The sequence below is a fragment of the Coloeus monedula genome, assembly GCF_965178545.1.
Source record: "Coloeus monedula genome assembly, chromosome: 6".
NCBI classification, from domain to species: domain Eukaryota; kingdom Metazoa; phylum Chordata; class Aves; order Passeriformes; family Corvidae; genus Coloeus; species Coloeus monedula.
In genome coordinates, this window is record NC_138786.1 from 24,930,689 (window position 1) to 25,072,312 (window position 141,624).

The 141,624-nt window shown below is 44.6% G+C and overlaps 6 protein-coding genes across 16 annotated transcripts in view; 3 read left to right on the top strand and 3 right to left on the bottom strand.

Moving 5' to 3' along the window:
* Positions 1 to 1,133: 1,133 nt before the first annotated feature.
* On the bottom strand, positions 1,134 to 33,045 carry NR1H3 (nuclear receptor subfamily 1 group H member 3). 9 transcript variants are annotated; one of them, XM_082284044.1, is made up of 11 exons: positions 26,768 to 27,568; positions 26,318 to 26,369; positions 25,966 to 26,041; positions 14,993 to 15,236; positions 11,463 to 11,729; positions 6,988 to 7,196; positions 6,567 to 6,746; positions 6,031 to 6,130; positions 4,389 to 4,502; positions 3,483 to 3,577; positions 1,134 to 3,087 (listed from the first exon to the last, which is right to left on the bottom strand). In XM_082284044.1, exons 4-11 carry the CDS (start codon positions 15,108 to 15,110, stop codon positions 2,941 to 2,943), a joined length of 1,230 nt encoding a protein of 409 aa, XP_082140170.1. In that variant the 5' UTR covers positions 15,111 to 15,236; positions 25,966 to 26,041; positions 26,318 to 26,369; positions 26,768 to 27,568; the 3' UTR covers positions 1,134 to 2,940. The 9 variants fall into 9 exon arrangements, with proteins under 9 accessions (XP_082140170.1, XP_082140167.1, XP_082140166.1 ...); XM_082284041.1 differs by lacking the exons at positions 25,966 to 26,041; positions 26,768 to 27,568 and adding an exon at positions 31,595 to 32,237; XM_082284040.1 differs by lacking the exon at positions 25,966 to 26,041.
* A 115-nt stretch (positions 33,046 to 33,160) lies between these two features.
* ACP2 (acid phosphatase 2, lysosomal) lies at positions 33,161 to 42,831 on the top strand. The gene is made up of 11 exons (XM_082284023.1): positions 33,161 to 33,270; positions 33,350 to 33,445; positions 33,521 to 33,607; positions 36,076 to 36,228; positions 36,568 to 36,666; positions 36,823 to 36,912; positions 39,174 to 39,306; positions 39,382 to 39,470; positions 40,083 to 40,189; positions 40,406 to 40,581; positions 40,663 to 42,831. Exons 1-11 carry the CDS (start codon positions 33,175 to 33,177, stop codon positions 40,797 to 40,799), a joined length of 1,263 nt encoding a protein of 420 aa, XP_082140149.1. The 5' UTR covers positions 33,161 to 33,174; the 3' UTR covers positions 40,800 to 42,831.
* Positions 42,832 to 42,931: 100 nt separating this feature from the next.
* DDB2 (damage specific DNA binding protein 2) lies at positions 42,932 to 60,727 on the bottom strand. Its single transcript, XM_082284022.1, is given in 13 exon segments — positions 42,932 to 43,980; positions 43,982 to 44,062; positions 44,065 to 44,153; positions 44,838 to 44,883; positions 45,191 to 45,355; positions 45,597 to 45,742; positions 46,299 to 46,476; positions 47,851 to 47,950; positions 49,018 to 49,184; positions 51,886 to 52,077; positions 52,708 to 52,838; positions 55,577 to 55,760; positions 59,980 to 60,727. Coding segments are annotated over 12 exon segments (1,545 nt in total). The 5' UTR covers positions 55,749 to 55,760; positions 59,980 to 60,727; the 3' UTR covers positions 42,932 to 43,902.
* A 194-nt stretch (positions 60,728 to 60,921) lies between these two features.
* Positions 60,922 to 85,582, top strand: PACSIN3 (protein kinase C and casein kinase substrate in neurons 3). Of its 2 annotated transcripts, none has more exons than XM_082283130.1 (11): positions 60,922 to 61,073; positions 73,205 to 73,288; positions 74,739 to 74,839; positions 75,277 to 75,433; positions 76,199 to 76,434; positions 76,859 to 77,014; positions 77,567 to 77,742; positions 78,537 to 78,657; positions 79,120 to 79,250; positions 80,506 to 80,666; positions 82,263 to 85,582. In XM_082283130.1, the coding sequence occupies exons 3-11, from the start codon at positions 74,786 to 74,788 to the stop codon at positions 82,376 to 82,378; spliced, it is 1,308 nt and encodes a 435-aa protein (XP_082139256.1). In that variant the 5' UTR covers positions 60,922 to 61,073; positions 73,205 to 73,288; positions 74,739 to 74,785; the 3' UTR covers positions 82,379 to 85,582. The 2 variants fall into 2 exon arrangements, with proteins under 2 accessions (XP_082139256.1, XP_082139255.1); XM_082283129.1 differs by lacking the exon at positions 60,922 to 61,073 and adding an exon at positions 61,301 to 61,379.
* Positions 85,583 to 93,039: 7,457 nt separating this feature from the next.
* Positions 93,040 to 102,876, top strand: ARFGAP2 (ARF GTPase activating protein 2). Of its 2 annotated transcripts, XM_082283025.1 has the most exons (17): positions 93,041 to 93,390; positions 93,635 to 93,753; positions 94,639 to 94,711; positions 95,222 to 95,353; positions 95,443 to 95,523; positions 96,361 to 96,463; positions 97,099 to 97,155; positions 97,707 to 97,751; positions 98,843 to 98,895; positions 99,312 to 99,448; positions 99,992 to 100,123; positions 100,602 to 100,730; positions 100,810 to 100,938; positions 101,315 to 101,441; positions 101,560 to 101,650; positions 101,769 to 101,887; positions 102,316 to 102,876. In XM_082283025.1, exons 1-17 carry the CDS (start codon positions 93,319 to 93,321, stop codon positions 102,334 to 102,336), a joined length of 1,620 nt encoding a protein of 539 aa, XP_082139151.1. In that variant the 5' UTR covers positions 93,041 to 93,318; the 3' UTR covers positions 102,337 to 102,876. The 2 variants fall into 2 exon arrangements, with proteins under 2 accessions (XP_082139152.1, XP_082139151.1); XM_082283026.1 differs by lacking the exon at positions 97,707 to 97,751 and having other exon boundaries at positions 93,040 to 93,390.
* A 1,723-nt stretch (positions 102,877 to 104,599) lies between these two features.
* The window catches only part of CSTPP1 (centriolar satellite-associated tubulin polyglutamylase complex regulator 1), an 80,425-nt gene continuing 43,400 nt past the window's right edge, over positions 104,600 to 141,624 (bottom strand). Inside the window, exons 4-9 of the mRNA XM_082283191.1 lie at positions 118,220 to 118,304; positions 113,197 to 113,282; positions 110,549 to 110,744; positions 108,756 to 108,865; positions 105,617 to 105,680; positions 104,600 to 105,111 (exon numbers count right to left, since the gene is read on the bottom strand). Coding sequence (XP_082139317.1) covers positions 104,931 to 105,111; positions 105,617 to 105,680; positions 108,756 to 108,865; positions 110,549 to 110,744; positions 113,197 to 113,282; positions 118,220 to 118,304 — 722 coding nt within the window. The 3' untranslated portion in view covers positions 104,600 to 104,930. The remainder of the gene's footprint in view (positions 105,112 to 105,616; positions 105,681 to 108,755; positions 108,866 to 110,548; positions 110,745 to 113,196; positions 113,283 to 118,219; positions 118,305 to 141,624) is intronic.

Sequence of the window (141,624 nt, forward strand, 5' to 3'; positions counted from 1 at the left end):
TGCTTTCTCTATTAAACTGTCTTTATCTCAACCCACGAGTTTTCTGGCTTTTACCCTTCTGATTCTCTCCCCAGTCCTGCTGGTGGGGAGTGAGCAAGTGATTGTGTGGGCCTTGGTAGCTGTCTGGGTTTATACCACAGAGGCAAGGAAAATCACTGTTTTCACCACTGCCATCCACAGCAATGTTATAGGTAGTACCTTGAGAATCCCTCAAATTTACATGCAGTTTTTCTCTTCAAATTAAGGAGATGCAGCTCAAAATAAAGAATGTAAAGCTAGAAGTTAAACAGCAGCTCTTCTGTTGACAACCTCATTGTTTAGCAAATCCCTCAAAAGCAGGGCCCAGCCCATCCTCTAATCCACACAGCATTGATGAGCTCTTGAGCTCTGCTCGTTAGTCCCCATCTCATACCTCACTGCAGTTTCCTATAAGCCTATTCCTATTCCTTCTTCCTCTGGGCTTAGTAGATTCCAATTTAAATTTTGTACTCCAGAGTAATGCAAAGGCTCCAGCAGAATAGTCTGTGGTGTGGAGCCTTGCTAGATTGACCATCACTTTCCCATTGAGGCAGGAGATCATCAAGCACTTAGGCAGCAGCTAATGCTGGACAGCTCTCTGCTTTCCCCTAGCCTGCTGCTCTCTTTGAGGCAATGCACATGTTCAACTGTTCCTGGTGTTTCTCCTATGAATACATCAGAAATGAGCAGCATATCAGGAGTCAGGTAAGGTCCTACTGAAATCCACTTGACAGCCAGGGGCACACTGGACTCCTCTTTCAATTCTGGTGAGCCACAGAATGCAGAAAATAGAGTAGAGCACATACAATAAAAGGGTTACATTCCGAATGTAGCTGTACAAATGGAGGTGAGGTGTATATGCATAATGCATGTCTTCCTGATGCACACTTAATCCACTTCACCTATATGCCACCTCTGGCACACAGCAAGGTGCATACTGAGCTACAAATCTCATACTGAAGACCAAAAGAAACTGCCTGCGGTTGTGCTGCTATTTCTTTCTCACCAATTCTTGCTTCTCCCCAACACATACACTCATCATTTCTTATCAGCTTTGAGTTTGTTACAGCAAGAACTTATTCCACCCTCCTCCAGTCTCATGACAGCACATCAGAGAATGTCAAAATCCTGTATTAGGCTTTATTCTTTTATATAAACATTAACATTTCTCAAACAGATTAGTTAAAAATACAGATTTAAACAAGAATTTTTGCAATTGCAATGAGTTATAAAAAACAACAGATTATTTTACAGATTGTTACAAGTGCTTTACAAAGGTGCAGAGTGAAGGCCAGTGGCAGGGGACCAACCTCAAGTGCAAAATGGACACAATACCCTCACCACGGGCATAGCGCTCAGATACACAGCCAAAAAAAACAACAAACAAACCAAAAAACAGACAAACAAAAAAACCCCGAGCCATGTGAACCTATGCTCTTGGGATGCTCACCGGGCAAGCAAACATAGACCCCTATGACAGAGAAGACTCATGAGACCAAGCTACCAGGATACTTAAGGTTACATCTCTGAGATCAGCCATAAGATGTTCTTTCTTGGAAAATAAGGAACATGTTCTATAACAGTATATTTCTCTTCCGTCAGACAAAATATTGCTGTAAATCCTAGAATACTTATGGATGTGGATACTTAAAACTTGGGCCATAAATCCAGTGTGGATCTCACAATGCCCAAAGTGAAGAAAGGATACAAGACCCAAGTGTCCTTCTGAAGCGGTTGGCACTCCTCATACAGGAGGGACCTCCATATCCCGTGATCATCACTGAAACCTTGAGCAAGTACCTTGGAAAGACTTTGGCAAAAGGAAGACAATGCAAGTAGATCTGATTACACCCAATATTCCTGCAGCCCGTGATCTGAGAGTTGTACAGCCCACAGCTTGTGCAATGCCCACATATTTCACTAAATACAGTGTGTCCTCTCTCCTTGGTTGATACATCTTCACACCCACCTTGGAACACATACCACATGCTCCAGATTCTTGGAAGTGTTTGAGATCCTTCCACCACACCTACCTTACCTAGGTACCAGTCCTCCCCACCTATCTTTCTTCTATTCCACCCCTAAAGATAAAATCTATGTCCTGATTTGTTTTGAACTAAAGTTGTCCAGCTGTTAGCAAATCAAAGGTAAATTGAGCTGAGAACCACCATGAGATAAAACCGCGATGCATTACATTAAAAAAATCCACTACTTTATGCCTGACATCTTTTTGATATACAATGTTCCCTACCCAGAGGACCTCCTTGTTAGACACAGGGCACTACACATTACAGGAATCCTTTTTCCAAAGGAGGGCCAGAATAAAGGGCAGCTCTAGAGATGAAGTCTCATAATAAAGAAATAAAAGCTACTTCTCTTGGAATCATTTTAAAGGGCAGCACATTCAAGAGATTTATTTATAGGAAACCCAGTGAAACCCCTAGAACATCCACACTGACTTCCCTGAGCTCCTCAGATCCAGGTACACTGGGGACCCTGCAGAAGCCTTTTGAGCTGGGTGACTCTCAACAGAGAGCTTTTGGCAAGTTCCTGCAAATTCATTTTCATAATCAGCAAGAAGAGGATCAATGGGCAAACCCTCAGCATATGCTTAGAGAAGAGAAAGACTCTGAAGAAAAAGGAGTTGGGGAGCAGGGGGAAAGGTCTTCATTTCTACCGTTTTTGAATGTTTCACGTTATTCCTTTGGGGTACGGGCACTACATCGAAACCAACCCCTCCATCAGCTGATCTACCCCAGCTGCCTCCTGCAGAGTCTCATGACAACACTGAAACCCCAGGCTCATCAATCCCTGCATGCCCAGCCCAGGGTTCAGTGCTTTGGAGAGGGGAGGCTGGCTTCTCGTTAGCGAAGGCTGGGAGATGGCATTATGTCAGCATGTCAGCGCCCTGGGAGCATGCAGTCACTCATGCACATCCCAGATTTCTGAGAGCAGGGGCGGGAGCTTCTTGTCCTGCAGCCGAAGGGCAAACACCTGTTCAGAGTGGACGCTGCTCAGTGTCCGAAGACTGACCAGCTTCATTAACATCCGTGGAAACATCAAGCGGTCCTGCAGGGGCAAACAGACATCTGTTAGTAAATTCACCTAAAACTTTGTTTAAAAAAAAATTACTACAACTGATGATGTACTGTAACCACAATCCTTACTTCCTCTAAACCCAGCATCCTCCAGGAGGATGCAGTGTGAAAGAACACAAGTAGTACATCATGTCCCAAAACTCCAGACTTTCCATGCTGGCTAAACTACGGAGCATGATACAGGAGAGCAGATTGTGACAGCTCACAAATCCTGCATTTACAGCTGCTATCAAAGAGCCCAGAAGGGACAAGCGTGACAGTACAAGCAGCAAGAGACCAGTTACAGACAGTACTGCAGGAACTCTGCCTGCATAAACACAAAATCTGCTGGCATCGTCACCAGCGATGTTCTGGTCAGGCACTCACATTTGGTCTGTTGATGCAAATGTAAGAATGAAGCGCTTCCACATAGGTGTGCTGCAGCCTCTCCACCAGGGACTGGTCCTGCACATTCGGTCGGTCTGCCACAAAGCAGGTTAGAAGTAAGCAGATTAGACATAAGCAGATTGCCACAGGCAGCTTCACTGGATTTAACATCTCTGTCTAACCCTACTTCCTCCTGTGGTCTCTTCCAAAAACTTCATCTCAGATTTACCCAGCTGGGAGATAACAGTCATGACACTGTGGCAGCTACATCAGTTGCCTGTAACTGTTCTTTCTCAGTGAGGCCTACTGCACATGGGGAGCCTGATCTGACTCCTACAGAGGTGGCAGGTTAGAGGGACCAAACACACTTACGTAGTGCTGTTTGGGCTCATCTTCCTGTCCCAGAAAAAATGAGAAGCTGCCTATTCGAGAGCAAATGGGAAAGTCTCTCTCGTAGCTGAGCCAGTTAGAAAACAGAAACAAAGAAAAACAGTCATTAATCAGGTCACAAGACAGAAGAGTAGAGGTGGCTTCTTGGCAAAGCACTGTCCTGGCCTGGAGCGATACTGCCTCTTGTCCAAAGGCCCACTAGATGTCGCTCATGCTGTGGGACCTGCATTACACCAGAAGGTGCCAAGGACATTAAGGGGGCAATAAAATAGCAATTTCCAAATGAGGAAGATAAACACTGGCTGATTTTTCTACACACTTCTCCAACAGTGAGGAATTCGATTTCCTCCAGAAGTTGCACTAGAAAATTCAGAATATAATTAATAATATGCTCCCTTTATCACTAGACTCTACACATGCTCTATTACTCATTTTCTGCTTTTAACATTCCTTCCCTCTAGTTTCTTTGCCCTCTGACTCACTGCTGCAGCTCTTCAGATCTTCCTGGTTTTTTACCTGCAGAGAAAATGTTGATGGCAATTAAAAGTGCGTATTCAGCATCATTAAGCTGTAGCTCATTCATTCCCTTTGAGAACTCAAAGATGGGGTTAATGAACTCAAACTGCAGACCTGCAACAAACAGAAGAGAACAAGGTGAGGCAGTAACAATTGTCTCCCCTCTCTCCCCCTTCCTTTCACAGAAAAGGCCACCAGAAATCCACTGCAATACACCAGGGAGTGGGGAGTACACACAGGCAGGGACAAACCCTTACATTATGCTCCAATGAATCTTCCCTTTACATCCACTACTGGTGAGCACCAATAATAGTGGCTGAACTGTTATAACATTCTAACTGTAAAATCACACTATTCCTGGGTTTTCCTAAAGCCTTAAATGCCCCACAGCCCATTACTGGGCAACAGCTAAAGGAACAAAACATCAGCTATCAGGTAAGTCCATCAAAATGTCAGAAAGTCATAAGCACAACATCTATACTGTCCACTCTCATAGCACCACCTCCTTCACACCCAGTAGCCTGCACACTTTCAAAGTCCCATGCTTAAGGTTCATATGAAGTATGCATGAGCTGAAAATATCCGGTTCCAAGAACTCTGAACAATGCCATTTCCTTCAGCTCAAAGAACTGGGAGACCTGAGGCAGAGCCTGACCTAGGCTTCCGATCACCTCATTTGATAAATGCAGTTAAGACAGAAATGCACTGATATTTATTGCCATAACAGAGACCACTGTCAAACCAGGTCTCTTTGTGCTAATGTAATCATGCTGAAAACTTCAGGCATTTCATCCAAAATAGCATCCAAGTTTCTAATTTCCTGCATTACAACTGCATCAGAGAAGGAGGAACAGAATGGAGGGAATCTTTCTGGCTCCTTGCTTTTTGCCTTTCTAATAACCTGAAGAAAAGGCTACCAGGAAAAGTGTCAAAAAGAAAAGTTGTATATAAAAGCCATCTCAAGCATAAATGGTTAAATAGCCACTCAAGGAATAAAATAAAATCAGCTGAAGCACAGCTTAAGTCTTGTTTTTAGAAATGCTAAAGATACACACTTCTTGTTACTTCATCTGAAATTACAGACACTCATAGGCCCTGGAAAAATAAAAAACTTCAGAGATCACAACACCACAGGCTACCATATATTAGAATGATAAAATATCTAAAGCAGTCTGTGGGGATCCTCAGTGCACAGTACAGACTTTGTATCAACTGAAATGTAATCACAGTAACGTCATCACTCCAAGTGATCCAGATTAGCAAGTGATGCACTTGCAAAGGAGAGAAGACTGTGGTTTGAATTGGTATGATCTGACACAACTCTACCACCACATCACATCTCTACAAGCAAGGAAGTTCACACCAACTGTTAGTCCTAGGTGGACACCTGCAACAATATTTTCATGCTTTAAGAGTCCAGATTTTCCCAAGCAAATTGACACCTAGAAAAAGACATGAACTGAGCTAGTATCATATGTTAAAAGCAAAAAAAAAAAAAAATGGTTTGTGGGGCTATTGGTTTGGTCCTGTTCTAAACCTCTTATCTGACCACCCAAACTATATCCAGCTGCCCACATTAAAAAGGAAAATATGTAAGAACACAAGACACTGGAGAGGAAGAAACACCTGTCTAATGGACCACCTGCTTTGGCGAAGTCATCCCGATTATAGCTCAGGTCCTTAAGAAAGGTGATGCTCTCAATCTCTGGATTGTAGCGCCGAGATGTCTCCAACAACATCACCTGAGGACAGAAATAGATACACTTGATTTGAAACCAGCAAGAAATGTTACAACATCAATAATTTGCTGACTGTTGAATCATCTTTGACAAAAAAAAAAAAACCAAACACAAAACCACTCCAGTTTCTCTCAGAGTGCTTAAAAATTCCAGGGTAAAGTCTGCTGCCATCCTTTGTGGTGTCTGCTTCTGGGAAATGGGAAACTCCTGCTTACCACTACCAAGGCACTTGCCTCACTCTCTTCCTGTATAACCAGACACTGCAGCATATAACCAGGCATCTTGCCAATATAACCTCAGTATATTGCAGTAACAGTCCCATAGCTGAGGTCCTTCAGTCTGCTATCCTCAAAAAAGGGATGGAACTAGTTCTCTAGGTGGTTACTGCCAAATTCTTTCATCTCTGCTACTATGTACTGTGGTCGAGTCAAACCCTCACCTCTATGGTAGATGTCTTCAGTAAAGCAATCTGATCTTCCCTGGTGAGCTCCAGGAAGCCAGGTAATTGCTTGGCAAAGTCCACGATCTCTTGCACAGAGATAATTGCAAGTTCTGTAAAGTGAGCAAAACGCTGCTGCCTTGCTTCACGGTTATTTGGATCAGGAATCTGGGGCCATGGCTGTGGGAAGGGGAAGAGACAGCATATATTTGTGAAAGATGGAGCCAAAGATGAAAGATAAGATGAAGAGAACAAGGGAAGAAAATGACAACTTCAAACATGATCCTTTGCTATTATTTTCAGAGCTTTAGCCCACAAATGCAATGCCTAAAGTAACTCTGTTCTCCCAGATGTTTTACCTAAAACAAGACTCCCCAAACTTCACTTTTTCTTATTTTGGATACACTGGTAGAGTTTTTACCGTCACTTTGAGCCTGTCTGTGAAGGAGCGCTGGTTGCACTGCTGCTGAGCAGCCACAAGCTTTTTTATCATGCTCAGCTGTTCCGGCGTCAGTTTGTGGGAAGGGCTTGGCGGATTTGGAGGGTTTGGACGCACCACAACTGTCCGAGCCTGATCGTCTTCCTGCTTCTTCAGTTTCTTCAGTCGGATCTGTTCTTCAGACAGAACATCTAAAGCAGGAATAACCCATGATCAATCATAGGAAGACAATGGAAACCACACTGAACACAGGATAACATGCTGTGGATGGAGAGGCAGAGATCACAGCTGCCTGTACCAGGCATAGCACAGTGTACACAACATAGCCAACAGACATACTTGTTTCTTCCTCTATGCCCTACTTCAAGTTGCTCCATTGCCTTTCTTCAAATCATACTGTCATGTAAAGTGTTCATAGAAGGCTGAAGCTCCCCTCATGATGCCCCGCAGATCTCAGAAAAACAACAGTGACTTTCCCCAAAAAGCAATTCCCTAAAATGTCAGGTGCTCCCTTCATATGCCATGGTGTGTCCACTGTATTTTATAGTATCCTACTGTTATGTCTTTTCTCAGTATTTTTAATTTAACAGCTTTTGTAATTTCACCCTCTTCAAAAGTCAGACTCCGTCCTGGGTGGAGTTTGAGAGTGAAAGGATGATTTGCTATACAGGCCATCTGCAGCAAACTCTAGAGCAGTAACATACCCCAAGATGAATAGTGGAAGAATAGCTTTGCACAAAATGTACTGAGGACCAACCACAGGTCCTTCAGGAATAGGATTGAAAGTGTCTCCTTCAGTTGTTAAGTCAAAGGGGAGATGTTACTTGGATGTAACACTGTAAGGAACAGAACCACTCAAAGACATCTGCTCTACTGAGGGCTGATGGGGTCCCTCTGTCAGAGAAGGGGAAGTGCATCTTTTCTTGTAGGCTTGCCAAGCTGTGAAGAGGGATTTAAACTAAAGGTGCCTAGGGACAGGAACCTCAATCCATCCCTCTCCTACCAGTTTGATGCCAGGGCCAGCAAGAGATGCCCAGAGCCTGGAGAGGGTATGCAGGTCAGCAGAAGAGCAGCACAATGGAATTCCTGCCACTCCATCCAGTAAGTCAGGTTCATCAGGAGCCCAACTTAAATTCCTTTATGCAAATGCATGTAGCATAGGGAGTAAACACAAGGAGTTAGAGACACGCACACACCTGCAGGGCTGTGATCATATCGGCATCACAGAGACATGGTGAAATGAATCCTATAACTGGGGTGTTGGAATGGTAGGATACAGGCTCTTCAGGAAGGAAAGGCAGGGGAGACAAGGAGAGGGTGTCACTCTCTATGCCAGTGACCAGCTGGAGTGCATGGAGCTCTGCCCGGGATGGATGAGGAGCTAACCAAGCGCTTATGAGCCAGGATTAAAAGGGAGGACAGGGACAGGTGACATTACAGAGGGGGTCTAATGTTACAAGCCACCCAACCAAGAAGACCAAGCAGAGGAGGCCCTCTATCAGCAGAAAAGAGCAGCCTCACATTCACAAGCCCTGATCCTTATGGGACACTTCAACCATTCCAATATCTGTAGGAGGGACAACACAGCAGGAAATTAGCAGTCCAGGAGGCTCCTGGAATGTGTTGATGGTAACTGTCTTCTGCAAGTGACAGAGGAGCCAACAAGGAGAGATGCTATGCCAGACCTTATTATCACCAACAGGGGAGGACCTGGTGGGAAAGGTTAAGCTCAAGGGCAGCCTGGGCTGCAGTGATCATGAAATGGGGAATTTCAAGATCCTTGGAGCAGCAGGGAGGGTGCACAGCAAGTTCACTGGCCTGGACTTCAGGAGAGCAGACTCTGGCCTCTTCAGGGATCTGCTTGGTAGAGTACTATCAGATAAAGTGCAGGAGGGAAGAGGGGCCCCAGAAATCTGGTTAATATTCAAGAATCACCTCCACCAAGCTCAGGAGCGAGGTATCCTTGTCTCTAAATTAGAACAGCATGGATTTGACAGAAGGATCACTCGGAGGATAGAAGATTGGTTGGATGGTCACACTCAAAGAGTTGTGGCCCATGGCTCAATGTCCAGGTGGAGACCAGTGATGAGTGGTGTTCCCCAGGGGTTGGTATTTGGACTGGCACTGTTTAACACCTTTGTTAAGGTGCACAGCGGGACTGTTAAGGTGCACCCTCAGCAAGGCTGCTGACAGCACCAGGCTCTGTGCTGTGATTGACACGCTGGAGGGAAGGGAAGCAGAAAAGGAACGGATTGGAAAAAAAATCCCTCTGTATCTTCAAGAACAAAGATAAATAAAGCTGGACTTTACAAACAAGACTTGAAAAGTGCTGAAAGATTCTTTGGCCATTTTTTTAATGCACAGATAACACAGAAAACAGAGGAGGTTGGAATGAGGTGGGGGTTAGTCTCTTCTGCCATGCCCACAGTGAGAGAACAAGAAGAAAAGGCCTTAAACTGAGACAAGGGAGATTCAGATTAGGCATTAAAAAATAATTTTCCTTGTTAGGACATGCATTGGAACAAGTTGCCCATGAAGGTGATGGAGTCACCATCCCTGGAGGTGTTTAAGAGACATCTGGATCTATGCTGGGCAATATGGTTTAGTGGTTTAAGGGTTACAGTGGTACTTCTGAGTAGACATTTGGACTTGATGATCTTGAAAGATCTCTTCAAACCTTGATGATCCTATAGCTGCTACACAGAGAAGCAGGCCCTAAAATTGAACAACTATATAATTGCACTTCTTAAAAGAATCATGTTAAACAAAGACAAGAACTGAAGAGCTACTATAAGACAGCATTCTTGGGATTGGAAGGATAGACAAAAAACATAACACAGTCAAGCTGAGAGTAATCTTTATTCCTGACTTCCAACAGGGAGCATGTGTGCACAGGTACATGCGCCATGCACAAAATTTACAATTCTAACAGCAAAAGCGTTCAATACAATTACCAAAATAAGGGGGATCTGTAAGATTAGAGAATACTACTTACAGTGTCAGATTAAGGAGGGAAGTAATTGATACAAGTGATTACAGTCCCTCCTCTTGGGATTCAGATACAAGAAAAAAAATTTATCTGGTAACATGTTACTTGGCTATTAATGAATCTTGAAAACTGCCTAAGTGCAAGGTCCTACACCATGCTAAATTCAAAGCAATCTAACTTACTTGGTTTGCCCGGAAGGAATTATTTAACCTCGTGGTTCACACTGGCTTAAGAACAATAAACTGGCCATGAATAACTTCAGTCTGGGAATTAGAAGAATGTTTCCAGCAATTACTAAGGGAAGTTCTGGAATGACCTTCCAAGTGAAACAGCTGGAGGAAAAAGCCCTCAGTTTCTGTCAAAACTAACAAGGCAAATTTGCAGTGGGGATTACAGCGTCGACAAGAATTGCCAAGTTCTTGATAATAACACCAAGATTCCTTTTGACCTAATTTTCCTGAGCTGTCTTGAACACAAAACAATGACTAAATGCAGAAACATACTGAGGCTCTGTATCTACCTGCAACAAAGAGAAGCAAAGTGAACAAGCGGTCTTAACTGCATTGCTTTTCAAATACATCTGTTTCGTTGCTCTTGGGAACAGGGCAATGGGGTAAAGACAGCATACATAATGCTGACACAAACCAGTGAGATAAAGATACTGATGTGCTGTGTTTCATGCTGAGAAACTGAACAGCATGTCTCCTAGCTCATTGGGACTTAATTTTTGCAGAATTATAAGATGTTTTGCAGAATTATAAATGTTTCTGAAATATCCGCTGTTTCTAGCTGTTCTGGGTGCTGGGTGTCAGAAAAGAAGACTTCACACAGACCTAACATTAACTGAGCATTCATTCAGCCAGTCTTGAGGAGCAAAGGGATGAAACCTGGATGCCTTGGCCGCGGAGGGCTGTTCCTGATATGCAAGCAGAAATACTGGTGAATATTCAGAAACAGCAGCCTTTTGGCTTGTGTGAGAAAAATAGCAGAGCTCACTAAAGGGAGCAATGAGATCAGCTCATGCACAAACACAGCTGCAGTACTGTGGTGCTGCCCTTGACCTCTTTTGCAAGCTCACAGTAGGAAGCAAAGAAAAGTGCCTGTTGTTCAGGGAGCACGGTGACCAATCTTAAGAGTCCTGATCACAAGCCTGACTTTACTGACACACTTTACAGCATCCTGAAGAACATGTGAGTCCTTCCTCTACTGGCATATTCCACAAGTTCTTACAAGGAATAAAGCAGGGCTGGGGCTCTCAGCACACCAGTGGTGTTCCACTAATAGCCTCACCTCCCCACGTGATCCCTGTTGAGCTCTCAGTGACTTCCCACGCACATTCCAGCATACAGCCTGCACGGCTTCCACGTCCCCCCCTCCCCAAGCACTCGCACTGCTCCCTGCCTCACAGCCACGGTCCCCACAGCCCTCCTGTCCCATCCCAACCCCAGCGGCCCGTGCCCGCACTCACACTGCTCCCGCATGCCGGCCTCCTGGCACTTGCGCAGCCGGCACTCCTGGCACTTGCGGCGCATGTACATGTCCATCTCGCACTTGCCGCCGTTCTTGCAGACGTACTGCGCGCCCTTGATGACGCTGCGGCGGAAGAAGCCCTTGCAGCCCTCGCAGCTCAGCACGTTGTAGTGGAAGCCGGAGGCCTTGTCCCCGCACACACTGCACACTTCGTTTCCCAGCATCTTAGGGGCTGGGCCCTTCTTCCGCTTCAAGGGGGGATTTTCTACCGAAATGAACGGTAGCGAGGAAAAAAACAAAAGAAAAGAAAACCCACAGACATGAAGGAAGGGTGGTGTTGGCAGCTGACTGTCCCATTCCTGACAATAACCACAACCCACTATCTCTCAAGCACATGGATGAAAATATCAAGTTGCCCTTTTCACACACACCCCTTCTAGGCAAGCAAGTCTTCTGCAACGAACTTACTGACATAATCCACAAGGTTTCACTTCAACTATATAAACAAATATAGCTTCACACTTGTTCTCCTCCAAAACAGTGAAAGAGCCAAAACATGCTCAGGCCAAGGGTTCTTCTGCACTTGCCAATTACAGTTAAGTTACCGATGTGAGAAAAACCTACAAAAAAGTTGAGCTGAAATCCAAGATTGTGCAGAGAGTAAATTTCTTCAGAACTTACCTCCAGTTCTCTTACTTTTATTCTCTGCCATACTCATGCACAAGAATAAGGAAAAATGTTTCCTCAATTCAATAGTGACAGAAAGCCAGTGCTGAAACTGTGACCCTACAAAAACCAGACTGAGCAGACAATCCCTGTTACTGGAACATTTGGGGAAGCTGTCGAGACAGAAGACAGCAGTTTGTGAAGTTAGGGGTAATAAGCAGACAAGCAGTACACTTCACAAGCTCTGAGCCTCTGGAACCCTGAAGCCATCATTTCCTCTTCAAGAAGAGCGCTCCCCACCCCTAAAACCACAACACTCTCATAGTGACAGTTCATTTACTAAAGCTTGCTGTATCTCAAACATGGGACCTTCACTACTGCTTCACATTTCAGATGGTCTCATGCAGCAGGATCCTAATTCTTCCTACATCATTCTGACAGATCTTAATCTTATCAGTGGCTCTGCATTCTGAAAACATCTTTGGTCTGCTCCAACACATCTCACCTTAAGCATTCCAGCCAAATGCTTGCTGATATTACATGTGCATTCCCTCCCTATTAGCCCTCTCTCTTTTCCATCCATTTAATTCTAGCTGTGTTGACATATGATATTCTACACAGCTCATAGTGCAGGTATTTTTCTGTATGTCAGATATTATAGATTCTTCTATGGCAGCTGTTACAAAGATTACAACCAGCATGTTTTGGTAAGTCTCCAAATTATATTTAGATATGCCCGGAAAGCCTTTACACTGGAGTTAATGCTTAGTTTGAAGGACAAGGCTACTGCATTTCTTGACCAGCATCAGGGTTACAGTTGCATTGATGCCTTATCCAACTACCTAAAAACAGAGGCCAACCGAAATTAAGAGAATAAAAAGCAGTTATATTTATTGAAGGACCTTCAGGTACATTTAGGGCAGACGAAGGCCCCCCAGGGGCTACACTCAAAAATGGACGACAGGTCACGGGTTTTCATATTTTTGTCAGTTTGGTCCATTTGCGTATCAGGGATTAATCTTCCACTTACAGCTTCAGGTAATGAAGTAATTTACCCCAAGTTTGCTCTCCCCCCCTCACTTTTGTTTACATTTCTTGGGGCCTGAGACAGTAAGGTGTCCTTGATTCCCAGACCTAGAGAGGAACTGTTCCATCTGACCAAGATGGGAGAACAGTAGCTAACACTCTATATGGAGTTTAGAGTTATACACTAAAGAATTGCAGGATCACAAATATATGAAAAATATAAAAGCTAAAATCCTAAGGCATCAGCATGTCTCATTTTTGTACTTACTGTACTAATGCTTCTATCCTTACTCATGTTTACATCCCCTATTCTGCTCAAGTTCCTGAAATGGTAACCAGTTTTAGGTCAGTCTCAGAAATTATTACTGGTGTTCCTCACTACAAGTTTTCAGCCGTAAGTATCTTGGTGTTGATTTTCAATCCCACTGACTTTACAGAGGCCTGGAGATCACTCATTTTGGCCTGCACTTCTCACTGCAGATTGGACAGCAAGAAAATGTCATCAGAAAGGTTAAATTTCTGATATTCCCTCTTGTTCAACTCTTGTTCAACTTTCTCTTCACACAATAAATTACCAAGTAAAGATTATGCAATGCCTACAGTTATTTCTACAGTTACTTCAGATTGCTCAGTATAAACACATGTAATGGCAGACTAACTGGTACGACAACTTTGCTGAAGCCTCAAGGGATGTTCATATGCTTCGGAGAAATAGCAGAGTAATCCAACAACTTCCACAGATAAATCTGTCCATCTTTTGTATTTCTTAGCTGTCTTTAAGACATTTACATAAACATCTTCTTTATCTTTTCTATGACTGCTTTATTGAGACAGATAGGCTTATTCTTTGATCTACGCAAATTATCTTCCATCTCTGAGCATGAAGCATTTTAGTAATAGAGATGATTATTTTTATTTTCTGTAGTCAGATAACACAGAAATAACGTAAGATGTATGAACTATGAATGCCACCTCTGAACCTTTAGCTCTCATTAGGGTCTTCCTTCCTTGGTAGATACCTTATTCAATAAATATGTTCCACATTTTGTGGCTTTTTTCCTTACGTTTTCATGAGGAAACAATCAATTTATTTCTTTTCAGGTCCTCAAATCCATTTAAAGTACTTTTATTGGGTAACCTCATACCATCTTTTAACTACTCTCTTTGTTTCTACTCCACTGATGAGTCCTCATTCAATGTTCAGATTATCTCTTTGTTTTAGATCAAGATTGCTCATTGCCTCACTGCTCAGCAAATACATTAATTTGCCATATTTTCATTAAGATGATGACCCTATGCACTTGTGCTTTCCTTTATTTTCCTGTTACCTGTCCAGAGATGTTATACTGTCTTCTTACAGTTTGAAAGTGTAGGATTGTGGCCATAAGCAGCAGCTTTAATTACAAAATCTCAGTTCTGTATCTGATACTCTTAATCCTCAGTTAACATAAGAAACATAGAGAAACTCCTACTGCCTTCCCATTACATGAATCTGCAAAACCCTACCATTTCTTTGTACCACCTACCCTTGTTGGATTGTCACCTGTAGTAAAGATTTATTGTTCAGCAGCTTTTGATAAGGCAAAAAAAAAAATAAATTTTACTGCCACAGACCTATCCTCTAGAAGGTCAAATAAGCAAAATATTCACCACATTTATCAGTTAAATAAGCCCAGTCTTCAGCTATCAATAACTGACTCTATTCTTAGACATCATATCTGAGTGCTTCAAGCACTGTAGGACTTGTCCTAAATTTTGCCAAGTATCAATTCTGCTTGCAACTGAAAGAATGGATAGCCCTTATCTTGCATGGATTTAGTAAGGATTTTTGCATACCTGCATGCTCAGGGGGGTTCTCTGAGCCAGGGAAGAGCGGAAGCCCTTCCTCCTCCATCTCAAATACACTTGCCACCCTCTTCCCATGATCCTGTGTGCTGAGTTGAGTGGGACCCATGGAGGCCACACAGGAAGGGCTCGCTATAATCTCATTGCTGCAGCATTGTTTCTGCCAAGCAAGGAGCCACAGGCATCTATCTTCAAAGGCCTTAGTTTCTCTCTTCTACTGAAAGTCAGGAAGTACCTGTGGAAAAAACAAACAGATGCAAAAGAGGCAAGAGTTCAGCTACTGAGACTATTAACTTCCAAAACCTGTTACAAGCTGTATCACAAGCAAGCTTCGAGATTTTGTTTCCGTAATTAGCTTTGTTTTATCAATGTTTATACTCTTGAAACACAGTATTTTAACAAACTGTGGTAAAAGGTACAAGACAAGCATATCCAGGTGCAAAACTATTCTTTCATTGCCAACAGATTTATCAAAGCAGGACAAGTATTCATTACTGCTAACACTAAAAGTGCATTTCATCCCTGATCTGTCCAAGTGTGTAAGAGGGAAATTCCTGGCATTATAACCAGTGGCCTTTGTTAAAGCTCTCAGTAACAAATAGCTCAGTGCTGCCAGCTGCCCTGAATTTTGGTGCAAGTGTTGCAGAGCATATAAACAATTGGAAAAGAGATTTTTCATATAATTATTTAGCAGACTACAAAACATCAGATTTCCCTCTTACTATCAGTAGCCAAAGACTGTGACAAAGGTTGATGATGCATAAAAAATAAGGATGACAAATCCTCCCCTCACCTACAGTAAGAAATTGAAAGCCAACATCCTATCTATGGGAAATGGCAATGATACCATTCTCAGGAAATGGATTCACCAGCCTTCTGAGGACACCCTTTTTTGGAATGTAGAAACCATACGGAAAAGCATCTTCATTATACAGTCCTGACTCCACTACAGAACCTGAAACTGGAAAGCAAATCCAACCACTTTTTTCCAAAAAGCCCCAACTGCACAGAAGAAGACCCAACTTGATCACACAGATTCAGTGAAACTGATGCAAATTGCTCATGTAAACACTTCCTAATCTGATTGAACATCAGTTGATCTTAACTCAGTGATTTACCAATGCAAGCTAAAGAGATTAACAGATTTAAAAAGCAGCTACGTGAAAGGCCTGTACCAGTCTGAGTGACTGAGTTCAGGACTGGAAGCCTATCAGTCCTGAAAGACAGGAGGTGACAGAAAGCTCTGAAGCAGCCCAGATACAAGAGCATCAGGCAAGCAGGGGCATGCCTCACACACTGTAGTGCTGACCACGAAGAGGCAGAGAACCACTGTCCCAGGTCCCTTCTTTCCTCCTGGGTATTTGGACCAGATCACACAACTTTTCTTAAGATGTCAGAAACAAAGATGAAAGCAATGCTTCCACACACTAATCCCCTCCCAGTACTCTGAAACAGGCATCAAGTATAAAAACAAGTCACACTGTCAGGCCTGCTGAGCTCCTGTCATCTCCAATTACACTGTGGATGCAGGTGTTAAAACCCACAGGGCACATTAATTCACGTGACCGTTGTAAACACAGCCTCAGTCTCCATCAGGAATTCAGAGCTCCCTTCCCTGACGGAGCAGGAGAAACAGACTATCTAGGATAAAAGGAGGGACAAACAAATACGAAACTTAAAACTACAGACAGAAAGAAGTCCTACTATGGGAGACTACAACCTAACCAATGTGATTTGCAACCAATTCAAAGAAACTCATGGTCCTCAAAGGAACAATGTGGCTACCACAACCAACTTTTTTTTTAAAAAGTCTCCCCAGGAAATCTTGCAGAATCTGAAAACCTTGTGGAAGCAGCATAGAGCATCAGATGGAGATGAGAACTTTAGTGTAACAAATCAAAACCCAACTTCTGTTCCTAGTCCTGTGTAAGCTCCTCACCGATGCTGATACAGGTTTCTCTGGACATGTTTGGGCATGAAACAAGAAAGCTAAGCGTAAGCCTCTGCATCTCCACATTCCTTCAAACCACGCAAAAGACTCACTCAAAGATTAATTATTGTGCAGAATGAATCACCAGCAGCACTACTGCAGCAATTTTTGCTCCCCTGGCTGAGGGATTGAGTGATAGTGCTCAGGCCCAGGCCCTCAGTTCAGTGACCCATTCTTAGTGCATCCCAGCCACAACTGAAACTTATTCCAGAAAACAAAAGAGGAGGGTACAGTCTGATGGGATTTCAAAACTGTGTGATCTGCACAACAATGACTGACACTGCAAGAGTGAAACCTGCTTTCAGCAAGACATCTGGAGCCCAAAGGGGAGTGTCTGAGAGACTGCAAGCTACCAAGAGGGAGGGGAATATAAATCCACGTGCACATCCAGGACATGGCAACTGATAAGCCGCTATCTGTGCTGTAGAATTACCCAATGTGTTCCTGCTTCAAGCACCAGCCTCCAACCTTCCCAAAACAGAATGGGCCAGATAGAAAAGATTACTTGTCTTCTCTACTGGTAAGACAGAGCGTTTTTGGGTTTTTTTGCAGGTGCAGTTAACAGTTGCAGGCTGTGGAAAACTGACATGAACAGCAGCACTCTGGTGCTAGGTAAAGAAGCCTAAAGAGCATTTTCCTCACGTGCACACAAGTGAGAGGCTGTACAACTAGGCCTGAGACTTAGTTTTCACAGAAATGCATGAGGATTGTTTTTACATGACTAAAAATCTTGTCTACTTTTGTACTCATAATCACATTATTAGAGATTCACACCTTCCAATTTGCACCACAACTTCAACCAAAAATGCAGAAAGGTGGTGCAAGCCATAACTGCAAGAGGGAACACTGTCTTGACACAGTCTGCTGTGCTGCCTCCCACTGTCTGTTTCAGCTCCTTCAGTTTTAGAAACCAGGAGTGGCCATGTGACAAAAGATGAAGCAACCACTTCTCTCTAATGCAGCATCTTGAACAGAGTAACCTGGTGAGCAGACATACATGAGGAAACACGTAGAGACGAAAGGCTGATGGAAACAAATTTCTGCCAGCCCTTGCCACCCATGTCTCAAATACGACGCTGAACACTTCTGAAATGTGTTGCCATCAGCTTCACCCTACTCCATTTCTTCCATCTCCCCTTCTTTCCTGAGGCAACAGAACAACTCAGATGATCTCCAGGTCAGCACTCTTACAACAAGGCACTGCTTTTTTCAGAGACTAAAGGCTCTTGCACCTCATGCTAAACACCAGAAACATTCATCTCTTCCTCCAGCAACAGTCTCATCCCACTCCCTCAGTTGAGTCCTCTTCTAAGTCAGCTGAAGCACTTACACATTCTTCTGGAAGACTTTGATCTGACCTGTCATCAACAGACTAAACTACAGAATATACCAAACTATTGTGCTACATTCACTGAGGACAAGCAAAGGAGATACCATTGGGCAGCACAGATCATAAAGAAACCAAATGAGCCAGATGCAGTTACTGCGACACTTCTGCTAGACAGTGCTGTCTTCTCCCTTGTATTCCTACTTTGGTGCTTTCTGTGAGGAGTTTAAGGATCAGGCACCAGACCAGATGCAAGCACATCTCTGAAGAAACTGTACCGTGTAATACATGAATAATCAGAGGACTAGTACAACAAGCCCTTTACCTCCAAATAATGGATGCTCAGAGGAAAGAGTAGCTTTTTAGGAAGTTTGTTTAAGTCTCTGTGATCCTTCAAAACAAGATTTATTCATCACAGCCCTGGCCCTGTAAATTACAGTATCCTACAGTTTCTGCCAAGGCAAAAATATATAGCTATGTTTCAGTTCTCTAATGAATCACAAGCATGCACTCTGCAGCATGTCAGCATCAGCAGAAGAGACCTCACATTTGTGTACATATGCTAACATGACTGTGCTCACTGTGTGTCAACAGGACTGCACCTCTGTGCATGGGCCTTAATAGGCTGTTGGTAAACAAATGCATCTGACAGGAAGGGCTATCTTTCAGAGGTAACTAAAGCAGGGATATAATTTGGCATTTTGGCTTCTAATGTGTTCTGACACGCAATACAGATTCACATTGGGTGCTAGCATTTATCTCTGAAAGCTGGGCCCAGGGCAGTGCATAATGACCTCTGCTGAAACCTAAATGCACAACTTACACAGTGATGACGCTACCTTGGGTATCAAATGCTGGCTGCAGATCTAAATTGCCAAGAAAAAACCCCTACCTGTTAGACCGAGATTTCACGTGACTCTACAGCACCAGCAGAAAACTAAGCCCCTTGAGAGGCACCACTGTTCCAATCCTTTCATACAGAATAACCATATTTTGTGACCTAATGTTCTTGCTATACTGTGTCTGGTCCAGCAGCCAGTGTGTTTTCACAACTGTTCCCTAGGAACTTGGTACTACCCTGTAGCTGACTCAAAGAAACAAAGATTATTCCCAGCTCATGTTGGCTCATTCTTCTTCCTTCCCTCTACATCATCATATTTCTCAAGAAATGCTGAAACAGACAGCAGGTCTATGAGTGAGGCAGAAGTATACATATAACAGGTTTCAATTAGGAAAAGGTTGAAAAAGATACCCTGTACCTTCCAAGACAGAAAATGAATCTGTCGCTTTGAAAATGAAGTAATATTATGTGTGAAAACTGTCAAAACTCATGTGGAAAAATAATAACCTTGACAATGGGAGGGACAAACCACGAAAATGCAAAATGTGAAAAGCAGTGCAACAGGATAGTGTAAAGAATGATTTTGAACAGTATGTTTACAAAGAATGGAAAAAAACAGATCTGCAACTCTCAGGGAACAGACTAGCCCAGTGTCCCTGCTGTAAAGCCCTCTCTCAGGGAACTGCAAGGACACTGTTTGAAATCGCATTATCCATTTTAATCTCCCAGAAGCATAAAGGTAACCACAAACTGGAAGCAGTTTGCGATCCACCGTCAGTGCCAAGCTGATAAAGAAAAGCTCCTGATCGCTTTCATTTGCTGTCCAGCTAAACTTCATCTCACCATGAGCAGCTGAAGACTGTAGCACTGCTCTGTGAGCCTTTTAAGTTGTTGCCACCACTGACAATTATGCAGAAGAGTCCTACGGGTCACTCCCAGCTGCACAGCTGCATTCTGGTCTCTTGCCCTCAAGTTAAGGGTCTTAATTGCCACCTCTCCCTCCCTAGCTCTGAGTTTCAGATCCTGCCTCCCCCTGTCCCCCGCCTTACTCTGGGTTTTACTCCTGCTGCTGACCAACTCCTTTATTATCCATAACTTTGCTGACTGCTGGCATGGCCTTTGCCCAGGCATTTGTCTCTCCCTTTGAAGTGGGCTCACTGCAGCATCCAGCTCTCACTGGGTTTAGTTTGGTCTCAACACAAGGCATGCTGTCTCCTACCCAGGTCAGGTATGGAAACCACAGCAAAGTTCAGAGAACAGCAGAAGTGACTAACAACTGAAAAGATTAAAATAAACAAATGTATGTCACTTGGTTGAAAGAGTACTGGGAAGAGGAGAAAGGTGTAACTCTGAAAGACACTATGCCTAAAAGAACACTGAGTCAGGAAAAGTCTAGCTGTTACAGAAAAACACCCTAAAGCTTAGTACTGGGAGACTGGAAGTCTCCATAACTTTCCTTCCAGAACTAGACCTTATAATTACAACCAAAATGCAAAGAGTTCTATGGACATTTCTGAATCTGAACTCAATACAACTTAGCTATTCCATGAGTGGAGAGTATCTATTATAAACAATGGAAGCAACAGAAGTTCCAAGCCAGTTTCACCCCACATCAGGGCAAGAAGGAATACAGGACTGAAACAAGTGAACAAATGGGTTAGCAAAGTGAATTAGAATCTTAAGGCACAACTGTATGACCAAACATAATGCAATAAATCAGGGCAGAGTAAGCCCAAAGTACTTCTGCTTGCTAAAAAGTCCAAACAACCAAACTTGTTCCTTGTCCACCATCTGCAGAGTACAAGATTTGTTTCTTTCCTGCAGAACCTGCAGACTCCCTCATTTTGGAAATATGGCTTCCCAAATTTTAAATCGGATGATGACAGAATGTGCTGACTGCAGTCCCACCCAGGAAACTACAGGCTCTGCAGAGCTCACCCCTAACAGCAACTGTTTTGCAAGTCAGCTCTCCTGCTCACATGCCTCATCCAGCAGCAGAGGCTCCCTCTGCTCTCTCACCTGCCTCTCATTGTACCTTGCCTGGCAAAGGCTGGGGTTTTGACTTTGCCCTTCCCTTCAACTCTTGGTTTCTGCCTGATCAAAGAGAGCCATGTCAACACAAGGAGCAAGAAGAAAACAGAGCATACGTGTGACTACTTTCAGGGTGGGTAAGATCCTGAAATGGGCTGTGCCTTTATTTTTCCTCCCTCCCTCTCTCCCAACTGCCAGATGTCCTTGGTTCTGCAACTGATTGGAGGAGAAAGGAGATGGGGTTACTGGAGTTCATTCACACTGCACACAGGGCTGCTCTCGCCTCTCTTCCTGTTTGCAAGGAAGTATTAGTCCCTCTGACAAAGGGAGACAGAAAGAGGCAGACAAGAGGATAGGGGAAGAGGGAGAAGAAGAGGGAAGCGAAGAGAGAGAGGGGAGGGAAACAGGGAGAGGGAGGGAGTGATTATGGTAAGAAGATAAGAATTTTGCCTGGTTAATGAACTGGAAATGAGTAACAAATGATATCAGGAGTGATATCACCTTGCTGCCACAAAAGTCCTTTAAAAGGCCATTGACACAAGTTCCTTTGAACTCTGGAAAACAACACAGTCCTGACCTGGGTAAAAAAAATCTCTAGCCTCGCTGGGCTTTCTACTGTCACCTCAGCTTTCAAGCTTCTGGCTAACCTAGAGTACAGCCACCTCAGGAATGGCCAAAACCAGGGCATGCACAGGCTTACAGCAAGGAAGATGTGACAGTAGCAGCATCCGTCCATCCTACCCTCCCCTCCAAGCCATCCTGTAAAATCACAAGTCACCCCTTCTCAGTTCTGTCTGGCCAGGTGAGCTGAGAAGCCAGTGTCACAACATGGGGAGGGGACAGAGCACAGCCACTTTAGAGGGACACCAACTTCTGCAGCACCCACAGGGATGAACATGAGCAGAACTTGATGTTTGTAGCTGAACTACAGCAATCCCCCGTGTCTGGCTAGGACTGACAGCTCAACACCATTATCAGCACCGACCTTCAGATGGCAGGAAGCACGACAGTCTCTGATTTTTCCTGTAGGAAAAATCCCATCTATTCTCCTCCCAGGAGGATGAAACACTCAAAGCAGAGCAGCTGCCCCCTCCTGCTAGCAGAAAAGCAAAGGGCAGCTTTGTGCCACTTCTTGGGAAGGGGAAGGGAGGGAATCCAGCCTGGGGCCTTGTCCACAGAATTTGTCAGCATCAACTACAATAGCAATTTTTCCCTCAGGAAATTCACTTTGAATAGGGAACAACATTCTTTTGCCAGTAGCACTCAATTTCTCCAAGCAAATTTAGCTATCCTAGCAGTAAGCCTTTTCCTCTTGCACATCTAAATGTATCCATGCAAAGGTGGTTTTGGTTTGCATGTCTGTTTTTCTTTCTAGGGCTCCTGTATTGGCTAACACTGTCATTCCTTCACATTTCTAACTACAGCACCTGATACACACATGACCAACCAAAAAAAAAAAAAAAAAGAATAAAATCAAATGTGAAAAGTTTTCAAGCAACCAACAAAACTTCCTACTGTAAAAGAATCTGCTTACTAACAAAATCCCCCTCCAGTTTGGAAAACTAAAGTTGAGATGTTTGCAGCTCATTATTCCTGCTGCTGACCAGCTCTTACACACCCTTCATGCACTGACAGCTCATCATATCCAACTTGTAGGCCAAAAATGCAATCTGACCCCACCACCTCGGTTTCTCTATAAATGCCACTGCATGACATCATGGAAATCAGGACCACAGACTCAGTTTCTTTCTGGGCGCCTTCTCTATATTTACTCAGCCATCAATATCTTGTTCTGCACAATTATACATAGCAAAACGTAACAGTCAGGCATTCTTTGAAGCCACAGTTTTACAACCCAGAGTTTCCTTTGTCTTCCCAGAGAACAGAGTTTAAAGGAGACAAGAAATAATACTCAGTATCACTGAGATCAGAAGCCATGACAATAACCAACTAGGTCCGAAAAGCTGGGTTTTTTTAAATGGGGCTTGCATAGAAGTTGGAAGGGAGTGGGCAGAATTACAGAAGCCTCTCTCCTCAATAATTGTGGATCTTCTTTGAAGCACCACATTACAGCCAAAAGCTTCACCACGGATCATACATTCCTCCTTTATGACCCTTAGTCCCACAGATGTTATAGCCCTGCTTCAGGGAAACATGAGTCTGACTCACAGCAGATCTGAGAAGTCATCCCAATGCTATTTCCAACCTGAAGCAAGAGATCAGAACTAAAAAGAAAAAGAAAAAATGAGAGAAGCAAGAATCAATACCCAAAATAACATGCTGGTAGTGGAGATGCAACTAAATTATGTCTAGAAAAGAACACTGCAGACCTTTTTTTTGCAGGTAGAAAATGATAATGATAAATAATCCCACATACTGATTTTTTTTTTACCTGTTTCCTTAAAAAATTATTTCATCTCAACTATGCAGTAAGGGAACAATATTTCATGATCCATGCCTATTCTAGCCAAGCACCTTTATCAGCTGGCGTCACGAAAGGGAAATCTCCTCAGCTCCCCAGGCTGTCTCAGAGCATCTCTTCAACACAGAACTTCAAACTGCTGTTGACTCCTCTGAGCAGGAACACGGCACAGTCCATTCACAGCACTGAGCTACTAAAACAGATGAAGGCAAAAAAGAAGCAGCTATACCATTTTACCAGGAAGATAAGATGACAAAAGACACATAAAGCCATAGGATCCATCACAGCAAAGCCAAAAAGAAAAACAAAAAGAGAACTTAGAAGCCCTCAACTCTTATCCTTTGTCCAGACCACCTTCTCTTCCAAACTGGTCTTCTCCATCCTCTACCAGCTACGACACTAGAGAACATGAAGAATAGAGGCAAAAAGGAAAGAACAGAAGGGAAGAGCTGCTTACAATAAAATTGTTTGTTCGTTTTTCTGACTTCCTCCTTTCCTCCCACCCCAGGAGTACTTCCATCAGTATGCTGCACATCACCATAACTGATACAAGATTGTTTCCAGAAAACAGCCTCTTAATAATGTCTCTATATAACACTTCGTATCCAAGCTCCATTCCACCCAAAAGCATCAATCAAAACAAATACTACCGTTCACAGGCAAACCAGAAATACAGTACTGGATTGCAAAACAAGCAGGAAACTCATTAAGATTCCCCTCAGGGCAGTAGGGAAAAAGCACCAATTCCCATTCATAGAAGTATCATCCCTAGATGTAGCAAGAGGTCAGGAAGAAACTGCAGTACTACAGAAATATCCATAATAAAGAACACATCAGAGGGATACTGGAACAGAGTTCTAAACTGCTTCAGAGTAAGCTTGACTATTAGTCTATTCCCCACTCAACCACCATCAGGGATCTATTTTGACAGGTTTTGCTAATACTGCTCTTAGAAGAGCAGGATGAGAGAGGCAGGGTTGCAGATGTACATATCCAAACCTAAATAAGCCAGAAGACTGCAGCAGAGCAATAAAGGAGATCAGAAGAGCTGCCAAGACACACAGTGAAGACTGGCAGAGGGGTGCAGGTCAGAATAAAGGACTATTAAGAGCTTTGTTGCAAAGTAAACTTGCCCTGCTTTTGACTACTCTTCTGAATTCTGGCCTCTATGGGCTATTTCTGTTTTGGGGTCATTGGAACTGAACCCTCACAAGGTACAGTATCAACAAAATAAGGAGGACTTTTCTGAATTTTATAAACCCACCAGGCAGAAGGTAGGAGGGAAGGGTTAAAGGTCTGAAAGTGAGAGAAAGATCTGTGTGACAGGAAGGGAGCATGTGAGGGGGCGTGTGACAGGCTGTATAGCAGAATGTGTGTGTAGATCTCATTCCCTTCAAGGCTCTTGGCCAAATGTGGAGCTGAACTTTCTGCAGACTTTGTCCTGCCAAGTCATGTTCCCTTCTCACACTGCCTGACATCACCACAAATACTCAGCTGGAAAATAGTCCAGAGCCGGACAGAGTCCACCGCTCAAACACCAGCCAGTGAAATGGCTGCACTCACGGCACACCCACCAGATTGGAAAACAGAGCCACTGACTCTCCCCACAGGTTGTCTCCAAGCGCCCAGGCCTCACCCTCATCCATGCAGAAAGAGCCCTATGAAGATACAAAGAGACCAGAGGTGCTAACAGACCAATGTTTTCCTATTGCCCCAATAACACAGCACAGAACAGACTGATAGTCTGCATAAAGGCTCTAACAGAAAAACACAAAAGAACATAACCATCAGACCATCTCAGTTTGTCACAAGTATCCTGCTGCAAGGAGTACAGTCTATTATCCCCAACTCTGGTACAACCATGCCACAAGAAGGAAGCCATCACACATCACCCATGGACAAATGAGAAGCCTGTGATCCTGCAAAGACTGATGATCCAGCAGGGTCTGCACAAAGCCAGCAAGCAAACATTATCCTCTCAGAGTGCTCCTATCACCTTGACTTCTCAGAAATAAATGCAAATCCAAGATCAGGGCTGCAAAATACAGCACGTGTATGAGCGTGTGGGAGTAGGCAATGGGACTAAGCCAAAAAATGGCTCCATTTCTTATTTTGATCCTTGTGTCAAGTAAGAAGGGTGTGGATGGCCCACTGATTCTGGGACACTGCTAAAGGCACCACCCAGAGCAAGTATCAGGGAGTAGCAGCGGGAGATGATACTGAAACAAGGGAGAACAAAGTCTGCAGTCTCTTCTTGTTTTTTTTCTTCAGCCCTCACCCCAAGTTCTGCTGCTTAAAAGCAGCACTTTAGAAAATGCCCTTAAAACACAGTTGATAGGGAGAAAATTCATACTTTCTTCAGGCAAAGGTTTCTCCTTTCTCCACTCTTGTTCCATTTCTAGAAGAACAAACAGCAGCTTGGGAGCTTTCTGCAGACCAAGGAAAAATTTTTCTTCAGTCCCATGCAGGACAGAGAGCTATGTCCCTGCTTTTCAGACACACACAAATAACAGAGACTACATTGTATGATCCATAGTTATTTTATATCTTACATTTTAAATTTTTATTTTTCATTTTAAAACACTCCTCACAACCGAAGTTCCCTCTTCCTTTGTTAAGGAAGGGGTTCTGACACCTTCCTTAAAGGTGCATTAGTGCAACCTTGCCTGTCCACATGCTATATGGATCTTAAATTATATCCTTACCTGGGACTTCCTGTGCAGACATGCAGGTGTCTGAGAATGTCCACCTCACCAGCTGTAAACACAAAAGCCATCTTTTGAATTTCTTCCTGGCCCTTTCACAGAAATCAGCATATTATTCCTTTCCTGCACACAGTGGCCAAAGGTGGGAAGCATTCAATCAGAAGAGTGGAACCACAAAGTTGTTTGAGGGCCAGGTGACAGCTTCTCCTCCTACTCTTGGAGCTTGCAGCTGGCTGAGCTGCCCTGCCTCGGTGGCACTTCTCATGCAAGCCAATGCACGCTGCTGAGGGCTGCCCACAGGACTGAGTGTGCATGTGTGCCTGCATGTCAAGGCATGCACCACCACAGCAAGTCTCAAAGGCTGCTCCAGTGCAAGTTCACGTGCCCACACAAAGCTGCATGTGAGTTTCTGCCGGTAGGCGCGCAAAAAGCCACTACGTGTGTGCCTACCTGACAGCCTGACTGTGAAATCCTCCAGCAAAAATCCCTGGAAAGGCATGTGGAGTCCTTTGGGGGCTGGCACATTTCTGCATGTATGTCCCTGGCAACCAAGATACACTACAGAGCTGTTACAGAAGCCTACCTGTTTGCCCTCATTTCGTAAGAGCTCTAGATGAGACTACTTATATTCCAAACATGTTCCTTTAAATGGGTTTTACATACAGTTTTTAAGATTACATTTGTGCAATTTATTTTCTAAGTTAATGGTAATCTGTGATGAAGTCTAAAACAACCATTTAAACAAACACATGCACCCCTATTCAAGCAGGACATGGCTACTGGAAAATGTCTAAAAAGTCTAATTCTTAAACGCAAGAAAGTCACTAAGTCCACAGAAGCCACTGAAGTACAAAACAAATCTTTCTTAAAAAAGGGGGGCAGAAAGATTAGTTTCTCCAATTCACTTATTAAATTAGTTCAGTTCACTCAAAGCTGGTGGAGGCAGCATAAAACAAGTGGGAGATATCTCTCTCTTAGAATCTCTGGGATGATGAGTTATGCTCATTCTAAGATCTGGAAAGAGACAATTACCAAAACCAACCAGTTCATTCTGCTAAGTACAGATAACACTACCCTGATAGAATCAATCATTTAATAGCACACTACAACAAGCATATTTTTTCTTATGTATCCAGTGCATGATTTGTCTGATTATAGTAGGATTATAAGAAAGTGCATATTTCATTTGACCTTTTTATTCAAATGAAGTTTTGTAGAAGTCATGAGGAAAGAAATTCACCCAGTAAATACAGCTGACCGTTTTGTAATGTAAACATTTACTGTGATATAATAGCATAATTGGATATATATATATATATATATATATATATATATATATATATATATATAGTATGGTCCTGTTTGGTAAGAAGCAGTAATAGATGAGCCTGATTAGACTAAAGCTGCCTTCTAAGAAATTATCAAATGCAACATGAAGTTTAAATGAATTATTTAAATCACTAACTTTAATCATGATTTCTATCAGCAAGTGAGAAGTCTTGATTTAAACCAATAGACCTTGTTTGCCTTATAGATGCAGTGGGACCAATGGGCCAACACTGCCCTGCTCCCGGGAGGGAGAGAGGATACAACTTCCAACCCCTGCTTATTTCAAGAAATTTTATGAGCATATTTGCCAATATTTTTTTAAACCTTTAAACAAACTAGAAAGCCTTACATGCCAGGAGACACCTACTCTCCTGTCAGTCATGTGCTTTAGCAATCAGTCTGATACTCAACTAACATCTTATTTACATCTCGGAGAGGTTTCTATGAGTACACAATACAACCTGACTCTGCAGCCCAGCTTTTAAATTGCTTCAATTCTCACATCCCACAAGGTAGTTCTCCTACTTAATCCTCATAGGCACTAGTTCGGGTCTGCTCAAAACAAGAACTAGATTTCTCATTCTTTAACATTTTCTCTTCATTTCTTCACCAACTTCTTACTAAATAAACATTTATCTTTTCCCCTCCTTAAACCTACTGGGAAGGTCTGCAATGCTCTGCTCTCCTCTGTGCACTACCTTAGTTAACCTTTGTCCTCCCCAAATAAGATTGTTAAGAGCTTGACAGGGCATACTTCAAAGTGATTTATAATATTACACCAGAATTATGTAAATCACATTAACATTTTCTTTTTGACACTCCATAAACCAAGTAATTTTGCTTTACAGGAAATCTGGTTTTGAGATCTCCAGATATAAAAGTACAAGTTACACTACCTTGAGAGGTGTCTCCCTTTTAGTGGGAACGCAAGAAAGGAATCTATGTTCCAAATATGGAAAAAAAAGTATTTGGTCCTGAGCAGAAAGCCACACAACAAAACTGACACAGGAGTGCTAAAGGAAGACATTGTACCATTTGTAACTGATAAATTTTTAAGGTCTGACTGAACATGGACAGCCTCTTTTAATTGAACAATATTATAAACATCTCTCAAACCTAAAGTAACTACAATGAAAATGCTAAGTCAAACATCATAGTTGTGTACTAGCAGAAGTATGGTCTAATGACCAAGTTCAACCTGTTTACAGCCTTAATGCAGACCTGTACCTATCAGAAAGAAGCACTCCCCTGAATTCCCTCCCAGGATGAAGTTCCTTCCCACCAAGAGAATTTCCACAGCAAGAGAATGTGGCTCTGCCTTCCTAAGTTATTATGCTGTAAGGAAAACGAGTTAACACATCCTACAGCAGATCAGCAGAACATTCTCCCCCAATTAAACAAGGTATCTTTGTACAGAATCATTAAATGGTTTGGATTGGAACAGGCCTAAAAAATCATGTAGGTTCCACCCCCACCACCATGGACAGGATCACCTCTGACAGTTCTGGAAGACTAATTTCTCTCCAAGACTGTCAGGTGTGTGAATCTCATTACTTTGTGGGGGAGGAAAAAAAGGGAGAGTGACAATCTGATAAGCTTTCCTATTCAACATGCAAAGACCCACACATCTGCAACAATGAGACTTTCACAGCAGCTGCTTCCAGAGCAGAAAGCAGGATCATCCTTCAGTGCACCCAAGACAAAGCACATTATATTCTATACTCTTCCTTAGGCAGATGGGATCACTTCTGAAAAACAGCAATAATTAAAGATTTTAAAATCAAAACTTGGAATTTTGAAAACTGTCCATTTTGACAGCCATACAATCACAGACCAGATCTAATTTTAAGAGAGATACTTCTGAGATCTGAGACCATCACCAGCTGATCAAACATTTAACAACAGCAAAATATTAATTCTTCTGTTTACCTCAGAACAAGCATGCAGAGTTGCGAGGATTAATCCAAGAGAAAGGAAAAGAAAGTCATAGCACTCAAATGCACTTTAACACACTGGAAACACGACTCTTCCTGCAGGTGTAAGACAGGGCTAAGGCAGCAAACTCCTGCTCTGTATTTGTACGGCTGCATGCCCGTCCTGCACAGCCTCCGCCTGCCTTCCTGCACAGACAGCTGGTGAGGGAAACATGCTGACAAGGCACAGGGAGCTGCAGCAGCAGTAACTGGAAACAGCAAGCGACAGCAACCCCAGGCACACTGCCAGGACACACTAATTCTGTGATAAAGTTTCCTGTCTCTATTTTTTTTAGATTAGGCAATTTATATATATATATATATATAGTCCCTGCTGTGGTATTTCTCCCTGCATCCCTTCATAGCACGAGTGTTGCGCAACACGAGTGCAAGTTTCCTCCAGCAGCTACAGAACTCCCATGCAGCTCCACAATGACCCATTTTCTGTCCCCACTCAGGCTGGTTTAGGTTTTTTCCCCCCACCTTTTATTTTGGGGGTCTGGGAGAAAGTTGTTAAATATTTTCACTCTGGTTTTTCTCCTGCAAAAGCTGGCCTTCCTGTATTAAAAAGGATGTATGGGCATACGCATGTGTGAGAAAGAATCACTGCAAGTGCTAGATTTCAAAAAGGGGTCACACCAGGAAGCCACACAATCAGTCTGCCCTTAGAAGCCTTGCAACAGAGGTATCTTCTGGTGAATATGCCACAGGTATGATGGCAAAGAAGTCTAGCAAGACAAACTTCCACCTCGTCCTGGCACAATGCATACCATGTCCAATGCCCTCTTTTCACAGCCCAAATAATAGAAGGGTTGAGGTCAGCAACAACTGGCTGAAGTTTCCAAACAGTTTTTGCTTCCATAATTAAAATGTAACGAATATCCTCAGGTATAGCCTTCTCTCTGACACCCAGGAACAGAAGATCAACTCCATGAACCTTGGAACAAGAAGCAGATCTGAGAGGACTCTTCCCTACAGACAAACATAACCTGCAGTCATAGCCAGAAACTGGCTGACACAGTGATCCAAACTGTTAGTCAGAAACATGACTCAGTGTTGGAGACTCCCTCAAAAAAGCCTTGCAGGGAAGGGCCCAGCTATCCCTTTAGGAAAAAGAAAAGAAGGGAAGCAAGTCTGAGGAGACAAAGCATTTCTCTATCACCGATGATCCAAGGTTTGCTTCTGGCCTGTAACAAAATCCTGTCTTAACAGATCTGTGGACCTTAGCACCATAAGCGTCGGTGAAATGGCACAATGAAGAGTAACCACCAACGTAAGCGAAGTTACCTTTTAACAGCACCATGCAAACTGACAGACAAGTTTCTGTCCTGGAAAACTTGCGACCTGGGTTGACAGGATGCAACAGGTGAATGACATAGAGAACTGCAAGTTGAGAGGAGGGGAAAGCTAACAAGTTACCACAAAGCAAGTAAACATCTCCTGACAGCACCTCCAGAGAAAGCAGACAAGAAACCGGGGCTCTTCAGATGCTCGACAACAGCCAGGAGAAACTGACACCGCTTCCCAGACGCCTCCGGTCCCCTTAGCAGAGGGACTCTCTCCGACGGCGCGACCGCGCAGTCCCCGCCAGCACACACCGCGCATCAGAGCCGGCGCTGGGCTCCGGACCCAGGCCGAGAGAGCGACGCCTTCCCTCCCGTCCGCCGGGCCCCACTCGGGGGACGCCGCCGGCCCGGCCCGCACCCCGCCATGCACCGGGCGCCTCAGCGGGACGGGCCGCCGCCGTCCCTCTTCCTTCCAGCACCTTCCAGCGCCGCCCGGCCCGGCCAGCAGCACGACGCGGGCGGGCGGCGCTGCGCCGCCAGCTCCGGGTTCCAGGGAACGCTGCGGCTCTCGGGCCGCCGCAGGCCGCGGGGCGGGACAGCGCGTCCCTGTCCCCCGCCGTGAGTCACGGCCCCGCGGGCGGCGAGGAGGCGCCGCCGCCTCCACAGCCAGAGCCAGCGCGAAAAGTTACCGGCGCGGGCCGCGGCTCCCGGCGATGCGCGGCCGCCGCCCCCCGTGGCGCAGGTGCCCGAGCCGCGGGCGGGAGGGGCGGCCCAGCCCGGCCCGGCACTGCTCCCAGCGCTCTTCCCAGCGTTGTTCCCGGCGCCGCGGCGGAGCTGCCGTGATGTCACGCGGGCCCGGGTCACGTGCAGGCGCCGCCCGCCCCGCTCCGCCCCCGCGGGTCCTGCGGGATGCGAACGCTCCGGGCCCCCGCGCGGTCCCACCGCCCGGCAGTGACCTGCGCCTGGAGCCCCGTCCCGCGCCGCGCCCGCCGGCCTCACCGAGCCTCCGCCGCCTGGCCGCCCTCAGCTCAGCCCGCAGGAGCGAGCGAAACCAGCAGGAACAACAGAACAGTCCCAAAGCAGGTGCCGCAGGAACAGCGCGCACTCCCCCTCCGCAGAGAGCCTTTTCCTTCCAGCACCCCCCAACAACCTCCTCGGTGGTGCGGTATCGGCAAACAAAGAAAAAAATACAACGCGGCTTCGTGCTCTCCTAGAGATATGAAAGAGAATTTAGTTTAAATTCACTAAGTATTCTAGCATGAGCAAATTAAACAGTTATTCAGGTTAAACAGCTGAACCTCGTGTATTGCACCAACCCTGCCCTCTGCTTCACAATTTGGCCCTCTTATTAAGACCCGACACACAATTTCCTAACGCTGCAAACTACGAAAAGTTTTAAGCAAATAAACAGGTACAAAAGAGCTGGGTTATGAGCCGCTGTGCGTCATGACTCCCAAGGTTTCTTTGCAAACGCGAGAGTCATGTTTCCTTCTTTTCTTAAAAAAGAAAAAGCTGAGAACATCATACACTCACCTCCCTCTATGCACTTTTGGGTGGAGCTAAGCACTAAATATGATTAGATTCGTTTTACTGCCTATGATTTTTCCCTCTACACGGCACCTACGAGATCCTCGGCCAACGATACAGCGGATGCACAGCCAGCAGCAGAATCTGGGTTTCTTCTCACACTCGTCTAATTCGACCAAGTTTTGTAAGGAACTACCAAAACTGGGCAAAACCCGTCAACGCTGGTCAGCCTCTTTCCCAAGAGCCAGGAGCAGCAGCAGCTTTCTACTTCCACACAGACAGGCATCCTCAGGCTGATCCAAGGGATGCGACGATTAGCGACCCACGGCGCCGCGGCTGCCGGGCTATGCGTGCCAGGGCGCCTCCCCTACTCCTGTCCACGACTTTACGCAGGAGCACACGGACAACGTCAGAACACTGAAACCTCGTGTCCTACAGCGAAGCCGCGGCGGGGGTGGGTGACACCGCTGCGCCTTCACTCTCCCCCCACTCCTACCGAGCGCCTCCGCGGCTGCAGCCCGGGACGAAGCCTCCGCAGGGCTGACAGCGGAGATCAGCGCCGCCACCCCGGCGGGCCCGACGCGGCCGCTCAGGGGGCTGAGCGGGGCCGTCCCGCCGCCGGGATCCTCCTCCTCGGGGGCGGGCACAGCGCCGGGAGCGCGGCCGGGGCTGTGCGCTGCGAAACCGCGTCCGCGCGGGCCCGCGGCCGGTGGCGTTCGGTTCCGGGCGGTGTGCGAGCGCCATGGCGGGCGGGAGGGACGGTGCTGTCCTGTTGCTCCTGGCGCTGTGCCTGCAGCCGCCGCCCGCTCGGGCCCGCAGCCTCCGCTTCGTGACGCTGGTGAGGGGGACGGGGGAACGCGGGGGGAGCCAGGCCGGGCCGGAATGGCCGGGCTGGAGTAACGCGGTGCCGCCCGCAGGTGTACCGGCACGGAGACCGCTCGCCCATCAAGGCCTTCCCGCGGGACCCGTACCAGGAGAGCGCCTGGCCCCAGGGATTCGGGCAGCTCACGCAGGTGCGAGCGGGGCGGGACGGGCGGCGGGGGCCGGGCCGGGGTTCGGACCGCCGGTAACGCCCGGTGCTGTTGCAGGTGGGGATGCGGCAGCAGTGGGAGCTGGGCCAGGCCCTGCGGCGGCGCTACCGCGACTTCCTCAACAACACGTACCGGCGGCAGGAGGTGAGTGCCAGCCCCGCGGCTCGGGGAGCGGCGCTCTCGGCCGCCCCACGGAGGGCCCGGGCCGCCGCGCGGGCCAGGGCTGCGGGTGGCTCCTTTGGGAAGGGAAACGCTGGCGCTTGGCGTCCTCTCCAAATATTCTCGTTCCTTAGCCCGTTCGCACCGCAGGAAGAAGAAGGGCCCAAGCGCAGGCTCTGTGCTGAGCCTGGCCGCGGGGCACGGATCGGCCGCGTCTCGGCGCTGCCCTCGCAGCGGGTGTGAAGGCAAATCCAAGCAGAGTTGTGAGACTGTTCGAGCCGCCCCCTCTGAAGTCCAGGGAACTCAACAGTAATGTGTGTTGTAGCTGGTATTTGTTTCTTACTGGAGCTCGTAAGATTTTTTTTTTTCCTGCTACAATAGCTCACAAGAATGCAGCCCGTGTTGGCCCTGCCCTCCCCAGTGCATTCGAGGTACGATCTCACCAGACCCTGTAGATACAAGTAGTAGTTACAGGCCAGCAATGACCCTCTCATTTCCTTTCACCTGTAAAATATTGACAGCTTCAGTCCCCCAAAGCCATTCATTCCCCTCTCTCTCATTAGGATGTTCTCACACTTTATAATAGTTATTGAGAAACTGGTAGGTTCTTTTGAAAGAAGTCACAGAGCCCTTGTGGAACTATGTATTAAGCACAGGGGAAATTATAAGACATTTTTAAAAGTCAGGAAATCGAAAATTCTCCCAAGTACCCCTGCTAGTTAATCAAACAGGTATTGAGTCAATTGAAACATGAACAGGTGTCCAGACGAGAGGCTGGTTCAGATGAACAACAGGCAGCCAAGACCCAAGACCCCTTGTCCCACTACAGACTCTGCACCACCTCAGTTATTTTATCTGAGCTCAATTAAGCTGATTGAACAGATGGGGCAAACTAAGAATTCCCATATGCTTTTCCTTGTTTCTCCCCTTCTGGGCTTCCCAGTAAGAACCCAGCTTATCACAGTTCAGATTACATCCCTTTGACATTTGCTTCATCAACAAAACTTCCAGCATAGGCTGAAGCACAGATCCTTTAACTATCCTCAGTAGTTCCTTTCCAAACATACTTCACTCTGATACAGCTTTTGAGTTGAAACTGTTTTCCTTCTCTTGCTTGAGAAAGAAAAACAAACCAAGACATGTGCAAACAAAAGCTGTTCTGCTAACCAAGCCTGAACCCTTGCTCAAGTTGAGCAACCTCCCTTGTAAGAAGTATTGCCTCTGGGTGACACCATATGACCGTCTGTCACCTGACTCAGCGACAAGCTGGAGCCTGGCAAAAGGTGCTGAAGAAAGCATGTACACTGAGGGCTTAATTGTTTGGGGGTTTTATGACACTTCAAGAATTAGATTATTATCTTTTAAAATATTTCCTTTTTATTTCTTTAGAGCTCACCAAGGATAAAAGCAAACTTGTCTAATGAGTAGAGGGTCAGTTTTTTCAAGCCACACTTAAAAGTGCAGGCCCACACAGGTAAAAGTGAGCGGACACTGATGTCAGATAAAAGACAAGTTGGGGTTTTTTTCTTGTGACTGTAAAGTTTCTGAGGTACACTTCACATGAGAGAGATTATACAGAGTATATATATTTTATGTTTCTCTCCTAAAATTTAAAAAAAAAAATCCCTATCTTTACATTACATTTCATTCTTCAGGCTTTTTATTCTTGTTTCAGATTGAACATGCTGTTTTCTGGGACATTCCTTTTATGATTTCCTGTTGTTCCTCTTGTTTATCACTGCTTTCTCTCCAGTTTCCCCTTAATTGTTTTCAGTACACAGATACCAGAATACTAAAGTTTTGCCATTTTGACCTTCTGAACATTGCTGTATTTTTCTCATTTCCCCCTTTTTTCTGGCTCAGATCTCTCTCTTCTGAGCTCTAGAAAGTCTTGGTAAAGTCTTGGCCCGTTAATCCCAAGAGCCCACTGATCAGATAAAATCCCAGCCCTCCCTGTTTTTGTTTTCTTTCCTGTTAGTCAGATCACTCTTGTCTTCGTTTCTCAGATGGAAAAACTGAGGATTGAAGAAGTAATTTCTTTTCCTGAGCACAGCTGGTCATTTCTAGAACTGAGATCAGAATGCAGGACTTTGCCCCAGTCCTGCTCTGCAAATACAGTGCATTTTCTGTCTGTGCCCATAGTTTCCTGCATCTTTGTCTTCCTCTTCTCTGACTCTTCCTCAGACTCCTTTCTATCTCTAACCTCTTCTCAGGGCACCTGGGTATCCCACTGATCCAGACCAGACAGCTCCAGTATTCGACAGCAGATTGTCTTTGTGTGTGTCCTTACAGCTTTGTCCAGGCCGATATCAGCAGGCTTGGTCCTGTTCCCCTGCTGTCCGTGAGCAGCTGCAGGGCACTTGGCAGCGTTCCTGGGCAAGTGCATTGTCCTGTGCCTGAGCATCACCACTTGCAGGGGCGTTACTAATGGTGCACTGTCCCTGTCCTGGCAGATCTTCATCCGCAGCACGGATTGTGATCGGACACTGATGAGTGCAGAGGCCAATCTGGCAGGCCTCTATCCCCCAGGAGGACAACAGATGTTCAACCCTAACATCTCCTGGCAGCCTATCCCTGTGCACACAGTGCCCGAGTCTGATGAAAGAGTAAGTTAATCTCAAGGGCATGTATTGACTACTCAAGTAGTATAGTGTCCAAAAAATACTTGCTACAGTCCTGATTCAGATTGTCTTGAATGTTTCCTGGGACCTACCTTGCACAGGTTTTCCTATTTTCAGAAAAAGATGAGAGAATTCAGGGGCTGTGTTCACTCACCACGCCAGGTGCAACACCACAGCAGACCACACATGGTCTGGAGTATGTCAGCAGGCAGTGCTGCAGGCTGTTTATAGATGCAGTCAGGGTTTCATTACAGTTGTGTGTGTTTACTGCGAATTCTGTACTCCAGCATTCGTGGTGACCTGGCTGCTCTTGTCTCTGCCCAGCTACTGAAGTTCCCTTTGACCCCTTGTCCACGGTATGAACAGCTACAGACTGAAACACGGCACTCAGCAGAATACATAAATAAGACCAAAGAGAATTGGGTAAGTAATGATGTTTGCATGAGATAAGGTGGTTCTAGGCTTGTAGTTATCACCTCCGTATAATCAGAGCTCTGAGAAAAGGGAAGGGATACCAGTGCATATAACACAGTATGAGATTAGACAATTTAAGGCCTTTCTCTTTTCTCAAACCTACAGCAATTCCTGCAGATGGTGGCAAAGGAGACTGGCATCCGGGATATCTCTCTCGAGAGTGTATGGAGTGTGTATGACACCCTGTTCTGTGAAGTAAGTCTGGCCATCATCTTACACCCACTGGAATCTGGTCTTTAGGATTCACTGGATTTGGTGGAAATTAGTTTACAAAATCCCATGAAACAACTTTTCACCCTACAATTAGAAGTAATATTGTAATTTCAGAATAATACTACTCACTAGAGGCATGTACCAAGAATTACCTGGTTTTGCACCCTACAACCTCCCACTCTGTAGCTCAGATATATATCATGTCAGAATCAGAAAAAGTCCCACCTGCATAAGAAATATCTCTTAAAAGTCACTAGAAAATTATTGCAATCTGAAATCTTTAAATCTCTGCGGACAAGCCTAAGTCCAGTAATGGAGAAATGAGATCTCTGCAAACTGAAGAAGCATTAACTTTATGATTTAAGTTGGGACCTTAATTAGGACTATTCCTGGTGCTACCTCTACCTCTCTCTTACTTTAAATCAATCACTTTTCTTTCTGTGCTTCTGTTAATGCCATATCTAAAAGAAAATAATGCTATCCTAAGTTAAGTGGGATTCACTCACATCTGTTTTTTGACCTATTTTAAGGTCCTTTGTCAGAGAAAGACTCTAGAGACAGATGTTACCCTTTTACCATCTGGGGTGGGGCACTGTATATTCGAGTTGATTTCTGTTGAAAGCACATCTCATGAAGACTTAAACACAATCAGAAATTGGATTAGCTGGGCTGTGATAATGCTAAATTAAAAGTCACATATCCAGGAGACTTAAAGTTGTTACATTCAAGTTTCTCTGTGTATAACTGTACAGCATGATGACGTAAATTAAGGACATCTTTCATGTCAAACGAGTGAATTGTGGACACAGTAAACCCAAGCATTTTGATCCTGTGTCACACTAATTGTATGGATGTGCAAGACTGCTCTGCTCGCTGGCAGTGGTATACAGTGGTGTGCACTATTTTGGGGGTGTAAAAGATAAATTAGCATGGAATTGCACTTTGCTGTATAAAGTAGCAGCTTGGGTTGCTGCTAGCTGAGAATGTTCCAGTCCAGAGCTGCATTGTACTACGTGAATTTGCCCTTTGTATCACAAACCCAATTTCCTGTCTTGTAACAATCACAGTGAATCAACTTCTACTGATAAAAAATATCCTTTGGTCAGAGAGAGCAAGAATTTCCAATCTTCTTTATTTTCAGGCGGCACTTGATGAGCTTGCAGATTGGGCCTGGAAGGCCAGCTGACAACTACTATAATCCCCAAGAACTTGGAGAACAGCCCACTGTCCCAAAACAAAACCAGAATGTTGTTAAGGAAAGAGTATTTCTCACTCAGAACTACACCCTCAGGCTAATTGGTCTCTTCAGCTCCTTTGGTCTTCCTCCATTTTCTAAGTCATGCAAACAGTGCCCTGAAGAGGACTGTTTTTCTCACCTGAGCCAGTAGAGTCATTCTGGCTATCTGGATGGAGACAAGAAAGTCCAAGAAATAGCTGAACTTACCTGCTGTTCTCTTTGTAAATTAATGAAGAACTAACTATGTAAGCTGCTGATGGAATTTCTCTGAACCACTCAGACAGAATGGGCCCTTAAGGATATTCAGCCTCAACTTCTGGAAGTCTAATGGGATGTGGCATAGAAAATTGTTCTCAGTAATGCTGGGAAACCACAACTGCTGTTTGTCTGCCATTATAACCAATCCTTTCATGTAAAGGGTTGGCTGCAAAGCAGGTTCTTCTCTTGGTTCCCAGTTCTTGGGCTCCTGGGTTTGAGTACAGGGCTTTGTCAGTGGTGCATCCCACTGTTATGTCCACAGAGCACCTGCTAACTTTCTCCAGTGTCTCTTTCAGTGGCCCTCAGACCCTGCAGGGAAACAGGTGCAGGTACATCAGAAACCCTGAGTTTGTGTTCACTCACTTGTCTGGCTTTTTTTTTCCCCTCTTTGACTGCATGCCATCTGCAGGGCAGAATCAGCCACATGTAAAGTTAATGCCCTAAGATTATTGTATCAATTACAACATAACCTTGCATTCCAGCTGTGCTTTCACAGAAATGTAGCTCCTAGGTTGTAATCTTTATTCTTCTCATTATTTTCTGAAACAACATCAAAACCCACATCTATTCTTTGTATGCAGCATAGCAGTGTGAGTTCAGAAGCATAAATATGAAAGGGGCATATTGCTTATTTAGAATAGTGTAGGAAAGCAGCAGCAGTATGGGCAGGTCTCCAGACAGCCTCCCCTTCTCTGTTTAATCTGCGACCTGTGCTACCTGCACACGAATATTCTGTTTCTCTTTCTAGCAAACACACAAAATGGATTTGCCTGCATGGGTGACACCAGATGTCATGACTCAGTTGAAGCAACTAAAAGACTTTGGTTTTGAATTTCTGTTTGGGATCCACAATCGGGTAGAAAAAGCTCGTCTGCAAGGCGGTGAGTGCACCAGAGAGGGAGCCTCGTGCTGTTCTGCCTGGCTTTTGCCTCTTACCAGCTGTTCTCTTTCCTCAGGGGTCCTGCTGGATCACATAAGGAAAAATCTAACCAAAGCAGCAAATGTTTCTGCCCATCAGAACCTAAAACTACTTGCCTATTCAGCAGTAAGTCAGAGCTGGGGCTAGCTTTTAGCCATCTCCTCCTGCTTACAGGGGATTGGGGCGTGGTGATGTTTTAACCCTTTCTAGCTTCCCTACAGCTCATACAGTGATCAGGACATGCATCTTTGCCTCTGACTGGGTGGGAGATGCAGTATCTGGCATCATTCTTCTGGGATCCCTGAGGAAAATTCCCAGTGTGTCCTTGTTGCTGTTAGCTCAGGCTCATGAACGAGACTGGCAGACTTTGGGGAGCCACTGCTCTATTTATTTGGTAGATGGGTTTATGCTACTCAAATGTGACGTTTCAGAAGTGTGGATACAGTTATCCCCTTTCCAGTAGCCTGCTGCCTGGGAAGTCACGCATCTCTTCCAAATTGCTCTCTAGAGATTAATTCTCAAAAAACAGTGCAGGATATACATGGCTGTTTCACTTCCCCCCCTTCTCTGGCACCTGCACAGATCACTGTTCTAGCAGTACAGTTCCTCTCCCATTTTCCAGATGAAGTTAGGAAGGTGATGTCCCCTCAGCACTGCCTTGTCCCTTACTGGTACAGTCTGAGCTGCCCTGCCACATCCCTAAGGGTGACTGATTTGGTTTTTTTCCCTCTTTCTCAGCATGACACCACACTTGTGGCACTGCAGATGGCTCTAGATGTCTACAACAAGATCCAAGCACCATACGCCTCATGTCATTTATTTGAACTGTACCAAGAGGATGATGGGTGAGGGCTGCAGTAAAGATGTCTGCTGTGATTTCACCTTGAGTGTTAGATACCTAGGCGAGGCTCCACTCTTGGGACGTGCAATCTTGCTCCTTGGGCAGACTCTCATGAGGAAAACTTATCACCAGAATAAAGGAAAGGGTGTGGACACTGAATTTTTGGGAAGGGATGACTTCAACTAGAGAAAAAAAAAATCTTGCTGTGTTTCGTTTTCAGTAACTTCTCTGTGGAGATGTTTTACCGGAATGAGAGTGGGAAGGAACCTTTCCCACTGACAATCCCTGGCTGTCAGCATAAATGTCCACTGCAAAGGTTCTTGGAACTCACAGATCCTGTTGTTCCCCAAGACTGGGAGCAAGAATGCAAGGTATCAAGCAGCATGCACGACACAGGTAAGCCCAGGCTTGACCAGAGTGTGGCAAAGGGGAAAGTCTGGATGATACCATGCTGACCACTTATTTTCTCCCTTACAGAACTCTTTGTGGGTTTGGCTGTGTGTGGATCCATTCTCCTTCTCCTTATTATTCTCCTCTTGACTGTACTCTTTCGCATACAGTCTCAGCCCCCTGGCTACCGGCATGTTTCCAATGAAGGCGAAGAGCAGGCCTGACAGTTGCTTCAACTCCTTCCCAGGCAGTAGGAGGGAGCTGTGTTGCCCCTAAGGATGATTCGGCACCTTCAGTTACTCAGCATTCTTCTATTTTGGCCTTTGCTTCCCAGAACAAACCTGGACTTGATTGCTGAATGGTTTCTAAAGGTGACATCCTTTAGTAAGAACTGAGAAAAAGAACTGAGCTACTCTAAGGAAATGACACCGTAACTTTGAAGCCAATATACTGTGTGGTGCCCCTGGTCTTCATACAGCTTACCCAGTCTGGGACTCCCAGCATGGCCAGTTTCACGTTTTCCTCCTTTCAAGTGACTGTAAATGTTACCACTCACCATGACTGTAAATGTTACCACTCCCCATGACTGTGGCAGAGAAACTTGGGCCTCCAGCAGCTGCCACATCCAGATGCATTTCTCTTCAGGGTCAACCTACATCGAGTGCTTTTCCCTCACACCATAGTGCTGCTGATGGTAGGAAGGCTGGGCTTCGGCTGAGAGTGCAGCTTACCAACAATGCACCAAGACTCATCTACTGTCCATGCAGTGGGAACTGCTGCGGATGATGGGAGACAAAGTGCTTCTTGAGGTTGCTGTCAAGTAGTTGCTGCTGGCAGCTGGGTTTTTTTCCCTCTTCACATTGTGTCTCAAGAGAGGACTGGATTGAAATCAGGACAAGACTGAAAACCTAGCAGTTTTCAATCGATTCTAGCATTTGGCTCAGAACAGAATCAGGAGTAGAACCCAAAGAAGCTCTAAGAGCTTCATGAGAGAGAGAGCAATTCCTGTGACCATAGCAAACCCACACTCAATTTCTTGTGCAATGTTGGCTCTAGAAAGGAAAGTCCCCCTAGATAAGAAACTTGGTTTCTGTCTAAAGATCTCAAATTTGAATTTTACTTCCCACATCTGAACTTCAAGGACCTACTAAAGAGAGTATGCAGTACTCCAGGCAGTCCAGATTTCAGCCCAAGGAATATGCTTTACTTAGCAGAATGTTTTTATGCTGCAATTAAGAGATGTAGCAGAGCTGTTTACCTAAGACTAGATTAAATACAAAGTTCTTTAGTTTTTCTTCCTATCTTCCCTACTGGATGGACAACAAACAAACATTAAGAATCAGAGTTGGCAGGTGACTGTGGATTCCCTTATTTGTCATACTTGGGCATTTTGTCTGAAGTGTGTTTCTTTCTCCAGCTCACTGCAGCTGCTGCAGAGACCTTCATACCAAGTGCTCACCACCTGCTTTGTAGTTTCTGGCAGAAAACAAGAGACTGCAGCAGGCACCAGAAGCACAGGCTCTTCACATGGTGATACTGCACATTCACTTCCTACTTTTACTTCTCTTTCTGGTGCAGTTCCCTTCCCCTCTTGGATGCAGAAGCCAGTTCTTAGGTAATGAACATTTCCTTTTGTTCCCCTTAAGGAGTACCGTGGGGACTTTTCTCCACACCGTAATCGGCATCTGCCAGCATGGGAACCCTAAATCAGCAGAAGCAGCTTGCTGTTCTCAGCATCTTCCTCACCTTTTTGTCCTCTCAAGATACAAACTAGGTCTTCTGCACAGCAAGACAGTCATAAAGAAAAAGCTACTGCCTGTGAGAACAGGCACAAGAAAGAGGTAATAGAAAGTGCATTTAAGACCTGTAATTTTTAAAGGCACCAAATTTTGCACACACAGAGAAAAGGTTTCTATGATGATTTGGACATTTCGACTGTGAATGACTTTCTGTACTTGTTCCAATACATTTCATTATTAAAATCAATTTAGCACTGAACTCTTCTCCTCTTCTTCTCTAAGAGTTCACAGGGCTAGCACTGGTGTGCTCAGTGTTGGAAAGCAGGCAGAATTTACTGCAGCATACCCCCTCCTAAAGGAATTCCCTGTTTCACAATTCCACATGTAGCACAGGGAGATTTGACATCAACTGGTTTTGACTGCAGCAGCTGTGCATAGATACAGCTGATGATGCATCCTCTCCAACTTGGAGGGACCTGCATCACACCCAGTACTATGACTGCTACTTCTACCACAGTTGTAGGTCTCATATCCCTCCTATAGAAAGGTCTCAAACTTCTCCCCTACAAAAGTAGTTCAACAGTGTCCTCAAAGCAGCCACTCTCTCTAGCAAAGAATTTTAGTTTAGTACAAAATTTTATTGATATTAATACTGCAGAACTATAAAAGTGAATATGGAGGATCTGCACAGGCCTGGAGCCCATCCCATCCATCAACCTCTGGGACAGCAGCAAGGCCCCAGGCAGCCTTGTAAACAAACTAGAAAAAGCAAAACGTAACTGTTTAACAATAGTCTTGAGATTTGACTCTGAGCAGGGGTATTTGGAAGAAATCCCTCATTTCTGCTTTATAACACTCTTACCCAACATTCTGAAGCACATAGGCATGGGTGAAAAAAATTACCTAATCATTGGCAAGGAACAGCCTAGATCTCTGAAAATAGAAACTACAGAATCAGTAGGTGTCCAGCTCCATAATGTCCTTGAAATCCATGATAGAGACCTCTGGCATTATGTTCTTTGTGGTCCAGTTAAATAGCTACAAGCAGAGAACAGGCTAAGCTTGAGGTCTTGACAAACACACATTTTCCAAGCTTGCATATGGGAGAGATTGGTGTTTCCTAGGCCACCCAAGCTATCCATCACTTCACCCCTGTGAACATTCTATCTTTTCAGGATGTCAATCCTGTTAGCAAATGGTTTCTCAACTTGGTTGGGCTAGAACAGGCTGGGGACCCTGTCATGAGCTCCTCCAGTACAGTCTACAGGAAACAGTAACTTCTGAAAAGTGATGACAATCAGATATGGTAGGCTGAAAGCAGTAACTTCAGCAAGATCTGGGAACATCTTTGAAGTTTTCCTAGTGCCTCAGAAAATGAGTAGTAACTCCACTTGGAGGAACCCAGTACTGACACAGCTTTCTAAAAGGGGAGGCCAAGAGGATCAGGGAAGCAAGATCAGATCCAGGGAGGAAAGACAAAGTCTAATTCCCTGCATGGCTTATACTGCCCATTGCCAACAACTAAGTTTGGACCCTGGGATTCAGAAAGGATCAAAATACTAAATCAGTTCTCTAGATCCCTCTCTTTTCACTTCCTTCCCTGGGGTTTAAAATCACTGCTTTTTGTTCTCATCTCCTCCACCTCCCCAGACATTAACTTAGCTTTTGAGTTTGCTTGTGCCAGGGTTTGCCTGCCTCTGCCCTCCACGTCTGGATGAACTCCAGCTTCCAATCCCCTGTTCTCTCATGGTTCAATCTCCTTGTCTGTCATGGCTTTCAAAAGATGTTCGTGCTTCTTGGCCGCCATCTCCTCTTGGTTCCAGATCAGAATATTAAAGCCTGAGAAGAAAAATGCTGTGTATCAGAAACTCTACATCAATCATAATACCTTAGGCTATGTCACTTAAATGCCAGAAGTTCAAAAGACTTTTTCTGTTCTAAGGTATTTCCAAAGTATAGAGGATGCAAAAATAGTTATTGCAGATGCGATCTCCACATAGCCATGAACTCTGATCTAACTAAGAAATACAAGTAAGTCCTAATCTCATCTGTCACAGGTCTAAGACCTAAATCTACAGCTAACTTAATCCCACACAGCCTGCGAAAAACTGACTAATCTTGGCTCTGCGGTCTAGGAAATGAGAGAAATTAAACGGAGGGAAACGGTACAGTCTAGCTTTGGAAAAGGCTTTCCCCTCCTCCGTTGTTTCCTTCTACTGTTTCAGGGCCGGCAGGTGGCAGCAGCTCCCGGCTGCGGGGAGGCTTCCCACTCCAGACTTGATGTTCTCAGGAATGTTTCACAGGAGGTGACTACCAACCTGTTTCCCAAGTGCAAAGGTGTAAGACTGAAAGGAAGGTCTTGATCTCTTTCACCAATATAGGAAGTCATAATGGGCTACTAGCGAGTGGGATTTGGGAAAACTTCTCTCACAACTTTCTTTGAAAGAATCTGGAGTAACAAGCCAGCCCTTTTCTGGGGCTAGAACCCACACATGTTTAGTGCCCCAGGTTCTCTTTACTTACCCATGCCAGAAGCCAGTGTGTCTCCCATAGGGTTAAATTTATTGAGCTGAAAATGAAAACATAAGAGTCTGTAAGAGCACCACTGCTTATGTAACATCATAAGAGCACCACAGCTTATATAACAGCAACAAACCATCTGGAAAAAACAGTGTTTCCTAAGAGTATCACAAAAACCCCACAAAGGACCATGGACTAGCCCTGCTTGAGTCAGCAGTTTTAGCTGGCAGCCGTATCTCATGACAGCATGAGTCTGTCACAAGTAAACTGGATATGGTTCTAGTCCCTAACCCACGCCTCTTTCAGACAGAGAGCAGTGTTACTGACAGCTCTTTTGGCTGCAGCGCTCAGCTCACCGAGATGATGCCAGAAGCATTTGGATCGTAGAGCTGACAAACCATCTCGCCGGTGTTTCCATCAAACACGTCCACAGTTCGCAGCTCGCTCGGCGTGTACCCGGGGAACTTGGGGTCTGGGTAGCGACCTACCACAATGAGGTCATAGCGAGGATGCCACGTTGCCTGATCAGAAAACAGAGTCGTGGAAGATTAGAGAAAGGGACAGAGCTCAGCACTGACACAATCCAGACAACTGACACTGGGAGCAACTCTTACTGTATCCCACCCACAGCTTGAGGAACAGTGCTTGCAGCAGTGTAAATATCCACCCACCAGTGTAGTGTCTTGACCAGAAATCAGACCATTTCTGATTTGCAGAGGGCTGCTACCACCAAGCATGATGATGATCTTAGATTTAACTCACCTTAATAGGTGTGAGGTGCTGAAACTGCCTATGTGGATGTGGAATCAGATGCAGTGGCTTGGTCCAGTCTGAAGATGAGTAAACCCTGATTTCATTGTGCTGGTCTGTGGTCAAAAGCTTGGCACCATGTGTTGGGCTGAAGTAAGCTAGGAAAGTGGGACAATAAGGCAAACTAAAGATCACAGTGCTGTGACTGACAAGAAACATTAGTGTCACATTTTGCTGACTGAAAATCCATTACTGTTTCTTTAATTAAATAAATTCTTTAATTGGGATGTGAATATGGCTATGTCCCCCAACAGACAAGACTTTGACATGACAGACTACCTGTCTCAAACAAACTCAAAACTCTTAAAAAACTAAGATGAAACCTACTGTGCTGGATTACCTAAGAATAATATTTTTTCTCACTTCAGAATCACAGGAGGAAACACTGCAAAGAAAGGAACTTGCTCATTGCTTGCTTCACTTCTAAGGTACAGTGTCACAGTTTATACAGCAAGTCTTAAGAAGGTGCTGCAGCTGCCCTAGCCACCTCCCTGCCTCTGGCCACACATTCCAACAGCTTCTTTGCTTTAATTACTATGCAACTTGGAATATGAGCAAAACCTACCACTGCCACCACAATAAAAGCTGAGCTGAGTGGACTCTGAGCTGAGTGGACTCTCTGCAGACATCTATGCAATGAAATCCTTAACTCACCTGCATTAACAGGTTTCTCATGTGGAAGCAGATGAAGAAAGTTTGTTTTGTTTTTGATGTTTCTGAGGTCCCAGATTTTGACTGTCTGATCCACAGATGCTGTGGCAAACATCCACTCACATCGGGAGTTAAACTCTACATGAGTCACTTTCTTCCTGTGCAATTTCAGCTTCCAGATCTGCAGCAAACAGAAAATCATGCCAAAAAAAAAAAAAATCAAGATCTGGAGTAAAGAAATTGAATGATTATCTACTAGTGCAAGTAAAGAGGTCTTCCATTTATAGAGTAACAAAACTTCTAAAATACACCAAGAGTGTATTGACTGGAAACAAGAAAGAAAAAGAATGACCTTGGGAAATAACTATTTAATTCTAGAAGAACTCAGATCCATCAATTTATTACAGCTATGAGAAAAGAAAACACAACCCCGGGCTTTCATGGAGGGACGTATTAGTGTCACCATACAAAGCAACATCACATCTGGAAGACTTTAAGCAGTGCCAGACTTCCATGTGCAGAAAGATTTAAACAAACTGGAACACGTAGAGAAAACGTGCTGCCAAGATAATGAGAAGGAAGGAACTGCTTCGTGTGGAAAACCAAAAAACCTTGCTTTGTTTATCTAAGTAAAAAAAGTGAGAGGAGATTAAGTGGCTTCTAGAAACATGTCACCAAAGAAACATGAGGGTAGGACAAATATTTCAATTAACAACAATAACAACCTCAAAGTGGCCATGAATAAATTTCTATACAAAGCCAGAAGATTATCTCTAATCTAAAGGCTGAAGCTGGCCCATCCTCCCTAGAATAATGGGTATCTCCCAACTGCAGAAAAGACTGTCACATTCTTTCAGGGGAAAAAAAAAGTAAGTCAGCAACTAACCCTGAATAAGGACAAGTCACTTGGAGCACTCCTGACTCTGCCCACTACTGGGCACAGCTCATTGGGTGGCAAACTTTTACAGATGTTACCCTTACATGCAGGAGAGATGGCAGTGACAGTGTGACAGTACAGCAGGCTCTTGAAGCAGGGCCAACTCCAGCCCTCTCTCCTCTTTCACTACTACTCCAGGCTCACAGTCTGCCTCTGCCTGCCCTCTAGTGTCCAACGGCAGGAGTGCAATTTCCATCCCCAATATTCGCTGCATTACTGCTCCGTGCCTACCCCCAGGTCATGGAAGAGTGTACAGCAGAGCAGTACCTCCTAAATGATTCCCATCAGGGCACTAAGTTTCTGGACGTGTGAAGGTTCTTGGCAGAGGGTGCTCACATCTTCAGGTTACCCTATAATTACTCTGGCTAGTAGCAAATACTCTTAAGGAAATGGTAGCACATGAATAATTCCTTGTTTAGGAATTATTATAACACTCAACAATGTAAAAATGTCTGCTGGGTGGCAGAAGTGGAGGACTTCTCACCACCCAGACATGAGTGGACTCATCTCCTGAGCTGCAAGTCACTTGGCTCCTTTTTCCAGGGTCCCTGTAGAGTAGGAAAGCACATGAGCCATGAAGATTCTTGTAGAGGAGATGCTGCATGGAGCCATACAAACCTCTTCACCGGAAGTACTGAGCAGGACCACGTTGCCCACATTATCACCTGTCACCACTGCATGGCAGCTTGCAGAAACATCCACACTGCAGTACCAGCAACTAGAGAGAAAGACACAAATCAGTGCTCTTCCTACAGAAAAGTGGAGGCAGTGGAGTTCTGGTTCACATCTCATCCCTGATAAGGGATACTGCAACAGACTGTAACTGCAATCTCTTGCCTGGTGCTGTGGGCCTGAGTATCAGGAAGAAGGACGGCTTATCAGCAATGCTTTCTGTTGGTGACTGATGTGAAATAACTTCAAAGTAATTTCAAAGTGCTTATTAGGTGGAGTGTAACACATTGCAACAGTGGAACATAATAGAGGCTGAAGAACCACTTGGTACCTGCACATGAATATACCTTGGGAAAGATCAGAACATCCTTGGGACTTCGACAAATGTGGAGAAACAGCTTTAAAATTACATTTTCCACAGAACACTGAAGCAGCAGTAAAGACAGAAGCTTTGGACTGAAAAGCTACACACCAAACTGTCTCAACTTCATGCTCCAGGAAACAAAACTGAATAGAAACTTATCTGACAAAGACATCTTAATTCCAGTTCTCCTGGGAGGAGAAGGGCAGTGAGAATAAAGCTGGGGTCCTTTGGGAACTTGTAGCAAAAGCTTCACTTGCAAGATAAATTATTCTAAGAATTCAAGGCCATGGAAATGAACATGGTGAGCCTGAAGCCTGCAAAAGGGCCACAGGGTAAACTCAATAACCTGAAACTCAGATTGTGCAGGAATGTTGTGTGGCTTTCCTTATGCTACCTGAACTGCCACTGACAAAACAGACTACTGACAACAATGAAGAGGAGGAAGCTACCCTGCTCTTCTCACCTCACACTTCCTAAAGTGAAAAGCTGTCAGTATCTGCAAGATGGGAGATGGCATCACCAGAAAGCAACACAGGAAGATGCAGGCAGCATGCTCAGCTAATGTAAAAGCCTAAGAACCCTAGTGGCTACCTAGCAACCAGGATCCTGTCTCCAAGCTCCCCCACGGGACCAATTCATACCAAGAGTCTCCTAACACTGGCAGAGATGATGATGTTAGAGATCTAAAGGAGCAATGCAGCATTAACCCCAAGGAACAGAGAATTAACCTTGCAGTGCCCTCTTCTCACCAAACATTATGATGCTCATGGCCACAGTCCAGGGCACGAGAGATCACCTGCACCGCTCTGCCCTCAAGATCCTGCAGACTTAGGGTGCCATCACCTGATGCCACATAAAGCTTCTCTGCCTCATAAGGACTGAACTTGATGTCTCCGAGAGAATCTCCTGGCCCTTTCTGAAATACACACAAAGCCAAGAGACATCAAGGTTAGAGTGGAAGTCAAAATCTTAATTCAACAGTCACCTCCTGGAATACACTGCCAGTTTCTCTAGGTACAAGCACTGCTTTCTGGCAGAGCACGTACACAAGAACTCTTTTTTTCTAACCTGTTTCAAATCTGAGCACATACATTCCGAGCCTTCAAGTTCACCCTCACCACTTTGGGCTGCAAACCTCATTAGCAGCAAGCACTGCTGCTTCTATAAAGGGGTAAGACTAATCTGCAGTGAACCACCTGGCTCAGACCATGCTTAGGAGATCACAGCAAAACCAGCACCATTCCATGCATAAACCACATAAAATCTCTTGATAGCCCAGTACCAAGCTTTTCTCACAGAGACTACATTCTCTAGCTCCCTACAGGCTGCTTCCAGTGCTGTATCTGGTCTTTCTCAAGGTACCAACATGCAGGAGAAACCAAGTGCAAATCTTACTGCTAACCCCATGGCACAGGAATCTTATGTTCTATGTTATGTTGTACTGTTACTATTGTTATGTTGTTTTCCCCCAGCCTGTGTCCTGAGGAAAAGTGGAAACCCTACACAAATACAGAAGAAAAGAGAGCAAGCTGGGAGTCCCCAAACTCTTTGGTAATCAAGTGCAGTCCATTTGCTGCTCACAGAACAACTACTTAGTAAAGTCTCACTGTAAATACTAGGTTTCAAGAGGCCAATGAAGATAAAAAAAGGCCTGCCCATAGAGCCTGCCAGTCCTCACAGCAGTAGGAGGATGGCATGCCCTGTCAAATCCAGGCATCACTGTTGTGACAGGTATCCCACTGGGACACAAGATCCTCGTGTCTCAGGACCCCGTTTATCTCTCCTTGCTCACCTGACCAGTCATCCCAGCACGACTTGGGTTCACCTTCTGCCCTATTGCAAGTTTGCAGCTGAACAGCCAAATTAAAAAGCAAGCATGAAAGCTGCCACTCAGAAGGAATTGGGTGGGGGAAAGTAAAGTGGAAGCTAACTCAAATTCTCTCACTTACCTTCAAGCACAGAACTCAAGTAACTAATTGAAGAGCTCAGGCTTCCACATGAGTCCACAGAAAAAACAACAGTCTTAAGAAGATAATTCTGAGAGCATCTTCTACAACTCATCTCCTCTTTTCACTCACTACTGAATGAACACAGACTCTTAATTTTGATATTTTAGATAAGCACCAGAAGCTTGGTGGGATGAATTGGTGTGACCCTAATGGCAGGCACTGCTTGAAGTCAGTGGCATTTGTGGAGAAGCATGGAGGCAACTATGAATTGTCCTGTAAAAACCATCTGACAAGAAGCAGCACTGCTAGCAGGTGAAGAGGTTAGAAGGTCTCCACGGCAGAGAGCTTTGTGATGTGTTAAGAACAGACAACCGAGGAAATCCACTGGACCCCCACTCTCTCACGTACAACAGGAAGTAAGCATCATAAAAGAGTCCCTCCCCAGTAGTGTAAAGCTCTTTCCTACCCACTACCCCATTTCAAGGAAAAATAAAAAGAATGAGCCTCTGAAATTCAGAGGATAAAGGACATGTATACAGGGAAGCGGAAGCCCAGCTCTCACATATTAGAGACAAACATCTCTCTCTCTGTTTCTCTTGCTCTCTGTAGTGCTTCTGCCAGCAGGACACAGAGGCCCAAAGCATTACTGTATTCTTACTCCCAGTCCTCGGTGCTGGTGAAGACCCGGACAGTATGGCCATTAAAATCCTGCAGGGTGGTAGTGCCGGCAACTGACGCAGTGTACAGCTGACTAGGGTTAAAAGGGTTAAACTTCATTGCTGTGATGGCCCCTCCAGCTCCCATCTACAAGGAAGGGGATGAACAAAAGAAAAATCCACTGAGTGATGGGGAAGGAGAAAAGTGTGTTCTGTAAGTCTGCAGTCACTGCTATGTCTTTAATAGTAACAGTGAAACACACCACAGTCCTCTAAGAAGGAAAGAAGATAACCATGTCTCCCATATGATGGTTGTCTAAACCGGGAGCAGCCCTCCTGGAGGACTAATCTGCAATTCCTTCAGTCCCCGGGCAAGGTATTCCCTTGCTGTCTGGCACCACACTATTTACAAAAAGAGAAAGGTGACTCTGGAATTTCTGGAGGATAGACCTCTCAATGTGTATCTGTCTTAATTTAGAAAGGTGATACAAGTTACAAAGTCTTTGAGCCCCTTCTGGAATGGAAATGGCTGAATACAACAATGAGGGGGTATGCCAGCTGTACAAACCGTTCATTCTACCTTTGTTTCTCACTTGAGATAAAGGCCCCTTGTTTATCCCCAAAGATGTTTCTTCATCTGGCACAATAAAAGGTGAGCAGAGAAAGATCGAGACCTAAACCAGACATAAAGAGACCTAAACTCTCTGCCTACTTGTTTCTGGCATCCCTTTAAGGTAACTGTTTGAGCAGTTGCTGCATTATTTTTCCACTGAGCACACACCAAGTGCTGCTTCATTATGAACTTAATCACCATGCCTCATGTTTCTCCAGTGCTAGAACAGTCTGGGACTTGGGAATAGACATGCTGTTGCATCTCAGTCCTACCCGTAACTGGCTACTCTGAAACCCAAGACCCTTATGTGCGTCTCACAACAGACCTCAGTTTTTATCTGCAGTATTTCATAGTACTCCAGTTTTCCCTCCCACCCCTTCCTCACATAGAGAGGCTTACCCCCTTTATGAAGCAGGTTTTAGCAAGTACTTCACAGTCCCAAAGGATGATGTCTCCACCTTTGGAACCGACAGCTAGTGTACTGGGGTGTGTTGGGTGCCATTCCAGGCATGTCACTCTCCTGTCAAAGGGACTTGCTCTTCGAAAGAGGCAGTATGAGGAAAGAGAACGTAGAAAAGCCAGTTCCAGTCTCTGTTAAAAAGGTAAAGAGAATTATGACTTTTGCAAGCATCCCTGAGATTCTCTGAATGAGGAATGCTAACAATTTCTAACTGTCATTAGTATGTTCACACAAAATTCTTAACAACAAAGCTCTCTCAGGTGCTTCCCACCTATGGATGTTACAGAAATAATTAATTTTCAAATTAAAGGCATACAGGTCTGTGAAACAGTAAAACATTATGGACTGGATGGCTATGTCTGTGAAGGGGAAAAAAATCAACACCTAACCTGACAAGATGAGCGAAGTAGAGTGGATACAAGAACAATATCACAAAACAGCATGCAAAGTCAGATCAGCGTGCAAAAGTATCACTGAGCAACAACTCAACTGGTAGAGTGGGCAGGTTTAAATATGATTCAAGGAAGTACGGAATTAACAGAGGATAAAAATCGACAGGGCTGGGTCAACCAAAAGGGAAAGCCATCTCAGCTCTTGCATTTTACAGGATTAAGAAACATAAGGGTGCACCAGACTTGGAGCCACAAACTGTACATGTGAGGAACTTTTTAGGCCCCTTTAAAGTTCTTCTGCTTGTGTTGAAGATCTTTTTATGCAGGGAGCTGAGATGTCCAACAGGTCTGGAAGGAGACACTCCTCACCTGCCTGAGCTGTGCCTGAATGGGGCCTCCCAGCATTTTCTGGTAGACATAATGAACAATGCTGCACCGCCGCTCCAGCTGAGAGGAAAGGACTCTCTTGTTTCTCATCACAAACCCACCTCCACTGCAACCTGCTAGTGAGGAAAAGAGTAAAACTTACCCATTAGCAACACCTGTCATGCTCATTCACTAAACAATATAGGAAGACATCTGCATTTGCTGCTACATCCATGAAAAGCTTCAGCCACAAGATAAAAGCCTCGAAATAATTCTTACACATCTGTGGTGCAGCAGCTTCTGCACTTAGGGAGTCCAGTGCATCCCATAGCCCACCACAGCTTTGTGTATGCTTCCTCTTGTTAAAGCTTCCTTCTCTTTGCCAAAGATTTATCAAAGACAACAGGAAAGGACTAAAGCAATGCCACAGGTGGGTGGTGCAGCTCTTGGACAGCGTACAATTTGAATGTTTCATACCCAAAACACAATGCTGCTATCCAAAGCCCCAGCAACTTGGAAATATGCCATGAGAGGTGGTAAGCCCCTGCATACAGCAAAAGAAAGGTCATACGTGTGATCAGCAGGAACACCTGAAAATTTCCCAAGTATGGCAAGATGAGCTCCCGCACAGTTCCTGAAATGCCTGCCTGTGAATCAGAATTTTCTGTCTGCTCATGCTGTAGCCCATACAGTCTGCCCACAGTGCTGTGAGTTTTGTTTTTGATAATAGACTTGCTGACACCTCATGGCCTGAAAACCTTTCTGTTTGGAGTCATTTTTGCTGAGAGCACAGCTTGTTTCTACATTTTGTTCATGTTCCAAGTTTTTATCTTCAGGGACCTTTATGTTAAAACTACATCTGTTCAGTCCCCACACCAATGGTTTGTAACACCCCAGGGGATATAAATGTCAAATGCATTTCTTAAGAAACATAAATGCTATATTCATTTAAGGACATCTATTTTAAAAAAAACCCACAAACAGAAGACTGAAACACATGGATCATTCTATTGGATTAGAACCTAAATTAAATCTTTCTTTAATGCAATGCTGGAGAAATGCACACTTCTTTGTTCACATGCCAACATAGTGCAAATACTTGTCACACCTGTTGAAATAGGTACAAAAGTATTTCTATTCTAATTCCTTTTTTTCACTGAAGAATTAGTATCCACAGTTCCTTCTTCAGAGGAAACAGAAATTGAGGGTTTTTTTCAGATTCCATTTTAAAATGAAGGATAATCTATTAGAAACAAAGCTTCTGGCCTTTTTGGAATCAGCTGAAATAAACCTTTTAAAAGGCGGTTTAATTGTAAGAAATGGAAACTGTTCTATCTGGATCAGGAGAAAAAAAAAAAATTTCCAAACACATACAAACTGGAACACAGAGTGGAAAAGCTCAAATACAAAGGTCTTCACCTTTTTAAGAAAGGATTAAGGGAAAAATATGATAAGCCTCATTTTTCTGAAGTATCTTACAGAATTGGTAGATGCTTACCAAATATGAAAAAGAGGCCCTGAAGTTACAATAAAATAATGTAGCTAAGTTAACTACAGAAGGTGTTTCAACTATCTACAATTATACACAAAACTCCTTTCAAACAGAACATTTTGCCTCCACAGTCACTGTTCACCCTGCTAACTCCTCCAAGTTTGGACTTACAGACCACACAACAGAAATGTGCAAAATCATAGAACTCCTATATCTTTGGCTGTTGAAAAACACTTCAGTAATTTCTGGATACTTAAGCCAGAATTGTACAGAAAACTCATAGTATCTCCACACAAGGCAATAACCCTAGTGATCTCCTAAACCACTGATAGAATTTAAGGTTTTATCTGAGAAAAGAAGGCTGAGGAGAGACCATGTTGCTCTCTACAACTACCTGAAAGGAGGCTGTAGGGAGAGGGGGGTTGGTCTCTTCTCCCAAGTAACAAGTGATAGGAAGGAGGAAAGGGTCTCTACTTGCACCAGGAGAGGTTTAGATTGGCTATTATAAAAAATTTCTTCACTGAAAGAGTTGTCAAGTATTGGAACAGGCTGCCCAGGGAAGTGGATGAGTCCCCATCCCTAAAGATATTTAAAAGATGTGTAGATGTGGTTTAGCAGTGGACTTCGCAGTGCTGGGTTAACACTTGAACTCTACAATCTTAAAGGTCTTTTCAAACCTAAATTATTCTATGAAGTTGCTGTAGGTAAAGTCTAGACAATTTCCTTGATAATGCAAAGCATTAAACGTTCCAGTATATTAGAAATTAATGACAAGTCCACATTACATCAAAAATCTTTTGAGATTTTCTTTTTACCTAAGTTAGACACTAAAGGAAAAAAATGCCATGAGAAGTAATTAGAGGAAATTCTGTCCATTCTAGTCTGAACATAGGTAGGAAGAATTCCTAGTTACTGTAGTAGAAGTTAGAACACGGAAAGAATGGGGTGCAAATACCTATTCAGACTGGATGCTGTAGGACACCAACCTTAGGACTACTAACTGCATTCTGAATTGCATGAGAGAAACAATGTATTACAAGATTGGTCTGTCCTACACTAAAGCAGAGATCTGGTAATACAGGAATTCCACAAAACCACCCTCAAATGAGCTGTAACAGCATCTTCAGTGCTTCAGGCTTTTACCAAGGGGTATGGAGTCTCAAAACTTAAAACATTCATGCACGCACACACACTCACTAGACAGAAACTTGGAGAATGTACTACCCCAATACAAGTCTACCTATTAGTTCAACATCTAACCCCATCTGAACACTCATGTCTGAACATGCTTCTTGGCATTCTCCCTCCTCAACTAGTCAATGCCTGTCATTTGCAGTAAATCTGGTAGGGAGAAAGAGTAAGGATCTGAGGAAATGTTACCGATTTTCCCTGATGGTTTAGATGTTTTTCTCACAAACAACCTCTTTTCTTGTTTCTCATTCCCTCGTTCCCCATAGTCCCGCTTCCTCTTCCCAGCTGATTTTGCCTCTTCTGGCCAATGCTGACATGCCCTCTCACGTTTCTTGTCCTTTGGCTGGTTCACTGGAGCCATTCTGTCTGACCCCTGAAAGCAAACAAAGCATGGAAGGTAAGACTGTCATTCTTTTAACCAGAGAACAGAGAGGAAAACTGGAATGAAACACATCCCAGTAGTCTGAAGGTAGCGATTAGACCTGTATCCTCTCTCATTGGCACGACTCTAGCTTTTTGTTGTTCTCTACAGAAGAGAGGAACAGGTTCAAAAATATCTTCTTTGTTCACATATGAAAATTAACGTATCCTAAAGCACTAGAATATGTTTTGACAGATGTGCCTCTACCAGACTTTTAAGCCTGAAACCCACAGATTTGCACAAAGTACATCTGTGAAACCACATAATACCCTAACTGTTTCTCTAGTAGCTCACACTGAGCTCTTTAGATTCAGCTAAGTGAAAGGTCAGAGTTTTTATAACGATGGCCAGGGTTGACTGGCCTTGCAACAAATGGGCTCAGAAGGTACTTCCTGCATAACAGCCACTTTTCCTCACAACCACCACCTGGCATGTGGATTGGGCTCCTGCACCGCCTGGCAACCACACCTGAACTGTTCCTCTGACCGGTGGGATTCAGCCACTCGTGTCCCGCGTTATGACGGCCATGACGCCACCAAGCCCCTGAGGAAAAGCATGGGCCTCCCACGGCCTTCTCTGCAGGCGGCGGGCTGTGCGCCAAACGCCGTCCGTAGCTGCAGTTCTTTCCCGCAGAGCATCCCTAGGCTGAGCCTGTGCTCGCGTTGAGCTCGTTTAGAACTCCTGAATGGCGGTCACGGATATCTGCCCGTGTTACATATAGCTCGGCAGGCACGGCGCAGGCTCTCCCCCAGGCAGCGCCCCCCACCCGGCGCCACGGGGACTCGCGCGGGGCCGCCCCGCAGCCCCCGGCCCGGCCCGGCCCGGCGCCCCCGCGTCCTGGGCGGAAGGGCCACCCCGCTCTCACCTGCGCTCTGGCGGCCTCGGCTCCCCCGGCGCCGCCGCGGCCGGCGGGCACACTGGCCCCTCCCCCGCGGTTTCATAACCGGGGCGGGAACGGGGGGCAGCGGCTTCAGCCCGGCCCCACGGAGCGGCACCGAGTTCGCCGGCCATGGTGGCCGCCGCCGCCCTTCGCCGCGGAGGGGCAGCGGCAGCGGCAGGGGAAGGCCGAGGAGGGCTCGGGGCATTTGCCCAGCCGCTGCCGGCCTCCCCGGCCATCTGCATGAGCAGCGTCTCCGGCTGCCCTGGAGCGAGAGGCGGCTGCGAGGGTCACGCTCGCCTGAAACGCGCGATCCGTCTTTGTCTGCCTGTTGTTTATTTCGGGCAGCACGTAAAATCATACGCCCCTCAATAGTTTCTAGAGCACCAAATTGGCCTATTAAAGCTGTTTGGTAAGGGCCCAAACACGGCAATCAAAAAAAAAAAAAAAAAAAAAAATTCAAAACTCATTTCCATAAGAAAATGTACCTGGTGTTGGAACTTAACAACAAAAGGCACTTCAAAAGCTGGTAGGTAACAAAGTCTCGAGAGCAGCTCAGAGAGTACCAGATCCTACACGACGAAGCTGACAAGAATGGGGAAGGAAGAGCTCTTACCAACACAGAGGGAGGTACCAGCACTTCCCCCAGCACCTGCAAAGGAGGCTGCTGTCTGCCGGCCATGTTGCGTGGGGAACCTTATCCCTTATCTCTGGAGAAGTAGGGTCCCCTGCTTCAGGCCTACCAGTAACAATGCTGGCTATGAACACAGGTCCTAGAATAGCTGTACGTAGCCATGCCTTCTGTAGGGTTTGGTTTCAGGTGCTACTATTTTTTGCACTATAACTATAGTTTCGGATTTTCTCACATACTAGAAAATGCACAGAAAAACTACCCAGAAAAACAGCAAACACTCAGTCTCTGCTTTTTTGCTGAACAGTAACAAAGTTTAGTTGCTGCCACCCTGTATCAGAATGCCATACACAAAAATGATAATCACTAACACAATGGTTTTGGACATGTACATCAACCCAGTTAGCAAGTCTTAAAGTCTCATCAGGCACTTTTGTAATAACACAGCATTTGTCTTCGAACTGTACCCATTAGCAAAAAACAGCAAGAGGAATAACTGATCATAGCACTTCCCTTCTTGCCTCTGAAGCCTCAAAAGCTTGATTTCTGTGAAGAAAATCTACTATCGAAAAACATCCTTCATATCTTGACAGTGATCAACAGTTTTCTTCTACAGGCCTGCAGAAGTCTTCGTCATAGGATCCCAAAGAAAATTTTGATGCTGTTATCCAAGTTATCTCCAGCAAAGATGAGAGCTTCCTGTCCCCACCCCTTTTGTTTCTCAGCAGTATTGTCCCCCACGCAGAGAACACACAGCGTAACCTACACAGTTCCCTCTTGGAGCTAACCCAGTTAGCATTTTTTAGAAATGGAATGGAATAGAAAAGAGTAGAAAAGACTATTTTGTACGGAACAGACCTACATCGAGCACCTAGTCCAACTACCTGACCAGTTCAGGGCTGACCTAGTTAAAGGCTGGTATTAAAAGCATTGTCCAAATGCCTCTTAAAAACTGACAGCTTGGGGCATTGGCCACCTCTCTAGAAAGCTTGTTCTGGTGTTTGACCATTTTCTCTGCAAAGAAATGCTTTGAAATGTCCAGTCTAAGCCTCCCCTGGTGCAGCTTCAAACCACTCCCACGCATCCTATCACTAGATCCCAGGGAGAGGAGATCAGCACCTCTCGTCTCCACTTCCCCTTCTCAGGAAGCTGTAGGGAGCCATGAAGTCATGCCTCAGCCTGCTTTTCTCCAGCCTAGACAAGCCAAACTCTGGACACAGTGGAGAACTTCAACATCGTTCTTAAAATGTGAGTCCCAGAACTGCACACAGTACTCAAGATGAGGCCACATGCTAAATACATTGTTTGTGTCGATGACTAACACCAAGTTTGCTTTCTCTCTAGAAAATCACCAGATATTTTTGTAATTATTATCCACTAAGGGCAAGAACAGCAGATAGTACACAATTCATGCACATAAAAAACGCCACTGGCCTGACATCCCACAGCTCAGTGTCCAGATGGTACTCTGAGCAAGCCAGAGAAAGACTAATTTGAGAAAATATTCTTTAATGTATTTACTGTCTCACACTCTTCAAACTACAGTATGCAACAAAGTCAGAGGAGTATAATTCTGCACGGGCAGGATATTACGCTTATTTTTATGATGCCTTTTGTCAGATGTACAATTATGTTGAGGCTCTGCCTCAGTTATGGGACATGGTTCTCTCCCACAGAATAAAGCAGTCTTGTCACTGGGTCTGGTAAAGCTATATTGTAACTAAGATCAGCTTCATGGTATTGGCAATACCATTAGGTGTTCTGCCTCCTTGTTGCCAGAATCTTTGTCCAAAGCATGAATATTTTGGGCTACTTTAGTCTCACTACTGATGTACATACCATTAGAGCAACTAGAGTTTGCCATGCACATGAAAACAAGCCTGTATTCCATAAAAAAGACAAAACATAAAACCCTAGTGATGAAAGATATCTATGCTATCTGACCTCCTGCTGTCCCATGACCATTGCTAAGCTGCCCATACTAGGAAAATTAACAAAAAGATCACTATCATTACAACCTCGTTTACCCGAGCATCCCATCTTCCCCAAGCCATTCCAGCCTTCCAGGAAAGTATTCCAACAGCCATGCTATTTAGTACTCTTGCTTTGCAATCAGTATTGGTGGTAGCCAGGTCCCACATGGACAGCATCTATCTTAGATGCTCTATCTTAAATGCACATGGGATATCAATACAGAAATGAGCATGAAAATATAACATAGGGCAAACACTGGATATAGACTATTAATGGATGACAGGTGTTTGCTTTTTCTGACCTTCATTAATGTACATTAATTTGATAATGGAATTAAAAACTCAGAACTTAATTGAATTAGGGAGTATCTATGCCAAAGAGTTGGGTTCAGTTTTGTTTTGGTAAGAGACAGAGTTGTCACTTATACTCTCAATTGTGATTAACTCTGAGGATAAGATAAGCATCTTATGTCACTTTTTTAAACAATGCTCATGGTGACACCATAGCAAATGACCTGTCATGGGTGTCCACCTTCCAGGGACCCCATGCTGGTAAAAGCAAAGGATTGGTCTCAAACAAAATTAGGTGGAATGGTTTCTCATGTCCACTTTCTAACACAGCATTTCACTGCATGCAAAGAGCATCAGCACAGTTACTTTTCTGGCTCTTATGAAATCTAGGGCACTTACTTGTAAAGAAAGGCAAAACACCCAAGTACTACTCCAGAGAAGTGGAAAATTTATGGCATGCTCTTTTCTCTCTTCCTTCTGCAAGGCTCTCAGTCTTTCCTTTTTCCACCAATTGAATAAACATCACTGCAAACCCACAGCTGGTCCTTGGAATTGTGTCCCAAGTCACTTGGAAGCAGTCAAGAGGAGGCGGGCCAGCAAGGTCTCCTGGTGCTCCAAGTACAAGCCCTGCCCCAGGGGAAATTGCACTCGGGGCCTGGCGTTGCAAAAGGAAACGCTGGCAGGCAAACTCCCTGGCATTTAGAAAACAGCTGGTGTCATCTGAAACGCTCCGACGACTTAAAAGATGAGGTCCGGATTATTCAGATAGAGGTTTTCAGAGGAATGGGTGACTGAAAACAGCTAGATGGATCGGTCTGAAAAAGAAAGACGGATGCCAAGGCGAACAGAGGTGATGCCACCCTCTAAGCCCAGGGAGAGTTACCCACGCCACGCTCACAAGCGAGACCATAGCACTCCACTTGGGTGGGAGCCGGCCTTGGGGAACCTCCTGCTGCAACACACCAGGGCGGCTCCTGCAGGTCAGCTGGCCGGCACAGCACACAGATGAACGAACTCACGGACAGGAGTCGAACTCACGGCTGGGCCGAGCAGGCAGCTCCTCAAAGGGCTGCCTCCCTCCGGCCCCCGGTGCCCGCCACGAGGGGGATCCCGGCCCGGCAGGCTTCCCTCAGACCCCTCCTCACCCCACGGCCGACCCCAGACCCACGCCAATGTGGAGGTGATGGGAAACGACGACAGGAGTCAGCGCTGCCCTCCCAGCACCCTCTCCCGGCCCCACCTGCCTGGGCAGAGCCCGCTCCCGTTAATTGGATCAAGGGCCGGGCGGCGGGGGCGGGGAGGCGGGAGTTACGTCGAAGCTGCCCCGCCGCTGCCGTCGGAGCACCCCGAGCCCGGGCCCGCCCCGCGGGACCTGCTGGAGGCGGGGCGGGACCCCCGTGTCCCGCGGCTGAAATAGGGGGAGGGCTCAGCCCGCGCCTTGCCTAGGTGGCCGCTACCCGCCGAGCGTCCCGCCGAGCCGCGCCGCCTGCGAGGTAAGCGGCGGGGTCACTGCTGCGGGCTCGCCGCTGCGGGCTCCGCTCACCCGGGCCTGGCGCCTTTCGGACCTGTGCCCCGTGGGGTGCCAGGGGTCTTGGCGGCAGAGCCCATCCTGGTCCCGGCGCCGCCTTCCCGCGGCGGGCAGCGTGTCTCGGGACGCGCTGGCAACTGTGAGGGAAAAGTTTCCTCATGGAAGGTGGGCGGGGGGGGGAGGCGGTGCCCGGCTGGGCGCTGGCTGTGGGCAGGAGGAGACCGGGAGGCAGCTCGGCGCGGTTCGTCTGGAGGCGTAGCGGAGACCCCCGGTAGGTGCGGGAGTGGCGGCGCCCGGGGCTGGGAAGGGCGATGGGACTGCGGTCCCCGGCGGGTTGTTCACGAGGGGCTGGGGAAGCTCTTGCCAGAACTTCGCACCCTTTGCGTCCCTAAGCTTCGCCGGGTGCCCCGCCGCTGGCCTCCCGGGGCCGGCCCGCTGCCGCCGCCCCGTCACTGGGGGCTGCCGAGGCTCCCCCTCCCTCCGGAGCCCGCGCCTCCGCTCCGCCGCGGGGACAGGGGCCTCTTTGTGCCGCAAACGCGCAGAGCCGCTTCCCACTCTGAAACCGGAGCCGCGGGCGCTGGCAGCGCTGTGGAGAGTGGGGATAAAGCGGCTTCCCAGGACCCCCTGGGGAAAGGGGCCGCGCCGGGGCCCAGGCTCGCGGGGCTGTAGTCCCTTGTCTCGGGGGTCCGTGTTGCCGGTCTGTGAGCCGGACTCCTGGCAGCTGGATTGAGAAGTTCGGCAGACGGGAGAGTTCTGTCCTTGTTCGTCGTCCTCCTCTCTTCTGGCTGCCGACAGCAGGGAGGGGAGAGGAGGGCGGGGGGCAGGCGCTGACTGCGGCCGTGTCACCGGGCCCCTGGCAGGCTGCTGGGGTTACCGTGTCCTCTCCAGCCTAGGGCAAGAGAAAGCTGATAAACAGGGAGGGTATTAGTGGGCCTGAATATCCAGTGCTTGAGAAGACAGTCTGATTTGTCACTGGGCACGGGAGGAGGATTCCATGATCTCTGCAAAGTTATCGATAAGTGACGCTAGTGTGGCCCAAACACGTTAACCTGTTCCACCACTTTCTGTGCCAACTATGCGTTCTTTGCTTGCTTCAGTTCTTCAGGCATGCAGAAGGCTCAGGGCTTGGTAGTGAGGGTAAGGTTAGCTGACCACCGCCAGACACTTGTTCCTGGCCCTAGGAAGTGGTCTGGTCTTTTTGTTCACTCTTTGACCCTCCTTATAGAACTGGTGCTCCCTGCTTCCTGAAACTGGAAATGAACTTCTCTCCCCTTCAAATGAACCCCCGGTCTAATTTGCACAAAGGAATTTCTGATATGATGGTAATTGATTGCAGTACAGAACCCAAGCAGAGCCTCCCACTCCACCCTGGAATTGAAGTGTCACTAAGAAGTCACTGAGTCTTGCAGTGGGTGACTCAAGTCATTCTCGGGGTGGAATGAGAGCAGAATGCACAACTGCAGTGTGTGGGCTAAAATGACAAGGTCCAGATACTCCTTGCTCCAGGTGTGAGCTGGTCTCTGGGTGGAGTCAAAGTGGAGCTTCTCCCCATGGGTTGCATAATTGGGCACATTCTTTCATGCAAGGATTCACCTTTCCCTGAAGCCCACAATGTGCTTTGTGTGAGATGGAGTCTGCCTTGATAGTGTTTTGTGTAATTAATGGTATTTCTCTAGAAGTTCCCTAAAATATTTACTAGATTGTCCTTTGAGTTACAGCTTGGAACAGAATGAATGTGTGAGCTTGATCAGCTGCCTGCTGCCTTCCCTATTCTGTGCCAGGTCTATTGTATTGCTTTATTGGGTTTTTTATTTTTTTTCTTCTGACCTGTGTGTTTGAGCTTCTCTGGCTTGCCTGCACTTGTTCAAGTGAAGACTGTCTTCTTCTCAGGCTGTAAAAAGAGGTAACTTTAGCTATGTATAGGGCTGAGAACAACTGCCCCCCTGGAACTCTATTATCAAATGCCAACAAGTAAATAGGATTGTGTGTGACTGGACTATGCCAAAATGCTGCAGGTCAGTGGAAGACAGTGTGTGTAACCAAGTCATAAAAGTCTAAAAATTTTATGGACCCAAATTAATTTTACAAGATAACGACTGGTGCTTTTAGTCATTCTAGGTTTTTGTGGATTATACAAGATCTAGCCTGAATCTTTTTGGCTTTCCTCAGATGATCATGAGTTTCCAACAAAAAGAGAATAAAAATATCAGAGAATTAGTATATATTTACACATGCACACATATGTATGTGTGTGCGTATATATAAGATCAGTAATACAATAATGTGACTTCTTAGGAGATACAAAGCTGTAAGAATGCCTTAGTCACCACAAAGGGGTGATGTGAGCTTTTGTCAGAACTCATGATATCAGCAAGCATGGCAAATACTGTATATTCTTTACTCTGGCCATCTTGAGAGCTGGAGATTATTCAGTTGTTGTTTGAACCATTTAGTCTGTGTCATGGCTGACATCCAGAGATTGAGCTGGGGACCTCAAAAGCTAAAAGTATCTGCTTGTAGCCTGAGTGGAAAAAGCTATACTCTTGATCAGAGAGCATTAATAAACTGCCTCTATTTTTGCCATCAGCTGATTAGTGATCTGTGAATTTGGGCTGCTCTTGAGAGTTCATGGGGAAATGCCTGAACAATAGGAGAGCTGTTTAAGCCCTTTAAGGAGCTCTTATCTTTTTAAAACAGACTTTGTGATCAGGCAAGCTGTTTTATCACTAGTTACTCGGTGCGATGGGTGTAGAGGATACTCTGTGAGAGGCAACTGTGTCAGATAGATTAAAAAAAAGCCTTAATAGTTCAGTCTAAGACTTTAGTGGATGGGTCAGAAAACAGTGACTGCTGTATCTGGAAGTTTTCATGAAGAATTTAGGATTTTGCTCTTTGAAGAATTAGAAAAGAACTTTGCATCCTTGGAGCAGTTAAGAAGCTGTTCAAGTGGTAGCTTTTTGCCACTACCTTGCAGCATGGTGACCCCTGTTAATTTAACATCAAAATGCACTCTGACTGGGCACAAGTTTTTCCAGCAGCACAAAGGAAAATGTCGGTGCAAAGAACCTGGTGCATCCTCTGCTGTAATCATCTAGCTTTATTTCAGTGACTGCTACATTAGTTTCAAGTTCCTTCAAGCTAAAATGTGGGCTGAAGCTGGGCACTGCTATAAGGCAGTAAATGTGACTGGCATCCTAATCACATTTGAGCCTTCACTGGTTTCTCCTTGCTGTGAATGGGATGATGGGAATGAGCCTTTCAGACTTGCCATAGTTGGAATTTGTGTGTTAAATCTAGTGATTGTCACTGGGCACTGGAGTTTGTTGAAAAGACGTGTGAGAGATCTCCATGGTACCGGGGGCCTGGATCCAGAGGCATTAGGTTTGTGGGGGATTTTATGCTCTCTTAATAGGTGACTGTGGTAGGACTCTGTTTATTGCAACTAAGTTTTTCCAAGCTAGAGGAGTTAGAATTACTGCAGACAGCCCATAAGTAACAGTGCTAGCAAGTCTTCAGCCTTCTCAGTCCTGTCCCTGCTGTGAGCTTGCCCAAGCTGGGTCTCTTCTGTTTGCCAGAAGATACAGTACTTGCCTCCTGGGATCTCAGGGACATAGTCAGTTCTTTCAGTCACCTACAGGTGATTTTCTGGTGGTAGTAACTTCTGCCATCTCTCAGTACAGTTCCCCTGTTGCTGAGCCGAACCTCTCCCACTCCTGAGGGTGCTGAGCTGCACCAGCTGCAGTACTGCTGTGCAGAGCTCTGAAGTAGCCTTGATGCTTTTTCTGACAAGGGCAAGAAGCTTTCCTGGAGGATTGGGAGAAGATGTAGCATATTTCACTTCTTGAATGATTGCAGGTATTCACTTTTGCTTCTTGATGTTTTCAGTTAGCTCTTCCTTGTACCAGGACTGGTGAGCTGTGGAAGCCCATGTGAAAGTTCACTGTTGACTCCAGCAGGCTTCTACTCCAATGCAAGCGAACAACTAGGGTTTTGAGCTGCTTCAGGAAGCATTGCAGGGAAATAAAGCCCACTGGGTTGCTGTGTTGTGCTTGTGGTTTTTCTAAAAAGCCTTCCAGTGTTCTTTCCCCACATGTCAGGTTGAATCCTGAGGACCAGAAAGTGAGATCATTCCTTTGGGCAGTGGACTGAGAAAGCAAATGACATTCCAGTGATGCTGAACAGTTAAAATCTGTCCTGTCACATGTACAGTTTAGGCTGACTGCCCCACTTGCCTGTGTTCTTCTAAAGTATTTTGAATAACATTTGGGATATGAAGTGTTAATAGTCCTGTTTTTCAGCCTGAGATCCAAAAATTTATTTTATGAGGCACTACTGATACCAAGGAGCAGATTCCATGCGGATACTATGAAAGCAGATAAAAGTTGCTCCATGACATGCCGGGCAATGAACTTCAAGAAGAATGTGTGAAGTATTCATGGCCTTTCAGTAGAAGAATTTCAGCCTTTCGGTACTTAAAAGGAGCTTATAAAAAAGAGGGAGAGCAACTTTTTACGTGGCCAGATGGTGACTGGACAACGGGGAATGGTTTTAAACTAGAGGAGAGATTTAGATTAGATGTTACGAAGAAATTCTTTATTCAAAAGGATTTCTAGAACAGGTTGCCCAGAGAAGTTGTGGATGCCCCCATCCCTGGCAGTGTTCAAAGCCAGGTTGGATGGGGCTTTGAGCAACTGGTCTAGTGGGTGGCATCCAAGCCCATGGAGATGGGCTTGGAACTAGATTATCTTCATGGTCCCTTCCAAACCAAACCATTCTATGATTCAATGAAGTATGAATCTCCACAGTGCAGGCCAGTTCCTAATGGCTTTCCTACTTCAACCTTGTTACCTGTGTGTATCTCTGGGAAATCTGTCAGAAAGATGTATGAATACTGTGGAGTATTGACAAAGTGGCTGATCTGCCAAACTCTTCTTGAACCAGGAGATGATACAAAGGGAATATAAGTCCTCTCCAGTCCACAGAGCAAATGATGCTTTTTCACATGTCTGGTCCCACAAAAGACTATGCAAAATGTCTCTATGTAAAAGCTACTGTACAGTCCTTCCAGTTCATATAGTATTGAAATCTGCCTTACAGTTGCAGTTGTTTTTATGCTGTTTAGATTTTCCTGCAGAGCAAACCTAGCTCTGGTAACAAAAGGTGAAAAAAGAGCCTTGCCATCAAAGTGGAGGAACTGGTCACACCTGGAACGGAACTAATGGGTGTGATGCTTTAACCTCATTCTTCTTTACCATAAGAGATGCCCTAGCAGTCAGTCTTATTCAGCTCTCAATTCAAGGAGTTGGTTGTACTCCCTCCTACAGACTGTTTGGGACTTGAAACTCTGCAGGGAACTGGATGAACTTCAGAAATGCCTCGAGGATGATCTTTCATGTTTTTTTCTACATTATATGAATATTTGGAAGGAAAGTATTCACATAATAAGCAGTTTTAGTAAATCAGCTTTTACCAAGTAAAACCAGAAATCTATTTGATGCAACCATAGATAAAGAAATGCAGTACTTTGAATTAATTTGCCATGTGATTGTCACACACTTGGTCTGAAGGACAAATTTCTTGCCAACTCTTCTCTCCCATTCCCCTTCCTCAGAAAGCAGCCAGTGGAAAAGACAACTATTGGTAAAGGAAACCCAGAAGTTGCAGAACTGTAGAAGGGTTCCAAGTGGGATGTGCTTCCAAGTGGGAGAAGGGAGCAGAGAAGGCTGGAGACTTCTGACTGCTGTGCAGTCTAGTGAAGCAAGAAACCACCAGAAGCTCAGTGTTAGAATGAAGCTAACTGGCTTGTGGCTCCCACAAAAGGTTGTTTGATTGCATCGATTGCAGTTGGCTTCCTTAAGACTTCCTAATGCATTAATGTAAACTTGATCCCTGCTTTAGATGTTGCAAGGTGATTCAATCACAGGAGAATATTCCAAGGGCAGGAACTTACTGGAGTTTGCTCCCCATCCGCAACCACAGGAAACACCCCTGATCACCACTTCCCATTATTTCTGCCTTCTTTACTCAGGGTTAGATGAGTCCAGGGTGTTCTGTTCTGTCCAACCAAACTTCTTACTCCAAGCCTAGTTGGAGAGGGTAGACTGGCCCAGCCTGCTACTACAATGAGTTACCTTTACTAACTTCCAGGCAACTGTGTCACAGGATGGACTATTGATCTTATCAGTCAATAAGTGCACAAAAAACCATTACCAGATAAGATGTAGATTAAATCCTGGAAAATGTTTACATTCAGTGTGGATTGAGACTGCTGAGGAGGGATATACTAGCTTTGACTAGAGCTTTAAACACCTGCTTATCAGTGATATAGGAAGAAAGAACTTCCAGTTGTTTGGGGTTCCTTCTGATGAGAAGGGAAGCGCATGTGTTTGCTGGCAAGCTTGGTGTTCCCTTGCAGAGACTGATGAAGCAGGGTGGGAAGTAGCCTGGGAAATACCTAGCATAGAAGCAAACAAGTGAAGAGGCCAGGGAGTGGGACAGCAGAGATTACAGGTTCTCAATATCTGCCTGGGTTAAAACCTTGCCCTGAGAGCATGGTAAGACAGGGAGTGTGAGAGCTGGAAAGTGGGCATGCTGTGACTGAGTGGAACAGGAGTGATGCTGTTCACAGGGCTAAGAAAGCAGGCTAGGGTAGTGCTGTTCCTGGTAGCTTGTATGTGTGGCTTCTTACTAAGCTGTCAGCTGCAGCTGCTAAACACACAGACGCAACATACGTGTTTAAATTATTCTAGCAACCATTTTGAATAAAAATGAACATAGCCTATTGCCCTGTTTGAGAATGGTACCCAGTGGTTCAGCTCTGGCTTCTTTCCTCCTTCAGCTCTGTATTTGAGATTATAATAATTTTTTTTAATACAAAGAACAACTGGGAAGAAACCACATACCTTGATAGCCTACTACATTCCTTCATTAACACTGTCTCATAGTGTCACATTAACCAGAATAGATCTGTGTTCCTGTAATATTAAAGATCCTCTACATCATTTTGGAAGAGAGCAGATTTTTTTCCTTCTCTTGGTAAAACAATTTCTGCCTGGTAAAGCTGTGTCAGCCAGGAATCTTAACCCCTAGATCAGCAGCAATGTATTCGTATTAGTAGAAGCCTGTCCTGTAGCCTTGGCTGCTGACAGGGAATAGCTAATAAATGTAGAAAGGATTGAGTTCTGTATGAACACTTTGAAAACAGCTTGGGGTGGCACATGGGGAATGTCTGTCATCGGTACATTACCTTGGTCTGAATGTGAAGACTAAGCTGAAGAAGCTGTGGTCTGAAATAAGAGAATATAATGAAGCAGCACAAGCTCAGGGGGTCAGCCCTTCAAGTGGAACAGGATCTTTTCTGTGATTTATACTTTGGTATAATCATAGAGAATTTTGCTAGTGGACAGCCACATGTTCTCTAGAGAATCATGGGCTGGGAGATGGGCTTCTGTTACAGGCTTGCACATAGCTGAAGTGACCTCTGTGTGTAGTTACTGTTCTGCCTGATGTCTCTCTGACCTTTCCCTGGCTGGAGAAATGAGCTGAAATCTTGCTTGAAACTGTATTAGACAGTCCTGGCAGGCTTCAGTCCTTAGGGAGAGGCTGGGAAACACTGGCTTAGTCCCTTTCCCAGTCAGGTGACTGCTGAGGGTGTGACACTGCAGTAAGATAAATACCTCTAAGGGAAGTTTTGGAGGATCTTTGTGTTACATTGCATCCTTTCTAGCAGTAGATAAGATCTGTCCCCTCTTCAGAAAGGTGAGTACACCTGTAAATACCAGACCTCCTATATAATGGCAGTGGAGAGCACATTACTGGGCATCATCCCAGTTGCTGGTTCAGACCTACTGGATGTGTAGTTCCAGAGATGGTGAGTCTGGAAAGCACACCCTGTCCCATGCCCCATTTCGTTCTCTCTGTTGGGGACCTTCCTAGCTCTTCTGTACCAACAGCAGTCCAGTTTGTTACACTGCTGGAGTCATGTGGAATCTCCTGGCTTCAGCCCTCTAGTTTTGTTCTGACAAGTTAAAAGGAAAAAAAAAAAAAGGATTTCATGCTTGTCATTCTGTAAGGGAAGGGGTGCTGCCATCTTTTTTGGATTGTTCAGATTGAAATGTTTATCTGCAACCTATACCAGAGTGCCAGTGTTTTTGGAGAGAAAAGAATACTTTGACCACTGTGTACAGAAAAATGGCCTGGGAATCAAACAAATTGGCTGCAGAAAGTATCAAATTCCTGCCTTGTGGTGGTAGTTGTCTTGAGGTGGAAATTAGTAGCAACCTGTTATTGATTAAAACTTTTGCTTTAGCACCTATATAGAAATTGATCCACAATAAAAATGTGTCTCCACCAAAGCCTCAGTTACTAGATAAATGTAACTCAGTTTGTTCCTACATGTGTCTGCATCCAGCATTTGCTGTTGCACTTGGGAAAGGGGAGTTGGGCAGAAGGCCTTGTCTGGTGGGATATACAAGCTTTGTTTCTGTGGATGAATTCCTGCAAGGTTGCATACACCAGCCCTTTGAGCATTTGTAGAGTTCAGAGGCTTGATCTTGGTGAACTTTGGAAAACAGTTGCTCACAGGGAGTCTCAGGAGGCAGTCAAGCAATGCATAGAAGTGGTGCCTTGGGCATTTGGAGGCTGGAAGTATTGGAATGTAATGTAGATAGAAGAGGATTTCTGTGGTTTACCTGCCTGAGGGAAAGCTTTCAGTGGAGAAGAGCTATTATTACTTTTGGGTCTAGAAGTTTTCTTTGTGGATTGGGACTCTGTTGCACAGATGCTGTGAAAGCATGAAACAAGGCACACCCTATAATGCATAATGGTTTTCACATATTTTTGAAAGGAAAGGTTTTAGCCTGGCACCTTGGTCTGAGAGCAGGGATCTGTGGTCTGAGATGCATCCCTGACTGCGTCATGTGTGAGAATAACAACATGGCTTAAAGGTAAAAACAGCTCTATCGCAATGAACCCTCTGGCATTTTCCTGAGTGCAGCTCGGTACCAGTGAGACAGTCATGAGCCATTCCACCTTTCTGCAACTAAAGAGCAAGAGCCATTTTTTGATAACTTAGTAGGGAGTTGATAGTAGGTGTGGCCCAATAATTATGTTGGCTCCTACATGAGAGCAGGTATGTGGGGGAAGAAGGGAGCTATCTTTTCTAACACTGGAAGCAGAAACAGTTGTAGCGGTCATTTGCATGGTTCAGTTTTCCTGATGTTGCTGGTTGTAGTGGTGTCTGTGATACCTTTATCCATAATCCTCTGGAGGTGTGAAATGAATAGCAATGTAGTCACTCCTTCCCTCTTCTTCGGAGACCTTGTTTTGCAAGAGCTGCAGTGAGGTCTTAAGTAGCTCTTAAATGTGAGAGCTGATAAAGGTGGGAAGGTAGAAATAAACATTCCTTTGCCCTGCAAATATGATTTGCTAGATAGCCTCCTCTTAGCAGAGGTGGCAGTGGCATCAGGAGGAGTCTTGTATGTAATACTAGCCCACATAAAACTCCAGTCAACCCAGTATAACTCCAGCTACATTGCTCATACTGTACAGGCTCTGCCAGGCCTCCTGAATCATTTGGTGGCTCTTGCTAAATCAGGCTGTCCACAAGGTATCCCTGTCATCTTTACTTTGCTGTAAAACAACCTCCAGGCTTTGGCACATATATTTACTTTTCCCGTCAAACTCAGGTTTTCCCTGGTCTCAAACCCTTAGTGGCTTACAACATGTGGTATTTCAGGAATAGATAGGCATGAAGGGGTGGACTGGCAATCTACTTGCTCTTCCAGGGCTTGCTCAGGGTGACAGCAGCAGCTGTTCTTTCCAGCCCCTCTGTGCAGTACTAAGTACCTTCCCTATGTCTGCCTGCAGATCCAATTTGATCTGCTGACTGACATGGACTCATGAAGTATGTAAAGTCCAGAAAAAGCCCAGCAGAAAAGGGTCCTTCTTGTTCTTTGACCCTTTTGCTTCTACCAAGCTGGATTTTTCTGGATGTCTATAAAGTCCATACAACTGCAATGGAAATATGTACTCAATGGACTGCTACTCGGGTCATGGAGATTAGCCTGTAGAAATATTATACCACTTCATTGTATTTTCCCACCTAGCTATGGTGCTGATGACTACAGTAAAGCCTTAAGTTGTGGGATACTTTGCCACATGATGTTATGGATGCTGAAAACTCATATATGCGTTCAAAAGCAGGTTGAAGAAATTAATGGAAGAGAAATCTGTTGAGTGCTCATTCATAGGTGCCACATCCAGCTCAGGGAAGTTCCTGTCAGCAAGTGGTTAGAGGCTTGGAGAGCATGCAGGGAGGCATCATGTATGATTGCTCTGTTGTGAGTGAAAGTGAGGGAAGGTATCTGCTTTTGGCTGCTGTCTAGAAAGGCTATGAGGCCATGATAAACCTTAGTCTGATCCAGCACAGCTACTACTGTATTTCAGAGCCTGTTAGTGACAGTAAATCTGGTTGAGTTGGTAACTCCTGAGAAAGCAAGCAGATGTGACTCAAATTCTAACATGGAAACTGCAGAAATAATAGATGGAGGTTTTGGGACATTTGTTTTTCCTGACTCTCCCTTGAATGAACAAGCGTGTACTGCCACACAACAGCTTTCCACATTTACCCCCCAAATTCTAGTACCATGTAGTCAGCCCGAATTGGAAACCAGAGATGGAAGGCATGTTTGTGATTCATTGCTTCCTGAGAAAGTGGGGATGGGGGAGTGGTGCGGAAAAAGTGATACAGCGTTCATGTGTCATGTATAATTGATCTATGTCTTCATCAGGAGAAAAAAAGAAAGAATGGGTTTTAAATATACCTTTACATAACTTCATGAAGTTTTTTTAAATCATAGCAATTTCAGGAATGTGTAGTCTGGTTTTATTGGGGACTACTGGGAAGCCTTATAAGGTTTTTGATGAGCTTTAACCTTTTATCCAGTGACCTGGACCACTCATAGTCACAACTCTTCCCTCTCAACCTCCTGGCCTCCCCTTCCTCACGAAAAGTCACTAGCTTGCAATAATCCAGTCTGCTTTTCTTTCCTTCCTTCTCTTTGCCTACCTTCTTTCATCTTAAAAATGGTCTTGTTGTCTGGCTAAAAATCCCACTTCCAGGATTCTCAGCTGCCCTAACCTTCCAGCTGCAGCTGAGTGCTCGTGACTGAGAAGAAGGGATTTTTTGCTTGTCTGTTGTTGAGGTTTTTGTTGTTGTTGTTTTTGATAGACTTTTTTACATTGAGGTAAGTCCCCAGGGATGTAAACGTGAGATAAGCAAAAATGCCTTATTCTGCCCTTGCTTCTAATAGCCTCTGCAGACCTTTTACTTCTCTTTGCTCTGTGGAAAGCTGATGACAGTTCCCTGTACCATATGGCAAAATAAAGTATTTCTGAGAATATGATGGGAACAGCTTACAGAAGCAAGGGACAAAAAAGCTCTCCTGCTAGAGAGCCACGTCCTACGTCCTACCAGTGCAGTGCTAGGTGGTTGACTACTAAAGGGACTGTAGACCAGAATATGCTTTCTGGTGAGTTTTGGTGGCTTTTTTTTTTTAATGTGGAGTTATCAAGTTCTTTGACTTGCGTATAAATCTTCTTCATCTTTAGTTAAAAGGGACTGGAGAAAGTGTATGTGTATCCTTCCCCCTTTCTCCCAAAGGCAGCTGTGTGCAAAAGTATATGCAGCAGTGCATGGAGGCTGTGGAGTTTGCTAAACTGGACACTGTCCAGTGAGGGGAGACCAGGCCCCACGTGGGGTGCTTGGGGTCTGTGCTTATTTTAGGCCTTTTCTGGCCCAAGCTGTTCCCTGTGCTCAGCTGTTGTGATGCTACCTTTCCTGTACAGTGCTGTCAGCCACCCCAGTGTTTCTATTTTAACTCTCTGGGGCTTGATCTTGTGACACAAGGATTTGGCATCTCTCCTACGTGCTGGAACATGGCATCTCGGGAGGCACGGTGGCTGCAGCTGCTATATCAGAGGGTGCCCCTCCTAAGTAGCTGGTAGAAAAGGGACACCCCTAGGATTGCAGTGCATCAGAACAGGCATCATCCCTTCAAAGGAGTGTCTGACCGTACCCATCTCTGTCTCCTCCAGTCTTTTTTCAGAGTCTGAAGAGCTTGAGACACACTTGCCGGTTTCCCACTGCTCCCCCTGCGGCATCGAACTTTCAGCATTCAGGTATGTAGTTACTGGGGCCAGGAGTAGAGTTGCATGCCCTGGAGGCTGTAAGATGGCTTTGCAGTCAGATGACAAATGGTGGGGAGGGAGGACAGGAACATGGTGGAGGACACAGGTGGCATGGTGGAGGAATTAGTTTTTCAAGGTTCAGGCACCTGTATGTCATATCCGATTTAACAACTTGCTTCAGTGACTGGAATTCAGTACTTCCAGCCTTCTGAAGAAGAAACAGCATTAATATACTTCTGACACACTCCATGAGATGACACTGGGCAAACATAGCCAAATGTCAAAAATTCCTGCAGTCTGGGTTGGGGCACTTCACTGTGAGGCTCCTGCCACCAAGAAGGATTTGCATGAGGTGAGAGATGTGTACTCTTGACCTGATCTTCATCTCTGCTGTGTGCTCTGTGGGCTGGCAAAATGAGCAGATACCTCTCTGGGGTGTGAGGGAAGCTTTTTATAACCAGGAATGTGCAAGGGGAGAAGTGGCAGCAAGGGCTGTGCATGCTGCATTAACCTGGGCTTGTCTGGAAAGGACTGGGTTTGTCAGCAAGTGACTGGGCTTGGGTCCTGTTACTCCTTCTCTCATTCTTGCACAAGAACAACCCTGAACCTCTCTGCAAGGAATTCAGTGTTGTACCACATCAGGAACAAACTAGCAGTGCAAGCCAGCACAGGGGAATGGGCAAAAGTTCTGAGGCAGCAGAGAATGAGATGAACCTTTTACCTTTCAGCTTCGATTTTGAGCCTAATGCAGTGAGTGTAGTGAAACCAGCAGCTGTGCAAGGATGTTTCTAGGGAAGCAGTGTGCTGCGCTGCTGTTTGGCTGGGTATGCCCCAGCATGTTTCTGTACTTCTGCTCAAGCCCAGCTTGGCTGGTGGGCAGCTTATAGGGCTCCTCCCCATTCAAGACATGCCTGCCTGCTGACTGCTCAGCCTTGTTTTCCCCAGTCAGTTGTTGTAATCCCGTAATCCTGAGTCATACTGGGAAGCTGGAGTCATCTTCATTGACAGAAGATTTATTTAAAATCTTTCAAGGCAGATTTCAAATAGCTTTAGCTACCTCAGTTTCTATTACCCTCTTCAGGGCCTTTGTTAAGAAAGGGATCTCTGCAGAAGTATTTGGTGCTGCTGAAGAGCATTGGATTCACGAGCATCTCTGATATCTCTACAGCCAAGGTTTGGCAACATTGTCTTCTATGACATCCTTTCCCAATGTGTTACAGGCCTGCCAAGGAGGCCTCCTGTCTGCAGGGAGGGAGGACACCAGTTCAGTCCTGGGCATCTCTGCTGGACCTTGCCATTTGCAGCTGGAGGGGCACTGATGCCAGTACTTGACTGCAGGGCAGCAAGTTGGGCTCCTCCAGCTCCAAGAGTCATGGAGAACCATGCTGTCTGCAAAGGCTCAGCCACTGCTGTGTTTGAAGTCACTTTTCTCTATTCTCAGGTTAACTGAAATCTGCAAACATTCCCTGCTGCAAGAAAAAGAGGGTGATGTCATCAGAAGATGATGCTGGTGGGGAGGCTCCTGGGGGCAGTTTCTGGGAGGTAAGGAAGGATAATTGGAGTGTGAGGGAGGTAGGAGTGTCATCTTACCACCCACTGGTGGAATTACCAGTGGGTTGAGTTCCGGGTCTGTGGGTGACATGTTGCCCTTGAGGAGTGGAAGGGAGGAACTGTGGGAAGGTTCAGTACCATGCTGTGTGTTACTGCAGGGAGTAGGTGACTTCCACAGATGCTGTGGAATGAGAGTTCCTTGTTCAGCTGACATAGCTCTGAGCTGTGAGAGAAACAAGCAAAGCATCTCAGCTTCTTCTCTCCAGTGCTGTGTTTGCCTGAGAGTGCCAAAGGCGGGTCTGAGCCCAGATGCTGGCTTCAGAAGGGCCCATGTTCCCTCCCCATGCAATAATGGGCCTGCTGTTGTCTGTACTGAAGGAACATGAAAGTCAGTACAGTATAAACAATAATGTTGTGTGACGTTTCAGGCTGGAAACTACAAGCGGACAGTGAAACGTGTGGATGATGGGTACCGGCTCTGCAATGACTTAATCTCCTGCTTCCAGGAGCGAGCCAAGATAGAGAAGAACTATGCCCAGCAGCTAACAGAGTGGTCCCGTAAGTGGAGGACCAATGTGGAGAGAGGTAAAGCTGGCATATTAGACTGGGAACAGGAGGCAATCATTGCACTCTGCTCTGAGTGCTATCTCTTACTGAGGTGACATTGTTTCTTTCAGGGACAGGCTTCCCTTCCCCAGTAAGGGGATGACTTTCTTGGGTGTCTTTTTTGTGTGTTTGCCTGTTTTTGTAGTCAGTCCTCTGATTCACTTAGAGAGGGGTTCTCTTGTCATGTGCTTGGTTATTAAAAAAAAATAAGTCTATGTGCTTAGTTTGGCAAGTTCTTGGGCAGTCCATGTCTTAAATCAAGCTGGAGATACCCCCTTTTTAAGGATGGCTTAGCTGTCTTCTCCTCCAGTCTGAGAATAACTATTAATGCTGTGATTTAGTGGCAGTGTGGTCAAACTCACAAAGTAACAGGAAACAATGGGACATGTCCCAAAGGACCTACTGGTCTGTGGAACAGAAGCCTAGCTTCAGTCATGAACTAATGTTGCTGTCTGTCCTGAAGCTCAGGGCAGATTTGGGAAGAGAATTTTTTACAGAAACCTTCTAGCAGGCACCATCTGGGACAGTTGAGGCTGCCCAAAGAAATGCCCATCTCATCCAGCTCTAACAGCCAGTCTAGATGCTGCCTGGTGGGACTGTGGAGACCAGTCAGTGCTGACTTGTTTGATTGGACAGAGTTAGGGAAGTGACTCCATACTGGTAGATGTATGCAGGAGAAAAAGAATCTGCAATCCCTTCTGTGGGCAGTAGGTATAAGAGCCCCTGTGGTGCTTGTTCCTGCAGGTCCGCAGTATGGTACTCTGGAAAAGGCCTGGCATGCCTTCCTGACAGCTGCAGACAAACTGAGTGAAATTCACTTGGCTGTCCGGAACCAGCTGGCTGGTGAAGACTCGGATAAGATCAAGGCCTGGCAGAAGGAGGCTTACCACAAGCAGATGATTGGAGGCTTCAAGGAAACAAAGGATGCAGAGGATGGGTTCCGCAAGGCCCAGAAACCCTGGGTGAAGAAGATGAAAGATGTAAGCAAAGTGTGAATGGGGAAAGAGATAAGGGCAGTAGAGCTGGCTGCCGGATTTCAAGAGCCACTGGGCAAACAAACGAGGTTAGCCAGAGTAGCAGAGAATCCCAGAGAGGGAGGGATGTCTCAAGGGTCTTGTTCTTATGGTTTTATAACTCCTGCCCATATGGGAAGACTTTGGTAACAGGTTCTGTATTCCTGCACAGATGACATGTTAGCTGAGCAGGTTTTTTCAGAGCAGGTGAGCTCTGAAAAAGAGATCATTTGAAGGTACCTCTTCCCACTGGAGCATTGTTTACTAAATGCTGAATTGGCATTCCTGTTAGGTTGCTGCAGACTTTAACAAATGTTAACATGCCTCCTCTGAGTATTGGAGAATCAGTGTTCGCAAGATCATGGCTTTTTCTGCATCCCTTCTCCTACAGGTGGAGGCTTCTAAGAAAAACTACCATGCAGCCCGGAAGGAGGAGAAAACAGCCCATACAAGGGAGAACCATGCCAAGGCAGACTCATCTGTCTCCCAGGAGCAGATGCGCAAGTTGCAGGAGCGTGTAGAGAAGTGCACTCAAGAGGCTGAGAAGGTGCGTGTGAGTTGTATGGATGGGGGTCGCGAGGCTACTCCTTTCAAGGAAAAAGCATTGGTGGTAATGTCCCTTCGTGAAATGACTCCTGCTGAAGCCTGATGTGAGATCCCATCGCCTGAGGTTTTAGTGAGCTGGACTGAGACTTCAGTAACCAAGGTCTCTGTCTTTGGAGTTGGGCAAGATCCTAATTAATAAACAAATTTAAAATAAAAACGGAAAAAAGTGTAGGGGATTTGGTACAGGGGGGTGGGACCTCTAGAGCTGAAGGCTTGGCTACCAAAAATAGAAGATTTGTCTGTCCAGAAGAGGGAAAAACATGGAAGGTCCTGTACAGAAGAGAGTAGCAAGGAAGAACAGGAAATTTGCAAGAATATTAGGAGAGCAATGGACTGGGACACTAGCTATGGGATGTCTTCTTATTTCTTTGGTGTGTTTGCTCAACAGTGAAGGGTAGAAAAGAACTTGTCAGTCCCAAGCCAGAGTAGGGAGGGTTGTTACTTGTTTGCCATCAGGGCAACACATCTCACCATTGCTGTACTCCTGCTACAGTGCAAGGATCAATATGAGAAGATGCTGGAAGAGTTGAACCGCTACAATCCCCGCTACATGGAGGACATGGAGCAAGTGTTTGAGGGCTGTCAGGAGGCAGAGCGCAAGCGATTGTGCTTCTTTAAGGAGATGCTTCTGAACCTGCACCAGCATCTCAACCTCTCCACTAGTGAAAGGTACTGGCCCTGATACAGGGGGAATTGTGCCAGCCTGGAGTGCTTAGGCTCTGGTGAGGGGTGCCAGTTCTGGCATCTCTGCAAGCTGCTTGCTTGCATCAGCCAGATCTTGTTCCTTCCCCTTTCAGGTGTATCTTAGAACTGGCATTTGGTCTCTTTAGAGGGACCAGTGCTGGGGTCTGTGATTGTGGGCTCCCCAGAGAGGATTTTCTGCCTTTGAACCCTTCCTCTTTCACTACTGTCCAGTACTGTCCTCTGTGTGTACTTCTATCCTATGAAATGCCTCCATGTTGCTACATATAATCCCAGGCTAAGGAATGTAGCTCTGTTGCCTTCTAGTACTGATGGTTATTCCACCCATTTTGCCCTTAGTAGGGAGGCCTTTTGTGAAGTAGTGCCTGTAAGCCCTAAGAGGGGCTACACAATGGGTAATAGGTGTAGCCAAAAATCTTCTGTGCCCCTTTTATGGTAGAGGCAACAAATCTGAGCCACCTCCGTGTCTGTGTGCAAGGAAGTGCTGAGTTCTTTCAGTGCTCATTTAATGAGCTGTGCGGAGAGCTGGCACTTGTTAGGCACTGCCACACCAAACAAGCCTGTCCCGTTTGCCAAGCTGACTCTCCTGTAAGAGTGGCTGTGTTTTCCTAGGGCTGAATAGGTGCTGCTCTAGCACCTAATCTTGTGTGATTGAGGATGCTATGTAATTGTGCATGAGGTTAATCTCTTCCTTCCTACTTGGCTTTTGGGAAACTGCCGAGGGACTTGATTGCTGGTGGTTTTGTTTGTTCTGGTCATAGCTTTCATGCATTGTATCGGGATCTCCACCAAGTCATCATGGCTGCAGACAACCAGGAGGACCTGAAGTGGTGGCGCAACACTCATGGACCGGGCATGGCGATGAATTGGCCTCAGTTTGAGGTGGGGTAGCATTCTAGACTGTGTTAATGCTATTTCCAAACAATTAGCTGCTTTTCTGAAATTGGCAGATTACTAGTCTTGTGTTGGAAGGATCATGTCTTTGCTCAGCAAGCTTGGTGTGTTAGGCTCTTCTGAAATTGTTGTTGTGTTGCAAGCTATCTGGTGCCCAAAGGGGCATACATAGGCTGCCAAGCTATACTCCAGCCATTCAGCTGCAAAGTCAAAGGACAGGAGGTGGTGCTCAGGGCCATGGGACAGCTTTCTGTGATGATTTTCTCACAGCCTCTTGTTGCACCTTGGGATTCAACAGAAGTAAGCCTGCTATGCTAGCAAGGCTCTTGAGCTGACCAGTTTGGCTGCTACTGAAGTACAACCTTGTCTTCTGTCCTTCTATATTAGGCAGAAAAGATGTACACAGCTTTTCTGAGTGGCTTGATAGTATTACTGGTTTTCTCTGGACAGGAATGGTCCCTCGAAACACAGCGGCAAATCACCAAGAAGGAGAAGAGTGGCAAGATGGGTGATGATGTCACACTGACCAGTATTTTGCCTGCACGAGATGGTGTTGTCTCACAGACCCCTCTGCAGACAAGGTAAAGGCTGAATTCTGGGATACATCAGGTTAGGAAAAGTACAGTCCTGCCTAGGGCCATGAATGAGTTGGATTGATAGGAGTATCTCTTCCTTAACTTCCTGTCTCTTGCCCATAGCCTTGCCTGTGGCACTCTGGAAAAGGCCATGTAGAAAATGCAGTTTAGGGTAGCTGTTTGGTTTGGGGTTTGCTTTGTTGGGTTTTTAGGGGGTTTTTTGTTTGTTTGTTTTTGTTTGTTTGTCTAGCACATTCTGCCTCACAAAGTGCCTTCCTTGTAAAGATCCTTCTAGTGACAAGATTTAGCCCAGTCTGACTAGTGCTGTCTGATTCTGGCATGCATTTCCCCAGTTCTTCTTCCCAGAGAGGGTGAGAAGAGTTGGGAGTTGTGTGGTTTCCTAAATGAAGGCAACAAATTTTTATTGTTTTTCCCTGGTATGGTTCTGAGTAGTTCCTGACAAGTTTGGGTATAGCTGCTTCCCTTGCCAGGAGGCAAGCCTGGAGAATAGGGAGAGGCAGAACAGACTCATCCTACTGTTCCAATAGCTGTCCTGCTTTAAAAGGTAGACTCTGGCCAAAGTGAACTGAGCAGAGAAGAATGGGGATATAGAGATTTCTCAAGGCCACTACTGTATTTCACAGTCAGTTGGATTCAGGGGGCCCTATTTGCCAATCTACAGGTTTTCCTATCAAGAGGAGCAGAACAGCCTCTTCTATGACACCCTGAAGGCACCAACCCATGTGAAGTTAGTATGGAACATAGCCTCTGCAGGGTTTTTTTGGGTTTCAGGTGTCTGTCCTCTGCTGCTCTTCCCCTCTGCTCTTGTCCCTGACCTGGAAAACATAATTCCAGACATCTCTTCAAGATGCACAACATGGCTTTTCCTCTCTGTTTTATTCTTGGCTGGAATAACTCTGGATGCAGCTGGGCTCTTGAGTTAGGACTGGCCTTCCTTGTGTGAGAGGGTCTGCTAGAGTAGGATGAGGTCATGAAGAGTGTGCATGTGTGAAAATACTTTGAGAGCACGTTACCCTCTTGGCCCTCAGGGCTCTAATGTGGGGTGCTTTCAACAAAATGTAGTATCTCCTGAGATATCTCTTCCCTGTTCACCCTTGCTTGGCTCTTGGGCCTCTTGCACCCTGTCCTATAGCAGAGCAGTCTCAGGGGGAGTCAGGGTAGTGCATGATTGGGGAGGAGGTGAGTGAATGATCAGTCTACTAACAACCATCTTGTCCTCTCTCACCTTCCACACACAAAGTGGAGGGAAGGAAGATATTTCGGAGTGGTCAGATGAGGACACTCCCAAGAAGTGCCTGGATGCCAACGGGCATGAGGATGACCTAAAGGTACCAGGTGTACGGGTACGAGCACTCTATGATTACACAGGACAGGAGGCTGATGAGCTGAGCTTTAAAGCAGGTACACAAGCACTAATCTCTTACTAACCTTTTGCTGTCCTCACTCGGGCTGACTGAATGACTGAAACACTCTGTAAGAATTGGATGTCCACTTGAAAACTGACACTTATCCTTCCCTTGGTCTGACCCACTACCAGCTCCTTCAAAGTGGATGATACAGTGGGAAATCTAATTTTTTCTAGACTAAAAGCTAGTGAGACCGCATGGAAAGAGACTGTCTAGGCCTTGGTCAGAATGCAGGGAGAGCACACCCCAAGTGATAAAACAGATCCTTCCTGCCTCCTCTTAGGGCATTTACTTTGAATTGTGTCTTGAAACTTTATTAAATGCTTCTCTCTGCACCACTGATATAAAAATTACATGGGTGTTCTGGATCATCTTTTCAAGTAATGTGAAGATAGGTATTTTGGGAGAAAGCTCACCTGACTTACATGTACTACTGAAGGCAGAGGTCACCTGGCAAAAACATCTATGCAAACTGTTGCTCAAAATGGCTATCTTGACGATGGAGATCCTGGCTTGCAGCAGAGGATTGAGTGCTGAAGCAAACAGACCTGTCCCCTTTTCTTCCTTTAGTTAAATTTAGTTTGCATGTGCCCTCCTCTCAACTTCAAGAGGACATCTGGATCTTGGGAGTGTTTCTGATCTTGCTTGTTTTGAGTTTTACATGGTATCTCTGCGCTATATCTCTCCAAAATGCACCCATTGAGAGTCACTGAAGTCATTCTGTAGCAGGGCCTTTGTGCCTGAGGCCAGTATCTATGCTGCAGTGTTACCATACTGGTAAACTTCCTAACACTAACTTGTTGCTTTAAAATATCTTGCAATGTGGGTGCTTTAGAACTTGACTTTGTTCTTTCTTTCCACTCAGCAGATGAAAGGGGTATGACTTGTTAGTTGCAGTCATCTTCTTTTTGAATCTCCTCTGAGCAACACATACCAGTAAGGCTTCAGCTTAACAGCAGTGACTTTCTGAGACTCTGACAGTGTGGGATGTGCCTATTGATGCAGTCAGACTCCCGCTCTGGCAGAAGTATGACCTTGTGGTAGAGGAGAGGCTCTTTCTGCCCCTTCCCAAAGTAGACGTGAGACTGTTAAGAGTCTTTCCTGGTCATAGTCTGAGAAATCAGTTGATTTCATGCCTTACTGGCCAAACCAGACACTCCATCATGGAATAGGCATTTTGGGTCCTAACAGCCGGAGCTTAGCAGCTTCTTGTATTTCCTTCCCACTTGCCTATCAGAGGAGCCACTAAGAAAAAACTGTCTCAGATCCATCTGATCACGCTGGCTTGTAAGCATGTTCCTTAGGGAGAGAAAAGCAGGCAGAATTCTAGGGCACAAAAGATTTCTGATGCTGAATAGAAGAAGTGAAAGTCTGTTTAAGTTCCTTGGCCGAGGTGATGAGTGTAAATACTGAAGAGATCAGTAATTCTGGCTTTGATTAAACTGTGCATTATGATATGGGTGTTGATAAGGGGAGAAAAGTGTGGTGATTCAGACCAATAGTCTTGCTTTTTATTAAGTCATCTTAGGTGGGTAAAAATGCCATGCTACCTTTCTCAAGGCTGCCTCCTAATGACTGTTCTTACTTTTAGGTGAAGAACTAATGAAGATTAGTGAGGAAGATGAGCAGGGCTGGTGCAAGGGGCGACTTCTCACTGGTCAAGTTGGACTCTATCCTGCTAATTATGTTGAAAAGGTTGGATCATGATTACTGCTGCCTTGCCAGTGCCTCACAGCCATACCAGCATCTCCTGCAGAGGTCCCTGGGTCATTCCTGGCCCAACCCACCTTTGCAGTATATCCAGCAGCTTCTGGACTTTAAAGGCACATACTCCATGTAATTAATGCTTCATTTTAAACATCTAGAGCCATAGGGATTTTCTAAAAAATAAACAAGGATGAATAAAGACTTTTCTGAGCACTACAGTAGTGCAGGAGTGCAGAAAGAAACAGATCCTTTTGACTTGCACTCAGTGAAAGGAGATAAGTTTTTTCATGGATCTCTATAAAAGAGAAAGCATGCTTCCTTGCCTTCAATGCACATGCCATCCATAGGGTGTTGAGGTCTGCCCTGCCTCCAGGCTTTCTGTTCAAGGAATTTTGGATGTGCAGGGTAATAGGGAACTTCTACTATTGTTTCCCCTTTTTAGCTCCATCAAGCTGACCAGCAGAAAGCTCTTTATTCTCCCACATCTTTTATAAGGTTTTGGTATCCCTCACCTACAAGCTTGTTGGCTTCCCTGGTAAGGCAGCTGGTATAAGTGATACAGCTTCAACCTGAACATCCCTCTCCACTGCCCTCATATTTATTGGGATAACCCCAGGAATGAATGATAGTATAGCTGAGGCACAGGAGAAAAAAGCTGCTGTCTTGCATGGTGTGGCTGTTAAGGCTGATGAGTTGTGAACAGACCTGTTGTGCAGCAAGTTGGAGTTGACTGAATGCTCCCTGAGCTAAAATGGACTTTGACACATGCTGAAGGCTGGTTTTAACAAAATGACAGCCACAATCCAGTGCTGTTCTGGTTAGGATCCCTAAATTCACTTGTATATGTTGGGGTTTCTAATGAATCTAGATTATTTTGGCTACACCTCTCTTCAAGAGCGCTTCATGCACAGCAGACACCCTCTTTTTTTCCTCTCCTACATCTTGACTTACACAGGGCTAGAAGTGCACTCCCTGCTTTGCCAAAGACCCCTGCACTGTGATGAGGGTTGCACTGTGGAAGCTGCCTGCTGGCTGGCACAAATTAGCCATAGAGGGGCAACTCCCCTTCTTGTCCTGAATTGCTGCAAGTGCACTTATGACCATGTGTTAAGTGCCATTCAGCAGGGAGGATGTATCAAACATCTTTATCTCACCTGTCCTTCTGCTTTGGAAAGCCTGTGAGGCTGCTGGGAAGACCTGGCATCCTGATATGTATGCATCTGCATATTCCAACATAGGGACTGATAAGCCCAAGAGCTTGAGGGCACAAAAAACTGGAAAAGCTCCCACTGTTGGAGAAACAAAGGCAAAAAAGCAATTGCTTAAAAGTGGCTTACTTAGTACATCTGCTTTAAACTGCTGCTGAAATGCATTTTGAGTTTGTAGTAACCTTCTGTAGTGACATTCTTATTCTGGCCTAGCAAGTGTAAGTGACCTGGCTAAGTCAGACTCACAAAACTCAGTCTCCACCAACTGCATGGGGTGAACTGCTTCAGAGCTGTTTGGAAAAAGGGTGCTACACATAAGAAAGTCTGAAGTCATGGGTATAACTGGGATTAAATGGCCAGTAGGGTGTTAACAGCAGCTAGTAAGCCAAAATGTAGACTGAAACAGAGGAGGGGATGGACGAATTCAAACACCGTTAATTTATGAGGAGTAAAGTATCACAAACATCTCATTGCCTGGCTGACAATTAACCTTTTACAGCATACTGGATGCCTTGAAATGTAGTCTGCCATGGACAAAGAGATGGGGGACTAATGTTATTTAGTGCTTTTGTGAGACCACAGAAACTTAAGAGTTGAACAGTTTTGCTCCAAATATCCCTAGCACTGCATTTCATGAATGGGAAGGAGGGGTGAAAACTAAAAGAACAGGCTGAAGCATTTTGCTCAGAGTCTATTATGTAATTTCTCAAGAAAAGAGAAAGTATTTCTGAAAGGCAATTAAATATCTAAGCAACAGACATTAAAAATGCCTGATTTTAGCTATGAATTTACTTAGTATTCTAGGTTCAATATCTGAAGATGTTTCTAGGCTTATGCCATGTAATTAGAGGTGTTGGTGTATAAACACTGGGATTTATTTAAAGATCTAGTCTCTGCTTTCAGTTCTGTGTCCCAGGTAAAAGTAGCGTTACTGTTGTGCAGTAATTACAAGTGTTCCACTCGCTGACCCACACTGAAATGATTTGTTGCTTCTTTGTCCCAGCACATGTGAATGTGAAGAGAGCCATGCCTGCCAGGCTTCTGAGAGAACTGAGACTAAAACAGTGCTAAAATGACCTGAGCTGTCCTATAAACAATACTGAAGTGTCCCTGATAAGCCTGCATATTTCAAGCGCTAATGCTAGGATTTCATGTAAGGTCAAAAAATGGTAGAAGGGAGCTACAGAGGATAGCATGGAAAATTGATTTCAACTCCTCTTCTGAGTTTTAGTCAGGCTGTAATTAGGGATGGAGCTCAGTGGGGCCAGAATGTGCTAAAGGACAGAAATGTCCAGCAGATGGGACCTCTGATTACAGTACAAACCACCTGAAATTCCACAGGACAAAGTCTGAACAGACTTGTTTGTCCTAGGAAAACATGACCACCTGATCATAATGGGCTGCTTGAAGGTTTCCAGAAATAGTGACATATTGCAGCTTATGTGAACAAGTCCCCTAAGGAATGTTTGCACATCAGAAATTCCTGCCAAGAGCTGAAGTAATGGACAGCAGACAACACATAGAGAATGAAGAATTGCTTGGCTGGACTATACCTCATAAACTGGCATGGCACTTAGTCCTGGCTACCCAAAACCACCTGGATTAGTAGAAGAGAGCCTGTGTAGTAAAAATCCAGCTAGAGGGAAGGAAAAAAAAAAAACCCAAACCAACCCACATCTAATGCTCTTATAATAAAGTAATAGCTCTGCCTAGATACTTGGTCTTCCACAGAAGCAAATGAGGTTTTGTTAACCACAAAGATTCTAGTTGAAACTTGCCATCCATGCCATGCCAAAAGTTTTGTGTGTGAACAGAGACATGTACCCATGAACTAATTGCTGTGCCTGAATTCCAGAAGGCCAGTGAAGCCTGTTCTTCCCCCATGATTTTTGTAAAAAAAATACAAATGCATCTCTGTGCCTGATGGGCAACACAGTAAAAACTTACCTAGTCATATTTTATTTTTTAATAAAGCCATTCCTTGTGGAAAAGCTCATATATCTGTGGTTAGCAGATAATTAATTTGGTTCTGGCATCTTTCTGGAAAAGAATTTTGGGAGTATCATGCAAAGCTTGGATTTCCTGTTGAAGATGAATTTTCTAGGAAGAGGAAGTTCAAGATTCTCTATGATGGGTCACACCCATTTCCCCAAAGTAGCAGCTGAGCTTGTCTAACCCAGTAATGTTTTTGCCCTGTAGGCAAAATCTGGGTCACAGAGCCCACAGGCCAGCTGTGCTCTGGGATGGTAGCTGAGTTGTGGTTAGCCTCCAGCTCTGGGTGGCACTCCCACAGCCCTGCCTGGAGCTTGGGGCCATTGCTGCTTCAGTTTACTTTCTGTCCCACTTCCCATCCCCTGTGTCCTTGTGGCTGTTTTGCTTGGCACTAAGCATGGAGGCAGGTGCAAGTATGTGGCAATCCTGCACAGAGACCAGTCAGTGCTGTTACAAACTGTCCTGCACTGCCTCTGCTCCTGCCCTGTTTGCAGGTCCAGCCCAAGGCCACAGCTGTGAAGCTGTGGAGCTCAGCTCTGCTGTCTCCTGCAGGCTCCCACACCTGCAGAGCAGGCTCTGCATGAACTGGAGCTGCCTTGGTTCATTTCTGGAGCTGCTGGCATTATGCTTATGGACAGCAGGCTGCAAAAATCCCTTCTGCTTGTGAAGAAAGCTGGTGCTGCAGTGAAAATGGGCTTGAACTTAGACCTGCAGGTGATCATTTCTAGAGTAACTGCACTGAGGCCAGCTGCTAACAGATCATGGGGCTGAACGTGAGACAAAGCCAGTGCAACAAACTCCATCTTGACCCATGGAAATGTGGTTGGAAAATACTCACTGCAGGCTGGCAGCAAAGGCTGTGCAAAACAAGCAATAGTAAGGCTGCATGATAACAAGGCAAAGTGTCTTCAGAGGGACTTTGCACCAAACCAGCCCAAAACAAAAAAGGAGAAACAGAAAAATCTCGCAACCATGTGTTGAACCACTGCCCAGGTCCAGGCTACAAGGAGCTGAAAAACTCTGGGCTGCAAGGGAGTGAGGCTTTACCAAGCTACCTAGGTTCTTAGCAGATCAAAGAGGATTAATATGAGAAGATGAACTTGAAATCCTTGCTGAAAGGGAGGGGAAGAGGGCAATGGAGTAGGTTCTGTAACTGGGTAGTTATCTTTAGGACATCTTGACTAAGCAACATGGCTGCAGTGAACTTATCCAAACTAAATTTCAGTCCAAATCACCTCAGCTGCTTTCAGCACATCCATTTTCTGGCCATGTCCTCCTGATTTTCATCATTCAGTAACCCTGCTTGTAGAGGTTTCTGGTTTGTCAGTCTCTCAGCTTAAGGCAATTACAGCTGCTGAGACACCTCAACAGGCAGTGTAGTGGTGCTCAGCACTTCTTCCCCCTTAGTGTGAGGGTCCATAAGCTCTCCTCTTCAGTTTCAGCACTTTCACTGGGTCCTTCTAGTTACACATCCTGTGGTCCCTTCCTCCCTGCATTTCCTTTCTCTCCAAGCAGCTGGAAGTCTTCTTCTGCATTCTCCCCCTTTGACTTCACTACCTTTCCTTCCTGAATCTATTGTTCCTGCTTCCAGCAGGAGGCTGACACTAAAACAGTCACTGCCCCCAGCTGTGACCACAGTAGCCCTTTCTCTCTTCAGGGCTTCCCCACAGGTGCCACACAGTTCCTAAGGAATGCTGTATCCATAATTCTATGGATGTTTATTTCACCAGTGGCTCTGCATCCCCTCTACACATTGCAGCCACCTCTGGAGCTGAAGCACTGCTATGTACTCCCTCTGCACCCAAATCCTCCATAGTGACCTGTTTGACAGTGGTGATTCCACTTTGAAAATCCTTTGTTTTCAACAGAGCTTTCTCATCTTGCCTTGCTTACCTTGCCTTTTGGTCAGTTCTGCCTGCCTTACTTTCATGGGTCTCTGTCTTCTGCTTAAGGCATACTCCCTATGCTTGTAGGGGCTGCAGTCCCTGTACTAGAGGGATTCCGTTTAGAAAACTCGTGAGTGGGGTGATCTGCAGGGAAGAGAGATTACACATCTACTGGAAAATTTGGAAGAGTCATGTCTGCGGGGTGGACAACCCTACTGGTTCTGACCTCAGGCAAGTTAGTGCCTGTGCTGTCAACTGCCCTTGAAAGAATGTAGCTCAGGGTCTGCTTATTTCCCAGTTTTTCATCCTGCTTCCGTGTGGTGTGATGTGCATATCTTCCATCACCTGAGTGATTGTCCCCTGCCAAACAGCCTGCTTCCAGCAGAGACATCTGTAACATCTCCAAACAGACCATCACAGCAAGATCTAAAACTAAGCCTCAGATCCAGGAAACCCCAGGGCACATCAGCCAGCATACCCCCACTTTGGGGTATCTCTAAAGCTTTCCAAGTCCAAAGCACCTGCCAGGCCAGAGGTGATACTACCAGACATTTGCAAATCAACATTTGATTATAATATTGGAAATGGAGTTACCAAAGAAAAAGCCTGAAGACATACATGTATATACACACAGACACTCACTTAACAACTACTCAGAAGCAGCACGCTCCTGCCCTGGCCCTACTCTCCCATCACCCTTTCCATCAAACCGCAGCAGTTTTGTCTGGCAGCCCAGCAACATTCTCTGGCACAGTAGAAAGGGACAGTCCTCTCTTCTCCCTTTCAAAACTTCCTAGCCCTTGCCTTACTTACTCAGCAATCACACAAGCAGGAGCAGGTCAGTTCAGCAATGCAATGACAATCACTGTTTGAGCAGGGCTAGGGACACAACTCAGCCCATGGCTGCCACTTCCCAGAGTGGTTGCAAGGGCCAGCATGTGCAGCAGGACCAGCCTTTTGGCTGCAACACATCCCCAAATCAGAGCAAGCCATCCGTGACTACACTCCTCAATATCTCTTGAGTGACCCATCTGTTGTGTTCCTTAATTTATGTGCTCCTTCAACCTTTGCTGGCTTTTCTCCAAACACAACATTTGCAAGACTGAAGTAAAATTGTGTAAGTTGTAAACCTGAACAAAATATTCACTCTACACATAGTGTATTAGCTCCTTGGATCTTACTGGAAGCATTGCATGGAGCCAGTGAGTGACATGACTGCCTGCCTTGGTGCTATACTTTTTCCTAGAGAGGCAGCTACTAATTACACTCAGTACAGCACACTGGCAGTCTGGTCAGCCACAACCCTCAGCCAGCTGCTTCCCTTGCATCAATCCAAGTGAATACATGGCAGGGCAGTTTGCTGACTTGACAGAAACCTAACCCAACCCAAGAAAAAGTTTTCCATATGATCCCTGAAACCATAGAAAATTGGGAGCATCTTCTTACACATTCTGGGAAGGGGCATACCTGCTGAGAACCTGTCCCTTGTTCCAGTGAGAGGAAGAATGCTTTCTACCCGATTTTCCTCTCCTCCATTCGTAGCTGTGTTTGCTCTTTCCGCTACTGAAAATAGCCAGGCTGCCCTGAAATACTGAGCAGAGCTTTCTCCCAGAGCTACTGGCTATCCCCAAGGGAAATCATGTGGATTAGTCAGTGTCTGCAAACTGCTTAGTAAGAGAGGAGGAAAAAAAATACAAAAATAGATTTGTGTTAGGAATTGTTCTCTGCCCAAGGCATCACTGTAGATTTCTGGTACCCCACCACTCAACATTGTGGTCCATGGGAAACTCTATCTCCCTGTTACTTTTTGGGTAGTTTACTGAATTTGCCAACCCCTTTCCCAAAACTTCTCATTCAGCAAAAGTGTGAGAGGCCAGTGAGTCTGAATAGGAGAGGAGGACTCAGCCACCTCATCTCTCTCCTGCAGAATCCTTTCACCCATGTTCTTTGCTGGGCAGCGAGAAAAGAGCAAGGTCCCTTTTTCTCTCTACCACCCTGCTTTTGGACAGACTCACACAGAAGCACTTTCTCTTACCTTTGGCTCGGGCCTGAAAGTGCAGGGCATGTTTTATCCCCATCACAGCACTTCCCTCCTGAGTCTCTCCAGTTCTTTCACAGTAACCTCATGTGTCCCTGGTATTATGGGGGACTCAAAGATCATGCCTGGTCATCATCCTTTGCTTTCCTTTTCTCTCTTGGATAATGCTGGGAACTATCTTTGATTGGCAGAGGTGGATAACAGCAAGGTAATCTCTGATTAGAAGGCTGCATCAGGCTCGGGGTCTGGTATCACAGCAGTCAGGAGGAAAGAGGTAGACGTCAGATGGGATGCAGATGGACAGGGAAGCTGAGAGCCAAAGAGCAGGCTGCCAGCTTGGAGCTCAGAAATTCAGCACTAAAGCACATGAGATACAAAAGAAACAGATGCAGGAAATAGCAAGAACAGTGCAATGACAGCACTCATTCACAGGGAACACTCAGCAGCAGGAGTTCTTTCCTGTACTGACAAAAGCAACAAAAAGAAGCTGATTATTTCTCAGACCAGCAGTATGCTCTCCATGCTGCTTTTATGCAAAACTGATGGACAGGATCAGCAGCCTTGCCAGGATCTGGAGCAACCAGCATGGGATTGAAGGCCTGCAAGAGACCCTGCTGAGGTAGAGAAGTTGAAGTAACACTGCTGTAGCAAGCACTCCTAGGACACAATGCAGTGAACAGAAACTCTGCTTCCTCCACGGAGGAGAGGAGCTTGCACTGTATCTCCCCATGTCTCCTAGCACAGACTGGCAAAGTGTGACACTGACCTACTGGCCTCTGAGGCTGCCTTGGCTCCTCCTGAGCACGTGCCATTTCTCTCTGTCATGGTTTAACCCAGCATCCAAGTATCACACAGCTCACTCCACCCACCCCACACCACCCAGTGGGATGGGGAAGAGAACCAGAAAAAGGTAAAATTGGTGGGTGGAGATAAGAACAGTTTAATAACTGAAATAAAATATAATAATAGGAAAAAAGGAATTAAACCCAAGAAAAACAAGTGATACACAATACAATTGCTCACCGCCTGCTGACTGATGCCCATCCCATTCCCAAACAGCAATCACAAGAAAGAAACAAGCAGAGGAAGGGAACAGCACCACACAACTGATGATGACAGGGCAGGAGCAAGCAACTCAGGTTGAGGCAGCTACAGCCAACACGAATGCAAACACTCCCAATGCACGCTCATCATCTGAACTCCCTCCTCTGCACAAGATGCAGCTTACACAGCATCCACCCTACCACCAGAGACTCCCTCTCCTGCCCTTCTGTAGCTTCACCTGTCAGGGCCCTGAAAGCACTAACAGGCCTTCATTGTCCAGAGCAGCCTCACCTGCGGCTCGACCCAAAGTCCCTGCCCATGGGGTTGGGGAGAGGGTGTGTTTGCATTTAAGCTCAGCCCAGGGTTCCCAGGCCCTGTCTAAGCTATGTTGGAGGAATGGTAGTCTCTGGCTGTGCTTTGTTGATCTTAACCTGTAGGCTGGTTTATCAGCCTGACCTCAGGCTTGCTTTGCCTTATCACCACAAACACGCTTGGCAATCGCTGGGGCTGATCCTGACCCAGTTTGACTGCAAGTGACCTCACCACCACGAGCTTGTCCAGCTATCTCAGTTCTTGGTCAAATCCAGCCGCTATGCTGGGCCTGCCTGGCTCTCTGTGGTCAGGTACTGTGGGAATGGGCCATGTCCAATGAGGGCCCTGGCTGCTGGCCTCAGGAACAGCCCCTCACAGCTCTCCTTGTCCTAGTGTGCAGCCAGCCCTTACTGCACCCTGATATCAGCTCTCCTGGTATGACTGCCAGGACAGCTGCACCACGAAGGGAACTCAACTTGTTTAAAAATAGCTGTGAGGAAAATGCTATCGGTTGCTTTTACCTGCATTGTTTCCCCAGTACATGTGTGTGTAATCCCAGAAATGGCATATAGGCACCATTAAGGTAGTAGAATAAAAGCAACAGAAACCAGGGACTACTTAAGACAAGACTGCTGCCAAGAATGAGCTCTGTCAGCCTAGATCAGGCTTCAGTACCCAGCTCAGAAACTCCTCTCAGAGCAGCTTGAATCAGATATGTCAGCCAGAAGCCTCTCATGTTACTGCATGTGCCTAGCATATCAGGTCTCACTCTGATCATACAGTTAGAGCTTTGCCGATTCCCAGAACACAAGACCCTGCTAAACTGCAAGGGTTTTTCTGCAGGGCTTTTTTTTTTTTCTCAACAACTCCGTTGTTCCTGATTGCATCTCTATGTCCCAATACTTTATGTATCTTCCTAAGACCATGGGTCCTAGGTTCCCATTGCAAGGAATTCTATTGTCTACCTTAACATCTGTGGATAATGTGGAAATGAGTGAAGAAAGCCCCTTTATATTTAAACTGAAAGTTGTCTTGTCCAGATATTAGTACATTTAACAATTTCTTTTAGTGACAAACTGGTGCTGCAGAGCAACCTCCTTTCAGAGGTAAGGAAATCCCATTGCATTCCATCTCTGTAATACCATGCTACTGATTAACTTTTGTTGTTGTTGTCATCCTTCTGAATCTCTCATTGCTCTGCAGTCACTTTTTTTTTTCGCTAAAGCATGAAATTGACTATATACCATTGACTTTTAGTACACAACACAACCATATTTTTTTCTATTTTTCTCGCATTATAACTGAATTACTTTCTAGGCAATATCCTGCTGCTTCTAGACAGGTAATAAATACAGCAGTTAAGGGCCCTGACATCATCTTTGCTCTGAAGTAACAACTTCCCTACCTTGGTTACTGCTTCATGATGCCTTGATTACTGTATAGCCAAGTAATAGCTTCTTGAAAGGTCCTCCCTGATTAAAACAGGGCTATGAAGATGGAGAAGGGTCTAAAGGGGAAGCCATATAAGGCGTGGATGAAGTCACTTTGTCTTTCAGCCTGGAGGAAACTGAGGGGACCTCATCCCTCATTGTGGTCTCCAATATCCTCACGAGGGGAAGCATAGGGGCAGGTACTGATCTCTTCTCTTTAATGACCAGTGTCAGGATCTGAGGAAATAGCCTGAAGTTGTGTGACGAGAGATGTAGGTTTGATATTAGAAAAGGGTTCTTCCCCCAGAGGGTGGTTGGGCACTGGAACAGGCTCCCCAAGGAAGTGGTCACAGCACCAGCTTGACAGAGTTCAAGTGTTTGGACCGTGCTCTTGGGCACATGGTGTGACTTGAGAGATATCCTGTGCAGGGCCAGGAGTTGGACTCGATGATCTGTGTGGGTCCCTTCCAACACAGGACATTCTGTAAATCATCTCCAAATCACCGTTTGCTTGTGCCAGTGTACCAGGCCCGGCGCCCTGAGGTCGGCTGCTGGAGCAGGCGATCCCTGTAAACGCTGCTCTGAGCTTTTTCTCCGGTAGCAGCTGACCCACGGCAGGCACTGCCCCATTGCTATTCTAAGGAGCCCTTCTCTCGGTGCGGGCCCGCAGCGGCCCCAAAAGGAGGGGCACAGCCACAAGGGCCCCCGACGGCGCCGAGCGGCGCTGTGGCACTGCCGTACGCGCTCCGAGCTCACGGGCGTCTCGGCGCCTGCAACGTCCGATGTGCGCAAGGCGAGGCCGTGACCCCCGCCAGGCGTCGGGCCGGCAGCCGGGGCAGCGGCCGGGGTGACCCGGAGCTAAAGCTGTCCCACAGCCCAGGACCGGAGGAAAAGAAGGACCTCGCTCTCGTCTCCCTGTCCACACCCACGGACGCGGCGGGGGGAGTGCCGGCCCAGCACGGACCTGCCGCGGCGCCGATTGGACCCCGTCGGCTGCCGTCCCCGCGGGGGTGTCTGGGAAGGAGAGATCATGGCGGCGGAGCCGAGCAAGACGGAGATCCAGACCCTCTTCAAGCGGCTCCGGGCAGCGCCGGCCAACAAGGTAGCGGGGAGCGGCCGGGGGCCGCCGGACTCTCCGTGTCGGGCTGTTGCCCTGCGGCCGTGGCCTGCGCTCCGACCGGGCCCCGGTGGGCTCCGGGCTGCGCTGCGGCGGCTGTTGGGGCGGCCGGGCAGGGGCCCTTAGGGAGGGCCCGGGCAGAGCGGCCGGGGCCGCCGGGATGTGGCAGGGGGTGGCGGAGCGGCAGAGCCGTCGCCTCAACCTGGCTGTCTCTCTGCCTTCGCTTTAGTCGTGCTTCGACTGCGGCGCCAAGAACCCGAGCTGGGCCAGTATCACCTACGGGGTCTTCCTGTGCATCGACTGCTCCGGCGTCCACAGGTCCCTGGGCGTGCACCTCAGCTTCATCAGGTGCGTGGGGAGCGGGGAGCACGGTACTGCCGGCAGGCCCGGGGCAGCCATCCCCCCTTGGCACGCAGGGATTGGGAGAGAAGCCTTATCACGGAGCGATCACCTCCGGTTTTATGTGGCTTGCTCGCTGGAGGTTCTGGGTCACTCAGTACTTCCAAGATGGAGTTTCCAAAGCACCTCAAGTGGAACATGGACATGTTGCTTTTGCTAGCCTTGCAGAAGCACTGTCTGGACTTGGAATTGTAGGAGCAGAGACGAAAGTGTGGTGTGTGAATCTTGCCAGTAAGGCAGCAGTGTGGTGTATATACCTTCTCGTAAGGCTGAGCAAGGCAAAAAGAGGAATGTAATTTAATCTTTTCGGTATCAGCCTAATGGGGAAGATGGTGTTGGCTTTTCAGCCTAGTTCTTATTTCTGGTATTAACGTTTTAAGTTAATAGAACTGTGACCTTTACTTGTTAGAAGTTGAGTAACTGATATGAGACATGCTGTATTCCTTAGCTTTACTTGGATGTATCCTCAGTTGCTTTGTCATGTGTTTTGGCCTAATCTGTGGGACGGGCTGAATATGACTCTCTCATGTTGTGGTGAGATCACATGTAGAACAAAAGTTCTTGACCGTGCTTTCCTAGCTCAAGCTCCACCCTCTAAACAAGCATTACAAGTGAGAGATCCTCAAAATTTGGATAAAAGCTGGTCTTTTCCCTCACTTTAAAATTTGAAATGAATTTTTTTTTAGGAGCAAAGAAGCTCTCAAGATATTCTTTCCACCTTTGCCTGCTACACTTTGGGATAGTAGTGGAATATCTGACCATTTTAGGCCAGAGCTTGGTTTTGCATTTGGTTTGCCTGTTCTTTATTAATAGAAAAAATGGGTTCTCACACAGGTCCACAGAGTTGGATTCTAACTGGAACTGGTTCCAGCTGAGGTGTATGCAAGTGGGCAGTAATGCCAACGCGGTGAGGAGCCTCTGTAGGCATTTTGCTTGCTTTCCCTCTTGCTAATCCATATCCTCTGTTTATTGTCCTTTTCCTTTGTGTGGCATTCTTGGTACCAATCTCATCTGAAATGTGTAATGAAGGGGGGCATTTGTCAAGTGTGCTTGGAAGTCAGACTGTGATCTTTGCATGCATTGTTTTCTGAAGTGCAGAGCTGTCATTTTTTGCACCTCATTTAAATGAGAGGCATAGCCTTCTTAAATGATAGGAGTTAATAACACTTACCAGTTTGAAAGCTCACGCTCAGCATTGTGACTCAGAATCATCCCTCTGTAGAGAAGACGGATGATTTTTACAGGCTCCTGGAGTGAGACTTCTTGTAGAAAGCTGATCAATGAATGGTTGGTTCATGCTGTGCTCTGAGTATATCATCCCCTGTCTCTGGGAAGTTTTCTTTATCTCTTGAGTTTGTCTAGTGCTTGCTTGAGTGGGATCTAGCAGTCAGGAGACTGAATATTCCTCTCTTTTCAGACTGCGTTCTTCCGCCAGCACGGCTGTACCACCACAGATGCCAATGCTAAATATAACAGTCGAGCTGCCCAGATGTACAGGGAGAAGATCCGGCAGCTGGCAAGTGCTGCCATGGCCAAGTATGGCACTGATGTAAGTCTGAGAGCTCTGGAGTGCTAGATGTGTAGTGCTGGATGCTGAGTCTTGTAGGATATCTTCTTTTTTCCCTCTCCTCTCTTTAGTTGCTTATAGATGGACTGAGTGGAGCCCCTGGGCACTCCCCTGACAAGAGTGATGCTGATTTCTTCACGGAACACACACAGGTGAGAAGAACTACCTAAACCAGGCAGCCTCAATAGCTCTCCAATAGCCAGCTGTTCAGCCAGGAGCAGTCCCTTAGCTTGGAAGGACTCTAAATTGTATTCAGTATATACTCTAAATTCAATAGTAACATGGAGGAAGTAAGATTCAGTCATCTGCCTGGGACATAGTCACATATCTGAACAGTCCCTGTAATATCCATGTCTTTTGTTTTTGAGACCATCTTTAACTTCAAGAAGTACTCAGAGCTAGCAGCTATGCCCTGGAAGATGCTTTGTGTGCTGTGTTAATGCTTAGTTTCTTTGTACAGTTAAAGCAAGAACTAGCTATTACTTTGAACTTCTGGTTTAGAAGAAACTTTTCAGTGCACAGACCCTGGTAAAGTGGATTTGGGCAACTGCAAAATGCCAGGCAGACTTTCTCAGGTGCATAGAGTGATGTGAGTATTGGCTGTATGGCCAGTAGAGACAGTGGAAGAGAAGATGAATTTTTTCCAGGAAAACTCATTCACACTTTCTCCCAGACTTAACCTCATTTCCTTTAACCTGGAAAGTCCTCCCATTAGCCAACTGTCAAACGATTCTATCGTTCCTCCTATTCCTCCTGGCCATTCATTCAGCTTAGCTTCCTTGTCTTTTTTTTTTTTTTTTTTAATTTTTGTCCCTGCTAAGGGAATATGGACTTGTCTGTATGTTATCTTCAAGGAAGGCATAGTCTGAAGTTTGGAACAAGTTTCCTTTGGCCTAAAATTGAATATAGGTCACTAAACCTGTAGTAAATTTGGGATTGTTTGGTTCATTCATCTTCTGCAAATAACTGGAACGAGTATCTCCTTGCAGTCCTCCAGTACCTGGGATGTAGCAGATGCCAGCCAGAATCCTGCACAGTCTTCTCTGGAGGTGGAAAAAGCAGCAAAGTCATCAGAAGGCAGTGAAGTTTCGAGTGAGTTCTTTGCTGAATAATTTTTTCTGAGAACCTGCTTTCATTTCCAGGAGAATACAGTTCTGTACCACTGTTGAAAGGGCTGAACTTTTCCTTTGGTTCAGGATTGAAGGAGTGGAAGTTCTGTGCACTCTTATGATGTTTAGTTAAATTAATGGAGACTTCTAAAAACACTGCTCTGTTTGGGATCAGTTCTTTGCTTTTCCTGAAACACACACAAAACTGTTTTGGGGATTAGCTGCTCCATTTCCCTGCTTTCAGACATAATGATTTGTCTAAACACTCTTCTCTATCCCTTGAATTTGGTGGGTCTGAAAATGACATAGGACAGAAAATTTTCTAGGATGAAGGACAAGGAAACCAAGAATCTGGAGGTATAGCTGTAATTTGAAACAGCTTTGTATATTTCTCTGCAGTGTTTGCTCTCTTTTACTCTGTTAAGAACACTGCAGAGGGAATTGCTCTGTAGAGGTGTAAAGTTGTTGTGCTTGGAAATTGCATATTTCAAGCTGTAACTGGATTTATTTGTGGGGGCAGAGGAGCTAGGAGACATGCAGTGGAATTGTGAACATGCTGGAAAGAACAGGTTTGAGAATCAATCTGTTGACTGTTCTCTTCTGGTTTTGTGCCCACAGATCCTGGCCAAGGTCCATCTATTGACTTGTTGAGCACATCTCCTAAAGCTCCTCTAGGTAAGTAAGACTCTTCACTCTCAGATCAGTCTTGCTCTTGTACCCACTGCTCAGTAGTAAGCTCAGTGAAGCTGGAAGCAGTGAGCCAGTTTCCAGAATGTCTAAACGAGCTTATCTCCCTGTGGAGCCAGTACTTAGGATGTTCCTGAAGCCCAAAACCAAGCCACAGTTTTCTGGAGGTTTCCTCCTCCTTTGGATGATTGAGTTCAAAGCTGTTGCTTTCCCAAAAGCATGTTTTCCTGGTTTTGAGCTTTGGACAAAACTTGGTATTTGCATATTTAGAACTTGGGTGATCAAGGCCACATGGCTGGTTTTTTGGTTTGTTTCCTCACAGAACCTTTGGAGGCAAATGAATTTTTAGTTTTCAGAGTAATGGGGATTTGTATCTCTTTCTCCCTTGCCATTACTGTCCTGGCTGCACAGAGAACATGTAGCTGGAGCTTCTTTCCTTATTGAGAGCATGCTCCTAGCCCACAGTGGGTTCATTCTGGGTGGAAGGCCTGTGTCCTCAAGTGTCTGTTCATTCCCCGTGTTTTACGTCTCTTCCTCAGACATGTCCATGTATCTGTCAACACAAGGGGCCGCTCCTGCTGGAGGTAACTGGCTAACAGCTGGCCTGCGTTGGCTGCTTGTGACAACTCTGCTTGCCCCTCCTGAGATTCTGCCTTCAATTCTAACTTTAGCTTCCTGTGCTTAGAGGGAGAGAACAAGCCAAAGCTTATATGTGTTGTATTGAGATCTAAACCAGATATGTCATATCTGTAAAGAGACCTTATTAACATTTCTGGTTCCTGACAGTATAAAAAACCCCAAAGACAAAACCAAACAACCTCGAATCAAGTTTTAGGAACAACGAGCGGAAAACCATTTCAGATAGTGAGAATGTTTTGAATCTCCTTATTTAAAAAAATTGTAAGACTAGAAAAGATAAAAGAAAGGCTGTCAAGAATAATCTATGGGCTAACAAAAGTCATGTGGCTGTAGAAAGTCAGGAGACACACACATGCAGAAGAAAAGCCCAGCAAGGGCAGTAAAAGATTTTGGAGCTACCTGTGGGAAGCTGGAAGATGTTTTGGGCAGTCCCTCTCTGCTTTGTTCTTACACTTTTCCCCAGACATCTGCTGCTTGGCTGGCGCTTGTCTGGTTTTACAAGTGTGGCATGCCCTCAACAGTGACAAGTGCAAGGTGTTGGGGAACCTGTTGCTTTTACAGCTTGCTGCACTTTAGGTCCCTTTTTTTTGGTATGTTCATGCAAACACAACTTTAGGGTTCTTGCTGCTTTGTCCCTAAGGCATTGGTGAGGCACTGACCTTCACATGCCTCTGAAGCTGTGTTTTCTTGAATTTGTGTATGAAATAAACCTAGTCTTTCTCTAACTACCCTGATCCCTACTGGGTGGGGTCACCTACTGCATAAAACAGAGGAGTTATTCACAGTTCTTCATTCAATTATAAGTTGCTCCAGAAATGGACATGCTTTTTTAGGCCACCAGCCTGTAACTGTGGAGCTTCTACATGCATCTTTCTTGCCAGGGTGAAATCACCCAGGCTTCTGATGTGAAGCTGCATGGTGTGCCCTGGATGCTACCGCAGCTGGACTGTGGTGGATGTTCATGGGGGTTGCTATCTAATTTTGGCCTCTTAAATTAATTCACTTCTGCTTATTTGCTGCTTCCCTTCTCTTGCAGAACTTAAATCCTCCCTCATTGGAAAGAAGAAGCCAGCAGCTGCCAAGAAAGGGGTATGTCTGAGCTCTTTCATGGAGGGGAGGTAAAGCATGTCTTGCATTTCTGCTGTCCTTTCCCTGATCCTTGCTTTCTGCCCTTAACAGCTGTGTGACAAAGCTGTAGAGATCTGTTTTTGGGAAAGGAGACCTTAAGCAAGCCTGTGTATTATTACAAAAAAAAATTAAGTTCTGGATCATTACTGGTTGTGGTCTGAAGCGTATGTGGCTGATCTCCAAGTGCTTGGCCACTGGTGGGTTAACTCTTGGGTGTTCTTCCATACTGTGCTGCAAGCTCTTTTGGGTCTGTAGGCTGTGACTGCACAGGGAGACTGAAGGCCTCACTGGTGCAGCAAGAAGTAGGATTCAGGTTTTCTTCTACAATGAACAATCTAGGATGAAGAATTCACAGGATTTTGTTTTTGTTTTTCAAGTTGGGTGCAAAAAAAGGTCTTGGAGCCCAGAAAGTAAGCAGCCAGAGCTTCAGTGAGATTGAGCGGCAAGCCCAGGTGGCAGAACAGCTGAGGGAGCAGCAGGCAGTGGAGTCCAGGAAACAAGCTGAGGAGTCCATGTAAGTGCCCTGTTTGGGATGAGTACCTTGCATACCTAAGGCAGAAGTACTGTGAGGTTAATGCTGTTCACCCTAGGATCACCAAATATGACTACAGAACATACTGCATGCGAGGATGAGCAGTAGCTATATGCCAATATGGCCCTTGCAGCAGGGCATAAGTTATACTGCTGTGTTTTATTCAAATTAGCATTCCTGGAAGAGTTTAGGGAGCAGATACTTCTGTATTGTGTGTTTCTGTTCACCTTTGGACAGGACTGAAAAAGGGTAAGGCTGAACTGGATGGATCATTCTGGGTGCGGGGGGGAGAAGATAGACATTGTGATGCTTACAGTAAGGAAATCATGGTTAGCCATAGTTGAATCCCAGTGGAGGTGAGATGGCAAAACAAGCAATAGCTTGTGTGCAAGGATTGTTGGCAGAACTGTTGTGAAAGTGGCTGTTTTGAAGGGTGGTTGGGGTTACTTTACCACTTGTTCCTCTACAACATGGGCAGCAAGGGAGGGTAGTGAGCTGCTACCCACCATGGCTCTTTCCCCTTAGAGTCACCTCAATGCGACTGGCTTATCAGGAACTGCAGCTTGATCGGAAGAAGGAAGAGAAGAAACTCCAGAACCTTGAAGGGAAGAAACGTGAACAAGCAGAGAGGCTGGGAATGGGACTGGTGTCCAGAAGGTACTTGGCTGTGGATGGCATAGGACAGACAGGTGTCTTGGAAGTACCCTGCTCTGGAAAAGTTTCTTGAAGGCAGTAGTTTCTCTTGTAACAGATAAGGAGATGAGTTAAGTGCTCATATGCTGGTCTCTGACTAAAAATGCTTCAGGCCCCAGAAGGAATAAGCATTCTGTTCAAAGGTTGTGGTTCTCATTTGAGCTTTTCCAAAGATATGTGTGGCCTGTCAGTGTCTAGCACTAGAGCCCTGCTGCTTGACAGGTGTCCCCCTGCAGAATCCCTCCTTCAAGAAGGTAGCTCAAGACTTCTGAAGGAGTACAGATAAGTAGTGAAGGGGGCTGACATCCCACAACTCTCCCTCAAAACTTGTGTCACTTGCGCCCTGCCTGCGAAGGCCAGATTCAGTTTTGAGGCACACTGGTTGTAGGGACTGGATGCTGTCAGACCCATCAGCCCTGACTCTGCCTGTTTGTTGTGCTAGTTCTGTTTCACACTCGGTGATGTCTGAGATGCAAGTAATTGAGCAGGAGACGCCGCTGGTAGCAAAATCTTCCCGCTCCCAATTGGACTTATTTGAAGATGGTGGAAGCTTCACATCTGGACCCCCCAAGTAAGACTTAGCTTCAGTGTAGTCATGTCTTACTCCTGAATTTCATGTCTGGCCTAAATAACCTATTTTTGGTACGTAGGTACAAATACAGTCCCTTCTCATTCGAAGATGCGTTTGGCTCACGATGGGAAACGGACTCTTCATGGGGTATGGACAAAGAGGAGGAACCAGAGGTGACCATTTCCAGTATTCGGCCGGTTTCAGAGAGGTAAAGTGCTTGCCACTGCTAGTGTACCTTTTGCCCCTTGTATAGGGGAGAAAGGATGAGTGTGGGGGCTGTGGCATAGATGCTGCTGTGTTACAGCAGGAGCCTTGTGCAGAAATATAACTTGCACAGAAAAGCCCAAGAAAAAGGGCCTTGAGTGAAAGGGCCTTGGACACTTCTTTGCCTGTCATATTCATAAGTTTATACAGCCTGTGGCCATCAAGTGCTGACTGTCCTGAAATGGGGAAAGGAGAGCCCCAATATAACTAACACTTAAGGATGTCTTGCTTTCCTTTGATTAGATGAGGTCTGAGACAGAAATCTGATTCTTTACTGTGTTGGTGAGCTTCATCTGAGATGTCTCTTCTTGTTTCCTCAGACCCACCAGTAGGCGGGAGATGGAGAACAGGCCATCCATGGTGGAATCCAATGAAGCTCGGCAGAAGTTTGCAGGGGCTAAAGCTATCTCTTCAGATATGTTTTTCGGGCGGGAGGCAGATGCTGAGGTAGATGCATTCTGCAGTGCTTAACACTGGTACAGCTCTGGCTTTACCTCCTCCTCTTTGCCCAGGTCCTACTTTGTTCCCTTCCTATATAACCTTTTTGTTTTGTTTTCTGCTGCAGTATGAAGCCAGATCCCGACTACAGCAGCTCTCGGGCAGCAGTGCCATCAGCTCTGCAGATCTGTTTGGAGAGGCTGACAATGTGCACTCAGGTTTGTTAGCACTCAGTGGGTTGAGGGAGGGGGCAGCTTTGGAAGACCTAGACTAGAGGGGATCAGGGTGCTTTCTGGAGCTGAAGGACTCTGGGATAACTCCTCCTGGTTCTTGTAGGCGGCGTGTCTATTGGAAATGTTCTGCCTGCAGCTGACATTGCACAGTTCAAGCAAGGAGTGAAATCAGTGGCTGGCAAGATGGCTGTCCTGGCCAATGGGGTGATGAACTCCCTCCAGGTGAGGTTACACGATGGCACCTTCAGAAAGGCTGTTGTCATGTTCAGGGACTTCTACCATAACCTGGCTTCCACTGGAATTATCACTATCTTCTCAAATTATGTGGAAAGTCCCAGGTAGACACTTGTCTTTTTTAGCTGATGACTACAGTACAATAGCTGAGCAATTCCAGGTGGCCAGTGAACTCTGCTTGGCCAGCCTTACTGTCCTGCTGGACAGGGCACCTTGTTATGTCAAATACACCTCTTCCCACAAATTCCAGGCAGAATTTAAAAAGTCAAGGTCATTTTACTTTCTGCTTTTGTACGGTGTCCTGTCTAGATAACCTCACACTGCATTAAAATACCAAACCCCCCAATTTCTTGTTATCCGTCTCTGGATTTTGCATGAAGGTGTTAGCAAGGTGTCTCTGTCTGTTTCCTTCTCAGGATCGTTACGGTTCATATTGATGACCCAGGGACTGCAACTCAAAGGGAAGCCAGCAAGAGGCACTGATGCCACCTTTGCCTGGAGTAAACTCTGCAGGATTGTCTTATTTGTCTGGGTTGGGTGGGGAGGGGAGAAGGTAAGCGGAGGGGGTCAGGACATGGCTGTGCCCAGGATGCTTTCTGAATATCTCTGGATTCCACTCTATTAAAAATCAATGTGCCCTCATATCCACTGCTATCTACTAGCCAGTGGAGACAGGCCTTCTTACAGGGTTAACCTCATTGGTGTAGAAGATATGACAGAACTCCTGGGCTGCCCTCATCAGTGCTCCTGTCCTTCTTTGGCCCATAACTTAGCTCACCAAGTGACAGAGGAAAGGGGAATGCTATTTTTCTGAACATCATGTGACATGACTGTTTTTTGTTCTGATCACTGCTCCCAATCCATGGTGCTGTGGAGTCCTCTGTATTTGCAGAGTTTGCCTTTTACCGTGATCTAGTCCTTTTTACCGTCTTCTAAACCAGCATATATGAATGCAGGAGAAAAAAAATCAAAGCAAAGATTATTTTTTTAGCTTCTAACTACATCATCAGCAAAAAAGGCCCAGGTCAAGAAGTAAAGAAATTTACTGGATCCCTGGCTATTTTGTTGCCCAACTTTGGATCAGATCAAAGTACTGAGCCTCTGACGTAACCATGAAATGCAGCAGTGAGGACTGTCATTTTCGTCCTGTTCAGCTTGGTCTCTGGTTTTAGCAAGAGTGTTTTCCTTGGACGATGGTGTTGAGGACGAGGTAGTAAGAAGAAGGGTGGGAAAGGGCTAGTTGCCCACCGTCAGCAAAAGAGAGGCTGGGGCTGCTTGTTCTGGAGCCTTCTGTCTGGGACTGGGAAGAGGCTTGCACCTTGCCCGGGCTTCCCCTCTCCTGTCCAGTTGAGGGGCTGTGGTAGCTGCGGGCGGGAGGGGAAGGGTTACTCCACCGCTCTGTGCTGATGTTTCACCTCGGTGGGGCATGAGGGGGGTCAGGGTCAGATCTTCCTGTTCCTTGTCCCTGTGCCCTGAGGGAGTTGTGTCAGTGTCACAGCACCCACAGTGGGCTGGGGCTCCAGGCAGCGGTGGTGCAGCTGCAGGGGCGGTCTGGGCATGGCCACAAGTGCCACCCTGGCACTTGGGGGTGGGCTGGGCACCTTCCCTGGCTGAGGTGAGGGGCTGGTGGGGCCCTGGAAGGTGGCCGGAGCCCTGCGCTGGTCCTGCCCACCAGACACCGCTCCCCCTGAGGAGGGACCAGGGCAGCCCAGAAGACCCGAAGACCCAGACGCAGCAGAGGCCTGACACAGCGTGCTTTATTGCCAGGCTGTCACAGCCACTCACTGAGCTGGGAGAGAATGCACAGATCATAAATAATTTAACTTACAATAAATAAATAACCCTGCCGGCACCGTGGTACAAGCTTTGGGTTACCAGCCCCTGGTAGCCCATGCTGCAGCGCTTCATGACCAGGAGGAGCAAGGAGGCTCCCAAAGAAGCATGAGAAATGGAAGTTCCCCAGGATATAACCAGTCTATGGAAGCTGGGACACAGGAGCTGGGCTAGATAAAGCATTCGGGTCTGTGGAGGTTAAAACTGCTGCATTGGTTGCCATTAATGCAGTGTGATGCTACTTACTTTTGTAGTTTTAAGGGCTACGCTGCTGCTACAACAATACCAATATTTACAAAAAACCCCAATGCAATCTCATTTGAGAACTGCTTCCTTTTCCCTTAGTGCTTCTGCCCACCCAGCAGTGTGCTTGCAATCCATAGCACCTGTGGCCAAGGAACTTAAAGACCCTCTCCCTCTGTTCCAAATCCTCTGAAATTAACTTTTCAAAATGAATGTAACGTACTGTTGGAGAGAGGGGGGAACCTCACAGAAGGGCAACTCAGTACAGCAGTGGAGCTAGACAGCACCATGCAGTACTTACTGCAATCTAGCTTAATTGCTGTATTTGCTTTGGCAAGTCTTGGACACATGGAGGAGAAAGCACAAAGCAGAGACAGGTTGCATGGCAATATGTAAGCTGCCCTTTTTAGGAACTTCAGGAATTTCCTTACCTTTGATCATATGCACGTGCAGCATTACTGGGAAGAATAGTAGAACACCAGTGCAGAGCTGCTGCTGGCCCTTTAACCACTCTGTTACCTGGGCCAAATCTGAACAGAGCTACACAACAAAACACTGGCAAGCGGCCTGCAGTAGTACTCCCGCTGCTTCAGCAGGTGCTGAACTGCGGAACTGGAAGGGAGCGCCCCGGTGAGAGCATACCCAGCTGGTTCCAAGTGGTGGCAGAGCTGGCGGATGCTGCCTTGTCCTGCTTGCCAGCAGAGGGAAGCATAACTCTGTAGCTGTAAACGGCTTCTGCAGAGGAGCTATTCCTGCACCGATTTGGAGCTAAGAAAAAGGCAAGTTGTTCCTGGGAAAAGATGGGTGAGCCCGGCACCGGGGATTAGCACAGCCACACACACACACTGGTGACGTAGACAGAACCCACTGTTAGAGCAGATGCTCTGGGAGGAGCTGTTCCTCCAGTGGGTTCTGGAGAAACCCAAGATGGGAATGGTGCCCACCCTCACAACCTTCAGTTTTCAGAGGAGTCTGTCTCTTCATTGGAGCCTTCGCTCTCAGCATCCATTTTTCGACGATGGTGTAGAGGTTTCCAGGGCGAGTTAATCCTGGGCGAGTTACGAATGGGCATATTTGCTGTGTCTGCACTGGAGCTGGCAGGACCAGAGACAGAAAGCCCTGAAACCTGAGCTACCCTGAAAGAGAAGACAAATGCTTGGCAGCATGTTGCATAAACTTTTACTGCAGCACTTTTGGAGTCAACCTGGGAGGAAGACTTAAAACTAGCACAGGGATGGAAAGATGTTCATGGCATAGAGGGGGAACACCTTGGACTGGTACCTCCCAGACTCACTGTGGGAACCTTTTCCTGTTTAAACTTACCTTCTGGACTGAGCTCGTTCCTTCCAACACTCCTACTTTTCACCATCCAAAGTTTCCCTGTTCATTAGAGACTGCTGCTTCCTCTAGATCTCTCTTTGAGTCACACTCTTCCCCTCTGTTTCTGAAGACTTTTGTAAGGATTTTTTGTTAACTGCACTGAGGCACCACAAAGAAGCCCTTCCTGTTCAGGGTGCTCTTTTAGCTGCTTTATTGTTTTGTAGTGTAGCAGAGGAATAGGACAGTACTTTATTACACTATTCTTTAGCATGCTACCTTTAATCTGTTGCTTTATCTCCTAGTTTAGGCAATTCCACTTACAATTTCTCAAGTTCCTGATCCATGGCAGGGTCCAGAAACAAGTCTCCTTTATCTGGCAGAGCCCCTGGGGGGAAAAACAACAACCAACGAAGTATCAGAGCAGAGTTAGGCTATTCATTCTTCAAGAAAAGTGTTCAAGCCATAGCAGCATCCAAAATCTGGCCTGCAAGACAGAGAACATTTTTCTTTATACCTATTAGAGAAATGGACACTGAATGTTGAGGATCATAGATTAAAAATGATGATCCATTTTCTGTGTCTTTCACACACGCTGTAGCTGAGCTCAGACTAAGTGAGAGGCAGCCTCAGTAGTCTCACTTCCTACAACCCTGAGGATTGGCAGTTTTCATTCACTGTACAAAACTACAGAGTAGTCTGACAACTTTGGGCTTTTGCTCATTGCCCAGTATAGTCACCAGTCCCGGATCCTACGAGAGTAATAGTTGTGGTGTTGTCAGTGCCACAGCCTGAAACATGCGCTATACCACCCAGGGAAATTTATATTTCTGTGCCACCTGTGTTTCTTGTCACACACTGATCTTGGGGATCAAACACTCCACACATTTAAGGTTTGTGCTTTCCCTGCAACTCAGGAAAGTCAGGTCTGACTCTCGTGCACATTGTCGGCAGGAGTTAAGTGTGGATGAACTGTGCTCTAGCACTGCTTGCTGTCTGGGTGTGAGCATGAAAGGCTGGGCCAGTACTTGGGTACCCTCTCAGCATAAGATCAGCATGCTCCTTTTCACATTAGAAAGCCTACTCCAGATGAAGGACATGGTATAGTTCAGGACTAGAACAGCTGGTTGATGATCCTTGCTCTTCTCTGAAAATACTGGGACCTTAGCAGAGCCAGAAAGGAAGATGGGGCTCTTAGGAAAGCCCTCCTTCCTAATTCTTTAACGAACTCCACCTTGTATAGGGGTCATGAGAAAATGTGATCAGCCAGCACAGAAATGACAGAGAACAGCACAGAGATTGCCTACCAGAGCCTGGAGAGTACCACTACACACCAGGACAAAAAACCCATTCGATAATCTATACCAACGGTACAGTGAGGAATGTACTTTCTACGGTTTTTCAGGAGACCTGGGTGCTACACTCAATACATTTCAGAAGGGGCTTTGTATTCCTTGTGGGGACACAAATCTGTTTTCTGGCTGTGTTACCTTGCTCTTGAAGGAGAGGCTGGAGAGCCACTCATCCCACAGAGGCAGGCTGGCAGCAGTCATCAAAAATGTAGCAATGAGTGCCCGAAAACTAGAGTAAGTTTAGATCAGAACTCATTCCCCCATTTTTTTGGGTTCTGGTCTACTCCTGCAAATGAACAGGAAACCCTGGCACTGCAAAACAGTGTCAGGAGATCCACAGAAGCATCCCAGCCTGCTTCTTTCCATGGGCTCAATTAAAGGAATATGCAACTAAAGCTTAACTTGTTTCTGTAGTTGCAGAATGCACAGTGAAGTCTCTAGGGCACAAGACTTACTTGGGAGAGTTGATAAATGGCACTTAAAGAATTCACAAATCAACATTGACATTGGAGATACACTGCAGATTCCTTCCAGTCTGCCTGGCAAACTCATCAGCACTGTCCCAACCTGAACAAGCTGCTTTAATCCCTATCCCTGTTCCTTAAAAGGAGCTGCTGGCTTTGTCAGACCAAAACCACCTATGCCTGAAATGGCCCTCGCCAAAGGGCTTTGGGGAGCTTGTGATCCCCTACAGACCAAAGACTTATTGAAATCACCCTTCAGGGGAGATTAAAAGACACCAGGAAAAGAATCCTCCTTTCCTTGCCAAAATGCTAGCACCTGTCAGACTTGTGGCTGCTGCCCCTCCTCTGAGAGAGGCCTCAGCAGGAGGCTGGCAGAGGGCCAGAGGACGGGCCTACATTAATGGAAACGAAAACCCACTCACTTTGTAGATGGCACAATGGAGGCTGTAGGCAGGATTTTTTTTTTCTTTTCATCTGTTTTCTTTGTGCTTGACTAGAAGTGGATTTCATAGGGCAAAGGAAAAAAAGATTTTGCTTGCTGCCATCCAGGCATCCTCTTCCTCCCAGTGAATACACTGCTTTCTAAGCCTGCTTGCAGAGGGGCTTGCAGGGCTGTATTCATGTACCTTTGATATATAATCTGCCCTGCCCCAGCAGCTTAAATGGTTTGCTGTGAGAAGGGGCTCAGCCAGGGAAGGCACACTTTTACTGTACTATGATACACACCCATGCAAAAGAAGCAGCCCTCAGGCAAGGTACACCTTTTCATTGAGTTTTGTCTTTGCAATTAGGGACTGGCAGATACTCAAGCCTAGAAGAAGAGGAAGAGGATACTTACCCAAAGACAGAGAGAGCCTACCTGTAATGGCCAGGTGATTTGCTGAGTGGAGATGAGTGAAGATGAGTGTTTGGGAACACCCCCCCACACATACCCTTCCCTCCCTGCTCCTGCCATTTAAATTTATCTCCTGGATACAGTCTTGTCAAACAGAAAAGCCATTTCAGTTCCTCTTTGTAAGAGGAGGAAGAGCACAAGCAAGGCATATGGGGGAAATATGAAACCGTGAGTGAATTATGGATGGATTACATACTGTCCTTTGCCAATGCAACACTGCTTCCTTGCTCCAAACCAGCACAACATAGAAACAAGCAGTGAGATGCTGGTTGGTAATCCCTGTGGTTCCCACAGCAGTGTGGTACAGATTTTTGTAGCAGTTTGTGTTTTATGATCAGATTTTCAGCAGGCCATAGATAGCTACTAGCAAGATCACACTGCCTTGAGGGAAGGTGGGGAAGAGCTGGGAAAGACTGGGCTTTGAACCTTTGAGACAAGGAAGCAGAAGAGGTTTTCCATTAGGTATGCCTTCTTTTCTTATAGTTGAGAGCAGCCATTTAAAATCTGTGGGAGCACAACGGGCTAAAACATAGGATAGCACCTCCATTCAGTAATCTTTGAGGACGTTCCACAGCTTCAGGCAGACAGGCACAGTGTTGTGCTTTTAAAGTTAATCCATCAACAAAAAGATGAAAAACTTTCCCTCACTCACTTCCTGACAGTGTAAAATGTGGGTCATAATTACAAAGGAAATTCCACCGAAGTACAGAATGACTGAAAATCTAGAGCTGTATCATTCAGAGGAGTCTTACCTAGGGCTCGATTGATAGCCTGATCCTTTGCAAGAGCCATAAGGAATCCATAGAAGGTCATTCTCTGTGCACTACTCAACATTTCCTTCACAAGAGCAGAAGGTGGACAGCTAGGAAAGGAGAGAAAGAGATCATCTTGTCTTCCAAATTACAATCTTTTTTTTTCTAAGGCCCAGCTCAAACTGGAGAAATAAACCCTTTTACCTGTTCTAACACTGTCAGGTTGCCCAGACTCAGTTTAAAACAAATAACCAGCAGCTTGCTTATTGAGCACTGGATCTGCTCCCCATTTGTTAAGCAACATCTCTGAGCTGGGGGACATCCCCAGGAGCAGTCTTACCTGTCTTCATTCCAAGCACAGTGAGAAAAGCCTAGATGCACTCAGAGGCATGCGCATGCCAAGCCCTAGCATGTTCTTTCAAAAATTCTCTGGGAAATACTTTGAGAAGTCAATAAACTTTCATAGAAGTGTTAAGTTTGGAAAAGACTACAACCACTGAGTCCAGTGGTTAATGGAGCACCACTGTGTTCACCACTAAACCATGTCCCTAACTGCCACATCTACACATTTTTGAACACTTTCAGCAATGCTGCTATCACACTATTATCAGTGATAGTCATCTAAGGGGCAAGAAAACCTCTCCAATGATAGCCTAAATATGTCAGAGAACACTATTTAGGTGAGGACTAAATTAGCATATCCCCTTCTTCTACACTCACCATAACCCCTGGTCCTGAGTTCTAAGCAGTATCTTCATGGTGATTCTTGCTCTTGACCACTACTCCTTGAAGGATTTGATGCAAAATCAAACTGCCTCATGAAGAGAAAGTGTTGAACAGTCATTGGTGTAGTGGTATCCCTGGGAGATGTGGGGATGGGCTGGTGATCCCTCAGGCAGAAGTGGTTACCAAAGCCTGACTGAGTACGGAGCTACGGCATGAAAGGCTGGGAATGGCTCCCCTCATAGTGCTGTGCAAAGCCTGACCTACCAGACAGGCCCACAGTACTCATCCCATCTGAAGTTCTCAGGACATACAAGGAATGTAGAGCTTTTGTTGTTTAAAGGAACAAAACAACTCATTAACTCCATGCTTAAACATCTGTAGCACTGGACAGCAGTTCAGTGGTAATTTTGTGGATTACAAATTTGGATTTGGAAACCTAACGCAGAAATCAGGTGGAACTGTGTCCTGAGTTATTTTGTGTTTCTAGACCATGACCTTCTAGGAGGGTGTATGCTCATTACCTGCAAGAAACTATGATCAAAGTGTCTGTCAAAGCTACACAGTAAGGTCTGCTATTGCTCCATTCCCTGCTGAACTAAAGCTAGTCTTGTGCCAGGGATCTGTAGCTGGAGATCAGCTCCAACACAGCCTCGGGTACAGACTGACAGTGTGAACTTGCCTAGGTACTAAGGCTTCATACTCCATCCACCCAGTGGGCTCTTTGAACTCCCAAGAACACAACTGCACTTGTTTAGCCCCTCCAGGTAACTCATGATGCATCTCTCCTTGATGAAGGTGTCAATGCAGAAGTGAGATAGAGAGCAGAAATCCAAATCAATCTATTACTTCAAGAATCAGTCCAAAACCCATGTTTCTGTGGTCCATGAAATTGTTTCTCTCATTTGGTTAAAGCTGTTCAGCTATGATGTTTCCCTTCATACTTCTTCAATGAGATCCATGTGTGAATATCAGCTTGTTCAAAGTCCTCTATTTCTTCACAGCTCCAACCTTACAAAGTGTCTCCAGAGAAAGAGACTTGAAATTTATATCTTAGACTCCATTCGTACCTGTATTTTGATCTGTCACACAAGGACTCCAGGCACTGGTAGAAGAGAGATGCCTCTACTCCTTCAAGTGGGTTGCAGTCATTTGGGGGTTGGCGCTGCCGATGTTGCCCAGAGGATGATGTTGGCACAATCACAGTATTTGGATTCTTACCAGCCAGTAGGTCTTGATAAATGGCAGCCACACTTTCCAGGAACTCTAAAACAACCGAAAGCCATTTAAAACTCAGGGTTGGAACTGGCAAAGCCTCCTCCTGACCTACCGTACTGTGGCTTAAACTGTTGTTCTGTGTTGTACATAGCATCAACTGGAAATAAGCACAACTCTACAGCATCCTGCATATTCAGAATAGATATTATGCAGGCCCATACAGCCATTTCCATAGAAGTTGCTGTCTTCTTCTTATTAGGATGATTATGAGAGGTCACTCACTCTGTTGAGAAGATTCATCTCAAGGGAACAAACGTGAGCTAGCACACGGATAAAACAGAGAAGCGTGAAAGCTAATGTCAAACACAAAACTAGTTTGTGAAGTCTAAAATGTTTTTCTTCTCCACCTCTTGACACTGATTAAGAGCTCATCCAAGCTGGGAGCAAACTGTATTGAACTGCAACAGGAGGAAAGGGAGCAAGTTAGTTAGGGCTCCAGGCTGTATCCCAGCTTGCCTCTGTGCTGCTCCAAAGTAAATATAACACAGGATCTAGAGGAAGGGCCAGGGCAGGTCAGGGCTAGAGCTGGCAGAAAGCCTCTCCCCAGGCTCCTCATACTACCCACTGTTTACTGCAGGAGTCTAATTTTAAACAAGTTTGTTTATGGATGTGGTCAGCAGTTTACAAATCTAGATTCCATTTGGAGTGGTTTGCATGTGTGTGGGTTGGTGGGAGAGTGTATGACAGGCTGCATGTGTGCACTGTGCCTGGGTGAACAGGACAGGGATGGGATCTTTGAGTGTGGGTACACAAGAATGAGCTTGCCAGGACTCCAGTGCATTTAAGTTCCGAGTGAATGGAAGTGCAATGCTGTGCGTGAGGTGGGTGGAGAGGAAAGTCAGGATGTCAGCAGGCCCTGAGGCTGTGCTGAGGTTCTGCAGCCCCATGGAAATATTTGTTATATCAGAGAAAACTTTCCAAACACATTTTCTGTCCCTGACTAAAGGCATTACAAGCCTGGTTCTGCCCAACTCAAAATCACCATTTTGAACTGGTTTTTTACAGTGAGTTGTCATGGATAAAGTTGTGATATGCACAGCGCAGTTACAAGGGAAGTATATACACAGAAGTACTGAGAAAAAGAGATTTTTGTATTAGGGATAGCAGTTGACTCTTGACTGCTAGAATGATGGGAACTCACAGGTTGGATCAGTTCGGAAGGCCACCCAAGCTTACTCTCTGACCACAGACTATGCTCACAAAAGCTTCTAGCCAGTGTCTCCAGATCTGGCCTGTTTCGCCTGGTCGAGGCCAATTGTGAGTTATGTCCATCAGAGGGAGCTATTTCAGTGTGAGTGGACAGAAATCCATGAGCTTTATGTTAGAAACTGCTGTGTACCAGCAGATGAGAAAGTGGCATGCCAGCAGTCCCCAGTGCTTGGGAGCACATCTGATGCTTCCCTCTTTTTGTCCTGAATGAGATTCTCGTTCCTCAATCACAATTTAGAGGGGCTAGGGTGAACAGACCGATGTATTTTAATGCAGTCTTCCCATACAGGACAAGCACCTGAATGGTGCTTGCTCATCCAAGTTTCTCTACCTTGGCTCCTGAACTTAAGTTTAAAAATACCTGGGGATTTTACAGATATATACGTGTGGGTAAACATAAGCAAATACACACACACAAACCAATATTATTTGATTTGTACTTTTCCTGCCAAGAATTTTAGAACTATCCCATCTAGTTAAAACTCAGACTCAGGAAGAGGGATAAAATACGATAAATGACCAACAACATGAAGAATGTTCATATGGATTATCTGTTCCTTTTGCTTTCCAACTAGGGGGCTTTGAATCAAACAAGAGAGGTGGTTCTTTACAGGACAGTGTGCAACTCTTCACCAAGAGGTGTGGAGGTTACAATTTTATGTGATTTCAAGGGGAAGCTGTTGGAGAAGTTCTTGGGAGTGGAGTCCACTGAGAGTTCCTAAACCCATTAAAATGATATCCAGTTCAGAAACTCTCTGGGTTGAAACCAGCTCATAGTTGGGCAAGTATTAAGGGGAAGAATTATATATATATTTGTGCAGTTCCTTTTCCCTTAAAAGGCACTAGCTTGTGGGCTTTTCCTATCCTGTCTCCACTAGGATTTAATAATTTCCTTAAAGAAAGGGAAAAAAATGTTCCTAGTAAAAGTTAATTGTTAGGTGTTAACATAGTCTAGATAAAGCTGGAAATTTATGTCTCAAGGCCAAGAAAAATACATGCATAAGACATAGCAGTTGCGGGTATGTAGTTATTCACAAAAATTTGGAACCTGCTCATTAAGTCTCCTAATCTCTTGACATCAGCAATGCTTTTCATCAGTAGATTCCATTAGCTATATATTTTCTGTGAAAACCCATATCCTTTCAAGTGTCAAAAAAGTGCAAACATTGGGAAGCTGTAAAGTTGTAATGCTACAAGTGGGAGAAGAAGTCAACAGCTTCCCCGCATTTACCTGAGTAGTAGAACTGGATCTGGAAAGCAAAGAGGAAATCAGAAAAAGACATCAGGCAATCCATTGCATCATCCATCAGCACAATCCTATAAGATAAGAGAAACAGTTTAGCATTTACAAAAAAAACTGAAGTCTGTAACCAGGAACCCCAGACCTTGAGAAAGTGCAGCCAAGGAATTATGTGCAACTGAGGATTGCTAGTGGCCCAGTATAAGAAGTTAGGAGAGAGGAATGGGAACACCCATTGCTGCATGGATGTGGATGCCCTACTATGAAACAAAGGCAGCTTAAGAACCTGGAGTGAGGAGAAGATCCTGAATGTCAATCACACACTTCAGCTACAGTGTGAACAGAGCAGTGTGACATTCAAAGCCTGGTGGACATGGTGGAACAAACACTGGCACAAAAAACTGCAAGGCTGGTTCACATGGTTATATAGAATTGTAGAATATCCTGAGTTGAATGGGATCCACAAGGATCATCAAAGTCCAGCTTCTGACTAACTGACTACAGACAGGACAGCTACACAAGCAGTAAACTGGTGTAAGCAGAACAAGACTCATGCTATCCCTCTGTGTACCAGAATTCATCTAACTGGGATATTTTTCAGATTCATAAAGATTGTAACAGTTGCAATTCACCATCTATACTCAAACAAACTCTACTTAACTACAAAGGAAATAACATTGCACCAACAATCAGCACACTGTGAACACCCTATCCTCCCTTCCTGATAAAAGAATTGGTCTATTTTCATATCAGGTCTCTTATTTGACTATCAGGTCAAATTTCATGACAACTGAAGACTTCTTGGGCCAGGGACAGTCTTCTTTCTCCCTGTTAAGCTGTAGGTGCATGTAGGGAGCTACATGAGTCCCTATTTCAAAGCATATTTCTTGAATATGGAAAATACCAGCCACAGGCCATAAAGATGAAATATAAGTGATAGCAAAGTTCAACTCCTCCTTTCAGGAAAAAAACCTGTGGATTTCAGGACAAAAATGTTCATCAAAATGAAAACAAAAATAATGCTCTGGTCACTGCTACCACCACTTAAAGATAAAAAGGTCAGTCTCTGAAGTGGGGACAATCAAACTCATCTGAGCAATGACAGCTTAAACTGTAAAACAGAAAAAAATACTCCACTTTGATGAAAAAACCCCAGAGTATTCAGGCAATGCTAAAGAAAGGCAATTGGTATTTCTTTTCAATTGTGTGTAGGTCTACTGAACCCATACAGTCAGTACCTGGCACACTGTGCCATCTGAGGATTGTCAGTTCATTATAGCCAAAGTATGGGTCATCCAGTAGGACCCTTCTGAACACAGGGCCAGATGCAATCTACGCACCAACTCCTGCAGCATCAATTGTCTAAACACATTGCTGGGGAAACACTGTTCTGTCTCGTGTAAAAGACTCCAGGGAGCTGTGTGGGAGGCTGACCTAGAAGAACACAGGATCTTGCAAGACTTCCCTGCCACTCAGACCAGTTCTGTTCACTGTGGCAAAATCAAACATGTAGAGCAGCTTGAATTAATTATCTCAAAGAAGAAAGACTGGGGCTAAGAGGGTCCCCAGGAGAAAAGCCAGTATTTAAAACAAAACCCTTTGAAGATGTCAAAGTGCTTCTGATTTATTTATTACATTCCAGAAGCCTCCTCTCCTCCTGTCTAAAGAAGCAGTAGCTTCAGTTCTTAATTCTCACTAATAAGCATGTTACTGAGATTGTCAGTGGCCACATCAAGGAAATGGCTTTGAAGCTGGCAGGCAGAGCATCTTCATCTCTCAGGCAATACTGCTCAGCCACTGGCATTTCCAACCACTATTTAAGCACTGGAAATGTGATTGGCCACATCACTGATGAGCTGCACTCCCTCCTTTGAAATGATGGTCTGTTTCCCAGATACCCTCAAAGCACCGAAGCTTTCTTTTCGAAGTTGCAGGAAAACAACAGTGGAGAGTGGTTTTAGATATCTGTTATGCAGAGAGACAACATTACACCACCTTCATAATAAGAAACTCTTTTCACTTGTTAAATCTAAAACTCTGGTCAATGGCAGTGCTTTGCAGCACCAAGTCCCAGTCTCTTACTTGGGGGAGAGCATGAGGAAGTACACATGAGAATTTGCTGGACAGTTTTTGCTGTTAAAGACAGCAAGGAGCCTCTGTGGAAGCCTGTACAGCACATATGTGACAGAGAAGCATCTAAATAGAAGCAGGTGCACTCTGGTGCTCGGTTACTGATTCTGCTTGGCCCAGGAGTTTGCACGCCGGAAATGTTGAGAAGTCTTTAAATCCAAGACAATCATTTATGAGGAGATGGACTGCAGCTGGCAATTCCCCCACATAGCCAGCTGACTGAGCACTCAAGGAAGCTGAGAGAGCATCATATGCAACATATCTGCACCTCTTCCTTGAAATATCGGTCAAGGAGAAAAACCTAGCCACAGACTGTTACCTAGACAGCAGGACCAAAATTGAGGACAAAATCTGAAAGCCTGAACTGCAATTCAAAAAAGTTCATCAGGTATCTCTTATTTCAAGGCATTTTTTATTCATTTTTTTGTTGTCCAAATTAGACTTTAAGCCCTGAGGCCACAGCTGTATTTAAAAAGTTAGTAGTTGGCACTCAATGAGTAATGAAAATCAAGGAGGAACTTTGGAAAGCACTGAATAAAAATGCCTACACTTGTGGCGTTCTGGTAGAGGGTATAGTGGTCTTTCAGGGTTCAAGTGGGTTTGGCTGGCAGGAAAGCCTTGCTATTGTGCCAGTGGGGAAACTTTATGGTCTACTGATTGTGGTTAAAATCTCAAAAATCCAGACTAGACAGGATGTTCCCAGGACAAACTCTAGACCAGGTAAGTTGAAAGGACTTTTACCATTTTCTGCTACCATTAAAGGTTAACTGACACAATCTGTCTCAAAGCCAGGATGGCTCAATTGAGTTTTCAGAGACTTGGTTTATTTACTGAGACATGGAGGCAAAAATAAGCAAAACATACAAAACAGGCAAGATCTGCATTCTTAGGCAATCTTTTTAACAATAGGGGTACTGAATTTCAAGCCCCAGTTCCTTTAGTACTGATCAGTGCAACATGAGCTTCCACACCAAATAAAACAGCATAGGAGCGGTGAACTTCTTGGCTCTCACTACTCAAATGTGTGCAGTGAGTTCCTTTTGTTTCTCTTACAATAGAAAAATCAGTGCTCAGGTACAGATCTTAAAATCATGGCATCAAACCAGAAAAACTCCTTCATTTTCTGTCCTGCAATTTCTTCAGAAAGCCAAAAGGTGTCTCTGAACCTCAAAGGTATCTCTGTAGATTAAAGTCTTTAATCTGCTAATGGCTATAACCATTTGAAGAAGAAAACATCCAAGAAATCTCACAGACACAGATACCCTGGTTCACTTTTTGGGTATGACTTCTGCATTTGTGTAGCACCAGGAACAGAAAAATGGAGCTCTGTGATGTCATGTGAATAAAACCTGTATTGTTGCAGCCTCCATTCTTATGTTCTGACATTTCCTGATCTTAGTCCTAGTGTTTGTTACCAGTGCGTAGCAACAGCTCCTGGATGAGCGGACTGCACCATGCCGTGAGATCATCTCAATCATGCAGCACTGAGACTACAGCTACAACTGCCCTCTTCCCAGCAGCACCAGTGCAGGTCCTCGCTGTGTCACTGAATGCTGTGGCTACTCCTGCTGCTACTTTCTTTAATTCCTTTCCCAAGAAAATTAGCAACAAATCCATTGGGGGTGTGCAGACTGAAGAAGGAACAATGTCTGTAGGTTTGCACGTGACACTCATGTTTTGCAAAGACTTGATCAACTGGTGCTGTAAGAAAGTCTGCAGAGCTCACCCTTCCAACAGGCAGAGACCAAGGCGGACAATGGGAAGTACAGACCAGAAAAAGGACAAGAGCCTGAGCAACAGTTGTAAGCAAAGAGAAAGATAGTTTAGAAATATGGCAAGTTTTATTAAAATTGTTCAAATAGATCAGCTTGCTACAGAGTTCAAGTAAATCTCTAGCCAGCCAAAAGTAGGAGTGAGGTCACCCCCACCTGAGCCTGGGTGCCTCTGACGGAGATCTCATTTCTCTCCAACACCTGCTCCCAAAGCCAGCTTGTCTGTCTCCATGGCACATGCACAACAGTGCAGCAGGCCCCTGAATGGGGCCTCTAGTTTACAGCAGCCTTGTGGACTAAATTCCTTGACACAAACATCACAACATGTGTAGATATGCTGAAGTCTCCATTGCATGCACCATCACAAATTCAGCTGGAGTCCTATGAAATACACACCAGCACACAGGACTGGTGCTTGTGTACCTCCATGAAAGAAGCAGCAAATATATCTCTACTACAGGGCTAGCATTCTTTTTTAGTCTGGCATTGGGGGACAAGCAACTGAACAGATGTGTGTACCTTATTAAGTTTTCAATATCAGATAGTTAATAATCAACTGCCTGGGCTGCACTGGAATCAGCAAGCACAATCAGTAAAAAATTCCATATCACATTATCAATGCCCTGAGCCAACTATCTGCTTTTTGCCTTGTCTAGATTAAAAGAAAATTTCAAACAGATTAGCTACCATGTTCTTACCAAACATACTTTAAAACACTGGCAATCCTTCAGAGGTTAGTGTGCTTAAATGTGATCAACCATAGAAGCTGGGGCAAGGTGGAACACATTTTAGAATGGTAAACAGTATTTGAAATACAGTTTAAAAATCATGTCAGTTAAAACCATATTAGCTAACATTCTCTTATCTGCAATTCATGTGAACATAGAGCCAACAGCAGCATTCTGCACTGATATTTCAGTTTTTGTGTATCTTAAATATATACTCTTTCACATTGCTAGAGAAACACCCTGTTCTTAACCTCAAAAGATAGTGTCTCTTTTCCCCAAAACCTTAAAAGTTGAAGGTCCCTGGTCATGCCTTTACCCACAGGTCTAGTTCCTAAGTCCATGCACGTAGGACTAATCTTGCCTTTAAAGAGAATGAGGACCCACCTTGCTGCTTTCTGAGTGAGTTCCATTGGGAAGTCAGGGCAGAGCAGCTGCAGCAGGCAGTGGTATTCCTGTGCTGTCAGCAAATCTGCAGGGAAAGAGAGGTGAGAACATTGTAATTCTTTTATAGGCTGTTCCCTCCCCTTGCTTCCTCTCTAGGAAAAAAAACTCATATTCCCTTTACTTCCAATTCAAGTAGTCTGGGTATTAAAGACAATGTAACTGCTCCCTAGACCTTCAGAGCTGGGCTCTTCAGATGGAGTTCCCCGCACAGTCTGAAAGAGGCCTGATAAAGGGGAAATCCTATTGAACAGGCTCCTGCAGAGAAACTGGTAACAGGTAGTGATTCAGTGTGAAAAAGGAGTAACTAAAATAGGGCAGTTTCAAGTGAGAACACAGTTCTGTTTGACTTGAATACAACCATGTGGAAAAAGGAATAATTTCAAAATTGCTTAAATTTGCTGAAATTCACTGGCATGGTGACATTCCCCACAATACACTTGAAAATCATCCACAGAACATCTGGCAGCAGTAACAAAGGCAAACAAGATTTTTGGGTTGTGTATGGAAGGTTATAGAGTATAAACCACAGACGTTATTACTTTGGCATTCAGTAAGGCAGCTGGATGGTCTCTTTTGGAATAATGTGTACAAATCTGGTCACTGTATTATAGGAAGCACAGAACAAAGATCCAAAAAACACAAGAAAACCAATCAAATGATTCATGTGTTAGAGAGCATCTTTGTGAAAGACTGGTCAAGAAGGGACTCTGTGGCTCAGCAGAAGGAGTCTAAAAGACGTGACTCTTAGGGAAGCTTATAGGATCCCAAGGGAATGGAAACATCCTGATGTGAAAAAGCCCTACATGATTGTATGTTCACAGTCCAAAAGGCTGTGGACTGGAGTTAAGAAGACGACTAGCTGAACAGCGGCAATTTTGCAGTACTTCTATATACAGAAGAATGCAAAGTATGGAAGAAAGAGCCAGAGGTGGAAGTAGAGCCAAGCAGTAGTCAGGGAGGGGATCTCAAGGGCACTGGCAGTGGGACTGAGGTACAGAGCGTAAGTTCTTTTGCCACAAACATGTTAGTCTTCATTAGGCTTTCATCCAAATAATTAATCTTGTTTCAGATGACAGCCACAACTTAGAATCACAGAGTAAGTAAGGTCCAACCATTAACCAACACTGCCAAGTCCACCACTGAACCACATCCCTAAGCACTACATCTACATGTTTTTTGAACACTTCCAGGGATGGTGATTCCATCACTTCCCTGAGGGCCATTCCAATGCTTGACCACACTTTCAGTGAAGAAATTTTTCCTAATATCCAATCTAAACCTTCCCTGGCACAAGTGGAGGCCATTTTCTCTAATCTTGTTACTTGGGAGAAGAGACTGACCTCCATCTCACTACAACCTCCTTTCAGGTAACTGTAGAGAGCAGTAAGGTTTCCCTAGAACCTCTTTTTCTCCAGGCCAAGCAACCCCAGCTCCCTCAGCCATTTCTCCCAAGACTTGTGTTCCATACACTTCACCAGCTCTGTTGCCCTTCCCTGGATGTGCTCCAGAGAGCACAATGTCCTTCTCATAGGGAGGGGCCCAAAACTGGATGCAGGGTTCCTGGTGTGGCCTCACCAGTGCTGAGTACAGGGGGACAATCACTGCCCCAGTCCTGCTGGCCACACTGTGCTGACACAGGCCAGATGCCACTGGCCTTCTTGGCCACGTGGGCACACACTGGCTCATGTTCAGCTGCTGTCACCAGCACCTTCAGGTTCTCTGCCACCAGGCAGCTTTCCAGCCACACTTCCCCCAGCCTGCAGCGCTGCATGGGGTTGTTGTGACCCTAGTGCAGGACCTGGAACTTTGCCCATCAATCCAGCCTCTCAAGATCCCTCTGCAGAGAGCAGATCAACACTTGGCCAACTTGGTGTCATCTGTAAACTAGCTGAGAGGGCACTTGATCCCCTTGTTCAGAACATTGTTAAAGAGATTAAGCAGGACTGGCCCCAATACTGAGCCCTGGCAGATGAGGGCTTCTCCCTATCTCCAGAACTCCTCAAAGCCTGGCAGTTTGACAAAAGCAAGAGAAAGAGAAAATGTTACATCTTTGTCAGATATTTCAAGAGGCAGGATACAGTATCAAAGGGACATTTCACTGCAACATCCAACCCAGTCAAATTAATGTTTTCAATGCTGACTAAAGAAATACTGCAGGAAGACTGTCCCAAAATCAAGTTACAGACTTTTCCTTTATCTTCATTGTTAGCCAGGGAAGTGGGGGAAAGAGAAGCAAGAGCTATGATTTTTCTCTTCAGTTCAGGAAGCTCCATGGCTGAAAAACATAGCTGAGACACTCTGACATCCATTATAAACACTCGCTAGAGTACAATGCTTTGCACTGCCCTTGGAAAGACTTTCTATTTAATGAAGCACCTTGGGTTTAGGGTCATGCTATGAAAAGGTGATTTTTCTCTGTCTGGAACAGCCAATTCTGCAGTCAGAAATCTGCTGTAACACACAAAAGTCCCAGCCTGTGCAGAACTACAATACCATTGCAGGGATCTGTAGAACCTAATCTATTGTAAGGATAAATACATCAGAACCTCTCTTCTTCCAGAACTTGAATGTTGAGCAGAATTAAATTTCTGTGACTGCACTGAAGTTGCAGGTGTCTTGGAGCATATGTACCTTGTTTGTACTGTCATTTCTTGTCAAAAAACAAATCAGGAGTTGTTCTCTATTGCAGATATGACCTTGGTGCTTCAGTCTATGTGTACCTGAGCTTGTGTTAATGATGGAATTCAGTGGAACGGTGGGATTTCCTCCTGCAGTGTTAGTTAATCAGTTCCTTGAACGTCCTTAAGGAAAGTATCACCAAGTTCTATGTATAACTGCAAAAATATATTGAAAAAGTCCCAATTACCATAAACAGGATTATGCATAGTTTGAATTGAGTTTTCAGCTCACTATCTCTTTCATGACACAACATAGAAGAAAGAAAATTTTGTTCTCTATTATCTTGTTAACTCAACAGTCATCAAGAAAAGTATCACCAAGATTTATGACCTAAGTTCTCAAGAAAACTATCTGGTCATGTAAGGTACATGCAAGTTTCATGTCTCCCAAGGTTCAATAATGGGCCCAATATTGTTTAATTTATTCATCAATGACTTGGATGAAGAGATAGAGGATTCCTCAGCAAGTTCACTGATGACACAAAGCTGGGAGGAATGGCTGATACCCTGGAGTGCTGGGCTGCCATTCAGAAAGACCTTGACAGGCTGGAGAGATGGGCAGAGAGGAACCATCTGAAATTTAGCAAAGGCAAGTGTAGGGTTCTGCACCTGGGAAAGAACAACCTCCTGCACCAGCACAGGCTGTGGGCTGACCTGCTGGAAAGCAACTCTGTGGAGAAGGACCTGGAGTCCTGGTGGACAACAAGCTGTCCCTGAGCCAGCAGTGCCCTTGTGGCCAAGAAGGACAATGGGATCCTGGGGTGCACTAGGAAGAGCACTGCCAGCAGGTCCAGGGAGGTGATCCTGTCCCTCCACTCAGCCCTGGTGAGACTGCATCGGGAGCACTGTGTCCAGTTCTGGGATCCTCAGGACAAGAGACATGGGGCTCCTAGAGCAGGTCCAGTGGAGGGTTACAAAGGTTATTAAGGGTCTGGAGAATCTCTCTTTCGAGCACAGGCCGAGTGACTTGGGCCTGTTCATCCTTGAGAAGAGACAACTGAGAGGGGACGTCATCAATGTCTGTAAGTATCTGAAGGGAGGGTGCCAAGAGAATGGAGCCAGGCTCTTTTTGATGGTGCCAAGCAGTAGGACAAGAAGCAACAGGCAGAAACAGATGCACAGGAAATTCCACATGGAAAGAAGGAAGAAAGGAAGAACTTCTTTACTGTGGGAGTGACCATGGACCAGATTGTCCAAGAAGGTTGTGGAGTCTCCCTCATTGGAGATATTCAAGAACCATCTGGATGTAATCCTGTGTCATGTGCTTTAGGATGACCTAGCATGAGCAGGGAGGTTGAACCAAATGACCCACTGTAGTCACTGACCCATTCTATGATTCTGTGATTTTCCACAAGTCCAGCACAGGAAGCGGGTTACATGAAAACAGAACTTGGGCATAAAAAAGCTCTTTTTGAAACTGACACTTGGTCATAATTGAACAGGATAGTATGGACCTCTTACTCTTCAAGGATTTCTAAATCTAGCTTTGAATAATGCTGGGAAATAAATTTCTGATCTTTGCTAAAATGTCTACATGCTAGTCTGAAGGAGTCACACCAACTGAAAGCTTTACGCAATACTTAATTTCCATTTTTTGTTTGGTTAAATTCAAATTCCTATTTATGCATCCTTATACCTCTTGCTAATTATTTTTTCTTTTATTTGTCAACAGGCCATTATAATAACCCCTTCTTCATACTGTATTTTATTCAATCTACTTAACAGATTAACATTTAGCTAAAGTTAAATCTGTTTACCTTACCCTCTAGATCTTTCTTTACTTAGCCCAGTTATATCTGTTTCTCTGCTTTGATCCCCTTTAGATTTTCACAGTGTGGTGTCCAGCAGTATACAAAGCATCTTTCATGCATTCAGAACAGACAGGCTCTAGGAGGATAATCTGCCTGCTTTAATCAGAAAAGGCCCTTTTCATTAATTTCGATTTTTAGTCTCCTCTTTTCTCTCTGAAGGTGAAGGAGTTTGAGGTTGGTTTTTCTTGAAGGATGAGGTTTCCAGAGAAAGTTGCACTTTTTTCTCAGTCCCTGTCTGATTGATAGACAAAAGCAGCTTGAGAAGGTAACTGGGCCCTAAGAGAGCATTAGTTTTGAGGCATAAATAGAGATGTCTCACTTGGTAAAATAAGATACTTTTAAAACTTATAAAAATTTATGCTTTTTCTTCTCTCTCTTCATACCTAATCACAGCATCATCCTTACTCCTCTACCATAAAACAAGAAAACAATATAGAATAAAAGCAGAAGTCTGCTCAGAAAGAATTTGGGAAAGGGTGGCAGAGATCCTCTCCAACCAGCACATTAGAGAATGAAGTTTGTTGTCAATAAAAGTGGAATTAATTACAGTTTCAATCTTTGGGCAAATGGTCCATTTAGACAGGAACTGCCCAGAAAGCTGAAGTGGTGCAGAGAAGTTCCTGCTCTAAAGAAATCTTTTGTTTCTTATGCCTGGGGAAATGGCATTAAATTATTCACTGAAGTACAGAGGCAGACTTTTTTAGGCTGTAACACAACTCATCCATAGACACCCCAGGCGCCTGACCAACAAATCATACCAATTTTTCAGACTATAGTTGGATACCTTTTATACAGGAAGTGGGATCACCACAGACCTTAGGAGGTGTCTTCACTTTGCTGTGATCACTGTTTTCCTATCCCCTACAGCAAGGTCAGTGAAGACCATGCAGAAAATTACATTTGCCCATGCACCACATTGTCTGCCAAGAGCTGCTTGGAATAAACAAGGGCAGTTTTGGTGCATGACCACGTTGCTCCTTCCTGTCTCCAGGCCACAGCTGAGTAAATAGAGTTCAATGTTGCATGATGAAGAAAGAAAGAAAAGAAGGAAGGTACCAGTCAAAATGAGTGAAAACTGGAATCCACAACTGCTACTTTGGTTGCTACCACAAATTACTGCATCTCAAGTTCCAGTAACAAATGAAGCAAATCATGGAGTGTTTAAATCTGACCCCACAGCACAGGGCAGTGAGATATAGACACTCTACCATGCCCTTGCAGTGGAACAAACTTGCTCATACCATGTGCTTAAGGATGAAGATTGCAGTCTCCATGTTAATCATGTTCATTTACAGCTGAACTAACACTTCACTCTTCTAGAAAAAAGAACTAATAACAAATTCCAAAGTCATTTGGAAACAACAGCTCACTAAGAAGGAGCTTAACAGGAAGTACTTTGGCCATTCAGCATAATTTTTGCTGTACTGGACTTCAAATTATTGCCTAGATTGTACTGCTGCTGAGACCATGCCACTAGCAAAATCCTAACCCTTTCCTACAGATTGGAGTGTCCTGTGAGTAGTTTATTGTCTTTTAGTGCCTGAGGCAGACTGTTTCTCATGTTTCAGGGCTAGAGTGGAGAAATAATTTTGTCCCTGAGGTACAGTCTTAGAAGGTACCACTTTCTGGATAAAAATGGCCTACCTTGAGAAACATGGAGGCAGCTGCTTTGTACTTCCCTGGCTTTTAAAGCACATATCAAAACTGCTTCTGGTTTGTATGTGGCTAACAGATGGCACATGACCTGGAGTGATGGAGCAGACTCCAGGAGTACTAAGTGATGTGTTAATGCTGCTGTCAGTGTTGTGTGTGAAGTGTAGGCACACCTGAATTATCTTAAAACTAGTTATCTTTCATAGTGACAGCAGCCCAGACATAGAAGCCTGGAGCTCAGTGAAGGCTGTAAAATCTACCCAGGAAGCCAATAAATATTTAGGACTTAGCCTGAATTGCAGTCATTGCTGCTGTATCTAGGCTGCTTTCAGCACAAAAAGTAGCTATCTACAACACTGTCACAACATTGTGACAGCTATAAAAATGCCCAAAGCAGTAGGAGACTATTTACTGCAGCTGGTGTATGAAATCTGTCCCAAAAAGTCACATTAATAGCTTCCCAGAAACACAAGGATTGCCTTGATAAATATACATTAAAGTTCCCTATTCCCATAATTTTTTATGTACAACCAGTATCCAAGCAGACTGGAGCCCTGAGGAATGTAGCTGTCCCCTTTGAATTATGCTAGGACACATAATTTCCACAGGTTGCTTTTCTATCACAGTCATGAAGTCATTCAAGAGTCATAAAGTCATAGAGCTGTAAATCAGTCTCCTGCAAATATAACAGAGAACAGTCTAATTTAATTTTTTTTAAGTGTTGGAAGAGTCTTTGCTGGCCTTTAGTTTTTTAGTGTTTCTGGTGTATCATGTACCTAAGATTCTCTCTATAGCCATGCAAGATTGCAACCATGTAGAAAAAAACAAAAAAAACCCAAAAGCCCCCCAAAATAAAAGTCGATGTGTTCTCACGCTGTCTACCAGAACTACAATTTTACAAAATACATGAGTATTGATAATACTGCAACTTCACAACTACCATCTGGCTAGCAGGCTAAGCCTGCACATGCCTTGTTCACAGTATACCTATGGCCTAATTTCCTCCATACATCTAGTGCTAGTAACAAAGAGAGAGCCAAGAATTCTAGGAAAATTAATCCATGCATAGGACTAAGCATGTTCATGTAAGACATGTACAGCAGGATTCATTCTGTTCTTGAAGTGTACAGACAGCTTCCACGATCATTACATCATAGTCTAAAGAGCGTAGGAAAATCAGGAGAAAACTGAGAGAGACCCACTTGCTACTTTTAAGCGATAGGAAAATGCTCTAAAAGCCAAAGATTGATGCAAGGTTAGATGAAAAACAACTTAATTGTTTAAAGGAAGATTTTCTAGCGAACAGTTTAAAGAGGATAATGGTAAAATCTGTATCATGGATCAACATAAGAACCTGTTCTTTCCATGCAGTGTTGGACATAAGTAGCTTTAAATACTGTGGCTTTGTATCAAGGTCTGGCTCAATCTCATTACATACTAGCATATATTATTTCTGCATTTTATATTTTATATATTACTAGCATATATTTTCTTATTTTCTTATTTTAACAACTGGATGCATTAACTCTGATGATGAAGTTCAACATGCACATAAGCCAACCTAAACCCTTACTCCTGCTGAAAGGGACAGGCTCACTTCTCTTTCTCCCTTCCCATCACTTGCTGGTGGCCACATGGTTCTGAACCACCCCTCATACCAGCTCTGGCACTCAGCAGGCCTCTTGCTGAGAAAATTCAGCTTTTTCCCTGGGCTAGTGAATTGCACTGGCTCTCAGAAATATGTGCTGAAAGCTCATGCAGAGCAAGCTGTGGAAGAGCACAGCCAGGTGCAGGGAAGAGGGAAGAAGGTGGATAAGGACAGCAGATTCACCCGTCCTCAGCAAAGAAAAACTGTTAGATAGGCTTAAGGAGTTCCCTGCTTAAGACATTTTAATCCTTAATGTCCAGGATGTATGCAAGGCAATGTCATAGGATTAGTGATCCTCCTAATCAACAGCAGGTTCAGCTTTACCTGCTGTACTTGCACCCTACTGCTGTGACGGTGTGAACACTCTGGTATCAGACACATTTAAAACAGAACTTTTGGCATCCTTACTATCCAAGCAGGCAGATGAATTCAGGTTACTCACAAACCTACTCTTTCCACTGATACTGTTTAGATCCTCCCAGAACAGATCCCAGGACATCCTCAGGAATGGACCCTGGAAGTCTTTGTGTCTGACATGACATGACAGCAAAAGCAGACAGGGTAACTGAAGAATGCACAGTTACTACAGTCTGGCTCAGATAGAAAGGTACCTGCAGGAACTGGCTGCACCCTGGATTGCCTCTCCTAACCTGTGAGAACACGAGCAAAATCCTGCCAGACATAAGGGTGCTGCTGCAGGTGAGCAGTCTTCACAAACAAGATGTTTTGCACTCTACAAAAGGAGCACGGCTGCAAACAGCAGACTTAGGTGACTCCTGTTGACAATAGGTAGAAAGACCCAGTTTATGATGTGAAAAAACAAAGGCTGAAAGAGATTTAGTGAGATTTGCCTGGAACAACCTATGTCAGACTCAGGATGAATATAGTGGAGAGTTAAGCAGACTGACCTAAAAAGATTTGTGGGGGAAGTGCTGCAAGAGAGAACAGGGAGAGAGGATTAGCATTGTGATTGAGCAAAAAGCTAGTTGTGAAGTACTTGGATAAGAAGGAAAAGATTGAGCTGCCACTGATATGAAGAATGAAGTAATTTGTTCTGGAGGTAGCCTGGACAGTTCATACGAACTGAGAAGTGGGTCCATTATGGGCAAATATTGTAGCACCCTACTTTGAGGAAGTGAAAGGTTTTTAAAAGAGTTAAATCTTCTAGCTGGTACAATTGTTTTCCTGCACTTTGACCTTGAGCCCTTTTATCAATAAACCACTTGCCAGATTAACAAAAACAGAAAATGAATTTATACAGAACTGCTCCAATTCTATCCCCAGAAACCAGATTCTTTCTGTTTATACAAATGTTAATCATCCTCTAGCCCCTTTCAAATTCCCCATAATTACCCTTTAGTACGAAGTGTTTCATGTGGCAGCATCACTTCAGCTTTCAGTGAATGTTACTCAGGGCACCATGAGCTGTGCCAAAGGTACAGTCCAAGGCTATCATTTGGATGCTTATGTGGCTAACATGGCACATCCACAAACTGAAAAATTCAAACTTTCATTAGAAACATAGAGAAAGTTTTCAGCTCTCATGGTTGTAAAGAAAACATTCCAATATTGGAACAGTTTAACTGATGTAGTGTGATATTCCTGAATCCACAGAAAATCTGAAACATGACTGAAGTTTGATCTTTTCATCTTGGGAACCTTAACACTATACCTAATGCAACACTAAAGACAATGTTAACTCCTTATTTTCTTGTTTTAAGTCTAGAATGGGACTTTGAATGTAGTTTGGGCTTAAAGAATTCAGAGTTCCTGAAGTGCAAGAACAGTAAACAATAAGAAAGGAGAAGCAGCCACAACTTCTGGCAGTATTTCCAGAAGCAGAGAAAGAAGATAGAAGAAGACAAACAAAAGAGTCTGGTTTAAATTTTCCAGTACATAGTTGACTACAGGAACCAGACGGTGGCTTAAATGGACACCCAATTTTCTCCATGCAACTTTAAGATTTACAAAGATAAATCCATGCATATTCCAAAGCATGTATAATCCTAAATATATGCTCAGCTCATTGAGTATGATCTCTAAGGGCATTTAGCTTTCTCTAAAAAAGGACATAGACCTAGTTTTGTGGACTACAGTATGAGAATGTATGACTACCCATCATGTTTCAGAGGCATAGCAAACGCAGACCAAAACAACGCAACACAGAACTGGCTTTTAAGACAGATAAACTAGAAAACTAGAAATAAGGTACCATTTCAGAGTGAAAGCAATTTATAACTGAAATGCCATAACATTTGACATTTTTTGTACGTGTCCACTATGAAAATTTTTTCCTTTCACTATAATGTTACTAAAGACATAACTAGCAGATCTCCCCAGCTATAGGTGATTTAGCCTGCTTTTATCTTGTTCAACAGTTGACTTTTCCTCATTTTGACAAGTTTTCAGTCACTTGTGTAGAAAATAATCAATCCAATGCCAGAGCTAATTGGTCTTGTAAACAATAAGGAGAAAACATTCCTGTTGAAGTTCTGGCCATCTGGGGGGCAGACTGCTCAACCACTTGAAACAGGACCCACAGCACTCTTAATAGTGAAGTACAGAAATGCCGGCAACACTTCACTGAAGGATACCATCAACATTTCCCCAAGATCTCAAACAGCAGCAGTAATCTTTAGACAAGATGTGGATCAGCCTCTACTCAAGAAAACAAGTTGTCATTAAGCTTAAGATCTTCAAAACAACTGAAGAATTCATGGCTACACATCACGAGATGGGCAGAGTAAATGGGCAGGTGGTATGCAGCTGTATTTCATTCAATGCAGGACCTTACATACAACCCTTCCTCCCTCGGATATGTACTAGGACTAGTGACAATATGGCCAGTCTTCAATTAGTGCTTGGTATTTCCTCTCTGCTTTGGGAGCCCCAAGAAATACAGTTAGCTGGCAGACAGCTCATCTCCGTCATGCACACAGGGTCAGGGAGCAGAAGAAAGCTATGACATTGACCTAAAACAAAAAGGAGGTAGAGGATAAGGAGGATATACAATGAACTACGGAAATGCTGCAGATTGCTGTAGCAATGTCAGATCAAAGATCTCCTCCATTTCCAATTTCTTTCCAGACAACTTTTCCAGAAAACATCAGTGAAAGGCTCCAGTGAACCAGTTCTGGTAGAATCAGGTCTTTTCAAGTACCTTGAATCTCCCACGTGTTCATATGGCACGAAGTGGCATGTAAAAGCATGAAGTGCAACAGTCAACCATTTTCTCAGAACAATAAGTAAAACAGGAATGTTTTGGACTTTCCTCTTTTAATGACTGCTTTGGAAGAAGCATTCAAAGAACAGTGCAGCTGCTACAAGCACCCAATGGAAGAGAGACAAATCATTTCAGCATAATTTATATCATGACTAAGGATAGCCTTGTGTGTTTCTTCCAGTCCCTGCTCCACATCAACTCTTAACTAATCCACTGTCAAGTCTTGAACAGTTAACTGCACCTTCACCAACAGCAGTCATCACAGCAGGCACTCTGATACTGCTTCTCTGAAACACATCCATCATGAGCCCAACCTTGAAGGAGACAAGTTCAGGTGCGTGAAGAATGGAGAATTCCACATGCCACCAAGAGTGACACCACTATGCAATTACACAAAGCAGTCTACTCACTGTGGTTGAAACCCAAGAAGCTGGTTGTGATCCACAAAGCACTGAAGGGTCTAGCACATCTTTCCTGTGCACTTGAATTCACAGAGAGTTTGACTACCTGACATAAACATGCATCTTCCAAGAACTGAAAGCCATCAGCAGGCCTGGCCATTCTTTGACTTTACCGCACAGTACATTTACTAGAGGTTTATACACAGGCTATGCAGTAAAATCCCAAGTACCCAGACTGTGGGCTACTTCTCTCCAATTTTCTTTCACAAATTATAATGCCTAAAAAAACAGTCTGAAAGGAAATGGCATTGTTTATAGGAGCCTCTGAGTCAACAGTTAAAGTCTCTATTCATAAAAATAGGTATGGTATCTGGACCTATGCTTGGGCAGTGTTGTTCAGGCATGTAAAATGGTCTTAAACACACCAATATTGAGTCTCTTATAAGAGTGAAAACATAAAAAGAAAATGAACCTCAAACAAAGCAAATCTATAAGAGAACTGGCTGGAGAAGGGTAATCTGGTTAATGACAAGACTGAAGAAGTCATCATTAGTTATTTAGAAAGAAATGCAGTGGAGCATGTAAGCTTCACAGAGAATGCTTGGAGCCCATTATAATATCAATGAGCTAGATTAATGATTGTAAATGACCACCACTACAGAACTGGTCTGAATGCAGAACAGAATGAATGCCCTAAGAGAAACCTGAAACAACAAGGCATCCAACTGCCCCTTTTAACGGTATGCTTTTGGCTAAGGTTCTGTAATGTCCCTTGATTTTAACTCTTACAATACTCCAGTGAGCTATGTGTCCAAAAATTTTTTTTTGTTGTTTAAGATTGAAAAGAGAGAGAAAGAATGTTGATTTTCTATGTATTTCACATGGAGAAACACATATTAATAAGAATTTAACATAGATATTAATTTCTAAAAAATGAAACAAAGCCTTTTTTTTTTAATGTTTCTTTAAGAAAGTTCTAAATTCTTCCATTAATCCTGAAAGTTTTTCATGGACATCATGCATCTTTGTCAAAGTTAAACTTAAATGCCACCTATTTTACAGCTAAATAAACTTCCATGGACCATCTACCCTGAAACACAAGTTAAGAATTTTTTGCTGGAAGTTCAGGCAATGTCCTAAATATTCCAGCATTATGCCCTAACACTGATGCTATGCATATATTATGGTAATCAGGGAAGTGTAAGAAACTAGACAAAAGAGGAAGTTGTTGCAGAAAGAGAAAAGGACACTTTCTTGTTGTTGCACAGTGCTTTCTAGAGGGGAATAAAAGGCCATCTACTGGAAGACAGATGTAGAGAGGAATCCATACCGTAATCCTGGCTTGTTCAAACAGAAAACAGAATTCAGTTGTGTAATCTTTTTCATAATGAGGTCAGGCTTTTCAAGATCTTTGTAAAGACCTTTATGGCAGGAGCAAAAAAAAAAAACGGGTATCACTTAACTGATTAGTTGTGGGATGATAACTTAGCAGAGTAAGCAAATGATTTTTACTAGATATGATATGCAAGTGATTTCTCCTAAAGGAAGCATGATCAGATTTCTGTAGAATCCTGGATGGATTGCTGCTGTGATGAAGGCTACTGAGAAGACAATGCAAAAAAAGAGAAACAAAACACCAGCTCTAAAAGATGTAGGACATTCCTTATTTGGAACAGAAGATGGCAGGAGTCCTAAAAACCCACAGTTACTGCTGACTAACCCATTTAATAGCAATAATCAGTGAGATGGGCCATCCACAGTGAGTAACACTGTATTAACCTCTACCAGCAGCTGGGGCCTCAGCGACATTGCTCTAACACAACTGTACTCTCTGTGGTTTCACTTACATATTTTCATCTCCCATGCAACAATATCCTGACTGTTCAGCAAAAAAACCATCATGGAAATGCAAGTATGGTAAACCCTCAGAGGAGGAGTAAGATGAAAGCTGCTCTTTAAGCATCTCCAGCCATTGAAGACTTAGAACACACATGTTCCTTTTATTTCCTGCAACATTTGCCCTTTTTTTCCCATTCAATATTAAGACTTATGGAGCAAGTCTGAAAATCAGATGGCACAAATCGTACAGCAATATAGCTGTAAGAAGTACTTAAATGTAATGTATTTCGGCATGTGTTCTTGACTCAAAGGAAATGTGTTGCATCTTTCAAAGCAAAGCTTGAAGGCTGAGGTCCTATTTGCTCCCTGCAATTAGAAATATTTCTTAATACTGCCCTGATGGGAAAAAAATTGCTTCCTGGTGTTTCTGGCAAAAGAACTTTATCTCAATTCACTGCATCAGATGTAGCTGTATTTTAGTGGTACTTTATGTGAAGTGGATGGTAAAAAAGGGGATGCTATATGAATGTATTAATTCATACTCCTCTTACTTTCACGCCACATTTAAAGGTAGCATCCATCCTTTCAGTTGTCTTTCACATGAGTTATCTTCTGTCTGGATCTGTTTCAGGCTTTGCTGTGCCAAGTCCCCACCTACATGCAGTATTAAGGGCTCCAAAACTAGAGTGCTAGCTCTTAAGAGATTCAAGATTAAATGAAATTATTAACACTTAGGGGATCCAAAAGGAAAGTGAAAAATATCCCATCTCCATGAACATTCAGAGACATTCAGCAGACAAATGCAAGAGACAGTTAGTCAGTTATTAGAAAAATACAGAAAGTGACTCTTTGGACTGGAAAACATGGGTCCATGTGCCAAAACAGGACTTGGCTTAACAGATCCTGGAATTGGAAACAGGAAGAATGGGGGCCTTTAGGATTCATTCTTGTGGGCAACAAACAATGATGAAGTTCAAGGTTTCTAAATGGGATATGTTTGGAAAGTCACTTTGCATGACATGTTTATCAAGGGAAAAAACAAATCTTCTCACTATTTACTTTTGTGCTTTCCTTTTAGGAGGATGTTTTCTGGGGTTTGGTAAAGAACAAACAGATGAGTGCTACAAAGGGAAATAGACTGAGAGCCTTTATGTGTACATCTCATTTTCACTTCTAGCTTTGTATACACAGCTGTGACCAGAACAGACTTCTGCTGAATGAGGAACACACAGTTCTGCAGCCACTGCCACTGCAAAAGGAAGACAATCATTACTTGCTTCGCAGTTAATGTTTGAAATAAGAAAACAGTGAATTACTTGGAAATTTAATTAGCTTTTCTTCCAATTTCATTTTTGAACTGCTGTCTATATCCCTCTAAAGTCTTTCCAGGAATACAGTGTAGATTTAAAAGCTTTTCAGGGCTAGACAGATTAGATTCTAATTTCAATGTCTGAGTAAAAATGTTAACTATTCTAGATGTTAAAAGGAAGCACTGAAAATACTTTCTATTATACCTATTAGGAAACAAAAAGAAAACCATACAACTACTGGAAGTGTCTTGTATAGCAGGAATATGTGGAGACACAAGAGTGGAGCTCATTGTTGCAGTAATGTGCCTTCAGATGCAAAACAGGAATAGGGACACGAGTTTTGACTAGATAACACAAGTGTAACATATTCTTCTTCTTTTCAGTATTTTAGTATTTCAAAGTGTGAATACTACTGGTCACCAACACAAGGTTAATGATAATGATATATATGGCCGAACAGCCATATCTGACTCAAAAATGTCCAAAAGCTGTAAGGGAAAAAAAATTGAATAAAGGATTTAAGCAGGCAAAATAGTATCTAGAATGTTTCTAGTATAGTATCTAGCAGAAAGATAAAAATATTCATGATTTTCTCAAAAAAGTGACAATGTTCAGCTAAATGATTGTCATATTTGTCACAGATCAAACACATAGCTACACATAGGATGTCTGGGATCCAGTCACGTTTTCTCCCCTGCCTAGGAATACAGGAGAAGAATATAGTGGTCTAATTATTCGTGTTTGAGGCATTTTATATCAGGTTAAAAGTTGATATGTAACATTAGAAACAGAGATCTGTAATTCCTTTACGAACTTGGCTATCATGGCCTACAAGCATTAATGCATGAATGAACAATCTAGACAATTGAAAAGTTATAAAAAGACTAAAATTGATACTGTCCCCAGAAATCTGGTATAGCAGTTACAAGACACTAGTACATTTGCATGTTTCAGGTAGAAAAGACGCATCACTTTTCTATGCAGAGACTGAAAACAAACAAACCAACCCCTAAAAAACAAAGTACTGGCACTCTCAATTCCCCAAAAAGGTAGAGATCCCCTGGAGAAAGAAAATGGTTGCCTGACAGGCATTTGATCTGCGATACAAATACAAACTAACATAGACAAGTGAAATAAGAAAGTGGCTGGAGGAATTCTACATGATTGTCAAGCGGAAGATGACAGTGTACCTTATAAACAAGCCTACATAATGTTTGCTTTCAACACTTTCCTCTAGGGAGACTTGGAGAACCCAGCTGGTATCTCTGAGAGAATGTACAGCTGGTATCTCAGAGAGAATGTACATTTCAGTCAGACCAACTAGAGGATTCCAATTTAGGAAAAGGGACTGCAGAATCAGAAACAGAGCACACAATGAGAAAAATCATAATTACTTCATCCTGCATCAGGTCTGACACCGAAGAAGAACACCTGATATTGCACAAGGAGAGTACAGAGGTTCAGCCAGTCTGGTAACTGTGACAGTGCTTATTTCCCACTGTGCACCCGGCCATGCTGGTGTGTTGCACACAGTAGAAGTCTTGCCATTTCATAAGATGATGAATGTTATGCTTTCTTGCTCTAAACATTAGCTAGAGCCAAAATAGAACAATAAGGCAAAGAAACTTGTTTCCTCCTATTTACCTAAGACAGGCACAATTGCCTCCTCTACTCTTAAATTATGTCCCCCAGACTTTTCACTTTGAAAGCAGAAGGCCTTGGGTGAGGAGACACTCTGCTGTCACAGAATGAAAACAGAATTAGAGTACCTAATGCAGAGACCCAGAGATACACTTCTGCCTGTTCAGTAGAGAACATCCACAGGACAGAGTCATGCATTTAAGTCAGCTACCCAACACTAACTAGATCCTTCCATTATGGGTCTGGTCTCAAAATGTTTAAAATTTTCTTCAATAATTTGGCTGGATAGATTATTGTTGAAAGCCTAAATTAAGCATTATTGCTAACTGAACGGATGAGAAACAAATGAACAGAATCCTCAATGAAGAGATCTGAGAGCACAGCAAAGCAGACAGTCACTAGTGTTCTGAGCAAAACCTCTGTTTATTAAACTGGTTAGTATTTAAAATTTTAAAATTTAAGGACATACATGTTTCTATTTCTAGGGTTTTCCTTGTCTGTTCCAAGACTGATCATCCTGTGAAATTGGAGCCCAACATTAGCTGTACAGAAGGAAGGTCTTTAAGTGATAGTACATGATACCACATTTAACAGTGTTCCTGTGCCAATCTGCATAATGAGTGGGGGATGAAAAGCCATCGTTTTTCTTCATGTACAGCTCAGTGAGGACAGTTCCAAGCCTGCCACACAAAACTGCTTTAATAATGCAATCCAGTGCCTTTGATTTGAGGAACACGCAAAAGAATAAACAACCTATTAATCTAAATTTTCTCATTTGCTTGAAAGTACAAAGCAGCAATGAACAAACCTCTTGGCTACATTAAGTGTACTGAAATGCAAAACTGCTTCTTTACTCACCCTACAGTTACTCAGGAAAAAGAAGGGTAGAGAAGAGGGGAAGAAGAGAATAGACAAGGGAAGCAGAAAAGGTTTATATTAAAAACTGCTCAGTTAAAACACAGAGCACAACAAATTCTGAAGAAGGCTTTCAAGTATTGCCACACAAAGGCTCTTTAATACAAGTGGATATGCTCAGAAGATGAGTGCTAGAGATAGCACTACTTGGTAAAGAGAAAGAATCCTCAGGCTAACCAGCTCTGAATTGAGCTGGTACTGTCAAGACTAAGGAACCACTGGTAATAGCCTTAATAATGTTTCCAGTGGTTTTGTTTGTTTTGGGAAGCTTCAATACAAAATACAGGTGAACACCTTGATTAATGTTAGTCTCCTGACTGTCTGCAGTGGTGTGTTTTGCTCTGTTGTTCTAATGTACTCGCAGTCAGCAGAGATGCTTTCTTTATCCATCCACTAATTTTAACATCTGAAACAGAATTATTCTAGAAACACTGTCAGTCTGACTCAGTCCTAGTTTGCTGTGCTCAAGCACTATGAGTGTGGTTGGAGGATATGTTTAGGCATTTGCCTAAGCAGTTTTGGCAAACATTCTTGGTTCCCCTAGAGCCTTTTTCACAGTTTGAGAAGAGCAGAGATATATTAAAGTTGCCTGTCAAAGCAACTTCATTACATCTATGGTCTGAGTAAAACATGCATCATTTTGTGCAAACTCTTTTCTGTATGTATAGCAAATTATAACATACATCACAAAGTCAGGAAAAAGAATAAAGCTACTTCATTGGCTGTAGCACCAGCGGGCTTTTGAAAAAAAAATAGAAAAACTATTCTAACAACTTTGGGATGAGCAGAAGAACAACAAACTGAAAAAATAGGACCTATACCACAGAGGATTTAATATCTGTCAGTTAAGCATCCATAATACTTTTCGTATGGAAAGTTCAGGAAAACACTAGAAATACCTGCAACCAGGATGTTTTCAGTTAAAATGTTATGTGAGACAATAAACTAGTCATCTTTCTGCTTTGGCTCCCACTCTCCTGCATGCAGATAAAGCCAGACAAGACAAATTCAACAAGCTGTTGATAGCTTATGCTACAATTGTAAACAAGAGATCTGAAATTATATATAAATTGCTTTCTGAGGAAAAGAAGTTTGATGGTGTTAAGAACAGGTCTGGCCTGCCAGGCCCTTTATAACACCATCAGACAAAGCTGTAATACAAACACAGATTTTTTACAGGGTCTTCTTCTGCAAAGGGAAGTCTTTTTCTCCCTTACATTTCATTCCCATCCCCTCCATTATTCCAGCACAGCTGCTTATACAGGACAACAAACTAATGAAACTGAAAAGAAATTTCTGGTTTACAGGCTATTTTTTGTTTGGATCAGCTCTGTGCTGTCTTCACTATACAGCCAACTGCACCCCACAAAGAAAGGGAAGAAAATCAGGAGTAGAGAGGAAGGCAAGGACTACTCCTTCTCTCACCAGTGCCAACCTAAAAGTCCTTATCTAGCCACAGGCTCAGTTTGCTTCCTTGGGAAGAAGCAGTTTCCTTGCAAGCCACCTTGTAGAACAGCTGGCCACAGGACTCCCAGGCAAACTCTTTTCTCCAGCGTCTGAAAGCAATTCATCACCTTCCTCAGAATGCAATCTACAAAATGTCCCTACCTCCACAGCACACAGGAGAGAGTGACAACATTTTATAAATGATAGTACCTGCAATTAGAAAATGTGACTGAAATCTGTAATATTCCTGTTTAATAAAAAAAGAAGTCAATGCCAGTGTAAAAGCAGGAAATTAATCTCTTGGAGAGTAAGCTGAACTATCTCCTGCATCACACAATTCTAAATGATTAAGGAAATAGCTTACGGTTATTAAAGCTAAAGCATTAAAGGGATAAATCATTCTGAATTTATCTACTGAAGAATCTCTTATAAGAGTAAAATCTTGAACTAAAGTTAGTGAATAAGTGTCAGGTGCTTTCAATTACATCCTCCAGTAGCCACTGTGCAAAGAAATTTAAGGTCATCTTAATTAAGGACAAATGAATCTTTAACTAGTCACTTTAGCACTCAGCAGTGGTGTATGAGCCTCTATTTTGTAACATTCGGAGACTGCATTTTATTAAACAACACTGGAACATCCCTTGCTCTGGGCAAAAAAGTCATTAGTGCAGCTAGTTCCACCCCCTCTTATGCATTTGTATTTGACTTGGAAAGGTGCATCTTCTTCAAAAGTGCCATGTTTGCCTTAAGGTATTACAGACAAGTCAATTTTCTTTCCTAGTAATGGGAGTACATATCCTTTTGAAGTTTCGGGTTTTGTTGGTTTGGGTGCTGGTTTTTTTTTTTTTTTCAAGAGTTACTCATGACTATCAGGTGGTTGAAAGTGTGATAATTAATTTTGAAATTACCCGATTAGATTTCTCTGCAGAGAGTGGGTTATTAATAGCTAAAGAGTTCAAAACTCTGAAAATCCACCCACAGTTGAACTGACATGCCAACATAAGGCTTATTTTGCCTTTGCTGTCAGCTTCTATCATTTAGAAGACTTATTATTCAGCTTTATAAATGGCAAACATCATTACAGCAAACCACTCTAATTTGAGTAAACTGAAAGACCTGCTTTTGGATCTTCACAGTTTAAAAATCTAACTTTCCACCCAATAAAATAAAATAAGGATAAGCATGGATAAATCCTTGTATAGCAAATAACCCTTATAGAAACCTTTTGGCATTGCCTAAGCACTGAAATTTTAATCTTATGTTACAAATTCCTGCATCTGAAACTGAATTTTTTCCCTGTTTACTCCTTCAGATGTTTTAGAAATCATGCAAAGAATAGAACAAGGCTTTGTCCAAGCTGTGACCTAATTTTATGCAGAAGTCATAAAATGAACAAAGAACAACCACCTGCTATGGAAGTTGTTCAGTAAGTACATGGAAGACATGGCAGTACATGGAGTAAGAAGGCTGTTAGTATTAATCAATTATTTCAGTAGTGTAAGATCATGTTTATCTCAAAAAAACTCAAGGAAAAGCCATTTAAAAATGTGACAGTAATACAACATTGTAAATGTCAAAAAATGCTAAAATCAGGAATGTGCAGAAAACTACCTCAAGTCTGTATAAATTATATCAACACTTTCTCCATTATGCAAACACTGTTTTGAAGCATTATGCTATTAGAGAGTTTCTCCTCCTTTCTTCATAATATTTATCATTCTTGCACACTTCATATGAATTTCATTGTCACAGTGCTGCCAAACATCTTTATTGACACATTTTTGTATTACACCTTATTTGGATGAAATGTCACACATTTCTAGTGAGGGGAACAGGAGGGGCAGACACTGATCTCTTCTCTCTGGTGACGGGAGACAGGATCCATGAGAATGGCCTGAAGTTGTGTCAGGAGAGGTTTAGGTAGAGTATTAGGAAAAGGTTCTTCACCCAGAGGGTGGCTGGGCACTGTGACAGGCTCCCAGGGAAGTGGTCACAGCACCAAGCCTGACAGAGTTCAAGAGGTGTTTGGACACATGGTGTGACTCTTGGGGCTGATACGGTGCAGGGACAGGATTTGGACTCAACGATCCTTATGGGTCCCTTCCAACTCAGCATATTCTGTGATACATCCCTTTCCAAAAGGTGCACAGCCTACCCAAGATGAAATTCAGACAGTGGGAGAGATTAAGTTCTCTGCCAAACACCGGCAATATTTTAACTACCTTTCTGATATATTTCAAGTGGAAGATTCAAGTAAAATTCATCTAGTATTAGCATAAATATCTTTTATAGACCCCTAAGCAGTATAAAAACAAATAATGCAATGTAAAAAAAAAAGGCATCTGACAGCAGCGAATAATACTCAGAAGCCAGGAATTTGCAGGAAACTGGGAAGAGAAACAAAATAAAGCTGGTAAAAAAAAAATCAGGGGACAAAAAGACAAAGATAATGATATGCATATCAGGAGAAAAATGTAGTAATGATAGTCCTCTTGACATTTTGCTACATGGGGGGAAAAATAAAGCAGTGTTCAGAAAAAGCATGTGCTATATTTAATCTGATACATATCATCCTTCTTTTTCTGCAGAATCCAAAACATTTTCCATTTCAATGACAATTTGCGAGGATGTCAGTAGTGGAGTGGTACTTAACATATTAAAAAATTAAAAGCAGATGTTCGTAATTTCTGTGAGAATTTTGAAGAGGGTTGGCTGACAAGCTCTCAGTCCTACTGAGAAGTGATTTTCAAAGCCTGAAACACCTGGGAAATTTTACAGGACCAGAAAAATGCTGAAGTCACTTTAGCACTTAAAAATTTTAAGACTGGGGCTTACGCTGAGTGAAGTGCCTACCCAACAAGCACAGTACACTGATGCTGATGGGGTCAAAATAACACTTAAAATACTGCCACCAGTTGAGATAACCTGGGCACCTGTATCATGGCCACTTTGATAGCACTCCCAGACAAAATATTTAAACAGGAAATATTGTATTTTATCAGTTAATAACTAATAGCTATGAACCATGAAGAAAAGTTTCTTGGTGAATAAAGCAATCTTTTCAAAGGGGAACACAAGTCTAGGTGTAAAAAAGCATCAAAAACCAGTTAGTTTTTCCGAGATAGTACACTTTATATAAACAATGCTGTGATTAAAAATTTTGAATTACTCAAAACAACAACTAACCACATGAACTGTTACATCTCAAAATAAGGATTAGGAGATGTATTTCTCTTGGGATCCCCAAGAATACCTCCTCAGTTCTACATTTTAAAGCAATGTTTCAATTAATGGCCTAGAAGAGAAAAATTATTAAGTATAACATTTGTGAGCCATATACAAACTGAGGAAACTAAAAATTTAAAAGTAATGAGTAGTAACACGGAAAAACCTCATTGGCATAGTCAGCTCACATGTAGCTTAGAGCATCATACATGAAACATTGTATCTAGAAACAAAGAATGCAGAGGGCTCCACCTGGGTAAATAGTTTCTACAAAGACAGGTGAAAAAGGTGGTCACGAGAAATGCTCAGAAAAATGTAATTAGGAGGATTACATGGTCCTGAGATGAGTAAACACAGCAATGTCAAGTAGAGAGGCTCAGTTACCAGCACTTGACCAATCAGAAATACCCACAACTTTGGAATGATGGTTGAATTGAAAAGGAATCGGACGTGCTGCAAGAATGATCATGTGCTTACAAAGCCTGCCTCACAGAGAGAGGCTCAAGGTGACAATTTACTTAACTTGTCAAAAACAAGAATAAGGAATTGACTTCAACAAATGATTTAAACACCTAAAACCCCATAATTTTCACAAAGTAAAAAAAAAAAATTAGGGTGAAGATAATCACATTGTTAAAGACAGCCCAAGTTGAGATTCTAGTGGTGTGTTCAGGAATCTGATTTTACAGACCCCCAAAGGTATCAAAATCAAGTAAGTCTTAGTAAATTCTGACCTCTAACAAAACACACAAGTTATCAATAAACAACCTTCCTCCCCTGTCAGGACAATTTCTTTCTCACCTGGCCCTTCTATCTCCACAAGCAACTCCCTCTCAGCAGCAGCAGCAGTGTGGACTGTGCACAAGGGCCACCCTACTGCATGCCTGCAGAACAACTACCCATGGATCAGCCTTCCTGAGGAAGGTGTCCAAGAGGAGAGCAGACTATTTGCAAAAACCCTCCTTCCCATGAAAACTCAGTACTTCATGGGGACCGGGCTGCAGGCCAGCCTAATTGCTCTGGCAGCACCGGCAGCTGACTGCTTCCTCCTGCTATTTTTCCCAGGGGCCCTTTGGCCCCTTCAGGCTCACATGACTTAATCAAACCTGAATGCCCTTCTGGAAGATATGCAAATTATTTTTCAGTCAGACAAAAGTGTTTTGGCTCAATACTGGTGTTACTAAGTGAAGTTTAATGATGTGCTATACAGGTCAAACTTCACGGCCTAATGGTACTTTCTGGCTATAAACTCAACAAGTGTATTACTCTCTAAAGGAGGTTTTAAAGCAAAATATTACTATATTCAGTATATTACCTAATTAGACTAGACTAAATACCAATACAAAGCAATATGACCTGTATTTTAAGGCTGGGTTTGTCAATGCTGGGATTTTTGCACTTGGGAACTGTTGGCGGTTTGAGTTCGGCTATGGTTGCAGAGTACCACACTCTGCCTTCCACCTCTCTGTGACCTTGCACTGGCACATTTCAATGTGCTGTGCTGGGAGAAAACTAACTCAAGCAGCAGAAGTACTGAATAGTTTGCTGCCAGTTT

Coding starts and splice junctions, on each gene's coding strand:
- NR1H3 (XM_082284042.1), bottom strand. CDS start 15,110: ATGGGTCCCACTCAACTCAGCACACAGGATCATGGGAAGAGGGTGGCA. Junction 6,747..6,987: donor CAGACAGGCTCAAAGTGACG/GTAAAAACTCTA, acceptor CCCTTCCCACAG/CCATGGCCCCAGATTCCTGA. Junction 3,578..4,388: donor CATCAACATTTTCTCTGCAG/GTAAAAAACCAG, acceptor GCTTTGTGGCAG/ACCGACCGAATGTGCAGGAC.
- ACP2 (XM_082284023.1), top strand. CDS start 33,175: ATGGCGGGCGGGAGGGACGGTGCTGTCCTGTTGCTCCTGGCGCTGTGC. Junction 36,229..36,567: donor TGCCCGAGTCTGATGAAAGA/GTAAGTTAATCT, acceptor GTCTCTGCCCAG/CTACTGAAGTTCCCTTTGAC. Junction 39,471..40,082: donor AACTACTTGCCTATTCAGCA/GTAAGTCAGAGC, acceptor CCTCTTTCTCAG/CATGACACCACACTTGTGGC.
- PACSIN3 (XM_082283130.1), top strand. CDS start 74,786: ATGTCATCAGAAGATGATGCTGGTGGGGAGGCTCCTGGGGGCAGTTTC. Junction 74,840..75,276: donor CTGGGGGCAGTTTCTGGGAG/GTAAGGAAGGAT, acceptor GTGACGTTTCAG/GCTGGAAACTACAAGCGGAC. Junction 79,251..80,505: donor CAGACCCCTCTGCAGACAAG/GTAAAGGCTGAA, acceptor CCACACACAAAG/TGGAGGGAAGGAAGATATTT.
- ARFGAP2 (XM_082283025.1), top strand. CDS start 93,319: ATGGCGGCGGAGCCGAGCAAGACGGAGATCCAGACCCTCTTCAAGCGG. Junction 93,391..93,634: donor GGGCAGCGCCGGCCAACAAG/GTAGCGGGGAGC, acceptor CCTTCGCTTTAG/TCGTGCTTCGACTGCGGCGC. Junction 97,752..98,842: donor AGGGGCCGCTCCTGCTGGAG/GTAACTGGCTAA, acceptor CTTCTCTTGCAG/AACTTAAATCCTCCCTCATT.